The sequence below is a fragment of the Elgaria multicarinata genome, chromosome 5, assembly GCF_023053635.1.
Source record: "Elgaria multicarinata webbii isolate HBS135686 ecotype San Diego chromosome 5, rElgMul1.1.pri, whole genome shotgun sequence".
Taxonomy (NCBI): domain Eukaryota; kingdom Metazoa; phylum Chordata; class Lepidosauria; order Squamata; family Anguidae; genus Elgaria; species Elgaria multicarinata.
In genome coordinates, this window is record NC_086175.1 from 110,818,461 (window position 1) to 110,962,639 (window position 144,179).

The 144,179-nt window shown below is 43.8% G+C and overlaps 3 protein-coding genes and 2 non-coding genes across 5 annotated transcripts; 1 reads left to right on the plus strand and 4 right to left on the minus strand.

Annotated features, from left to right (window-relative positions):
* Positions 1 to 5,499: 5,499 nt before the first annotated feature.
* On the minus strand, positions 5,500 to 7,755 carry RASL11A (RAS like family 11 member A). Its single transcript, XM_063127813.1, has 3 exons — positions 7,699 to 7,755; positions 7,020 to 7,099; positions 5,500 to 5,952 (listed from the first exon to the last, which is right to left on the minus strand). The coding sequence occupies exons 1-3, from the start codon at positions 7,751 to 7,753 to the stop codon at positions 5,500 to 5,502; spliced, it is 588 nt and encodes a 195-aa protein (XP_062983883.1). The 5' UTR covers positions 7,754 to 7,755.
* Positions 7,756 to 26,998: 19,243 nt separating this feature from the next.
* Positions 26,999 to 33,765, minus strand: RPL21 (ribosomal protein L21). The gene is made up of 6 exons (XM_063127010.1): positions 33,736 to 33,765; positions 30,649 to 30,727; positions 30,078 to 30,139; positions 28,722 to 28,834; positions 28,179 to 28,329; positions 26,999 to 27,128 (listed from the first exon to the last, which is right to left on the minus strand). Exons 2-6 carry the CDS (start codon positions 30,713 to 30,715, stop codon positions 27,039 to 27,041), a joined length of 483 nt encoding a protein of 160 aa, XP_062983080.1. The 5' UTR covers positions 30,716 to 30,727; positions 33,736 to 33,765; the 3' UTR covers positions 26,999 to 27,038.
* Positions 28,532 to 28,663, minus strand: LOC134399807 (small nucleolar RNA SNORA27). Its single transcript, XR_010025518.1, has one exon. It is a non-coding gene; the product is annotated as a small nucleolar RNA SNORA27 (small nucleolar RNA).
* On the minus strand, positions 29,320 to 29,396 carry LOC134399847 (small nucleolar RNA SNORD102). Its single transcript, XR_010025542.1, has one exon. It is a non-coding gene; the product is annotated as a small nucleolar RNA SNORD102 (small nucleolar RNA).
* Positions 33,766 to 39,757: 5,992 nt separating the features above from the next.
* USP12 (ubiquitin specific peptidase 12) lies at positions 39,758 to 72,806 on the plus strand. The gene is made up of 9 exons (XM_063127011.1): positions 39,758 to 39,879; positions 49,461 to 49,541; positions 51,252 to 51,465; positions 54,548 to 54,777; positions 61,718 to 61,794; positions 63,459 to 63,542; positions 67,610 to 67,807; positions 70,338 to 70,416; positions 70,897 to 72,806. Exons 1-9 carry the CDS (start codon positions 39,832 to 39,834, stop codon positions 70,996 to 70,998), a joined length of 1,113 nt encoding a protein of 370 aa, XP_062983081.1. The 5' UTR covers positions 39,758 to 39,831; the 3' UTR covers positions 70,999 to 72,806.
* The last annotated feature ends 71,373 nt before the right edge of the window (positions 72,807 to 144,179 follow it).

A 144,179-nucleotide genomic window follows, 5' to 3' on the forward strand; every position in this document is an offset into this window, starting at 1 on the left:
CCCACACCCAGATTCCAGTCATGATGTCACTCTGAGAGCAGCAACAGCAACTGCTGTGCTGCGTCAGCCCCATTGTCTTACCTCTACTTTCAGTTTCCAGCTCAGGACAGGACAGGAGGCAGAATGTGGAATGGTACAATGTGGACCTAAAAGGAACGGTGAGGGTGGTTTTTTTGGCAGGCCCAGCTAGGCAGCGTCAAGGCTTGTTAGGCCCTCAGTTTGGTGGCCTGAGGGAGTCCCTGCCTCATTAACCAAATGTGCAGTAGTATGAGGGGCTCCCTCACTGACTCTGACTATGCAAATCACTGACTACCTATCTTGTTCCCCCTGGTATGGTTGAATTCACTTTAATTTAAAGTCGACCAATGAGTGGGTTTTTTTTAACCCATGCCTTTACCAAGGCTTCTGCTTCTGGATTCTTAGTGGGATTAAGAAAGGAAATTTTACACGTTTCTTTTTTTTTTTTTTTTTTCCCTGGGTTTTTCCTTCCCTACCTTTCTACGTGCCTGTTCAGACAACATGCTAAGCCATGGTTAGGCTGCTAACCCTTTTGCAGCGAACGGTTAGTGTGCATGTTTAAACCATGGTTATGTAACCACCATGGTTAGGAAGAGTTTACATGACATGCTAAATCATGGTTCAGATGAAACGCTAAACCATAAAGTTTAGCTCAAAATGCTTAACCACAGTGGCTTAGCTTATTATTTGAACAGGGCCTATATGTTCCAGTACACAACCACTAGGTGGCATTGTGGTATAGCGGAATTATGCAACTACACTAGGGTTTATGCCACCATTCAGAGATATACTAGACTGTCCTTGTTAGAACCCACCCCCCAGCCTCACTAAAATGGTTGCAAAGAATGGAAGAAGACTTGGAGGATGACAACATCTTGCAGGGCACCTGCAAACTTCTCTAAGGAATCACAAGAGCACAAGACAAGACTCATGTAGAAAGGCTCTTGTTGTCAGCCCACTGTGAAGTGATCAGTGCCAGCCAGCATGGCCAATGGTCTGAAGTACTGGGATTGTAGTCTAAACATTTGGAGGGCACCAGGTTGGGGAAGATTGTTCTAGAGACTATTCACCAATGTTTCCAAGATGAAAGAAGTCATTCTACGACAAGTCATATGAAGTTGTCAGTGTTAGGATAAAGGCAGTGATGCCATAAAATATTCAATATTCTTAAGACAGCTGTACTGTGTTTATGCATTTAGGTATTCCCACCCACCTTGTTCCTACATGTTTGTTTTTTAAATCTCTCACTCCAAATAAAGGTTTGTTGGAGTTCGTGATGCCTCTTGAATATAACATTCTTCTGCATTAGTGCTGTTCAATTCCCAGGATCGTCTACAATTTTGTGTAAGTTTCTAAATGACATGTGACACTATGAATGTGATGCTAAGCAACGAAGTGCCCACACAAGGAAAACGCTCAGGTGGGTTGTAGCAGCACCGACCACATGCACAAATTACAACTGCAAACTACTGTACACTGCAGTGACCCCCAGTCCCTGGAAAAAAACTATGTGATGGACAACCATCTGTCAGGGATGCTTTAAGGTGGATTCCTGCATTGAGCAGGGGGTTGGACTCAATGGCCTTATAGGCCCCTTCCAACTCTACTATTCTATGATTCTTTGATGTCTATTCCCTGAACCTATTCTAGAGTAAAAAAAAAATAGGTAGAAAGGGCTGTAACTGCTAGATATGGCAGTCACATCTGTTTTGGCCCTTATGTTTCAAAGAGATTCTTCCCAGAGTTACCATAGAGCAGGCTGACATCAAATTGGGTTGAAGGACACCAGCTACCTGTAGCTCTTATAGGCAGTCACCAAGCCTTAGAAGAGGCATTTCAACTTTTTCAAATGGGGGGAAATTATGCAAAAGTATAAAGGGAAAGGGGATGGAGCCATGGGAATGGTGCAGGCCTTTTGGGGTACCCCAGAACACAAGATTTAGCCCACAGGCCTGTGGTTCAAAACCCCTGTTCTAAAGAAAAGTTTGTACAATCACAAGCCTTTCTAAAATAGTTCAAACACACACACGCACACACACACACACACACCCACACACACACACACCCACACCCACACCATTGAAGTCTTACCCAGAGCAATCAAGGCACAGGAAAGGTAATTTGCTTAGTATCACTAAGACAAACTCAGAAATGAGTCCCATGTTTGCCCATGTCCTTGAATTACTCTCGCTGTGTATGTCCCTGACAGTCGAGCCCTCTGTTTCAATGTCGTCTTTGTCCCAGGGTGGCTCCGAAACTGCACTGCATTGGTTATATGACACAGCTGCAGATTCAAAGCCACCTTGGGGCAAAGAGGCAAAGATGCACAGCTGAAAAGCCAGGGACTTACCCTGACTTTTCCAGCCAGAGCAAGGTCAGCTCAGCTTTTCCACCAGTTTGTCCTTGATCAGAGCCACTCTGGGGGATGCTCCCGGGCAGAAGGCGACGTCCTATCAGTTGCCAGAAGCCACAGGAGGGGGTGGGCCCAGCAAGCCTAAAGGCCAGCGGAAAGCCCACACTGCCTCCCCTCATCAGGGCAACTTTTTTGCCACCATGCACCAGCAATAGCGCAGGGGTTGGTAGCAGAGTGTTGCCAACCTGGTGCCGTGAAGGCAGCCCCTATGCCTCCAGTGCCCTTAGCTGCTGTATGAATTTAAAAGAAGAAGCTTTGTCTATTGCAGCATGTTGAAGTTGGGAAAAGCTTCACCTCTTGATTTGACTGGCAAGCAGCTGTTAAATACACAGGAGCTAAGCTGGAAAAAGGCTGACAGTGACATCATTATTCCGTTGTGTCCCAGAGATTGTGTGTTGCAGATAAGCCGAAACCTTATTCCATATTTAGAGGAAACTCTGTTGCTTCATTCAACAGTTAATATTTTTCTGGAATCGCAGCAAAGCCAAAAGCCAGGCTGAGAGAGAACCAGGTACTTTATACCTAATGAGGCCCATTATATTATAGTTATACTTCCTTGACTCGTGCAGACTAACTGCACACTAGTACTTTGTGGCTCAGTATATTTTTCCAGCTTTTTCATGGGAACCCGGAAAAGCTGAGTGTGAGGCCAACTGGGAGTCTTTTGGATAGGGTGACCATATGAAAAAGAGGACAGGGCTCCTGTATCTTTAACAGTTGTATTGAAAAGGGAATTTTAGCAGGTGTTATTTGTATGCATGGTGAAATTCCCTCTTCGTCACAACAGTTAAAGCTGCAGGAGACCTGTGCTCTTGAGTTACCACATACAAAAGAGGGCAGCTTTAACTGCTGTGACAAAGAGGGAATTTCACCAGGTGCGGCATGCATACAAAAGACACCTTTTTTATACTTTTTTATACTTTTTTATACTGTTACTTTCTACTGTTAGTTTTTCCCTACCCTGTGCCTGCTTACCCTACCCTGTACCTGTTTGCATTCTCTTCCCCTCCTTATTGTTTTACTATGATTTTATTAGATTGTAAGCCTATGCGGCAGGGTCTTGCTATTTACTGTTTTACTCTGTACAGCACCATGTACATTGATGGTGCTATATAAATAAATAATAATAATAATAATAATAACTGTTAAGGATGCAGGAGTTCTGTCCTCCTTTTCATATGGTCACCCTATGTATACCTCACCTTTCTTCTAAGATGCCATAGCTCAGTGGTACTGCACATGCTTTGCAAGTAAAAGGTCTCAGTTCCATCCCTGGCATCATCAAGAAGGGCTGGGGGGAAACCTTATCTGAGACCCTGGACAGCCACTCCTGGTCAATGTAGACAAACCTTAACCAGATAGACTGCCTCAGTCTAAGGTAGCTTCCAGTGTTCTTCTTCCCAATAATCCTGTTAAGTCAAACAGGCTGAAGGATAGCGACTGACCCAGGGTCACCCAATGAACGTTGCTGATGAGCATGGACTTGGCCCAGTAGAAAGGTATGTGGTACGCAGCTTTATGCTGCAGTACAATTGCCCTCTTGCTTTCTCTTCCACAAAGCCTCATGTAATGCAATGAAATCAGTTAGTAGCTGTAGGAATAGTAGTATTATTTACAGCACAAGTCTACACAAAACTAAGCCTCACTGAATCCACTGGGACTTACTCCCAGGTAAAAGTGTACAGGATTGCAGCCTCAGTGAAGTTCTGATCCATGAAATAAAGAAGGCATAACTCTGTATGGGATGATGCTATTAGAATCACACTAGTCAAGGCGTGCTTTATGAATTGCGATGGCTTATGATAGCTGAAAAAATAGGTTATGACAATAATTTGGTACATCACACTCATCTGTTTTTTTCTATTAATTATCCTGGGGTGGGGTTTTGGGGTGGGGTAGTTCTGCTGACATGCTACACATATACACACCACAAACAAATAAAATTGGAAAGTCACAGCTACCCTGAGCATATTCCAAAAGTATCATGAATACGAATTAGGTATAAATAATAAAGCTCATTACAATCAAGCTATGAAGTTGAACACTGGAACCCAGACAGAACCACTCACTAACAATGTGCCTCACAGGTCACTGGCTAAGAACCCAATCCTCTTGAACATTTACTCGCTGGGCTTAGTCTCAAGTAGGTGTGCATAGGGATTGTAGTGCAGCAGTTGCATCCTAAACATTATCTATTCAGAAGTCAAGACATCTAATCCTGAAAGTCCGCTTGCATAGATCTTTGAACCGTTGCCTATATCTGGGCCCAACAAAGTGTTAAGACAACAAGAGATTCTGGACATATTCATTTTTAGGGGATAAAAAAGTGACCCACAATTTTATAATTGTATTTAATCATTTTATTTTGCAATTATATAAATCTCACATTTTACAAAATTGGTCATATTGTAATTTATCCCCCATATTCACATATGAAAGGGACAACCAGCTTTTAAGTAAATTCAGTCAAAAATCAATGGGATTTAGCACTACAATGCTATACATGTCTACTGAGAGTCCCACTGAGTTCAGTGGGGCTTACTCCCAGGAAAGTGGGTATAGGATTGCAGCTTATGGATGGAATCCTATGCATGTTTGGACAGAAAAAAAGTCCTAGAGCTCCCAGCATTGGCCAGCCATAGTTATAGGACTTTTTCCAATCTAAGTAAGCATCATATTCCACCATAAGTGTACTTTTGAGATGACTGAACAAGAGAGATAAGCAACCCTATTTACTGTCCAGCTGAACAGAAAAATTAGAATTTGACACTTCAGTACTATTGAAGTTCAGCAGGGATTACTTCTACTTCACTTGCCCTCAGTTTAACAGCGAGTCACTCCCAAACATAGGAATAGGCCTTGGCGCTCAATCTTTTTCTCTATTTTATTTGTTTGCTATTCAGAATGGTGCAAGATAAGTTAATAAATACAAAAGGAATGCAAGGAAGTTGCATGCTTTCATATGCGCATCAGCTGCATCAGTACAAAAATAAATTATCCTTATAAATTTATATAGTTTATAAAACAAACAGTCAGTTCAACCACAGGCTATCTCTCAAGGCTGATTTTTACTTGACTTTGTAAGACAAGGCCTGCTTGAAACGTCTCTTGAGATCTTGCATGTTTGGCGATTTGGGCCGGGGAATGATGGACGATCGCCTTTTGTCTCCGCTGCCACAGCTGTGCAATTTGCTCACTTCTTTACAAAGATGCTGAAATACATCACACACGCCTTGGTAGTTATCACTGGTAGAGATTTCCAAGAACACACTGCCCAGTTCATTGGCCAACTGCAGGCCGTCATTTGCCGCCACCTGTCGGGAATGAGCCAGGTCTCCTTTGTTGCCTACAATGATGACGGGAATTTTAGAGTCTGGACGGATCTTCCGGATGTGCTGATAGAGGGAACTAATGGCTTGGTAGCTATGGTAGTCTGTAATCGAATAGACCAAGAGAAAACCATCTGCCCACTTTAGACATCTGGAAAGCGAATCCAACATCTGCGCTAGGTCTTCTTGAACCTGAAACGAAGAGGGCATGCTTGTTTACATCATCGGATAGGAGATATAAAGCCTTAAAACAGAAACTACATGGAATGGCTCTTCAAATAAGATCACACTGACTGGATGCTTTGTGAACAGAAGATTCATCTTCAGATCTGTTTAATACAAAAAGTTCACAAAAAGCAGGTAACACTGATCTGCAAGGACTGTACCACATGCTGTACATGTGATACAGTCCTCCCCATTATGAGGGCAAGTGGGAATCTCTGCTCTTATCTCCAATCATTGATCGAATGGGATTCTGACAATGAGGGATGGTGCGGAGCAGGCAAAGACACCCCACAGCCACACCCAACAGTGGAGGAGCACCCAGAAGAACATAGGAAGAGCCACACAGGATCAGACCAAGAGTCTATCCACTCCTCCATGCAGAACCTCGGGTAGCTTTGCTGTGTGGAGGTTTTCTCCAGCCAGGGATAGGCTCCATGCAGTGAAGCCTGATGCCCCACCGAGGCACTCAGTCAAGGAGTGCTCCTCCATTCAGTGCCTTGTCAGGATGGGGCGTGTTTCCCCCACCTCACATCCTCCCCAACAGTGCAGATGATGTTGGGTCCCAACTGAAGCGTTAGCGGGGACTGGATGATGTCAGGGGGCATGGCCCCACCCTCTGGCATAATCTAGCCCATGTAGGGCTGGATGGGTCGGTCATCCACTCCCCCTTCCAATTTTAGTTCTCCACCACTAGCCGAAGAGATCAGCGTTTCTAACTTGGGAATATGGCTTCTTGTAGGACACACTGGTTTCAGAAATGCATTGGATCAGCCGGCAAGTTACAATTGTAACAAACAAATGCAGCAAAATCCCACTTTGCCATTTATTCTGTGTATTAAGTCTTTTCATTCCTTTCTTCCTGCCTTTCCACTGTTTGCATCAATGAAAAGAAGGAAGGTTGATCAAAGGTAGCTTGATTCATGTAACTCGCTGCAGTCCATTGGAGTTTCCCCAGTAAGATTAGTACTTACTTACTGAATGAATCAAACCTAATAATGTGATCAGAACTGACATATGAAGAATTATTTCTGTACCTCAATACATCCTGGGGTGTCTTGGATTTGCAAGAAGATTTGATCGCCTTCTACATGAACGAGCCTTGAATATAGATTCCCTGGAGAAATAAGAATGGAAGATCATTAAAAACTGTTGCACCTTAGTTAATGATGGGAGGTAACATTAACCAACAGTGTAGCTGCTATTAAACAGAGGTTGCCTCTGTGCCTCCATGTGGGCATAGTGGGCACAAAGGGACAGTATGGCATAGTGGTTAGACCAGGATTTGGAAGACCTGGCCATGAACCTCACTAGATGGATCTTGGGCCAGTCTCATTTTTCTCAGCCTAACCCACCTCACAGGGCTGTTGTGAGGAAAAAATGGTGCATGAGGGGTAGGGAGAACTAATTACACCATCCTTGAGCTTCTTGGAGAAAGGGAGGGTTATAAATGCAGCAAAGAAGAAGGAAGAAGATTCCACAAAGCCCAGTTTCTTGCCTATGCTTCCCTCCCTTTGAGACATGCACAGGAGAAAGGCTGGAGGCGGGGGGGGGGGGGCGTTTCCCAGGGTTCCCCACCTAGAGGGACCAAAGCAAAGCTCAATGGGGATCCTTCCATGCAAGGATAGTACACTAAGGGATCATAGCCCAGAATCTGCAAAGAGGCATTGTAAGAGAAAGAGAGAGGAAGAAAAGAAAAAGGGAAGAAAACCTCACCTGTGTTGGGTTCGTAGTCTCCAATAAATCTCCTGGTTAGGTACCGTACAATCATAGCTGAAAAGAAGCAGAGTCCTTGGATCACTAAAGGATTGCAGATGGTCAAAAGCCATCGATCTTCAAACCTATCCAACCCAACAGCTCTCGGAAAGAGGGAGGTGACCGTGGGCTGCCACGCTCTCCTTAGTGCAAATACAGCCACATAGCACAAAGGGAGAAGCAGATAACCTTGGTCTCCTTAGCGACAACGCCTGTGTGCCAGTGGAGAAATTTTGGCTTAACACGAGAGGCCTTGAAGTTCAGGGTTTATAAAAGAACTCTCCAGACCAACTGAATGGGTTTCTAACTCCATGTGTCAGTAGGAATAGCAACAATTGTTTGTATCCAATATTAGTCTAATCTACAAATAATTATTATTACTAGCTAGTTATTCATTGTTGTAATGTGCTCGGGAAGCCTTTTTTTTCTTGAAGAGCGGGATGAAAATGCTGGGGATGCATAATAAATATAAAGAAGTCCCATTCATTTCAGTGGATCTACTCTAAGTAGAGCTCACAGTGGATTCAAACCATTGTTATAAATAGTCAGGATAGCAATACCTCCATGCTTTTATGACAGCATTACTATTTCATTGATTGCTTATTTTGGGGAGAAGACGGAGCTGAAACACGGATGGCTTTCGGTGGAGGCTCCGATGTCATTGAGCTGTGAATCCGCTCTGGGTTTCATTCAGAACTCAGAGCTGCTTTGGGTAGTTCAGCGCCTTGGAGAGCTCCTTTAGGCTTCTGAGTGAAACCCAGAGCGGATGCAGCGCGCCGCCCCCCCCCCCCCACGACATCGGAGCCACCAGCCTCCACTGAGGGCTTTACTCCTCGCGAATCGGGGCCCCCTCCGCCGGGACTGCGCTCCTTGGGCTTACCGCTCTTGCCCACGCTGGCTGCCCCCAGCACGGCCAGCTTCACGTCCTTGACGAGGTAATCGGAGGGGCACTCCTGGATCGGCGCGAGGAGATAGTTCTGAGCCATGATCGTCGACAGCCGCATGGGGAAAACGCCCGCCGCGACCCCACCCCACAAAGCAAGGGAATCCGGCAGGGAGGTGGCGGCGCCTGGGAGCAGTGGGGCGGCGGCCGGTGGCTTGGGGAAGGCGCGGATGCTGGAGCCCTCGCGTTGCCGCACGCGAGCAGACAAGCCCTTCTTCAGCCGCTGCTGGGAACCGTCGAGCGCGCTGCGCTTTTAAAGGGCGCCCGGGCGCCGCCTCCTCCCATCTTTGGCCACGGGAAGCGCCGGAGCGGCGTACGCACAAGGACGGCGGGCGATGCTGCGCACGCTCCACGCCAGGCGGCTGCCGGCGCCCGCGCCCGCGCCCGCGCCGAGGGCAGAGAGCGGCAGCTGCCCATAGCTGGCGAGAGCGGCGGCCGATTGGAAGAGAATCCCAAAGCCAAGCGCCTACAGCCGATTGCAAGGTTGGGGTTATTAACACACGTAAAAAAACCCCAATCCAGCGTCAATCCTACTCAGAGTAGGCCCATCGAAATGAATGGGGCTTAAAATCATGACTGATTTATCATAGAAGAGTAAAGTTGAAAGGGGCCCATGAGGCCATCGAGTCCAACCCCCTGCTCAATGGGTTCACTCTGAGAAGGATTTACGTTGGATGGTGTTCCCTCGAAGCTGTTTCGTTCCTGACTTCTGACGGTCAAGACAGCGCGAAGGTCTGCGGACAAGCAGTGGCAAAAGGGGATTAAAAATGGAGCGTCTCTTCCTTCGCACCCGTCCCCCACTCGACCCAAATCTTACGTTTTCCTTTCTCGTTTATTTGACCGTCTGAATTGGTCGTAACAAAAAAGAGGGCAGGCGGCATTTGCTTCAGCTGTTGGGCAGTATAGAAATTAGAGAGAGAGAAAATGCAGGCCCTGGGCAACCCAATACGTGTTTTAAAGCTGGTGCTAGGTCCCCTGCAGAGCCCCAACCCTATGTAAGATTACTCAGAAGTAAAGCTCTCTGTATCTGGGAGTCAAAGCAGAGGATACTTTAAATGTGTGTCTAAGCAGCCATCGGTTTATTTGTTTTGATGTCCACTGTAGAGTTGTTGCAGGGGTGCCAGTACAAATCAGGGCCCCTGCAAGTACTCTAGAGAAAAAATGGGACAGAAGACAGATGCTAAACACATATTGAAAGTAATGTCCATTTTGGCTCTGGATGTGACTCCACATGAAGGATTTTTGCATGGAATTGTCTTTCTTTGTCCACCCATGCTTTAGGGACATCTACATGGTGTTGTCATCCAATCGTCTTCCTGTGGTTTTTCCCATCCTTTTTCTGACTGCAGAAGATCTGACTTGTTGTTGGGGGCTTTTAAGAACAGAATAGGTGCATAATAATCACTTTAGTCACTTCACTACAACACTTCCATCTTTTATAAGAGGCATGTGTTTGCCATGTTTGGTCAGGCAGGTAAGCTTCTCACCAGACACTTATACCAATACACACCTTCACTATTTGTATTCCATCAATGCTATTTTAGTCGTAATCTTTCTTTCCATTTGCACTTTTTTGTTGTGTTATTTTTAATTATATTTAAAAAGTGTATCACTGAATACAGTAGAATATTCATTTAAGTAAAAGTACATAGGATTAAACTGCATGGCAGCAATCCTATGGACAGCAGTTCTGCATGTATTTGTCATAGGAAACGATGTTACTCGCACTGCAACAAATGGGTAAAGTGTGGCTGTCATAGATATAGAACTAGGTATGCGTACCTTGGAACATCCTTTTACATGTATCTGGGAGCCCTGGTCCAATCAGGCAGCCAGTTTCAGTTGGTGACCATCCTGAATTAAAAAAAGACCAGTCTTGCAAACCTCTCTTGTTCTCAAGCAAGCAGAACAGTGCTCCATTGGGAGTAGTTGTAGATCAGTCATGGAAGAATATTGTCAGGACTAAGGATGGTGGACAAATCTGCAATGGAGTTTGGATTTCTATGAACCAGACGCAGATTTTGCAGCAGTCCAGCTTTTTTCAAGTGACCCAGATGCTACAAACCATTTTTTTTTTACTTATTGCAGAGTTTTGCACTAATATGCATTTGCACAAGTGGAATGAAATTCTTGCACATCCCTATAAACGACAACTTTACTTCAACAATGAATGGAGGATGAGTGAAAGATGTCGGACATTCCATGAAACACGGACAGAATGGTTTTAATAAAATCTGTACATCTCTAGACAGAACCAACTCATGGATCTCAGACAGACAGACACAGTTGTTTAAAGATGCTTGTACTTCAGTGGGCAACTTGTGGCCCTCCATATGTTTTAGCCCACAACTCCCAGCAGCCCTCACCCATTTTCTATGCTGTCTACAAGGGCTGATGGAAAATGTTGGCCAAAGCACCCTATGGCCTGTTTTGCACAACAACGTATATGTGACATCACCACTAGGGTGACCCTATGAAAAGGAGGACAGGGCTCCTGTATCTTTAACAGTTGCATAGAAAAGGGAATTTCAGCAGGTGTTGTTTGTATATATGGGGAACCTGGTGAAATTCCCTCTTCATTACAACATTTAAAGATGCAGGAGCTATACTAGAGTGACCATTTTAAAAGAGGAGAGGGCAGGTCACCTGCAGCTTTAACTGTTGTGATGAAGAGGAAATTTCACCAGGTTCTCCATATATGCAAATGACACCTTTTGAAATTCCCCTTTCAATACAACTGTTAAAGGTATAGGAGCCCTGTCCTCCTTTTCATAGGGTCACCCTAATCACCACATAATTCCATTGCTATAGGGAAACAGACTTGTAATGTCGAGAGTGAGCTTCCTTAATCAGTTCCAAATAGGATCAGGTTAGTGTTTTAATGAACCAACACAGCTACCAAGATTTCTTTAATTACCTTTAACAGTTATGTGAGAGGCAGGAATTCCACGGGTGAAACTTTCCCCATCCCTGTATTTCTCCGTGCCACGGAAAACAACACACCTGCCCTGTGATGGAGAGCAAAGCTGGTCACTGCCACCACCATCTATTTTCCTAGAGGAAAGGGTAAGATTTACAGGGCCATTAGTCAGGAAAGGGGCAACTCAAAGCAAAAGCTCCCTAGTCAGCATAAGGCAGAATCCAATCAACAACTTTTTGATCTTTTGGGAGACTGGAGCAGGCAGGCACCATCAGAGCCTGCTTCAGTTGGAACCACCCCCTACACACACACACAGGGCTAACTGCCATCTTCACCCTGTGGGGAAGAAGATGCGAGGGAGACTGGAGCAGGCAGGCACCATCAGAGCCTGCTGTAGTTGGACCACCCCCCCCCCCCAGGGCTAACATCTTCACCTTGTGGGGAAGAAGGAGCTGTTGGTTTGCCCCTTCATTGGGAGATGAGAGGACAGAGCAGGGCTTTCCCGCCCGCCTAAACAGTCTCCTTAATTTATTTTTATTTTCTCCCTCTTCCCTCCCCATACACTTTTCCTTGTGTGTCATGTCTTTTTTTAGAATGTAAGCCTGAGGGTAGGGACTGTCTTCTTTATTGATACATTGTAAGCCGCTCCGAGAGCCTTTTGGCTGAGGTGCGGGATAAAAATACTCTAAATAAATAAATAAAGACTCAGCATGGAAAAACAAATTGGCTGAGTTCAGACAACATGCTAACCAATGGTGGTTTAAATAGTTGATGTTTGGCTATTTAACCCACCGTGGGTTATCGTGTTGTGTGGCAGGAATTTTTTAACCAACGGTTTGTTATTTGGCTGAAATAATCCACGCAAATAACCAAAGCGGTGCAGAGTTGGCTATTTGAACCACCGTTGGTTATTGTGTTGTGTGGAGGGCACAGTCGGTTATTTCCTCGGCCACTGAGTTACAAGGCAAGAGCTGCCACACTAGTCCAGCTGGCAGGATAGATGGGATACTAGAGGAGGACTGAAGGGGGGAGACAGGACGGGGGATGAGTGAGTCAACTCAGTATGGACTAAAAGTCAACTCATGCTGATCCTAATCCACATACAACTGTCAAGTTGATTATTACCCTACGTAGACTACCATGTTGTCCGAATGCAACCTCTGCCATGTTGGAGGAACAGATTTTTGGTTATCCACCATATACTGTCAAACCCCAGATTCTAATTTAGAAGTTTTTTTTGGTTTTTTAATAATTTTATTGCTTTTCCAAAACAAAATCAACTCAAAAAATGAAAAAGTAAGTAAATAAAAAGAATAAGGCTTTGACATATACTGCTGTGCATGTCCCTAATCAGTATATGGAATAAAATCCTGACATGTCAATGAAGAAGTGTTTTTTAAAAAAAGTGCGGGGAGAGAGGAGGAGCAACATTAAAGTCAATAAAACATTTTAATCTCTAGATAACACACACCAGCCTTCTCCAACCTGGTGGCTGCCAGATGTGTTGGGCTACAAACCCCTTATCCCCAGTTGATGGGTTTGTAGACCAGTACATCTAGTGAGCATCAAGTCAGGGAAGGGTGACCTATATTTACTGTCTCTAAAGAGACATTAGGAACCTGCATGTCCGTCACAGATCATTTGGGGTTCAACTGAGAAGTGGATGACAAAATCACAGGGGGAAAGGTACACACTTTTGCCCTCAGTGTGTGTGTGAGTGTGGGTGTATCTCTTCATCTGCCCTTGTTATTTATCCCGGCTCTTCCCCTTGGCTTCTTGGCAAAAGAACCTTCCCTTTCTTGGTCGGATCTTGAACCCTTGTTGCAAGAAAGCAGCACATGTTCTCCTGCAAGCCGCCTGCTGGGGAGCTATGTGGATGGTGCTGTGTTGTTTGGGCTTTCCTTCCTTCCCTTTATGGGTAGCAGCTGCAGCCCTTCCAGAGTCAGTCTGACTTGACCGCTATTATTGACTAAGTCAGACCTACTCGGGAAGGATCCCAGCTGGTTACCCCATGCTTCGATTATTCATGTTTTGCCTACATCACAGACTACTGCATTGTGCTCTAGGTAGGGCTACCCTTGAAGGGTATCCGGAATCTTCAATTGGTGCAAAAGGCAGCAGCTAAGCAGGCCTAACCAGTGAAATTTTAGAAGGTTTTAAGGATGTTTTAATCATGTATGCTATGTTTTTAATCAGTTTTTAATGTGTTTTATATTAATTGTTGTTCCCCGCCTCAATCCAAGTGGAGAGGCAGGCAGGTAAGAAAATAATAATAATAATAATAATAATAATAATTATTATTATTATTATTATTATTATTATTATTATTATTATTATTATTATTAGGCACCAAGAACATACTACACCTATCCTGAAAGACCTGCATTGGTTGCCAGTTGCTTTCCAGGTTTAATTCAAGGTCTTGGTCTTAACCTTTCAAGCCCTAAATGGCTTAAGACTTTGCTACCTGAGGGACCACCTGTCTCCGTATGAACCTGCTGCAGGTTATTATCTTGGTTACTACTTTGGTTTAATTCTGTTTTAAACCTATTGTTTTATATTATATCTCATTATATTGTAAAGCTTATGGTTTTAGAGCTTTGGTTAATGGGTGGTATATAAGCGTAATAAATAGATGTCCTCTAGAAATTGTGAACTTCAGCTCCCACCAGCATGGTCAATGGATGATGGGTCCTGTCTTCCAAAATGTCTGGAGAGGTCTGCCTGGCGCCTACACTGTACTCCTTTCGTCGCCAGCTGAAGACCTTTTTATTCTCTCAATATTTTAACACTTAATTTTATCTTAAATTTAAATTTTACTGTTCTAATTCTGTTTTTTAATCTTATATCAATTTCTGCTGTGTGGTTTTATCCTGGTTGTGCTTTTTATACTGTGTTTTGTATTTGTGTTTTTAGACTGTTGGTTGTTTTATTGTGGTTTTAATTTTTGTGAACCATCCAGAGAGCTCCAGCTATTGGGCGGTATAAAAATATAAAAAAATAAAAAAATAAATGAATAAGGATGGGGAAGTCTTCTCCAGAACAAGAGGAGTCCTGTCCTCTGACAATGAAGATTCCAGTCCATTCACCCCAGAGAACCAGTCTCTCCTGTGCTGTGGTTAGGAGTCCACAGTGGTTCAAGTGGACAAGGCCCCCTTCACTGAAACAGATTCTCATGCTGGAAGCAGACCTAGCCACCCAGATGGCGCTGTGGTGAGAATGATGGGATTTGTAGTCCAACCCACTTGGCAGCTTGGGGAAGATTGCTATATGAAATAAGAGTGTTCCCTTGAGGGGGTTTAGTTATTTTCAGTTTATGTAGCTCATCAACTGCTACTATAGCTGCCACCGCTATCTTCAAGAGAGGGGACCCTCTTTCCCCACAAAACTATGGAGCAAACCCTGTTTCATAAGAAAATATATCTAATTACACTCATGTGATTCCACCAAGAGAAATAATAATCCTACCAGTCCTCTGGCTGAACTTCTGTTTCTCTCCATTTCCAGATTCATTTATCTCTAGTCACAGTATGATGTGCATTCAGTGTGTCTCATGTGCCTTTCAAGTTTGCTCATAGACAATATCATTAAACTTTGAACGCCTCAGCGATATTGTGTAATGAGTAAAAAACATGAGCAATATTCCTGTAGTATTGTAACAAACGTATATTATAAAAATCTTATGCTAGGCTATTAGCCTGTTGTTTAGCCTGTGTTTCGGAAGGACTGCTAACGCTGTGAATCACATCCCCCCTCCCCCCATGTGTAAAACAAATAAACAAAAATCCAGACACATACAATGTAATGAACTCCAGTTGGACTCCTCCAGAGAGATACGCTTCATAGCTGCTTCACTTAAATGTGCAGAAACTCACATGTAAGACAGATGGGAGTCATCAGTAATACAGATGCACAGAAAGCATCACAATTAATATAGATGTGTGTTCCGAGAGACCGGCTAATGGTTTATCAGCTAGCATTTGGAATTGCTCTGTTCCAGTGTGAATTCGGTTTCAGGTATGGAAATGATGCCAGTAGGCTGCAAATATGAAGCATGTTAGCACCTGCCTAAAGCGATTGCTGAAATATTGTAAAAGCTCTTGGAAAGTATATTTATTAGCTGGGGATGATGGGAAGTAGTAGCCCAACATATCTGGAGAGCACCAGGTCAGGGAAGGCTGACTTAGATCAGGGGTGGGCAGAAAGGAGACCTCCAGATCTTTTGGACTTCAACACTTAGCATTGCTGACCACTGGCTATCCTGGCAGGGTCTTCTTGGAGTTGAAGTCCCAAACAACCTTCTGACCGCCTCTGATTTAGGCAATAAGCAAGTGAAATCTGCAAAACATAAAATAAAAACTGTTGCAGTGCGGAATGTTCCTTAGGATTCCAACCAGCTGACTATGTTTTCTTCCAGGGTGTTCCAATACATTTCAGGAACACAGGAAGCTGCCTTATACCAAGTCCTTATACCATTGGTCTATCTAGCCCAGTATTGTCAACACTGACTGGCAGCGTCTCTCCAGAGTTTCAGGGAGAATTCTTTCCTTGCCCTACCTGGAGAAATGAGGGATTGAACCTGGGACCTTCTGCATACAAAGCAGGTGCTCTGCCATGGAGCCATGGCCCTTCCCCCTCCCTTGTTTTCCTTCCAATAGTTGGCCAGCATTCCATGCCCACTGAACACAGTCCATATTGGGCTGTTACCCTGCCACACACACTTTAGGATTCTGTGCCCCCCCCCCAATTACTTTTTATACTTCTGAAAACCTTGGGGTTTTCCCACACCAGGTAATGCTTTCTTATCATGGAGGATAAGGCTATCGATGGCTACTTGTCCTGATGGCTATGTGCTTCCTCCAGTATCAGAGATAGTATAGCTATGTGCACCAGCTGCTGGAGAACATGGGCATGAGAGTGCTGTTGCACTGGTGTCCTGCTTGTGGGTTTCCTGTGGGCAGCTGGTGGGCCACTGTGTGAGCAGAATACTGGACTAGATGGACCTTTGGTCTGATCCAGCACGGCTGTTCTTATGTGTGTGGATGGTGCCATTTTGGCCACACAAGGATAAGCACTCGGAGAACTGAGATTATTACTATTAGCAGATCAGTGGGGTGCAGAACTACTTCCAAACTGAGGGCTGAATTCTACTTTGGAGAAGCTTGGGGGGGGGGCATTCCAGTGGTGGGTGGAGCCAACAGAAAATGGGCAGGCCCAAAACTACCAGCATATGTTAGCTTAAAGTGCTTCCTGCCAGCAAGTAAGCCTTGAGAGAGGCATGTAGTTCAGCCTTTTAGAATGGGGGCTGGGGGGGGGGGAGATAGACAAAAGCCAGGAAACACTGAACAACTGGCAGTCAGGGCAAAGAAGCGTGGCCAGGAATAGGGGGCATGGTTATGTCAAACCCAGGAGTGCCAGATTGGGATCCCAGGAGGACTTGATTTGGCCCCCAGCTATGTGGTTCTGCATGCCTGCTATATAGGATATATTTTTCACCAGTGGAGGCTGGTGGCTCCAATGACAGTGGGGTGGTGAATCCACTCTGGGTTTCAGTCAGAACCAGTCAGAATAGCTCCTTTAGAGTACTGATTGGTTCTTACTGAAATCCAGAGTGGATTCACCACTCCACTGACATATAAACAAAACACAACTTGTTCCCCCTAATTCTTATTTGTCTCTCTCCTGCCCATTTTGCAAACTTTCAGAGCAGTTTTATTTTCAAGCTGGTCTTGCTGGGCGCCTCTCGCAGTGCAAACAAACCAGAGATAAGCCACAGTTCTGAGTTCAGACTTCACAACAAGCCTTGGTTTAAGCAAGCCAGCGTTCACAACCCAACAACACATCATGGGTTCTCTTTCTGGATTGTTGTGGGTTAAGAGATCATGGATTGTTTATAGCGATGGATTCAGCAACAATCCAAATCTCAACAAACCACACCATGAGTTAAGAGTTACTGTATGTGCAAACCAAACCAATGCGTGTGAAGCTTCCTGAGTCTATAGGGAAGCACTATATAAAGTTCTTTCAGTGCATTATCTATAGCAGTCTTCTCCAACCCAGTCCAGATGTGTTGGACTACAATGCCCATCATGATGGGAGCTAAAACCTATCACAGCTGGAGGGCATCAGGCTGTGGAACACGAATCTATGGTATGCATTAAGAGAATGCATTCTGTTGTTTTTATACTGTTGTTTTTATGTTTCTGATGGTTTTAAAATTTTGTATACTTTTTAATGTTTACTGTTTTAACTCTTGTGAGCTGCCTAGAGGACTTCAGCTGTGGGCGGTATATAAATGTAATAAATAAATAAACACTTCTCAGTGGAGTAGAAACATCTACTGACCTTTGGTTTAGAGAAAATTCCAGGAGACTGGAATTTCAGACAGCTATAGTGGTTGGTTGGTCATGGTATCATTCTCTCATCAAGGTTTTTGATGCCTGAACTAAGAGAAGGTGCACACCTGAGAGAACTCTTCCTGGCTTTACTTCTCTGGTTGACTGCAAACCAGAACTGATGGCTTCTTCTGCCCTTTGTAAGTTGAAGGGGAAGGGCAGCCACCAAAAGACGAGTTACTGCAAGTTGCCTATGGCAGTGCCGGTATCATAGCCAGCACCAAAGGTAGGCATAGTTGGGCACCAGCTGAGGGCCCACAGACAAGAGCCCTTCCTGACTTGCTCCTCTTCACCATGGCAACCTGCTTGATCACCTGCTTCTTGCTCTGGCTCAGACAGCAGTGGTGGTGAGACGGAGGAGCAGCAGACGCCTCGGCCTACTTGCACCCTGGAGCTCTGTCCAGCAAGTGGTAGCAATGCTGAAAAAGGATGAGAAGCAAGAGCAGCTGGCATAAGAAGAGCCCTGCTGGATCAGGCCAAGGGTCCATCTAGTCCAGCACTCTGTTCACACAGTGGCCAACCAGCCATCAGCCAGGGATGAACAAACAGGATGTGGTGCAACAGCACCCTCCCACCCATGTTCCCTAGCAACTGGTGACAATGGTGGTGAGAAGGTAGACTCACCTACTGAGGGGGGCCCATCGAGGGGGCCTTGCTCAGAAACCTGGAGCCAGCTCTGCTAGGTGTCCTCTTCCTCTCTAACTATTCCCTCCCCTTTGCAGCCTGCACTGACAAGTTGACATGGAGATACAGGATAGTATCTTCCAGGCCTATGAACCCATCTGGCTGGTGCCAGACTGTTTTGCGCCCTAGGCAAGATGAGCTACTTTCACACACACACACACACACCAACTTTGATTTTTAAGAACATGTGTTTCCTGGAAAAAATAAGCACAAAACTTGAAACTGCTAAATTTATTTTAAAGTACAAGAAATACATCATGCCAATAATAGCAAACAAATTGGAAAGGAACATCTATGGGTCTAAAATTCATTATTTAATAGGAATACCACTCAATATTCAAGGGGGATCACAGTCGGGGAGGGAGGGTTCATTCTCCCCCCCCACACACACACACACCTTACCCACACATATATACTGCAACACACCCACACCAGAAAAAACCCTGCATAACACTCTCAGCATCACTCAATCCAAACAAACACCATGAACACATGCATTCACTCAAAGACCCCATGCATCCATACATTATCTCTCTCTCTCTCTCTGTTCCAGGCATGTTGTTATTATTATTATTTATTTATTTATATAGCAGCATCAATGTACATGGTGCTGTACAGAGTAAAACAGTAAATAGCAAGACCCTGCCGCATAGGCTTACATTCTAATAAAATCATAATAAAACATGGAGCCGCCCCACCCCCACCCCAGTGTCCCTGGCTTCACTTCAGCTGGGCAGACGTGGGGCGCCATCTCGCCTGCCCAGGCCCAGCTGAATCCTCGGGCCGGCTCACAGCCAACATGCGTGAGTGCTGCACTGTGCCCGGCACCCCTCTTAGCTTGGAGCTCTAGGCAGCCGCCTGAGTGGCCTCTATGGTACCACCAGCCCTGCATGTGGGTGGAGTGGTTCTGACCATAGCAATCCCATTTCTGGTCCACCAGAAAAGGGCAGCGGAGGGCTGAAGTTCATATCATGGGAAGTTGGAAGGTATGCAAGCACCTTCTGCTCTACAGCACAGAAAGGAATGGGTTCCAAAATTGCAAATAGCCCCCAAATGGAAGAATAACCAGGAAAGGAGCAACCAGCTGCTATGCCCATACTCAGTGGAGGCTCCCATCTCGGTACGGCTGTGAATCTATTCTGGGCTTCAGTCAGAACTTTAAATGAGGTATCCCAGGTGCTGAACTCCACCCACAAAATAGGTTCTGCACCTTTAGTTTTGACTGGCTGGTTCTGACTGAAACTCAGAATGGATTTACAGCCCCACCAGCCTCCACTGCCCATTCCATGGTAGGAAAGGCAGAGAACTTACTTTCCTTAGCTCATCATGGTGAGTACTGGTTATATAAATATGTTTTCAATTGCCCGTTGCATTGTGGGAAAGTAGCAAGCCTGCCTTCAGAAGCTATTTTCTCCCCTCCTGTTTCTTCTTCAATGGCACTCTGAACAAAACCAAAGCGCAGGATTCATTGATTCAAGGCCGTATACGAGAGCTAAAATATCCCCCGTTGTCATATTCTTACACAAACTACCCATCATAGATTAATGCTTATTGCCTGACTCCTCCTCCAAGCACTCTTAGCTAAGAAAGAATAGTTCAGCTGGGTGCTTGAGAACTGAGAACCTATTTCTCAGGGCTCCAATTCTTTTTCCCAGCCCTACGTGTCCACTGGTGCCAAACTAAGGATATCTCCTTGGCTTAATTGCCATGCAGGGGCATTTCAAGGGGGATCACAGGGGAGGGAGGGTTCAATGTATGCAGATTTGTGTCCTATGGGCCTCCACCCTGTAACTTTTGAGTGAACAGCCCTGCAGAGAGCACCTCTCTGCAAATACAGATTTAGTAAAAGTTGCTTCCAGAAGGGAGGAAGCAAAGCAGAGAGGGCCTTTACGGTTGTGGGACTAGCCTCTCTTTGCCTACATCCATGTCTTTTGGGCATCAGACAAAGACCTTTCAATTTCTAGGATTTGTGTAGGTTTTTAGTTCATGCCATGATTGTTTTGCATGTGGCCTTTTACTGTTGTAAACTGTTCTATTATTTGGGAAGCTATGCTGGGAATTTTAAATTGAATGGTGGTATAGAAAATATTATTAATTATCTCTTTTCACGCTCATGATAGTTTTTTCTAGATGGACATGACGGGCTTTGCCACGTCATGCTGTCTTTTACTGGTTCAGAAATTTCCTGACTATTGAACATGTTTTAAATATAATTGCTGTGGATGTATTTTGATAGGCCCAGTTCCTGAAGGCTTTCTGTATAGTTTTTTGATGTGATACCGGTGACTGATGTGACTAATGGAATAATTGTGACTAGTATTATTACTATTTCTATACCACCAAAGAGCCAACACTCTCTGGGCAGTTCACAACAATTAAAATTAAACATTAAATTAAAAAGTTTAAACAAACCAGTTGTTGGCATATAGCCTTACAGTATGCCGTATAATATAGAGAAGAGGTCCAAAACCTCCCAGGACCCAAAGCCAATCCTCTGGAATTCCACGGCTAGCCATACACACACACCCCTTTCCCACAAACATTTCCTGGCTTTAGTGGTTTCCCTGCTTTTATACAGTCTTTTCCTCGCATTCTAAAAGGTTGGAAGGCCTTTCCTAAGGCGTAGTTACTGCCAAGTTACCTTGTTTGCAAGTACGTTTGACCCCCTTAATAGTACAAGATGGAGATCCCAAATAAAATAGTCCAGTACAAGGCATGCATTACTCTAACCTATTTAGAGACCACAATACCTGATGGAATGCCTCTCCCGACATGAACCTACCCGTACACTGCGCTCAACATCAAAGGTCCTCCTCCGAGTGCCTACTCCGAGGGAAGCTCGGAGGATGGCAACAAGGGTGAGGGCCTTTTCAGTGGTTGCCCCCCCGACTGTGGAATGAAATGATTTCCCCGATGAGGCTCGCCTGGCGCCAACATTGTTATCTTTTCGGCACCAGGTCAAGACTTTTCTCTTCTCCCAGGCATTTTAACAGCATTTAACAACGTTAAGTTTGTTTTTAATGGACCCCAGAATTGTTTTTTTAAAATGGATACTGTTGTTTTTATACTGTTTTTATGTTTTTTAAATTTTTGTATACTTTTAATGTTTACTATTTTTAATTGTTGTAAACCACCCAGAGAGCTTCGGCTGTGGGGCGGTATATAAATGTAATTAATTAAATAAATAAATAAATAAAATACATATAGGTTAGCTATACAGTCATTTTGGGTTTCACAAAATTACTATCTAGTACAGCCACACTTTTTCTACTCAGTAAATTGAACCATTTAGCTTTTGCCAGTTCTGCCTATCTGCATTTTACTTGATGAAAATATTAGAATTTGATGGCTTGGTGTTTCCAGACAAACGCTGCTCCATCTTGCAAATCTTTTCCGCCTATTCTAATTCCCATCTTTGTCTGTAAAGTTATACATTTGGATGACATTTTTTAAAATGTGCACCACACAGGGTAAACAGCCTTTTCTTCTTTCATTGTATTTTGAACAGAAAATAGCTAGCTAAAGTATGATAAAGAGCAGTGACTCAGCTTCAAAAAACCAAGGTTAAGTGACAGATGTGGGGGAAGAGAATAAGAACTGAGAGTCTTTAAGATGAAAGGCAGAATAGCAGCAAACAAGGGGAAGGTTTCAAGAGTCAGAAATGGGAATTTAAGTACTGGGGTGGGGGGGAATGAAAATCAAATGAGGAAAACAGAAGGGAGATGAGCCACAGAAAGAGACAAAGGCACCTACAGATGAATGCTATGAACTCTTAAATAGCATTATAAACATATCTTTAGAAGTTATCCTACAAGCATCCCTGGTGATCCCTCTTCACTCCCACGGGTTTATCTTGTGAATAATACCAAGGGGGAAGAATGTGTGAATGGCTGTAATTTAGATATAGACATGCTTCCAGATCCATTCTTTCTGCTAAATTCGGATAAGCATTACGGTAATGCGGTGGTGTTTGGTATTGCCAAGTGAACAAGTCTGTCAAGCAACTGGCTCCAAAATGAACACTTCTTGGACAAACTTGATTTTGGCAGCTTGTCCAAGATGCGGCTCCTCAATCACGTGTTCAAATCCTTTTGACACAATGGTTCCATGTAATTGTTCCCATTTGGTGACAGCCAAAATCAACATATAGGAAAAACATGTAGAAACAGCTTCCCAACCTGTGGAATGAGCTCCCTAAGGAGGTTTGCCTGGCACCTACACTATATTCTTTCAGACGCCAGGTGAAGACCTTTTTATTCTCTCCGTATTTTAACAGTCTATAAATTCATTTTAACTTTGCTGTTTTAAATTTGTATTTCTGCACTGCTGCTTTTATCCTGGTTGTTCTTTTATATTGTATATCATGTTTTTATACTTTGAATGGTTTTAATTTTTGTGAACTGCCCAGAGCGCTTCGGTTATTGGGCGGTATAAAAATGCAATCAATCAATCTGGATTGAATCCACACGTCTAAATCCTTCCCGTGTTAACTAGTTCAGTACTGAGTATAATGCATATGAGAACATTCCATTAAAGTAGGGTACCATACTAGAAGGCAATCCTTGTTCTTATCATTGTAGCTTCAATAATTTTGTTACCCATTTCTTTTGCTGATTTGTCCTTGCTTGAATGGAAGTGCTGTTGTTCCCTCTAAAGTGTAAATGTCAGCTTGTTGTGAAACTATTCTGGGACACCCAGAATCTGATCAGGTTTTTTGTGAGATCTGAACAGGGAGAGTCCATGAATGTTCAGAACCAGTGCCTGGATGTAGTGTTGGGCTGGCTGCAGGCCAACAGACTGCATCCTGACAAGACAGAAACTATGGGTGGGCTGTCCTGGATATGGGAATTTGCCCCTTCTACAGAAGTTTGCACTCAATCAGAAAGAACAAGCATGATGTTGGATTCTTTAAAAGCCTTTGTGAATGGCCCAGAGCGCTTCGGCTATTGGGCAGTATAGAAATTAAATAAAGCACAAGTGACTTCTACTATCAGCATCCATTACTACCGCCAACTACACCCTTTCCTAGACTGTGATAGTCTAACTACTGCAGTCCAAGCATTGGTAGCCTCACATTTACATTACTGTAATATGCTTTATGCAGAGCTAACCTTGTGCTTGGTCCAGAAGCTGCAGCTCATATACAATGTACAGCCAGGATGCTGAGTGGGGTGCCTGGCTACACTGGTGCGGAAGCAACCTAGCGATGTTTAAGGTCTTGCTGCTGGCAAGCTCTGATTTTGGACACAGGTTACTTGGTGGACCGCCTCTGGTGTGTGATGGCTAAGTTCATTGGAGGCAGCTTTGATGGTTGTACCAGGAGTAGATTGCATTCTGGTGGCAACCCAGAAGCAGGCATTCACGGTTGCACCCACTTTGTAGAATTGCCCTCCATCCTGGCATCCGGGAATCACTGATAGCAGTGTATTTTAGGTGCTTTTGAAGGCTACTCTTTACCAAAACCTTTCCTGATTGAGCTACCCAGCTCAATTGCTGTGTCCTGAGCTGACGTTAAATGTTTTAATTAACAAGTATCTGTATTTTTATTATGTCATTTTCTTTTAATTTGAACTACTTCAATATCTTTATTGTATTGGCTAAGTGGTATATATGTTGATTAAATAATAAATACTAGACATAATATGGGATGCTTAGCTTTAAGACTCAAATTGGAATCACCTTTATTCAATAAAACGTAAAGGTGATTCCAAACCTTGAGTAGCATAGAGCAAAGTAGTAAGAGTAGAAACACAGTACAGAATTAATCCCACATCTCAAACTTCTGCCCATAGACCTCAATTCTGATTCACATAAGGGGCAAACATTCTAGACCCTCTTTACAGAAAAATGGATGCCGGCACAACTTAGCGTTCAGAGAGCAAAGGAGCAAGACCTTTTTCCTACTCCCACAGACCTTCTTATTACAAATGTACTCCATGGAGAAGAGATCCCTTTTCAAGAGAGAACTTAATTGGGCAACTGCACTCTAATGATAGTCAGAAATGGGGAAGGGAAATTGGATTTATCATGGTATAAAGCATTTTTGGAATATCACTCATACAGGACTACCAAGATAGGAGGCAAGCCATCCCAGAGTAATTAACAGCACTTACTGAAGAATAAAGGAAGCCATTTTGGAGCGGTCTGCTAGGTGTAAGAACGGAGGCGCTGACAAGAGGTAGTGTACATTTTTACACATATGCACAAGCAAGGGGCTCTTTGAAATTAAGCTGTTAGCATTCCTAAAATGGAGTTTCTTCACTAAAGTTCACAAGGGAACAACTTGGGTTCCTCATAGGCATCATGCCAGTATTTTCTACCTGTAAAAGGCTAATTTTAGAATCATCTACACTATTACATAGAAGAATGAATTAAGAACTAGAACTTGGCCTTTAAACAAAAACTGGATTTCATCAGCAAACATGTTAAAATGAAAAAAATGTTTTGTGTTTTCCCCCTAATACAAGAGAATTAAGTTAACTGTATTAGCAAGGTGTGGTGATTTTTTCAGTTTGTTTTGCTTTTTAACATTGCCTGCTTAAAACCGTGAACTGATATAACCTAAATTAATGCTTTGAGAGGATATCCAATTAAATGAATGGTACATCTTTAAGAGAGACTTAAGGGCCGATTTTTGCTGTGCCAAGGGTGAGGGACAATTGATAAGAATGCAAATTATTTAATCAAGTAAGTGACAAGCAATTGGGACAGTGCTGAGCAATAATTCATGGCCCTCAAGGGCTGAAGTGACTTCGTTTAGAGCAGTGGTTCTCAACCTTCCTAATGCCGCGACCCCTTAATACAGTTCCTCATGTTGTGGTGACCCCCAACCATAAAATTATTTTCGTTGCTACTTCATATTTAAGTACTCTCACATTTAAGCCTTCACAAGACACCTCCCTCAGACTCCACAAATTAAGCCAGATGCAATGACAGCAGGTCTGTGTATTTAAATGCTTAACTGCCCCAGTCATGTGGGGGATCTACACTATTGCTTTTAATTTAAATCACTTTGAAAACGTTTTGAAAACTGTATATGCAGTGTGTCCTGCAGCATATTTCACTGCACCTGTATTACCTTGGCACTTTTCTCACAGTTAAATACACATCAGTATCATATGGACAATGGGAAGGGAAATAGGTGCACCCTTGAATGAGGAACCGACACAAAAATCTGAAGTTCTATCTGATATCCTTAGTTTTAAGAAATGCAGTTATGAATTCTTCTCTCTATCACAGATTCCTAACAAAATAGATTAGAGAAGAAATTCTATAATTCCACTTAATAAAATGTCTGCCTTAAAATTTTTTGTTGTTTTTTAAATCTACAGCGCCTAAGAAATTATAGGTGTTTTAAAGTTAATGAATGACTAATGTTACATTATGCTAAAGAATTCCCCAAATTCATGAAAATAATTTTTGAGCACTGCAATCATAACCCATTTATTCAGTGGAACCTACTCCTTAATAAGTGCATGAAGGATTGCAGCCAGGAGATTATGGAAAATATTAAGATAAATTTCATGATCAGCAGTCAAGATCACCAGGCGGCACCTTCAACTACGAGCTGCTGCGGCGGCAGTGGAGCCCACGCAGCTCGTTCCTGCCCAGCACCGTCTTCACGGGCGGCGTGGTGGACGTGGCCGACTGGCTGCGGCTGCTGCCGGACCGGCCGCGCTGCGGGCTCAGCCCCGTGTGGGCGGGCGGGCCGCGGGCGCCCCTCTTCGCCGACAAGCGCCCCGAGTTGAGCTCGGCGCTGCCGGGCGACGTGGCCTTCCGCATCTGCGCGATCCAAGAGACCTTCGAGGAAGAGAGGGGCGCCGTGGCCGCGTGAGGGGAAAGGGAATGGATCCGGCCGGGACACCCTGTTTATGAGGAAAGGGGACACACATACACACACACCCGGAAGACCTTGCAATAGGGTGTGCGCACGTTCTCCGCTCACAACAAGAGCGGCGTGTGGGCTAGCGCGAGGAGAAGAGAGAGCGCCGGCATATCCCGCCCGCTCACTTTCCTGGCAGGTTTCTTTCCCACCACCGCCGGTGTCGTGGGCGAACTCTGAGGGAGGATAGAGGAGCGGTGTCTCGGTTCTTAAGACCATCGGAAATATGTGTTTTCCGATGGTCTTAGGCGACCCCTGTGAAATGGTCGTTCAACCCCCAAAGGGGTTGCGACCCCCAGGTTGAGAACCGCTGGTTTAGAGCAATCACTTTTGCCCAAAGTTTCACTCAGCACTTATTTATTCTAGGTATGCATTTTTATTACAAGAATACAGCGCTTGCTGTTCAGAAAGAATAAATTTGAACACACCAACAAGTATTTCAATCCTCTACAAGAGATTTTATTTTGTTCATATACACTATGCCATGAATTCGTATGGAATTGGTTCCAGCAACTCTGGTTCTTTGCCATTGTTCCTCACAAAGTGGGCTTCTCTTGGAGGAGCAGGCTGTAAGCAAGAAGGGAGAAGGTAAAGAAAAGAAAAAAAGAGAGATGCAAGTTATAACACCAGTGCAAGATCGCTGCCACATAGTTACCTGCTTTCAGTAACAATGAGAAATCAAGACTTTACTGCAGACTGGGGTGTTGTTGTTTTTTGTACAAATGAATATTTATTGCATAGCCTACATGCCTTTCAATGTTATATTTCTACTGTTCAGATGTTCCAAATTTTAATTATAATACTTTGTACTTGTGGCACTTCTCTTCTAGTAATGGCCCCATTCACATGTAACAGTAGCAATTTGTGGGTTAATTAACCCAAGATTTGCCATGGTGCTTGCCGCCACCAATTTGAATATGCAGCCTCTGATTAGAGGTTGTTCTGTGATTCGTGAACCAAGACATTGGCCCCGTTTGCCTTATTCACCGTGGCTAAAGCCATAGTTTAAGGCGTCTTCTGAACACGGTCCAACTTTCTGGCTTAACCACTGTGGTTAAAGTCATGATGCCTTCTGAACAGGGCCATAATGGGATTTTTATTCTCTCAGTATTTTAACAGTCTGTAAATTAATTTTAACTTTACTGTTTTAAATTTGTATTTTAAATTTGTATTTTTGCATTGCTGCTGTTTTTATCTTGGTTGTGCCTTTATATTGTATTTTATATTATAGTTTTATACTGTTGTTGTTTTGAATTTGTAAAATGCCCAGAGAGCTTTGGCTATTGGGCAGTATAGAAATGCAATAAATAAATAACCCAAAGTTAACCTAATTGTAGGTTAACTCTGGCTTGTTTAACCCATAATGTCCATGTTTGGACTTAACGGAGGAACCTCCGTTAAGAGCCAATCAAAGGCTGCATATTAATAATGGTGGCAGCATGCACCACTTGCAAATGGGGCCATAATGTCTGGGTTCACACATCATGGAGCAACCTTAAATTAAGTCAATCTGAGGTTGCATTTTCAAAACAGTCGCAGCATGGGACCCTGATGCTAATGTTAATTAACCCATAATTTACTGCTGTTATGTTCTCTGACCACATCTCAATACATTACCTGGCGTTTTAATTCAAACCATGTGCCCTTTTCCTTCGCTTCCTTTTTCTTTTTTTCGTTTTCCTTCACACGCTGCAAGAAGCTGTCTCTGCTCTTAGAGTGCTTAATATGCTCAATACGCACATTAATTCTCTTGGCGAGAATCTTGCCCCTAGAAAGAAGATATCAACAATTACCATCAGGCTTTCGGTGGTTGTTTTTAAATGAGCAGGAAGCCAATGTCTGAGATCAAGTTAGTATACTACAGCTGCCCTGTTGATCCCAAAGAACAGATAATAGGTCAGATCTCTTTGCTGGATCAACTTTGAGTGCTGTAGAAATATGTATATGTTAGTTTTGCAGAACTCATCAATATCTGTTTCCTCTGACAGGATCCAAGCCAATTAAGTACAATCTGGCTGGGTTTTAAAAGGATATTCTCTGTACCCCACCTGAATGACCAATGAAGACAAGAAATGTCTAATTGGCAAAGTGAAGGGGGAGACAGAACTGCACCAGTGTAATAAAGCTTTAAATAAGTTTAGTAGTGAGGAATACACTTACTTAACTTTCTTGTTCACAATAATGCCCACAGCATGCTGAGTAATGTTGTATACTCTTCCTGTCTTGCCATGGTAACATTTGTGGGGCATGCCTTTCTGAATTGTGCCCATGCCCTGTTAATACAAGAAAGTTAGAGAATATATTATAGGCCATCAGCCTACAGATAAAAATAAAATGTGTATTAAATCCAAGAAGTTGCAATTATTAAATTATTTATTAGTATACTCCTGGGGAAATGCCTATAGTATCAGATGCCGCCAATCACGGAATCAAGTCTTCCTATGCGAGCCTCTCAAATCAAAACTAGATCAAGCTCTCTGTCATAAGCTGTAAACTACTCCTGTTGTTTGGGCTAAACACACTTGCTCAGTTCAAATAAAAGCCCAAGACAACAGACCGGGTCTTACAGGAGCTCACCAAAAAAAGGGCATGAGACAACCTGGGTCTGCCTGCTGCATTGATTTCTCAAAACATACATGGCTGCCCATTGAATCTGCAAGCATACGTTGTGTGGCACAATGAGCCACCACTGCTACTAATCCCCATGTTAAAATACTGAAGCAGTTAACGTTAACTATGCTGGAGAGCATCTCTGGTTTGCTTTCAGTGCCGGTGAAATGATTTGCTCACTTTGCTATTACAAAAGCAATCATAGGAGACAGTCATCATCAAGCTCCAGAGTATTGTAGCTCAGAAGATTTACAAGGGCAAAGTTCTTACAGGTCACGATGCTGAACATTCAAGCAAGGTTTTGTATCAGCAGTTGTGTGATCTACTGAGGACAACCTCCTGGCAAGTTTCAGTCCCAGTTGTGGAAGTCCTTCCCCAGGGAAGGTTAGGCTAGCCTCCTCCTCAGTATCCTTCAGAGAGCTGGGGAAGACAATATTGTTCCACCAAGCTTTTGATGGTTCAAGCCACTTTTGTTTTTGCTATTAATCAACAGTTGTAAAATAGGTTTTAGATTTTTGGACTCTTATGTATTTTAATATTTGGACTTCTCTTGTACATCACCACAACCATTCAGTGAAGTCCAAAAATATTCTTAATAAGTAAATTTGTTTCTATGCAGGCAATATTAAAAAGTATTTTTCTCCAGTGCCCTGCCCCGGGAACCAATTCTGGTTTCAATGTCAAGAGAAAAATTGCAATTCTCATTGCTTCTCCTTTGCATATGTTTTAAGTTACACTACAACAGCAAGTGGAAGCTATCTATGCATAGTAGAAAACCCGATATTCAGTATCTTAGGACAACTAACACAGTTATTTGCTTCTCTATTATAAAGTATTTAATCTGAATTGTCATAACTGGGCAACAAGAACTCCATAAGCCAGTTTAGACCAGTACTTAAAAAATACCTTTATGTCAACAATGTCACCCTTCTTATAGATGCGCATGTAGGTGGCGAGAGGAACAACACCTATCGGGGGGGAAATTAATTGTCACTTAATACGCACGTACACACACAAATGATACAGCTTGGAAACAGGCAAGATCTGTACAGAGTAATCCATAAGGAACTTGCTAATAAAGACTGACTTGGATATTGTAGCGAAACGGCAACTCACTGGTGTATTAGAAGTGGCTTTTAACTCTGTGATAGCTCAGGTTACACAGGCAAGCATTTCCTGTTCCCCAAACTCTCCTATTATATTATCATCCATAAAAGCAGAACCCTGTGTCCTTCCCATAGTAATGGCCAAAAGCAGGCATGGAACAAACTTTAAATTAAGGATATACTTCAGATTCCCCAATATAGACAACACATTTGACTGTGGCACATGAAGGCTCACTGTGTAATACAATCCCCTGCACCCTCAGCAGACACTCCAATTCATTCAAATGGATGCCCAACCCAAATTTTGTTTGAGACAGTTGGAGGCAACAACCCACTTGCCACGTTTAACTAGCTCAACAAAAATTACCTACCATGTTTGCGGAAGGGTCTTGAGAACATGTAACGTGTCCCCCTCCTCTTCCCCTTTGTGTTGGTCATCTTGATTGATTACTACAAGAGAAAAGCATGTAATCAAATAGAGAACACAAAAAATGGAAACATACCCATTACTGACTCAATGGGTACTGAAAAATACCCATAGATTTAAATTGCACTTTGTTTTAAGTGTGTAAGAATGCAGTATGATTTTGATTGTACATGGTTACAAGCAGCAATATGTTTCAGAAGAACCATTTCAGCAAGTAGGGAAATCCTTGCTTGAATTAGATTCACAGCACCAAAATGAGAGAATGGGCCCATTTGCATGTAACAGCAGTAAATGCTGGGTTGCGTGCCTGGCATGCACTGCCATTTTGAACATGCAACCTCTGATCAGAGGTAATTTTGTACATGCTAACCTGACCACCGAGGGTTATTTGAGGGTTCAACAACCCTACAACAGACTCCACTCGGAGTTACATATTCAAAATGTTGCCTGGCACACACTGTGGCTCATCAGGGATTAAACAACCTCCAAGAAACCTGGTCATGTCGTGTGAACTGGGGTCATAGTGCTTAGCCTATGATTGCACTCTTCAAGTACTTGAAAGGTTGTCACACAGAGAAGGGCCAGGATCATCAATCATCCCAGAATACAGGACACAGAACAATGGGATCAAGTTATAGGAAGCCAGATTCTGGCTGGACATCAGGAAAAACTTCCTGCGTGTTAGAGTAGTACAACAATGGAACCATTGACCTAGGGAGGTTGTGGGCTCTCCCACACTAGAGGCATTCAAGAGGCAGCTGGACAGCCATCTGTCAGGTATGCTTTAAGGTAGATTCCTGCATTGAGCAGGGGATTGGACTCAATGGCCTAATAGGCCCTTTCCCTTCTAATGATAAGTCTTGTAAGAGTACATCATCCATGCAACATCCTGCAAGGCAGTGTCACATTCTTGCATATGCACACACAGCATGAGTGGCCAAACTCTTTTGGCAAAACGATTCTGTAGCACTCCTAGACAGGAGCGAGACAGTTCACAAACAATCCTGCCTCCTCGGTGTTGTGCTGCTTACTCCCCAGATGGGCTGTATAGAGACTGTACAGTGCACACATACGAATGTAAGAAGTTCCCTTATACCAAGCCCAACTGCTACACAATATTCTTTACAATGACTGGCATTTGCTCTCCTGGATTTCAGGGAAGGATCTTCCCCTAGATATGGTAAGGATTGAACTTGGGGATTTCTGCATATAAAGCATGTGCTATACCATCAAGCTAAGGCCATTCCCACAAACATGTGGACTTGGCTTGTGGCATGCCTGCCAAAAAGGTTGACCACCTGTAATGTATATAATCAACCATCTCATTTACAAACAAACTGCTCATATGTTCCTCAGTCTATATTTTGGTGAACTCTCACTGTCCCCTGATCCATATAAGCTAGTTCAATGATGCCTGAGCAGCAAAGACTAAGCCTACTATAACTTGGGGGTGGACAATAAGACTTCAAGGAAAATATTTAGACAAGTATTTACTAGACAGGTTCAAGAATAAGCAGGTCAAAGCTGTTTTGATATGAGACATCTGTTGACAGAATTGTAAAAGTGGGAACCCAATATTTTCAATGGGAGCAAAATGATTTAGAGACTGAAAGCAGCCCCCCCCCCCGACTTTACCACATCAGACTGCAGGCAGAGGACTGCATGTTTGAACTTGATCTCAATGGGAGTAAGGGGGGAATTCTCTGCTCCTAGAACTCCCTCTCCTTCAAAGTCATCCAATCCAGGAAATCCTTTGCCATTTATATTTTTGTAAAGGATCAGGTACTGATATTAAAGACCTGAGACCCTGAAGCATTGCTGCCTGTCAGGATATATCACCATTCCCCAACCTGGTGCCCCTCAGATGTTTTGGACTACAAGTTATCAGCCCAATCAACTTGGCCAATTGTGAGGGATGGTGTACGTTGATGGTGCTATATTAATAAATATTAAATAAAAATATTAATAATGGTGGGAGCTGTAGAATAAATTATCTGGAGAACACCAGGTTGGGAAAAGCAGAATTAGATATACAACTCCATACAGGAACATACGATCCTCTACAAAGTCAGAGAATTATTAGTTTATTGAAGCCAGTAGTATCTACTCTTCAAGGCTTCAGGCAGAGATGAGCCTTCCCCAGGCCTACTACTAGAGATACATTTAAACTGGAGAGCCCAGCAAAGGAGCCTGGGACCCCTTGTACATAAAGAATGTGCTCAACACACTGAACTACAGCCCCCTACTAGTCCACACAAAAACAGATTTTCAGAGTGAAAGAAAAATTTCTTTTAAGGTGCAAAAAAATAATAATCTAATTTCAGAGAATTTCTACAATAATTATCCCAAATGGTTACCCAAATAAAAACACGATGCAGTACCATAAAACCAATCAATAATGCACTAACATCTCATTAAAACAACCAGGGTTAGCTAGTGGGCGGGAAATGTCTGGGCAAGGAAATGTGTCTGAAGTTCTTGGTGGAAAAAGCTCCACACTAGAGACCTGCCTGATCTCAAAACGGGGGTCGATCCATAAGACGGGCGTCATAATAAAGGAGGCCCCCAGAAGAGCATAAGCAAAATAAACTTCCACAGGGCGCGGAAACGGTTATATATTACGGAAAACGAGTGGAGCAGAGGAACAAGCAACTGCGGCCTCCACCACGAGGGGAGCCTAGGCCTGCGCCCCGGCCACGTGCGTCTCGCTCGCCCCCGCTCGCTTCCCCAGGTCAACGGAGCCCCTTCTTCTTCCTCCTCCTCCCCCTCCCCCTCCAACCCAGCACCCCCTGTCTGTCTGTCCTCCCCAGACACCTCTGAGACATCCTTCGTCTCGCTCCCCCCTTTCATCCCCATGCGACTCGCCAAGCCGCCCTCCGCAGGGCTGCCCTCGACCTCCCAGCGCGGCCCTCCCCGGTTTCCCCTCTCCCCGTTTCTTCACCCTCAGCCCAGCCGCGTCAGGGGCCCCCACGGACCCGCTATAAACGATACTCAGGTGATGTAGGAAGAGGAGCGGAGCTCTGCCGTGTACCTCTAAAATGGCGTCCGAGGCCAAAAAGAAAGAGGGCGGGGCTTCCGGAGCTCTCTGCTCCTTCCTGCCAGGATGGGGGCCTAGCATATTAAGGCTGTCCACCGAGTGCCTGACTGAAAAACCGCTGGTATTCGCGTGGAAAGGTAAATGGATACGAGACGGGGATCGTAGGGAAAAAGAAATCCAAATTATCCCAAAATAGATAGCCCTCTCTTCCATGGATATTGAGCTACGAACTGAAGCAGGCAATTATCAGGACAGATTTTTAAAGGAGGGCCCCAAGAAGCTCAAGTGGGCGGAGCACAGTGCGGCTAAATAGCGGGAGCTTTCCTCTTCTTGGTAAGCGATCAGGACAACGTGGATTGGTTTTGATCACGTGGTTCTAGTGAGAGGCGCTGAGTTGAGTCGTGGACTCGCAGCAATGAAGAGCAGCTCTTGTTTAATTGATTATGTTGTTGGGGTAGCTTGTTCACTCAAGCTTTATTAAGACATGCACACACATACATACATACATACATAGGTGGTTGTGTTACTCTGTTGTAGCAAAAACAGGGAAGAGTCTTGTAGTTTAAAGATTAAGGGTGCAATCCCATGTATGTTTAGAGCGGAAGAAATCCTATAACTCCCAGCATAACCCAGCCAGCCATGCCTTAATTCACCTAGGGTGCAATCCTTTACATGCTAGACAGAAAAAAGTAGGGCTGTACACCCGCCGCCTCGGGGCCCCTGAAGCAGCCCTGGTTCAGCTTGGGGGTTGCCTGACCTGCCTCCGAAGCAGTCAGCACCCAGCTCCCTTTCCCCACTTACCTCCTGCTGCTACCACCACTTGCGTCTGGCGGCTTCCGCTGCCGCCGACGCATATGACCAGAAGTAGGCCTACAGTATCCTACCAAAATTAATCCATCATGCTCGTCCAGCGCGAGATGTACAGAAAGAACACTGCATGTTTACACACCGAGGAGCAAAAACCCTTGGTGCATCAAAAAGGGGGTGGTGCAAATAAACCCTTGGAAGTTTTCAGGATCAGGAGCAAACTTCATACACAGCCTCTGCTATCAGGGAAGCACACGAGGCCCATTGAAAACCCTGCACATTGACAAAGCCATGTGAGCCAAAGTACCTTTTTGCCAGAAAAGGGGTGGTGGTAGCTATAACTCCATCAAAGTTTGCAGGAGCGGGACAAAACTTCATACACAGCTTCCCCTGGCAAGGATGCATACAAGGCAAAATGACAACTCTGTACAGGTGCCGCCACCTGGCTGATACAGGGTTTGATATTTGGGAAGGATACAGAGCGCACTGTCGGAGAAGGAGTTAGGGTGGGGGGTGGGCTGTGAGCTCAATCAGCTGCTATGCAGATCATGGAAACATCTGTTGGCTGGAGGAGAGCGAAGACAGCGGTTTTGACCAACTGCCAAGCAACCAAATTAACCCAATGTGACTACAACACAACACGATAACCCATAATGGGTTTAATAACCCACTCTGTAGACTGTGGGTTATCAGAGTGGGTTATCTAGGCCAAATAAGCCATTGTGGATTTTTTAAAAAAACTGACAGACAAATGACATCTGAAGCTAGTCACTTTCTCTCAAGCTCTTATGAAGAAAATTGCATTAATCATTTTACAGCTTTAAAAAAAACTCTCATGGTGCTTCCCTAAAAGGCTTAAGGGTATCAGTCAGTACAAATGCAACATTATCCAAAACAAGGAATATGTGGTTATTTGCATGGAATACAGGTAAGATCCCTGTAGTTTTTGTAGTATAGACCCAAATTGAATGAATCTGGGTATCATATTCATAGTTTATACAAAATGTTATTCTTAGATGCAGCCAGCTGGGACTTTTTAAATTAACTGACCATCTGCAAATGCATAGGAAAGCAACTGCAGATTTTCTAGGGGAAATAGTATCACAAGAAAGGAAACCAATCAAAATGACTGTACTCCACTTTTCTCAACAACAAAGCCAGTATTGTTTCAGAATTGATTGCAGCTTACACATAGTAATAACTCAATAATCAGCAAAAAGAACAAGCTGCTTCTAACTAGCATGTTCTCTGTTACAGGAAAAATTACAACTAAGATCAGTACAGCATCTGATATCCTCGATTTTAATTCCGCTAAATGTGTAGCACCAGCTTAAGCATGTTTACTCAGAAGAAAAGTCCAAACAGCATACTATGGGGAGATGCCTGAGCACCACTGACCCATGTATCCCCCTCAGTGCACATGTAGTTGAAAAAATGTGTGAGGTTAAATTAATGATTACCTGCCTCCTCTTCAGTATCAGAGACAGTAGGCCTATGTACACCAGTTGCTGGGGAACATAGGCAGGAGGATGCTGTTACACCCATGTCCTGCTTGTGATTTCATGATTGACAGCTGGTTGGTCACTGTGTGAGCAGAGTGCTGGACTAGATGGACCCTTGGTCTGATCCAGCAGGGCTCTTCTTATGTTCTTCACTTGTCTGCTACTTGTGAGCCTGAGGACAGTAAATGCTAGGGTAATTATGGCCTATTACACTCCCCCCAACTATATTTTATCAGGGAGACATGAACTAATGGAGGGGTGCAAAACCTCAGGCCCAGGGGCCAAATCTTACCCTCCAGGGGTCCCAATCTGGCCCTCTAGGGTTTCCCAGAAGCCCACACACCCTCCCTCAGCCCTCCATTCCCCTTCTTCCACACACTTATGGGATGGCTTCTTGGCTTTTCTGCAGTCCCCCCCCCCTCGATCCAAAACGTTGAAGTGCCATTCCTAAGGTCCTGTTACTAGCAGTAAGAGCTGAAATATACTGGCACATGTTTTTTAGCCCCATCCCTTTCATCTTCATGCCCATCCACCACTGCAATGCGCCCCTCCCCCAAGAGTTTCTACAAAATGGAATTCGGCCCTCGGGCTGAAACAGATTTTGCACCTCTGACCTAGTGGCACCCATACGTCTCACCTTAACATATTACCAGGCCTCAGTTACACTTTCAGTGGAGCCAGTGGCGGCACCAGAAAAAAATTCTGTATGGGGAGGGAAGGAGCAAAGTATATTTCTAGGTGGGTAAGATGTGTCCCATCTGTTAAGATCACTGAAAGAAAAATAATGATATTTAAAACTTCCATCCTAAACATATTATTTCTGAAATAAATGGGGAAAAGGGTTACTTTAGGCCTACATCACAGGTAGGGAAATTAATTTTTTAAAATATTATTTGATGGTTTGATTTTCTTTGCTTTTTTAAAACTATTAGGCACCCTGTATATAAATAATAAATAAATTCTCTCTCCCACGTGCCAGATTCCCCTTTCCCCTCAGTGGATGGCCACTGGTCTGTTAGCATCCAACTTGGTCCGATGGCTGCCAACTTGGATGGCTTTCAAAGGTGTTTAGACAAATTCATGGAGGCTATCAATGTCTACTTGTCATCATGGTTAAGTGTTACCTGCAGGATAAGAAGCAGTGTGCCTCTATATAACAGTTGCTGCATAAGAGTAATGAGCCAGAAAGGGGTTTTTTTAGGCTGCAGTCTTATACGCACATGCCTGGGCAGAAGCTCCACTGAATTCACTGGGACTTACTTTTGCTAAAGCACACATAGCACTGCTATTTTATAAGTTTATGAAACCCAATAGATAGGAAGCTGCCTTATACTGAGCCAGACCCTTCATCCATCTAGCTCGGTACTGTTGACACTGACTGGCAGCAGCTGCAGTTCTCCAAGGATTCAGGCAACATTCTTTACCAAACTTACCTTGAGATGCTGGGGATTAAACCTGGACTTTCTGAAGGCCAAGCATGTCCTCTTCTGAGGACATGCATCTGAGCAGCCTTGGTGAGAGACCTCTTCCAAGGTTGCCCAGAAGTCATGCCCTGTGAAGCCTTGCCTCTTATTCCAGAAGCACCTGGACTTGTGGTCTTTCAGTAATGAAAGCACTCATCTCTTTATTGTAGCTCTGCTTTGTAGGTTCTAAAGCTGAACTCTTGTAGGTCTTATGCACCCAGTTATAGAAGCACACCTACTCTCTCATAATACCCTACCTGGATGTTAAGAACACCTATGGAGGCTCTTCTCCACGTGCCCCAGTTCATAGAGGTGAGGCAGATGGTGTAAGAAAAAGAACACATCGCTGTTAGGTACTAGGCAAAAATGTCCCGTCCACCCAGGCTTTGTAGATGTGTTTAGAATTTCAAGTAGTTGATTGAGTTTCAGCACTCATGTCGTTTCAGTTGTAAAGTTTATATTCTAGTTTTCATTTGCTAGGTATTGTCTTTTATTGTTTGAGTCGAGCTGATCAGTTGATGAAGCCCTATGAAGAGAGACTGAAAGAACTGGGCGTGTTTAGCCTGGAGAAGAGAAGATTGAGGGGAGACATGATAGTACTCTTCAAGGACTTGAAAGGTTGTCACCCAGAGGAGGGCCAGGATCTCTTCTCGATCCTCCCAGAGTGCAGGACACGGAATAATGGACTCAAGTTAAAGGAAGCCAGATCCCAGCTGGACATCAGGAAAAAACTTCCTGTTAAGAGCAGTGTGACAATGGAATCAGTTACCTAGGTAGGTTGTGGGCTCTCCCACACTAGAGGCCTTCAAAAGGCAGCTGGACAAGCATCTGTCGGGGATGCTTTAGGGTGGATTCCTGCATTGAGCAAGGGGTTGGACTCGATGGCCTTGTAGCCCCCTTCCAACTCTGCTATTCTATGATTCTATAAGTCAGCATAAAAATCTCTTAACAAAAGGCTCGGGCTAAGACCTAGCTTAAATTAGCTCTTTTAATAGTGCAATCCTCTACATGTCTATTCAGAAGTAAGCCCCATTGAATTCAATGGGACTCATCCCAGGTGATTGCAGCCTTAAGAATATAAGAAGAGCCATGCTGGATCAGATCAAAGGTCCATCTAGTCTAGCACTCTGTTCACACAGTGGCCAACCAGATGTCGACCAAGAACCCACAAGCAAAACATGGTGCAACACCACCCTCCCACCCGTGTTCCACAGCAACTGGTGTACATAGGCAGCACATAACCATCAGGGCTAAGTAGCCACTGATAGTCTGCTCTTCTGGGAATTTATCCAACCCCCCTTTAAAGCCATGCAAGTTGCTGAAAGTCCCATTGAACTTCTGAGTAGACACACCTATAGGATGTTTGCTGAGAAGATAGTGAATTCATTGGAATGTACTGACTGGCAAGTGGCCATAAGTATTGCATCCTTACTTGTATGTCCCAGGGCACTGGATGTATCTTATTTATGAGGAAAGATCCATAGGCTTAGCTTGAGCTACCCCACTGCTTCCCATAGGCCTTCCTGTTTAAATGCCTCTAGGAGCATGCATGCAGCGCACTTGGGTAACACATAAGGCCTGTTCAGACAACGTGCTAAGCCGTGGTTAGGCCACTTACCCTTTTGCAGCAAATGGTTAGTGAGTGTGTTTAAATCGTGGTTGTGAAGCCACCATGGTTCACACACGATGCACTAACTCAGTTCACAGAGATGTTTAGCCGTAATGTTTAAGCATCGTGGCTCAGCGTGTCATCTACAGGCCCATAAACAGGCAATGGGCTGTATAGACCAAGCCAAACTTTGCCCTTAAGCAGCAGAGGCAGCCGCAGCAGCGGTATAACTGTAAGATCCGGAGAAGCAAGCAGCGGCACGGCCAGAGAGCGCTCGCGCGCCCATCGGGGAAACGTAATTGGCCGCGGTAGGGGGTGAATGTCACGGCGCTAGGATCCGGATGAAACTGAAATACAGCCAGCCGCGCAACTGGGCTCGTGTGTGGGCGGAAGAAGGGCTGGCCGGCGCAGCGGTGAGCGCGCGTGCGTCGAGGGCGAGAGAGAGAGGGGGACGCGCGCGCGCGCTTGCGAGTACAGGTGAGCCCAGGGAGGGGGAAGGGAGCAGGGAGCGACTGCAGCGCGTGCCGCCCGTTGGCGGTTGGCGCTGCTCCGGGTCGCCTCGTCCGGCGGGCGGAGCCCTCAGCGGGAGCCGCTCTCTAGGCCGCTGGTTGGAGGAGCCTGCTTCCGTCTCCTCCTCCTCCTCCTCCATCAGCGGGACTCCCCCGGCTCGCCTCGCCGTTGTGATTGGGTGGAAGATGGCGCTGCGCGGATGGAAATCCTAATGACAGTCTCCAAAATCGCCTCCATCTGTACCATGGTGAGTAGGGGTGAGAGACATGGATGGGGAGGTGTCTCCCTCCCTGTCAGGCCGCTCCGGGGTGGATCCGAGCGGGCTTTGGCGAGCGGCAGTGGGCGAGCCTAGGCGGAGTCTGCGTGGGGGTGTGCCTGGAGGTCTCCTCGGAAGGGAGCTGGGGGCGTGTGCGCAGGGGAAGGGGGTGGGGTGGTCTCCATGCAGCGGAGGGCCCCTCCTGCATGGAGGGAGCGTGCGTGGGCAGCGGAACGGGGCCGTCTGCAGCCCGTAGCCTGTCGTGCATGTTTACTCGGAAGCAAGGCCCGCTGAGTTCGAGGAGGCTTACTCCCTGTGTAAAAAGAAAAGAAAAGAAGCGTGTTTGGGGGTTGCTGCCTTGGGAACCAGGTCTGAAGGCGTGCAGTGGTTTGGGCCAGGATCAGGAGTAGGCAGAGCTCAGGCTCCCACTATCTGCATTGTAGCCCGAGATCCACCAGCCGGAGCCTGGTGCCTTTTGCATTCCGAGCTGAGGAATCTATCGTTTGAGTGCCAGAGCTTCGGTGCAAAAATCCATTTCCTGGGTACCCTAAGTTTTCTGCATTTTTCAGCAGGGTGCTTTTGTTCGGGGGTGGGTAATTTTGTTTCTGCTATTGTTAAAAGAATTGGAATTCAGAAATCCTTGCTGATCTGCTGCAAATGTGCCAGAGATCCGGATCTACCTTCTGCCCACCCCTGGGCTAGATAATGAGCTGGAGGGCAGGAGATGGTGACAGAGGGAGAGGCAGGGAGTTGAACCAAATAAATAAATATTTCCCGAAGTGGGTGGAGAGGGATTTAGGAGGTGGGCCTCATGATACTAGGACATAGGGTAGAACTGGTACACCCGGATGTTTAGGTGCTATGTGGGAGCATACAAGGAAGGTGTTTGTCTTTCCTGCAACCTGTGGTAACTGGTAGTGTGTTGCATCAAAACGACAGGGCATTCTGTGTTAGATAAATATTAAAGATAAATAAATTGTGTCATAGGTCATTGTGGATTAGCGCCTGCTCCAACTTGGTTGTTCACGTCTATGAAGTCTTCATTTGAATTTTAGCTTCTCCAATCTAGGCTTGCTTTTCCTTATGCCGTAATTACTTGGAAAAGGAGGGCAGGATCAAAACTGGTGTTAATCAGCTTTAGAGGATGCAGCATTGATGTCAATGCTGGCATACTTTGACGTATGATTTATTTCAGTAACTATGAAAGGGACTAACAAATGAGATTTCCTAATACAGAAAACCACCTGAGTAATGCTGAAGCCTCCGCAAGGAGGGGATTCTTCTGCTGCAATGCTTAGGGTGAATGTATTTTTATTCATAATCTGTAGGCTTGCTGATAGTACTCGTCCCATCCTGCCTTAAAATGCTTAGCTGCATAGTGTAAGGGGTGGGGGAATTGTGATACTGTTTCCCTGTTTGAATGAATTATAGAAGACTTGTCAGAAATCGGGTACAAAGGCTGTCTCTCTTTGAAAAAGATACACCAATATTATCATTTGCAGAAGGTTGTAAATGGCCCAGCTGGTTTATGGCACTTACCTGTCTCATAGCCCACAGGTCAAGAAAAAATGAGTCAAGAGTTTGCACGAATACTACCCGCTGGTATCTCTTTCTTTCTTTGGCTTAGAGGTTACACCCTCTCCCTCCTGCAATAAATTACTTCCCCTTCCTTCTATAGTTTAGGCTAAATTTCCCCAAAATGGCAAGAGGGATTTTTGCTAATGCAATGTAGGCCTGAAAACAAAGTAAGTTTAAGGAAACTGATAAAAACAATATATCAAATTGGTATAACTGTGCTTACAATAAAATAATATTATTAGTAGGCACCAGGAGAACCTCTCTGGGGAGGGCATTCCACAACTGATGTGCGACCACTGAAAAGGCCCTCTTCATAGTAGCCATCCACCATAACTCATTTGACAGGGGCATCTGGAGAAGGGCCTCTGAGGGTCCAGGCAAGTATATATGGGAAGAACCAATCGTTCAGGTAATTTGACCCCAAACTGTTCAGGGCTTTGTAGTTTAATACAAGCACTATGAATTGGGCCCAGATACAGACTGGTAGCCAGAGCAGATCATAACTGGTATAATCTTATATTGGCCAGTCCCTGTTAACAATTTCTCTGCTCCATTTTGGCCAACTGAAGTTTCTGGACCGTCAGCCTCTGAACTTGGAGGCTGACAAGCAAACTATGCAGAGTGGGAGGAGCGCAGAGGCAATCTTTGCCTCTGCTCCTCCCATTCTGCATTTTTTGCTAGACGTGCACTTTCAGCCATCTAGGATTCTGTGGAGCAGAAGGGAAGGCGGTTGGGGAGGCCGAAGGATCCTCCCTAGTCCCTTCCCCACCCACTGGCACACTGCCTTTCCCTTCTCTCCGATGTCGCAAGAGAAAGCCAGCACGATTCTCTCCATGCTGGCTGTGATGGGAATGGGAGCTCGAATTCCTGGGTCTGAGTTCAAAGCAGTGTCTCCCACCTGGGATCCAGGAGTCCAAACTATTTCATGCCCCCCCCCCCCGTGATGCTGTCTAGGATCCATAGGATTCCTCTCCAAATGTTTTAAAACCAAGGCAGATATCCAAGACTTGCACACTTGAAATTCCCTCAGAAGACGGATTCAACTGAGCACATGCACTTCAATGCATCTACCTCCAGTTGTATCTTCTTTATTATTCAAATTCCAGAATCAATTGGTGTATTGATTTTGTAGTTTTTGATTATTTACCTCAAACTTCTATACAGATGTAGAAACAGGAAGCATTAGTTCATGCCAAAAGCTTAGGTGCCATCTTAAATTCTGGGCTTCTATATCTTGTATCGTTTTGCAGACCATTTCTAAGAAATCTAGCCAAGACCAGTCTTCTCTGCTGTTTTTCAAATAGGAGCCACTTGAGCTCCAGGCACCACTACAGAGGCCACTTGGGGCCTTTCCCACCCTGTGGGATGGGGGAGCATTTCTTCTCCTCACTCCTAGTCAAGTGGCAACATTATGCATGAGACTCAGCTGCCCGCCTATTGGGGCCTCTCTTCCCCATCCCTCTCCACATCGTCCAAGCAAGGTCTCATCAGTCAGTCACCAGGAAGGCAATTCCGACAGGCTTAGTCTTTGGGTTTGGTCTTTTTCCATCACTGAAAGAGTGCTCTGCACTACTCAGTACTCTGGTTACCATGTGGAAAGGAGGCCAGGGCTCCTGTATCTTTAACAGTTGCATAGAAAAGGGAATTTCAGCAGGTGTCATTTGTAGGCATGCAGCACCTGGTGAAATACCCTCTTCATCACAGCAGTTCAAGCTGCAGGAGCCTTGTCCTCCTTTTACTATGGTCACTCAACTCAGGCAAGATTATTATTATTATTATTATTTATTTATATAGCACCATCAATGTACATGGTGCTGTACAGAGTAAAACAGTAAATAGCAAGACCCTGCCGCATAGGCTTACAATCTAATAAAATCATAGTAAAACAATAAGGAGGGGAAGAGAATGCAAACAGGTACAGGGAAGGGTAAGCAGGCGCAGGGTAGGGAAAGACTAACAGTAGAAAGTAACAGTAGAAGTCTGCACAACATCAAGTTTTAAAAGCTTTAGGAAAAAGAAAAGTTTTTAGCTGAGCTTTAAAAGCTGCGGTTGAACTTGTAGTTCTCAAATGTTCTGGAAGAGCGTTCCAGGCGTAAGGGGCAGCAGACGAAAATGGACGAAGCCGAGCAAGGGAAGTAGAGGCCCTTGGGCAGGCGAGAAACATGGCATCAGAGGAGCGAAGAGCACGAGCGGGGCAATAGTGTGAGATGAGAGAGGAGAGATAGGAAGGAGCTAGACCGTGAAAAGCTTTGAAGGTTAACAGGAGAAGTTTATATTGGATTCTGAAGTGAATTGGAAGCCAATGAAGAGATTTCAGAAGCGGAGTAACATGGTCGGAGCGGCGAGCTAAGAAGATGATCTTTGCGGCAGAGTGGTGAACAGAAACCAACGGACTGATGTGAGAAGAAGGAAGGCCAGAGAGAAGAAGGTTGCAGTAGTCCAACCGTGAAATAACCAGTGCATGAACAAGCGTCTTGGCAGAAGAGACAGACAAAAATGATCGAATCCTGGCAATATTATACAGGAAAAATCGACAAGATTTAGCTACTGCCTCAATATGAGGAATAAAGGAGAGCGAGGAGTCGAAGATAAAGCCAAGGCTACGAGCTTCCTTGACCGGAGTAAGCGTAACATCATTGACAGTAAGAGAGAATGAGAGATGAGGAGAAGGTTTAGGAGGAAAAACAAGCAATTCAGTCTTTGCCATGTTAAGCTTCAAGCGACGATGAAGCAGCCAAGCTGAGATATCTGAAAGACATGCCGAGATACGATCGTGAACATCAGGAGAAAGTTCCGGAGATGACAGATATAGTTGTGTATCATCGGCGTACAGATGATATTGGAGGCCATGAGATTGAATAAGCTTGCCCAAGGGCAACATGTATAAGGAAAACAACAACGGGCCAAGCACCGAGCCTTGCGGAACCCCTACTGAAAGGGGAAAGGAGGAAGACGAGCTGCCATTAGTCAACACGCTGAAAGAGCGACCCGCTAGATAGGAGGCAAACCAGTTATAGACAGAGCCACAAAATCCAAGGTCATGAAGGGAATCTAAGAGAAGATCATGATCAACCGTGTCAAAGGCTGCAGTTAGATCAAGGAGAATAAGAACGGAATAATGGCCTTTAGACTTGGCAGTAAGGAGATCATTGGTGATCTTAGTAAGGGCTGTTTCGGTGGAATGCAGAGGACGGAATCCAGATTGAAATGGATCCAAAGCAGAGTTACTAGAAAGAAAGTCAAGACAGCGAGAGTAGACCGCACGCTCCAGGATCTTTGAAACAAACGGCAACAAAGAGACAGGTCGGTAGTTAGACAGAGATAGCCTATCAAGAGTAGGTTTCTTGAGAATGGGAGAGACTGTAGCATGTTTAAAAGCAGAAGGAAATGAACCAGAGGACAGAGAAAGATTAATAATATGTAGCAAGGAAGGGAGGATAGCAGGAATAAGATTAATAAAGACGCGAGAAGGAATCGGATCACGAGAACAAGTGGAAGGCTTTGAAGAGCGTAGTATTGTAGACAGTTCATCCGCAGAGACCGAAGGAAACGCAGAGAAATTTGCAGGAGGAGCTGACAGATGAGGAACAGGAACTGGAAGAGGAGCAGAGCTGGCCAGATCAGAGCGGATAGTTTGGATTTTAGCATTGAAAAAAGAGGCAAAGTTATTAGCAGACAGAGAGGCGGGGAGAGATGGTGGATTAGGCTTCAGAAGAGAATTGAAGGACGCAAAGAGCCGCTGAGGATGCCTAGCATTTGACTGGATCAGCGTTGAGTAGTACTGCTGTTTGGCCAGTGAGATGGCAGAAGAGAAAGAGGAGAGTACAAATTTGTAATGGACAAAGTCTGCCCGGTCCCTGGTCTTACGCCAAAGGCGTTCAGCTGCCCGGGAACAAGAGCGAAGGTAGCGGAGGGAAGAGGTGAGCCACGGTTGGGGTTGAGAAGGGCGAACTATCCGAGTTGTAGATGGAGCAAGATTATCAAGAGTTGAAGATAAGGAGGAATTAAAGAAGGAGACAGCTGAGTCCAAGGAGACAGCCGAACAGACAGAAGGAAGGGAGGAGGCTAGAGACTGGGAAAAAGCCTCGTAATTGATAGATTGCAAGTCACGACAAGAGCGAGAAGCGGGACGTGAAGGAGGAGGATTATGAGTAATATTGAAAGAAACTAGGTGATGATCTGACAGCGGAAAGTGAGCAGTAGAAAAGTCCAACACAGAGCAATTCCGAGTGAGAACAAGATCCAGACAGTGTCCAAGGGAATGTGTGGGTGCATCAGACCAAAGCTTAAGATCATAAGAGGAAGATAATGAGCGAAATCGTAGAGCTGCAGCATCTTGAGGGTCATCCACATGAATATTGAAATCACCCAGGATAAGAGTAGGACAGTTGTCAGAGAGGAAAAAGGACAGCCACGAATCAAAATCAGAGATAAATTTTGAGGACGAGCCTGGGGGGCGGTACAGAACTGCAACCCGCAGTCGCAGTGGAGCGAAGAGCCTCACCACATGTACCTCAAAGGAGGAGAAGCAATGTGAAGGTGGAATGGAAGATCTCCCAGTGCAGGCCCACACTGCACTCTCTTTCTTTCTCTGTCCCATACATTCCGTTTTCCCTCCACCTTCAGTGCAGTGCACCACTGCAACTAGCCAGTCGCATTGTGCTTTGCTTCTTGGGCTCCTCCTCTACCAGAGCTAATTGGATGATTGCTCTGGTGTTCCTGGGGAGTGTCAGGTCTCCTAGCTCCCCACCCCTGAAGCTTCCTTCATTAGCCCAGATCACAGCAGCTGCCCCACTGTTAAAGCAAGCAGCTAGGCACAGCTAGTTCCCCTATGAGAGTGAGCAGCTACTGCAAAAAGAGAGGGACTGAGTGAATTAAAGAGAGAGAGAGAGAGAGAGGAGCTGCCAGTGGCCCTTGGACCTTGCAGTGAAGAACACTGGCTTAGACTATTATTCTGCTACAGCATTACTCCACAGCACTTTCATTTGTGTCTTCTCCTCGCCTTCACCATGGCTTATCATTCACACACCTCTCCCTTTCCCTCTGCTTTCAACCACACTGCCTTTCTGTGCTTTATACCCCTACAAGGAAAGCTTTGAGGTTTCTATATTAGCATTTGCCAGTGGATTCCCCTGTGCTTTTGCAAGATGGGCACGCACGAATAATGTGCCAGTATTGCATATGTCTTTTGACCATGTTTCTCTCCTCCTTGCTCCCAAATAAATTCCCTTAGGCTGCAATCCTATGTATGTTTAGACAGGGAAAAGTCCCACAACTCCCAGTATTCCTTAGCCACTCATGCTTGCTGGGGAATACTGGAATTGTAGGACTTTTTTCTGTCTAATTACGCATAGGACTACACCTTTAAATGGCTTTTGTGTTTGTTTCTGTTCTGCATTAAATAGTTAACCAGCATCCAGAAGGACATCAACGTTATTTCCTTATGCTTAGGAGCAACATCTACTTCCTTAATGTTGTATAGGCAAGGTTGTTGTATTATTGAAAGATCTGGTGCACCCTTGATTACACTTTAAAAGCAGCTTTAGAATCAGCATAATCACTTTAATAGAATACACTATATTAAGTGTCTACGTCCTAAGACGCAAGTATCTCAGTGTTGTTTTTCATTGGGCATTAGCCTTAATTTGTGATGGTTAGGTAAACAAAAAACATTATACTTCCCCCAGTCTTAGCTGGAAAAGAAAAACACACACATCATAAAACAGGTGACCTTAGCTATTGTGATTGTAGATAAAACTTTTTTCCTATTATCTCCAGGAGTGAGGATTTTATAATGATCAATTCTGGGGGCAGTGATGGGAATGACTTCTCCCTTAATGCCCTGGTGACTTAAATCTAGACATGCAACAGTCATGTGAACACCATACAAATGTAGTTTCAGGAATGGAGATAGCCCTATTGCAGAGGACAAGATTTTTCTGCCTTTTTAAGTGCTCCAGTAATTGAGGGTGGGTAGGTCAAACTCAGATGAAAATCACTCCAAATGTATTGAAAATGAGCACTTTGGAGTCTTACTCTCACATGCACAAGAATACCAGCATTTAGAAAGTTAGAGGAAGGCGACAACAACACTTACTAAGTGACTTCTGAACTGATGGGAGGTTTGTAATATGAGAAGCATTTAAGCTTCTAAAGTATTTATGGATTAAGCAGAGCTGTGAAACATATAAAATCGAATTCTGAAGCACTCTAACCAGTGGAGGCAGGCGGCTCTCATGTCAGTGGGGCCGTGAATCTGCTCTGGGTTTCAGTAACACAGTAACGTCAAATAACTGTATAATTATTGTATCTATGCTTCCTCCCAAGATCTGCTTTTAGAGATCTAAAAGTGTAGAGCACTCCTACAATGGGGATGGGGAGTTTTGAGTCAAAGGAACTCCTTTATCCAAAGTTTTGCACTTTGGAGGGGATGGAGGAGCTGGGTTTTCTTTCCATTTTTCCTGTTTTCCTTTTGCCATAAACATTTCCCTACTGTTGGAATTAATGGGAAGGAACTGAACTGTGCCAGTTCCAGGGTTGGTGTGGTTCCATCTGCTTTCGGAGCCATGTCGGGAGCACAGAAGTAGCTTTGGACCTTATAGATCCACAGCCTTTCCTGGCACATCCCCAGAATGCCAACTTGGGGGCCACTAGGGAGAGCGGCAGGGGCAAGGGGAGTGTTTGTTTATGCGTCTTGTGCTTTCAGGGGTGGTCATGTTTAAGTTGCTTGTCTTTTAGTCTCAACTATATATGCCTTCTATGAAGGAGGTGTTTTTGACTGGCTGCAACCATCGCAGCAGCTCTTTGTGATGGTGCCCATAACACTTTTTCAAGATCCCAAACATTCTCACCGTCCCAAAAAAGTTTGGGATGCCTGCCCGAAGCCATTCTTCACTTACTCTTCAATACATATCTGTTGTCCATCCTCCTTTCTTACCTATTTCAGACAGGAACACAAGAAGCTTTTCTCCCAATTATTGGTGCTCTTAGGTGCTAAAAAGAGGCAATGCACATACTCCACAACTGTAGCTGTATAAGCTCCTGCGGAGGGGAGGGGGCTGAGCCTGGCTCAAGTTGTGTTGATTACCCAAGCGAAAAGGTGTGTAGTTTTTCTTTCTCCACCGTGAGTTGAGTTCAACTTTTCTGTAAGAATGGCTAGATTCAATGACCTTTGAGACTGCTTCAAAGCATAAAGGTTTAACAGTTTTGTCCGTGATCTGGGAACGTTGATATCTGTATTAAATGTGCAGCCAGTTATCTTGTCTTCAGGGAAACAATTTAATCAAGTGCAGCATGTTTATTCTGCAAGATTTGCAACTTTCAATGTCACTTCCACCTATGTTTATAACTTGAATGAAGTTCAGTTGGACCGGGATAATGAAAATGCATCCCATTTCATTTCCATATTATTTGTACCCTGCTTTTCCTTCCAAAGTGAAGAAACACCAAGGGCATCTGAGAATCACTTCTCTCTTGCTTTTGTGCCTCATCCAGTGCCTTTCCCTTGTGTTGGTTTTCTGTTCACAGTACACCAATGAAAAGCAAGTGTTAGGAATATTTTTAATGGAGTATTCTACAAATGCATAATATAAAAAATGCTTGATATTTATATTTATTTATTGTGTTTATAAAATCTGCATAGAAAGTGGCGGATATGTAGCAGTAAACATTTCAAATGCATGGTGTAAATCAGGGGAGCAGAACCTTTTCTAGTCCAAGGGCCAAATTCTATTTCAGGGAAGCTGTTGGGAAGGGGGGGGGGGTGGAGAGAAGGGTATATAACAGTGCTGGGCAGGGCAACAGGCAAAAGTGAGCAGGGCTAAAAAAAAATTCCCAGTCTCTCCCCCTCCCTCCATTCTGAACGTTAATGCCAATTTATAGTAGATTGAATGCTTAACTTGATGAGAGATGCGGGGTTTATTCTCCTATTAGCCATCTTCCTTTAGTAGTTTGCACAGCAATTATTCATAAATACTAAACTTTTTTCCTCCTAGGGCGCTAATGCCTCGGCCTTAGAGAAAGAAATTGGTCCGGAACAGTTTCCAGTGAATGAACACTATTTTGGTTTAGTAAATGTAAGTTCCCTATTTTTCTTGCTTTGAAAGAAATAGAATGAATCATATAAATTAGGAAAGTCACTGAAGTATTGCTTTGCCAGTACCTTAGCGCGCTACAGATTCTGGGCACAAAGAAAAATATCGTTAATTAAATACACTTTTGATTCAGGTAGTGGATAATACAGTAAAATGTATGCTGTTTTGGTTTTGACTGCAAATTATCCATACTTGGGGCATTAAACAATGTGCTACAGCGCTAAGGACAGTGCTTTCAAGCTGTTCTGGAGAACCCTGGAATTCCTAGGAAATCTATTAGAGGTTTCTTAATGAGAAGAAGAGTAAAAATGGACAAGGCTTCCCGAAAAACTGCTTGTCTCGCTCTACCAGTCTTCTCATGCAATGTGCAATCTCAGGAGAGTGTCACATATGCTTATGTCTTGCATTGTTCATGTGAGATCGTTGTGACGTCCCACTGATCTGGCCAACGCCCTGCACATGCCAACTTGTCTATGCACTCCAGAACATGTCAAGGATTTTATACAATGCATTGTGTTTCCATGGCAGGTGCTCAGGTGGTTCCAGATGAATCAATGTTAAAAGGATTCCCTGAAGATGAAAACCACTGCTTTAGGATATTAAAAGGAGGGTTGAAAACTACTGCTTTACGTTATTACAAAAAATTAAAAGGAGGGAACAGTTAAAACTAAAATCCAAATTGGACTGAAAATAGTGTTTGCTTTCTCTGTTGGCACTTAGGGTTTTACATTTGAAAGACATTAAACCCAAAGTGCAGCCCTACAAAATGCCTTGTGTTAGTTTAGTTTATTTGGAACTGGGCCTGTTAAGAGGCACTTTCAACAGTTAGTAGGTATTATGGCTTTAGAAACTTCAGTTGTGAAATATGTGGCTTCCCACCCCGTTCCCCCAAATGTTAATTCGGTGATTTTGACCAGGTGCAGATGCAATGCTGTTGATAGGAACCCTAGAAGCAGTCTTATACTGAGTCAGACCATTGGTCCATCTAGCCCAGTATTTTTGACACTGACTGGCAGCAGCTCTTCAGAGTTTCGGGCAGGATTCTTTCCTGTCCTATCTGGAGATGTTGGGGATTGAAACTGGGACACTGAGCTACAGCGCCTCCCTCTTAGCCATGGTTAAGCAATCTGACCAAGGGTTCACATTTCTTCTCCTTCCCTCCCTGGCAAGAATTCCCACCTCCCTTCACTCATTAATCTTAACCACAATATCATTTGGCTTGCTGAGGGTCCACTTTTAGGGTCCCCTAAAAGTGGTTCCTCACGCCTGCTTTTGCTCATTCCCAATCCCTTAATGCTATGAAAGAGAGAGCATCAACCTTTTGCCAACAGACATGTATTGTGGTGTGAACTTCAAAGTTGCAGACACTACAAACTGGCCAGTTCAACGTAGAGCTTTTCAAGTACAGTTTCCAAAATAATGACCAATGCATAGATTTTTGCATCACACAAAGATGCCGAAGGGTTTCTCGATGTTTCTGAACATAAGAAGTCTACAACAAAGAAGCCAGATGGCATGAAACAGGTGCCTGCTTTGCTCTCTGTTAAATCTTCCACTAGCTGATGGCTAAGTTATACTTACCCCAAAATCAATATTTTTTTAAAGAAAATTTGACTTCGTTTCATGCCCCTTGCTTACTAGATAACTCTTCCTTTTCAGTCTGACCTAATAGATTATTTTCTTGTGTTCTAGTTTGGAAATACATGCTACTGCAATTCAGTTCTTCAGGCACTTTATTTTTGTCGTCCTTTTCGAGAGAAAGTCTTGGCATACAAGAGTCAGCCCAGAAAAAAAGAGAGTCTTCTCACCTGCTTAGCTGATCTCTTTCACAGTATAGCCACCCAGAAGAAGAAAGTTGGAGTGATACCTCCAAAAAAGTTCATAACAAGGCTGCGAAAAGAGAATGGTAATGCTTAATTTTGCTGTTGTGAAATGTTTGCGTCTATCGATTATACTCGGTCATGTTAGCAAGCATCCTCTTTGCCTTATGCCTGAGTGCGCTTTCAGACATGCAGCTTTGATACTTGAAGGGATGTTTTAACATTGAGCACTGAGCATCCCAAAGAGAAGTGTAGAGATTGAAGACACCATTGCTTAACCCAGGAGTAGTTTATTGAAAAAAATCAAAGACATACATTCAAGAGACTAGATAGTAGAAATAGGCTTTTTAAAGGATCACTATCCTTTTGTACAGAATTCAAGTTCTAATGATTAAGATGGACACATTGGAAGCAATGGTTTGGTATAATTGACTAGCAGAGGGGAGGAAAAGTTTTGGGCTGTGGAGAGATGGAGGGAATGGATCTCAGGACTGGCAGGGGAAGGAAATAGAGGCTGGTAGCAAAGTTGGTGAATGGAGGAAGAGGCCGCTAGCAAATTGCCTATCCCTGCAGAAAGAAGCAGGGAAAGTTGACAGGGTGATGACAGAAGAGAGGGGGAAACCTGGTAAGATAGTAGACTTGTTTGGGAAAAAGTTAGTAAGGGGTTGCACATATCTGCGCAGTCTGGGGTGCGATAAAGTTGGAGGCAGTGGGGTGCCCCTTTTAGCGAAAAAAGAAAGCGAGAAAGAAAGAGGAAGAAGAGGTAATTTCACAATATTTTTCTTGTGAGAAACTATGAGGCTTCTCTTGGTTCAAAGACACCCACAATTTTGGGCTGTCTAGGAGCTGGTTATATGCCCCTAAAGTTTAGTTTAATCTTTAAAACTTAAACAATGGCCATAATCCTTAAACAATGGCTTATCGAAATGCTATTTGAAAAACAAACTTTTCCTTCTGAAAAGTCATTGTCATGCCAGGGGGTGGAGGATTGATGACTTTGTATCATCTGCTTTGAGTGTCAGGCTTGGCCCTTAGAATGGCAGATTTCTCCTAGCTTTCTCAAGCCAGAATGAAACCTTCCTTTTTATGTCAAAATTAGCAGAATATTGGCTTGTCTGGCAACAGTCAGGAATGGGGTGTTCTCCCTCCATTGTTCACTGCCACAACTCTTACTTGGACTAGTTAAAGTACCATCCTGTCACTAGTAAATGTGGACAGAGGGTTATATCCAATGTTAGTCCTACTTAGGGAATAATTTGTTGTATTCTTTTCAATGGGGCTACTCTAAATTGGGCTTACGTTGAATACAAACTGACGTCCCATACTCTGACTTAGAACCAACATTTCTTTCTTTCTAAGAGTACCATCCTATATCAGTTGGTTTCAGGATGGTTTATAATCACATAAAAGCACAATACCAGTGAAACAACATCCAGTAAAACTGCAGTAAAATAACACAAGGCAGAGTTCAGTTAAAATCAGCATATCTAAAAGGTGTGGGTGAATAAAAAAGCTTGGTGCCTAAATGATGACATGGTTGAAATTCCCTGAGGAAGTTTTACTTAGGGCTTTACAGGCCAACACTAATACCTTGAATTGGCCTTAGGAGCAGACTGGCAATCGATGATGCTCTTTTAATACTGGTGAGATATCCCAATGCACGCAACCAGTTAGTACAAAATACAGCAGCTGGGTTGCTAACTGCCATTTCCAAGCAGTCTTCAAAGGAAGTCCCATGTATAACACATTGCATTTGCCCAAAGAGGAACTTTCTAGAGCATGGATAACCATGGGCAGGCTACTCCGATCAAGCAAATCTCCATCAAGCTTATGCTTGTATGCCTTAAGCTGGTAAAAAGTACTCTTGGTTTCTAGTGACAAAGGTGGATTTTGGGGGGATCCCAAAATGCACAGCTGATCTTTCATGGAGAGTGCAAGCCTTATTGATGCCCTTGCATGGCACAGAAGCTCTGAATGGAAGAAGAAACTTCTGCAATACTGATGACTCCCAAGTGTCAGTTCTGTCTGCATATGCTCCTTCACTTTTGGTCATAAGTGAAGGATGCCATTTAAGTAATTTGACACTTAAACTGCTCTGTGATGGGAAGGACAGCCAGGTGAATGATGCAGAGATCTGGGAGAATGCTGATCAACTCACCATGTTTCTGTCAAAATCCCAAATTATGGAAAATAGCATGTCTGGCAGTAATTACTCCAGTCATTGCAATTTAAATGTTCATAGAGCCTTGCTACAAGCAGAAGGCTTGTGTATTTTTGCCTGGATTTTTAATCTCACCTTAACCTACAAACAATGGTATTGGATTATGGGACTTGTGGTTGAGTGCAGTTGCACACCATGAATTAAACTGGCTAGGAATTCTGAGAGACAAGACTAGTACCATCTTTACTTCTATTTGTAGGCATTTTTGACATATTAAATAAGGGGCCTCTAAATTCAACATTTCATGGTCATAACTTCCACACTTACTTTGCTTTTGGGGCTCACTGCTCCTTCAATAGCTGGGAGATGTGTTCTGGTTATTCCAGCATTATAATGCAAAAAAATCTTTGTATTCTTTCCTGTCACTTCTTGAGCAGTATTTTTAAAGCTATCAAAATTCTTGTCATTATGATGGGTGTGTGTGTGTGCCAGTGGTGGTGCTTGTGTACTGCAAAAATCCTTGTGGGTTATCCACAAAAATACATTTAATCTCTCCAAGATAAACCTGTCAGTGAGGTCAAGCCATTCAGTTCAGGAGCAGAGGGCAGGTTTTACCCTATTGCTGTAGTGTTCCCAAGAGCTTGATGTAATCTTAGAGATTTGCCCAATCCTCACTACACCCTTGATTCCGGGGAGTGTTTTGGTCACACTATAAGCTTGTTGTGTGTGTGTGTGTTTTTATCACACTCTGATGGAATGCTGGGAGTATGAGGTGGAAAGTTGAACATAAGAAGAGTCTTACTGAATCAGGCCAAAGGCCTACCTAATCCATTATGTTTCTCACAGTGGCTAACCAGATTCCTATCAGAAGCCCTCAAGCATAACAAAAATGCAACAGCCCTCCCACACTGCTGTTTCCCAGAAACTGGCTTTTTTATATCTTTTGCTTTATACTCTTTGCTTTTTGTTCAGTCAGTTAAAAGCCACATTTTCATCTTTTTTTAAAGAGCTTTTTGACAACTATATGCAGCAAGATGCACATGAGTTCTTGAACTACCTGTTGAATACAGTAGCGGATATTTTGCAAGAGGAGAGAAAGCAGGAGAAACAAAATGGTCGCCTACCTAATGGCAGCATTGACAGTGAAAACAACAACAGTCCACCAGACCCAACATGGGTTCATGAAATCTTTCAGGGAACATTAACCAATGAAACTAGATGTCTGACTTGTGAAACGGTAAGTATCTTCTAAGAATCACCCTTATGTCATTTAGGGTGCAATCCTGTGTATGTTTAGACAGAAAAATTCCCAGCATTCCCCAGCCAGCATGTATTGTACTGAAACTGTAACTATTTTAGCAGTTTTAACTTGTTTTTAAATGTTGTATGTTAAAAGTTTTTATATTGTTTTTATTATCTTGTGTTTGTAATTTTTGTGAACTACCCCAGAGAGCTTCAGCTATTGGGAATATAGACATGAGTTGTTGTTGTTGTTGTTGTTGTTGTTATTTGATTGTTCCCTTAGCATAGCAATTGTGTCTTTGTATCCTGGCCTCTTAAGTGAATCACAGTCACAAAGTCTTTTTGTTTTCGTAAACTCCTAATTTGTTACTATAAATAGATGAGTATAAAGAATGCTTGGAAGAGGATGAAGGAAACTAGATTTAAAGTATTAAATAATGCTTCCCACTTCATAGTCCAACTTGATAGAATTTAATAGTGGCTATTAAAATGAAACCTTTGTTCACATAGAATCATAGAATAGCAGAGTTGGAAGGGGCCTACAAGGCCATCGAGTCCAACCCCCTGCTCAATGCAGGAATCCACCCTAAAGCATCCCTGACAGATGCTTGTCCAGCTGCCTCTTGAATGCCTCTAATGTGGGAGAGCCCACAACCTCCCTAGGTAACTTTCATTTGTAACATTTCATTTTCATTTGTAGCAGAAAAATGTAAAACTCCTCTCTAGTTCTGTGAACAAATGCTAATTGATTATAATCTAGTTTTTTCAAAGGAATTGAAACATTTGTAGTATTTCTCGGGAATAAAGATCCAGACATAGACACATTCCCAATAAGTCTCTTCTTGCCATTTGTATTGGTTTAAAGAGTTGCCATGGGGAGAGAAGTTGTAAAGAATTCATGTATTTCATGTTAATACAAGGTTTTGCTAGAATTCTTAGGGTTTATATTCCTTGAAATTCAAAAACTCTCCATGCATTTTTATAAGCTGTTTTAATTAAGATATCCCTAAAGCATAAAACACTTCTTCAATTATGCAAGAACAGAGCCTTTCAGTTTCAGAGCACAAGCATACAAGGTTATATATTGCATCTGATTGTCATACACAGAGATAGGTAGGTTTTAAGGTTCAGTTGGAGGAGAAATGGTTTGGAAAAATGTACATCTACCACTATTCTTCCTGGAATAGTATTCTCAAATCAGTAATCACAGCTTTTAATACAGTAACCACACTGGCTAATACTGAGAGCCAGTGCGGCATAGTGCTTAGAATGTTGGACTAGTCTCCCTGCTTTCATGAAGCTCACTGGGTGACTTTGGGCCAGTCACTGACTCCCAGCATAACCTACCTCACAGGGTTGTTGTGAGGATAAAATGGAGAGGAGGAGGATCATGCACTCCTTGGAGAAAAGGCGGGATGTGGGTGTAAAAATAAATAAACAATACTGGGTTCAGTCCCACAGTGCCATCAGCTCTGTAAACAAAGCAGGGCTACTGAAGAGCAAGAAGGTGATATCAGCATGCTTAGGTAAACATCAAAAGTTTGTACAGATACAAACAAAGTTAACCCACCTTAACTGTCCTGTCACTTCTTGAGCAGCGTTTTGAAACTACCAAAATTCTTGTCATCATGATGGGTGCGGGTGCCAGTGGTGGTGCTTGAGTATTGCAAAAACCCTTATGGGTTGTCCACATAAAGACATTTAATCTCTCCAAGATAACCCTGTCAGTGAGGCCAAGCCATCAAATGCGGTGTGGGTGGGGGAATTACACATGAGTGTGGGGAATTACACTTGAATGAAATGGATTATCTAGATCCATTTCAATCTGGTTTTGGAACGGAAACTGCCTTGGTCGCCCTGTGGGATGACCTCTGTCGGGAGAGAGACAGGAGTGCGACCCTGTTGGTTCTCCTGGACCTCTCAGCGGCCTTCGATACCATCGACCATGGTATCCTTCTGGATAGGTTGTCTGTGCTGGGAGTTGGAGGTACTGCATTGCAGTGGTTCTGCTCCTACTTGGATGGCCGATTCCAGAAGGTGGTGCTGGGGGATTATTGCTCTGTGCCATGGCTCCTAAGCCATGGGGTTCCACAGGGCTCTATCTTATCCCCTATGCTGTTTAACATATACATGAAGCTGCTGGGGGAGGTTGTCCGGAGATGTGGACTGAGGTGTCATCAATATGCGGATGATACCCAGCTCTACCTTTCCTTTTCATCAAACCCAGGTGAGGCAGTGACTGTTCTGAACCAGTGCCTGGGCACGGTCATGGGCTGGATGAGGGCTAACAAACTGAGACTCAATCCAGACAAGATGGAGGTACTGTTAGCGGGTGGTTCATCTGGCCAGCGAGGTGATGTTTGCCCTGTCCTGGACGGGGTTGCACTCTCCCTAAAGGATCGGGTCCGTAGTTTGGGGGTGCTCTTGGATCCAGAACTGTCACTTGAGGCACAGGTGAACTCAGTGGCAAAGAGCACCTTTTATCAGCTTAGGTTGATATACCAACTACGCCCTTATCTGGACAGAGATAGCCTAGCTACAGTTATCCATGCTCTGATAACCTCTCGTTTGGATTACTGCAATGTGTTGTTATTATTATTATTATTATTATTATTATTATTATTATTATTTATTTATATAGCACCATCAATGTACATGGTGCTGTACAGATAACACAGTAAAATGGTCCGGAAGCTTCAGCTGGTACAAAACAGGGCAGCCCGTTTACTAGCGAGATCACATTACGCCAGTCCTTTTACAACTTCATTGGCTGCCAGTCCAGGTCCGGGCCCGATTCAAAGTGCTGGTATTGATATTTAAAGCCCTAAACGGCTTGGGACCAGGTTATTTGAAGGACCGCCTCCTCCCATATGTACCTAAGACCATCTACAGGGGCCCTTCTCCATGAGCCCCTGCCAAAGGAAGTGAGGCAGGTGGCTACTAGGAGGAGGGCTTTCTCCGCTGTGGCACCCTGGTTGTGGAATGAGCTCCCCACAGAGGTACGCCTGACGCCTACACTGTACTCCTTTCGTTGCCAGCTGAAGACCTTTTTATTCTCTCAGTATTTTAACACTAACTTGAATTTGAACTTTGCTGTTTTAACTTTGTATTTTAATTTTATATCAATTTTGCTGCGTGGTTTTTATCCTGGTTGTGCTTTTTATACTGTATTTTGTATTTGTGCTTTTAACTTGTTAGTTGTTTTACTATGATTTTAATTTTTGTGAACCGCCCAGAGAGCTTTGGCTATTGGGCAGTATAAAAATGTAATAAATAAATAAATAAGAAACGGGAAGAAGCAGGGAAAGAATACATGAGCATCCTTACGAGACTGTTAAGTTAGCCTCAGCAGCATCCATGGCTATTCCTCACAGTCTAGAGATTTTTCTGCTTGCTCAGAGGAAGCGTGGGGAAATGTCCGTTGTAGGGGCTGAGCACAAGTAGCAGGGAGGGGAGTGGGGTTGGCAGGGAAAGCTCCCTTCCTGGTGCCTAGCCTCTGGGATCCCATACCTTGCAAGGCTGAACCCCAGGGCAATCCATTTAGCTAGGGCTGTGGCGAAGGAAAGTTCACCCTCAAGTCACTCCCCTACAATAAGTCCAACGTGTAGGTTGGGCTGTTTGCTTAATCCTGCTTGCATTGGTTGCCTGTATGTTTCCGAGCCCAATTCAAGGTGCTGGTTTTAACCTATAAAGCCTTACATGGCTTGGGATCACAATACCTGACGGAACGCCTCTTCCAACATGAACTTACCCATCTAAGGCCCTCCTCTGGGTGCCTACTCTGACGGAAGCTCGGAGGACGGCAACAAGAGAGAGGGCTTTTTCTACGGTGTCCCCCTAATTATGGAATGATCTCCCCGATGAGGCCCGGCTGGTGCCAACGTTGTTATCTTTTCGGCGCCGGGTTAAGACTTCCCTTTTCTCCCAGGCCTTCAACAGTATATGCTGAGTTTTAACTAACTTGAATAGCTCTGGCCTGGCTGAGCATTTAAAATTTGTTTTAAATGTTAACTTTTTATGTTTTTTAATTTTGTGTATTGATTTGTAATATTCAGTCTTTTTAATCAAATCTTTTTAACCATTGCAAACCACCCAGAGAGCTTTGGCTATGGGTGGTATATAAATGTAATTAATAATAAGAATAATAATTAAAACATGCTCAATTGTCAGGAAATTCCTGGATCTGTAAAAGACAGCATGACTTGGCAAAGTGCGTAATGTTCGTCTAGAAAAACTGCCATGAGCGAGAAATAGATAATAATCCCAAATTCAGGGGTGTATGTCAAGCTCATTTTAGAGGTGCAATATACAGAATTCTCAGAAGGTATAATGTAAAAAAAAGTCTTTTTTTTTTTAAAAAAAGGATTGTAGTTTTATTTTTATTTTTCAAACCGGTGGCAAGACAAGTTCCTGTAGTGACAGAACTTTGCAATCCCATCATTCCTTTGATCGTTTCACTACAGTTTTTGTTAGACATAATTCAGTGTATTGCAACGGTTTATTGCTGTTTCCTATTTGTTAATATGAAAGCAAACCAACCTAACCTGCTGTTCGTATCTTGCATGGAACCATAAATGAGAATGGAACTTCAAAGAGAGAATCTTGTGTAACTTTTAATATGGATGATATACATGCAAATTGTTGGATCAAAGGTGCATGTAATTAATAAGCAAATTATCAAATCTTTTTTTAATCTGAGATGTGACTTCCTTTTGCTCCTTGTGCTGTGGTGTTCAGCTTCCACTGTTAGTTGTCTGTCCCCAGGCCCCTCACAGTCCACAGTTGAATTTTGTTTTTAATTCTAAAAGTTTTTTCTTTCCCTCAAAGCTGCAGTCATTCATGTGGTAAAAGACATGTAAAATTGGATCGCTGTTCACTTTCTAGGATGATAGTGGTCTTCGCCTTGCGCTCAGGCCCAGAAGAGCCCTGCTCAGTGGTTTGCCTCCGTATGTTCTCACATCACGTGAAGGGAGGAACAGGGCTCACATGCTAGCCCTGCCCCCCAATGTCCCTGTTGACTGCAGCCTCAGACCTTTGTGCATTGGACAAAAGGTTTGAAGGGAAGATGCTTCACGCATTTGGCTAAACATGCTTAGTGTTCTCCATGCAATCAGAAACCCTGAATAGGGCAAATTACTCTGGGAAATGTATGCAGTTGCTTCCATAGGCTCACCTCCCTGTGGCTGGTAGGGTTGCACTTCAGAATTATGGCTAGATGGTGATTTATTTAGTCAGAATGTTTCAAAGTTTTCTGTATTTTCTTTCATGGCAATAAAATAGGCTCTAGCATCCGTTGTAGATTTTTTAATTTCTTTCTTTGTTGCATTTATATCCAGCCTTCTCTTCCAAGGTGCCCAAGGTGATATACATGATCCTCCTCCTCTCTATTTCATCCTTATGACAACCCTGTGAGGAAAGTTAGGTTAAGGGTCATTGTGACCCAAAGTCACCTGTGAGTTTCATGGCCGAATAGTGACTTGAATCTAAGTCTCCCCAGTTCAACTCTCTAACCACTATACCACACTGGCTCTTATCAAATTCTTTGTTTTCCCCTTGAAGATACCACATTCCAGGCTTGTTCCACCCCTTCAGAACTTTCTTTAAGTCATGATTTGTCTAGATTTGTTACTACTAATAGACCACTTTTTTTAATGCCAGCAATCTATGAGATTTTATGTATGTATGTATTACATTTATATCCCGCCTTTTTTCCTCGAAGGAACCCAAGGCGGCATACATAATCCTCCTCTCCTCCATGTTATCCTCACAACAACAACCCTGTGAGGTAGGTTGAGCTGAGAGTCTGTGACTGGCCCAAAGTCACCTAGTGGATTTCCATGGCCGAGTGGGGACTAGAACCCGGATCTCCCGACTTCCAGTCCAACACCTTAGCCACTACACTACACTGTTTGCCTTGAAATGCAGAACAATAAAGTAACCCTGTTCAGACAACACGCTAAACCACGGTGGTTAAGAATTTTAAGCTAAACATTATGGCTTAGTGTGTCATATGAACCATTCTTAACCATGGTGGCTTCATAACCATGGCTTAAACGTGCTCACTAACCATTTGCTGCAAAAGTGTTAGCAGCCTAATCATGGCTAAGCATGTCATCTGAACAGTCTCAGTATTGAATGTATCTGTAAGGAAGTTAAATTTTGGGTCACATTTTGACCAAATAAATTCAGGATCAGGATCAGGATCAGGATGGTGAAGGCCTCCTTCCCACTGTGACATAATCCATATTTCAGTAACTACAGTTAGCAAAGGAAGGCATCAGTGTTCTAACCACCAAGTTGCAATCTAACGTTCACGTTCTCTTTTATAAGGAACAATTAACAATTAATGAGGGCCAGTGTGGTGTAGTGGCTAAAGTGTCGGACTGGGAGTCAGGAGATCTGGGTTCTAGTCCCCACTCGGTCATGGAAAGCCACTGGGTGACTTTGGGCCAGTCACAGACTCTCAGCCCAGCCTACCTCACAGGGTTGTTGTTGTGAGGATAACATGAAGAGGAGGAGGATTATGTACGCTGCCTTGGGTTCCTTGCAGGAAAAAAGGCGGGATACAAATGCAAAAATAAATAAAAATAAATAACACTGCATGGCCTTAGCTATAAATGCTGTCCTGCTAGGATCAAGGTTCCTCTCTTGCTTTTTTGTCATTATTTACACTTGGGATGTTATTATGCAGAAGCCACTATATTTACAGTAAGGTTAAATTCACAAGAGACAAATTATATTTGCAGTTCTCCAACTGATTTGCAGTTCTCCAAATTATAATCCCATCCTCCTCTTACGTTAGTGAGGCTTTTAAAGGATTTTCAAGATCATTTGCTTTTTATTGCCAGACCATCTGTAGGTCACTTTAAGATCTTGTTTTAAAGTTTGCTCTGTGGAAGGAAACGGTAATTTTAGGATTTCTTTTTAATTTGCAGATAAGCAGCAAAGATGAAGACTTTTTAGACCTTTCTGTTGATGTGGAGCAAAATACTTCAATTACACACTGCTTAAGGTATGGGATCTATCTGATTGCTAGTTGTCTGTATACATAAATATACAAGTTTACTTGAGGTGATGTAGGGAAAAGTGTGCCTTTAATTTGCCCATTTATGTTGATGTTAGGAATAAATGGTAAATTCTCCCAAGGGAAGAAAATAGTGGGGTCCCAGAGGGATCTGTATTGGGACCAGTTCTTTTCAAAGGGCTTCCAATAAAGTCCCTCACCAAAGACTCCTGAACTAACTTAGCTGTCATAGAATAACTGAACAGGTCCTCTTATGGACCAGTAACTGGTTAAAGAACAGAAAGCAGAGAGTAGGAATAAATGGTCAATTCTTCCGATGGAGAAAAGTGGGGTCGCACAGGGATCGGTATTGGGACAAATTCTTTTCAACTTGTTCATAAATGACCTGGAATTAGGACTGAGCAGTGAAGTGGCCAAGTTTGCCAACGACACCAAATTATTTAAGGTTGTTAAAACACAAAGGAATTGTGAAGAGCTCCAAAGAGTGGGCATCCAAATGGCAGATGCGGTTCAATGTAAGCAAGTTTAAGGTGATGCACATTGGGGCAAAACAACAACAACTTCAAGTATAACCTAATGGGATCTGAGCTGGTGGTGACTGAACAAGAAAGAGATCTTGGGGTTGTGGTGGACAGCTCGATGAAAATGTCCACCCAGTGTGCGGCCGCTGTGAAGAAGGCAAACTCCATGTTAGGCATTATAAGAAAAGGAATTGAGAATAAAACGGCCAGTATCGTACTGTCCTTATACAAATCGATGGTGCAACCACATTTAGAATACTGTGTACAGTTCTGATCATCACACCTAAAAAATGATATTGTAGAGCTGGAAAAAGTGCAGAAAAGGGCAACTAAAATGATCAAGGGGCTGGAGCATCTCCCCTATGAAGGAAGGTTACAACATCTGGGGTTGTTTAGTTTGGAAAAAAGGAGGGTAAGTGGAGACATGATAAAAGTGTACAAAATCATGCATGGTGTGGAGCATGTAGATAGGGAGACATTTTTCTTTCCCTCTCATAATACTAGAACCCGATGGGGTCATCTCATGAAGTTGCTTGGTGGGAGATTCAGGATAGGTAAAAGAAAGGACTTCTTCATGCAGCGCATAGTCACACTATGGAATTCACTACCACAAGGTGTAGCGATGGCCGCCAATTTGGATTGCTTTAAAAGGGGGATGAATAAATTCCTGGAGGAGAAGGCTATCAATGGCTACTAGTCCTGATGGCTATGTGCTACCTCCAGTGTCAGAGGCAGTAAGCCTATATACCCCAGTTGCTGGGGAGTATAGGTGGGAGGATCCTCTTGCCCCCGTATCCTGCTTGTGGGGTTCTGGCTAGTAGCTGATTGGCCACTCTATGCATAGAGTGCTGGACTAGATGGACCCTTGGTCTGATCCAGCATGGCTCTTCTTATGTTCTGAATAGCAAGATTTTGCATTTCATAGAACTCTTCATATTTCATATTAACTGAACTTGATGCCATTATATCTACTTTGTATTTCCTATCCTTTGGGACCAACATGTCACAAAGAGTGTAATAGCACTGTGTACAATTCAGTATAGAGTACATTTATGATTGGTAGGCTATTGTTATTGTTTATTCAGAAATTTGAGTCTCTCTTGCATTTTGATGGGTGTTCTTCTATTTTAGGGGCTTCAGCAATACAGAAACCCTGTGCAGCGAATATAAATATTACTGTGAAGAGTGTCGCAGTAAGCAAGAAGCACACAAAAGGTACCATAAGCATGTATTGTAGGTTTCAGAGTTTGTTAGCCATCCATCCGAACATTGCTTATGTCAAATTTTGAGAGTTTGGTTTTGGTACTAGCCCCAATAAATAAACTGGATCTAGATTTAGCTATGCGCAACTGGTTTGGCAGAAGCAGACTTCATTGTTCTCTTTTCCACACAGCAAAAGCTGCTTCACCCACCACCCCCACTTCCAAAAATACTACACAGGGGATCAAGGGACCCTGCTGAATGGGGTGAGGTGAGCTGTAGTGCAGTGGGCAGTGAGGAATCCCTGTAAATGGGGTGGAGGCACCTTCTGTGAACAATCCTTCCTTCAACGGAAGATAGATTCTGAATCCAACCCTATGACCCAGTTCGCACATCACAGCAGCAATTCCTAGGTTGTTTAACCTAGGAATTGTGGGGATGAGTGTAGTGCATGACCTATGCAATCATCATTTCCACTTTTAAGGAAGAACCCAGGAACTCTAAGATGTTTATGCGTTAAACAACCCAGAGTTAACCCAACAACAAGCTATGAGTTCGCGCATCATGAAACAACCCATTCCTGGGTTGGTTAATTAACAGTGGAAATGCTCATGCACTCCATTCATCCCTGCGACATGCAAACTGGGTCATCTAGTATCCAAGATACTTTCAGTTTAGTGGACCAGCTTATTTAAATGTGTGACCTCTGTCCTTCAGTTGTCCGCATCCTTAATGTTTCAGGATAATTTAAATTTCTAATCCTTAAACATCTTCATTCTTTCTCCCCTTCCCTGTGGAATTTCATCTGAAAATTTTAAACAGTTAAACTGGCCTTAGATGTTACTATGACACTAGTGTTTTAAAAAGCAACAACAACAATTTAGAGAAGCCAAGTTTGAAGTGTCTGGGCAAAGCAATGTGAGATGTTGTCAGAATATGATCTATACATGATGAGCACAGAAGGCTTTTAATAGCTTCGGCTATTGGGCGGTATAAAAATGTAATAAATAAATAAATAATAAATAAATAAATAAATAAAGTAAATTTTATCCTTAAACTTTTTGGCAGAGATTTCCTGCCCAGAGAGTTTCAGCTATGGGGCGGTATCTACATGTAATAAATCAAATCAAATCCTGTTAAACATAGGAATAATTGAGAGCACCTGTTTTTCACTGGTCCCTCTTAAGGTAGTACCACATTCTCATCAATGGTATTTCCAAGATCTTAAGGTACCCTTCTCCAAGAATGACCTCTACTAGAATGCTTTTTCAATCAATGCTCTCAGCTTTTTGGGATACATCCATGTAGCCAAATTAAAATAGAGGGCATAGTTCACTTTGTTCTTTGCTATCTACTATATAGTACCCCAGAGATCACTCTGTCAGGGTTCCACAGTATTACTTTGATCTCGTGAATATACAAAAGCTTTCTTCTAGCTGTTACCTCCTGACTCACTGAATTAAATTGGCTGGGTTCACACAACACAAGAACCTGCACTCAAGGTTCAGTATGGGTTGAATCATGGGTTGTTGTTGAAACTTAGATCGTTGTGTTGTGTGAACCCATCCATGCCAACAAACCATGGTTTGTTGGCGAGGCTGGATTCACTCAACACAATCCATGTTTTAACAACAACTCATGGTTCAATGACAACTTATACTCAACCCATATTCAACCTTGAGTGTGGATTGTCATGTTGTGTGAACCCAGTCATCGTATGCATAGCAGCTGAAAACACCAGGAGTGAGTTTGTGCAAACAGTCACAATATCCTTTTGTGGAAAGCACTTGGTAAAAATTGTTCTATTTATAAAATCTTATACATTGTTTGTTTATTGTGTAACTTTTATGGTTATGCACTTATTTCCCTTGAAACTTCTTCCATGATGAACATGTTTTAACAACAACTCATGGTTCAATGACAACTTATACTCAACCCATATTCAACCTTGAGTGTGGATTGTCATGTTGTGTGAACCCAGTCATCGTATGCATAGCAGCTGAAAACACCAGGAGTGAGTTTGTGCAAACAGTCACAATATTCTTTTGTGGAAAGCACTTGGTAAAAATTGTTCTATTTATAAAATCTTATACATTGTTTGTTTATTGTGTAACTTTTATGGTTATGCACTTATTTCCCTTGAAACTTCTTCCATGATGATGACCTATGGCTGAAATGAATCTTAGCTGATAGACTGATTAAAATTTCATATGATTATTCTCTCCTACGCCCAAGTCACTAATAAAGTAAAACTGCCGAACTAACAAGGGGCCTCTGTAGAACTTCATTTGATACTTCTGAATCAGGAAACAATCAGTTTCTGAATGTGTTCATTAGGTACTCAGCAATTCTGTCTCTGGTATTCTTAGTTCCTCATTGTGATCTGAAAGTGATAGATCTTTCCAACTTCTTGGTCTTCAGCTGGTAGGAACCACAATTGTTTCTCAACTCATCATCTGGATGGCACCAGTGATACCTCCGATATTTTTATTAAACTTTTTAAGGGAAGGAGAGAGGAGAAGAGTAAAAAAGGGGAAAAGGTAGAATTATAATGCCTCATATTGTAAAAATAAAACATTAAAAGTGGATCTCACGTTGCAAGCTGAGGATAAAAGTGAGTTCCAAATCTGGGAAGTCTTAATTATATATTAATATTTATGTATACACCCTTTATTCAAGGAGTGTACTTGAGGCAACTCATAAGGCCATTGCTTCAGCCATTTTGGATCACTAATTGGACATTTCAATGAACGTTCCCAAAAGTTTTAAATAAAATCCTGTGGTTGGTGTACTTCTAATGTTTTTATTTCGTTTAGTTTTTTTTAAAATCTAACTCCTAGAAATGGTGCAAAGTCCTGTAAGTAATTTCAAAGTTACTTTGCAGATAACAGTGTACTTTGCCTATCCATCAGCCTTCGTTTTCATATGACTGATTTTTTTCATCTTGTTTGCTTTTAACTAAATTGCTGCAGTCCAGTACATGCATTTGCAAGTAGTGATGCACTGCATTTTCATGATGCTGATTTTCAGTATGCAAAGTGGGCTTTCGAGGGGGTGGAAAAGTCCCCCCAGAAATCCCACCTGCTCACTGTTTTTTGTCAAAATGTTCACCCCTTGTTACGCTGTCCCTTGGTGCTGCTTTTAGAGCTTCTTTCTTTAGCCCGTCGGGGGTCACAGAGTAAGCATGGCAGATTTACGATCCAGACAGACGTGCGATTGAAAATAATGTAATGGAGACGGATGGGATCCACAAGGTTGCTCTCAGTTTGCACTGCTTTGCTTTTAAATGGGCTGCCCCAGATTGTCAACTACGGAGGACAGGTTTGCATGGGAGGGAGGGTCGGCTCAGCATCCAGAGTGTTTCTTCCTCCCCTCTCCCCCAAACCTGCTGCAATATACACACACACACACCTTTGTTAACAGTTTGAACCCTTTCACAAAAGGATCTGTAAAATTCCTTAACATTCCCAAAGCGTTAAAAAGCTGTTCCCGTTTCCGGCCAGCATTACTTGCAAGCAGTGGCACATTTGAGCGGTTTTTATTATTTATTTATTTATTTAATGTCTATACCGCCCAATAGCCAAAACTCTCTGGGCAGTTCACAGAAATTAAAACCGTAAGGTACAGCGTAAAATATAAAATATGAGAGCTTAAAACCACAGTTTAAAAGTACAACCAGAATAAAACCGAGCAGCAATGCAGAGTTTTAAAATGCAGATTTATAGCAGCGGAACGAAAAGACATTTTAAAGAATCCCCTTTTCAGAAGCTCTGTCCCAATCCCTCACTGAAATTGTTTGGTTTTTTTTAATCTTGGTATGTAATAATTTGTGACTTGCTTTGTATCAGCCACAAGTCATTATTTGAATATTATGTTTGGAAGGTGCCATCATAATTAATTATAAGTGTTTTTATTGTGTAGCCAGTTTCTGGCACTAGCAAGAAGCAATTGCTATGAAAATGTGTTGATGTTGTAGTTCGTTTTAATAATGTTCAATGGCTTTGCATTCCGTCATCAGAACAGACTTGAACTGTAGTTAAATCTTCGACATGAGTGTAATGATACATTTTGTTTTGTTTCAGGATGAAAGTGAAAAAACTGCCAATGATTCTAGCTCTTCATCTGAAGAGATTTAAATATATGGATCAGCTACATCGATATACAAAACTGTCTTACCGAGTAGTGTTTCCCCTAGAGCTTCGCCTATTCAATACATCAGGAGATGCCACTAATCCTGACAGAATGTATGATCTAGTGGCTGTGGTAGTTCACTGTGGAAGGTAATAAAATATGATGTCATCTTTTACTTCTGTTGACTTACTGGGAAATAGTTCTGGTTTATATGTTAAAAATCATAAAAATACTATCCTTTGGAATATATTACATAGGTAGCGTTCACTGGCAGTGTTGTTTGGGGGAGTTTAAATGAGATGAGGAAATGCCACGTTTACATAGCTGTGTCCTCCTAAGCCTAAGGGTAGGCAGTGAAGTGCCTGTGGCCACTCATGCAGCCCCGGACACCTTTCTTGGTGCCCACCAAGATACCCTGCCCCTTCCATTTTTATTTTTTAATTAACACATTTTCTTACTGCCAGTTGAGATTGCTGTGAAATAGGTTTCTGTTGGTGCTTAAAACTGTGGGTTCAAAAGAGTTTTTAGTGTTTGGGGGCTCAGGCCCCACCTCTGTCTTGTCCTCAGACTTTTGGGCACGTTAGTAGTCCTTTGGTACTCCTGCCATGGCAGCCATTTTGAGGTGGTACCCAGGATTGGTGCTCAAATGACCAAATATGCACATGGTTCCAAAAGGTTCCTACCCCCTGTCCTAAAGCCATCTAAGGGACAGTTCTTACCTGAGTGCTGTGACTTCCGCTGCTTTGTAGGCAGGTCCCATGCCACTCCAGTAATGTGGATATCACATGGTATGGGCATATGACATGGCACCCAACAGCACCTCTGCTATATGGTTTCCCTATTCCAGGGGTGGGGAACCTCTAGGGCTGAATTTCAGGTAAAGCTCATGGAAGATGGACCAAAGGCAAAAGGGATGTAGCCCCAAATACCAAAAATACTAGTATATTTTAGCTTAACGCTCAGCCTGCCACCAACTAAGCCTCAGAAGGGGCATTTCAGTCTTTTAGAATGAGGGAAAAATTGCCTCAAAGTCGGGAAACCACCCAACGATGGCCACCAGTTTGCATGGCTTTAAAAGGGGGTTAGCCAAATTCATGGCGGAGAAGGCTGTCCATGGCTAGCAGACTTGATGGTTATATGCTCCCCCCAGACTTAAAGGTATTATGCCTACATACACCAGTTGCTGGGGAACATGGACAGGAGGGTGCTGTTGCAATTGCATCCTGCTTCTGGGTTCCCAGTTGACAGCTGGTTGGCCACTGTGTGAAAGGAATGCTGGACTAGGTGGACCCTTGGTCTGGTCCAGACGTGATCTTCTTATGTTCTTATGAATGTAGTTGTGGGAAAGGGGTTGGGGTCAGGTAAGGGGGCGAGGCTGTCTGGTTGAGATAAGACACTACTCCCTATCTCAAAAGAGTGAGGTAACCAGGCTTATATACCATTGTTATGGAACTACACTTACTTGGTAACAATTAAAAGAGCACAAGAGGCCCAGTAGAAAAGCTGCCCACCGAGGTGTATCTTTGTTAGCTATCTTTTTAGGTAAAGCCTGCTAAAATCCACTGATTGTGTTAAGCTGTGCATTCAGCACACTGTACAAGACTCCACTGTGGGAGCTCACTAAGACTCCTCACCATGCAGGAAGATCTTTCTTACCTTTTGAGCTGCGAGATGAAGCTAGGAAGATGTGAATTAAAAGGGAGATTGCTTTGGCCATATCTCCCAGAGGTTTTCTGTTTGGAAGGATTTGGAAGTCCAGGGGAAGAAGTGCATTATTTCTGGTGGGCCGTGGATGCCAACATCCTGGTTAAAGAGGCTTGTAGCAATGGAGAAATAGACACTGAGGGGCAGCCCAGCATGTCAGATACATTTCAATATCATACAGTTCTTACTCCCAAATATTGGAACTTTCAGAATCTTGGTAGTAAATTGTGACATCTAGTTCCTAACAGAGACTGACAGTGTTGTAGAGGAACAGTTGGCAGGAAATTGCAGCATTACATGTGCACTGAGTGAAAATAAGTCATACGCATGCCCAAACTAGGTACCACTGTGGGGGTGATGTCCTTTGCATCTTCCATTTTTGAACTGTCTGATAGATCCATACTAGTGAACAGTTGTATCCCATATGTGTGCTAGGCTAGTATCTCTTACAGAATTGTGAATATTGGAGCCCTCACAGACTGGTGTCATGATGATTAAATTGCTTAATAACAATCCTGGAAAGTATTCCTTGTTAGAAATGCTACTTTTACTCAACCGTCAATTTTTGTGTAAAGTTGCTTTTTAAAAGAGTTTTTTGGTAGGTTTTGGTGTGTGTTGTTGTTGTTGTTGTTGTTGTTGTTATTATTATTATTATTATTATTATTATTATTATTATTATTTATTACATTTGTATACCGCCCCATAGCCGAGGCTCTCTGGGCAGTTTACATACATACAGCAATGATGAAATAGCTTAACTCTTTTTGTTCTCTAGTTTAATTACTTCTGCAGCTTTGGTTATTTAAAATCTTTGAATGGACTGTTGTGAATATTAGGAACTCGTTTAAATGTGGTTTGTTAAAGAGAAAATAACTAGTAGTAAGTTATCAAAGTTGTTTCTCAACATCTTATGCGGAGCAAGTGCACTTAAAACTGAAGATGAACATTAAAATGTGTCGCTTTTTTCTTTTGCAGTGGACCGAACAGAGGACACTATATTGCAATAGTGAAGAGTCATGATTTTTGGTTGCTCTTTGACGATGACATTGTAGAGGTAAGAGTTCCTATAACTTTAGATTTGTTACTTCTAAATTATTTTAGTAGGCATTTTTGCTATTTAGTTTTAGAGTCGATAGAAGTATTAGCAAAGAAACTCTGCTCTATTCACAAAGTTATGGAGCTATTTATTTATTTATTTATTTATTACATTTTTATACCGCCCAATAGCCAAAGCTCTCTGGGCGGCTCAGCTACTTCTTGCCTGAGTGTTTTTGTCTTCTTCTGTGCATATTTTTCTCAGTGTTTATTTATTTTATTTATTTATTTATTACATTTTTATACCGCCCAATAGCTGAAGCTCTCTGGGTGGTTCACAAAAGTGTCTTTTGTTGTTGTGTTTTAAAGGTGAAGGACCTTCTTTATCACATGCTGCTGTAGTCATTTTTCTTTTATTGTAAAGTTTAAAATTTTTGTGCCACACAAATTACAATGGATTTTCTTTCTGTGAAAATTATACCCTTCCATTTTGTTACAGAAAATAGATGCACAAGCTATTGAAGAATTCTATGGGTTGACGTCGGACATCTCCAAAAACTCAGAGTCTGGCTATATCCTCTTCTATCAGTCTCGGGACTGAATGGGTCTGGGGTGAAAAGTGACTTCTGCCTCACTTCTTCTTCTGGCTGCTGTGGAGAGAAGAAAGTATGAATTCCTTTAAAAACAAACTTAAGAGTGCAGAGAATCAAAGGAGTGGTGGCGCAGTTTGCACAGAACAAAGCCAAGGTTTCAGAGAAGCTTTCTTAAACTCTTCATATCATGTTCATTTAATTTGCTCAGGTGTCATTGCTGACAATGCTGATCCACCACAAATGCCCAGTAGGAACAGAGATGCCAGCCACTCTTTAAGAACTTGTCATCATGCAGCTGAAACGGCATCTAGAAGACTTGATCAAATTCAAGTCGGCGGAAATATTTTCATAATCTTCAATATGCTTTGGATTTTGGCCAGTGTTGCACTGGAAGTAAGTGCAACTGAAGCAATATAAGTTTGACATACTAATTTTTTGTTGCTTATTTCTTATTACTAAAAGTGCAAATGATTCTCTTCATTGATTTTACTTATATTGAATTTCTAGGGTTGTTTTTTTTCTTTTTTCTTTTTGCACAACTAATTAGAGAGCATTAGCCTAACAGTTGCCTTCCTGGCCAGAATAAATTAACAGAATTTGATGTTGAAACTAGAATCAAGAAGGCAAGTATGTTTTGCTTCTTGTAAGAAGCTTACATTACTGTAATATGTACCTCTATGGGAACAGCTTTGGGTTTAAACTCCCTATGGGGAAGAACTTGGTTTATAACTATAGTTTATTTTTATTTATGCATTATTTCAACTTCTAAGGATTCTGTGTTTTGTATTCTTCTCAATTCCAACAACTTTTGGAACCTAGATTTGTACATTAGCTTATATGCGATTTAAATATTCTACTCCATTGCTCATCTAAAAGATTTATCTCATTTCTCAATAAGGATACCTTCGAAACCTAAAGTAACTGGGGGAGGTATGGGATTTTGCTTCTTCCACTAGGAGCTGAAGTCTGTTGCTATATATTTGACATGGTTTATTTAAAGAGTTTGAAATGGAACTTGCCTCTGACGTTGTAAAACAGATTACTTGTTTTATTACAGTAAGATGCTAGAGCGTTGGTGATATGCCCGTTTTTCTGTTCTAAGTCTTCTAAACAATTTGACTGCAATGTAGGACAGAGTTATACAGGGCCCAGTAGGACCAGGGAGGCAAACGTGTGTAATTCTGGGCTTAATTGTGGGAATAATTAAAAATGTAAAGTAGCTTCAGAATATCTTGATCTTCAATCAGTGGTTGCAGTGGATATCAAAATCCCAGATGTATATGTTAGGCAGAATATTCTAGGAGCAAAGATGTGAATAGTTCAAGACTCCTTACAGGTGTGGTGGCTCTATCCAGTAAAATTTTAAAAATTATTAAATGTTTTTGAGGTCTAATTGAATCGTGACAGCAAAGGATGATAAGGAACCTGAACTCTTCTTTCACACTTCCATGGATCATCCATCATTATGTTGTCTGACAGTAGCTGAATGTAATTTCTTGGGGGGGGGGGGGAGCCTGAATGCGCATTTCCCAATAAGAGCAATTATGCTTCGATATTTGGCATCCCGTTCTAGAATGTGTTTTTTTCCATTGTAATTTTGTTTTGTTGGCAAGGTTAAAATGTAAAAAATGTTTTCTGTCTGCTGCTATAACTAATGCATTTACTTTACCTGTATCATTTAGCTCAGGAAAAATGACTTCATATAACTGAACAGATTTTTAACAGGGTCACCAAGTGGGCTCTTTATTTAACAAATGTGGAAAGGTCATGTCAAATTGTAAAGATTTTTTTTATATATAAAAACAAAGTTTTTGAAGCCTTGTTTTGTTCATCTTCTTTTGTATGAATTGTGTTGCTCGTCTAAAATACCAAATACACTTCAAAGCTGACCCTTAAGCCTTTGAGGAGAGTGGATCATTGATTTTAAAGGGGTTTGTATAATAGTGGCCTAGGGTTACATAGACTGCAGCCCCTGTACACACTTATTTGGGAGTAAGCCCCGATTAACTTAGTGGGACTGACTTCTGAAAGACATGCATAGGATTCCGCTGTTAGTGAGCTTCGTTGTTGTTGTTGTTGTTATTTACAATATTTATAGACTGTTCAGTTATCTAATACAGATTCCAGAGCGGTAAACAGTAAAAGAAAGATTATACAAGCAAATTATGGAGACCTGAACCTGGCTTTCCCTTCTCCTAGTCAGATACACTAACCACTAAACCATGCTGACTCTTCCTGGAAAAATGCCACTACATTTAGAATGGTCTAAACACTCAGAGAATGGTCTCAAGGAACCTGATGCAGTTTCTTCTCTAAGATTAGCAGGTCTGGGTGGAAGATGGCCTGGGAGTCCGTGTATGTTGCTGCGAGCTTAAATGTACTGAACTAAAGTATATGGGTTATGGATCATAGCCATTTCATCTTTATTTATTTATTTTTATTTATTGCATTTAAATCCCTTTTTTTTCCATCTTAAGGAACCCAAGGCACCGATAGCGGAAACTCTGGATGGTTCACAACAGTTAAGCTGGACCACGTGGTGACCTAAAGCATGCATAATTTTTGATATGGCATCTTTTGATAAGAGGCAACGCAACGTATGTGGCTTTGCTTCCACTGGGTGTGTTTTAAGATGGCTTTGTTTCAGGTTGCTGTTTCCCAGATATTGAGCTGGCTCACACGTAATGCTAAACCATAGCAAGGCTCAGGCTCAAAAGCTCCCATTCTCTCCCTTCCTCCAGCACAATCACAAAGGAGAATCATAGAATAGTAGAGTTGGAAGGGGCCTATAAGGCCATCGAGTCCAACCCCCCACTCAGTGCAGGAATCCACCCTAAAGCAGTTTGGATGTTCTCGCTTGTGTTGTTTAAACTCAACAAACTGTGGGTAATTGTAACTATAATTTGTTAAAACAAGCCATCTTCAGTTCCTTGGTTACAAAGTTGGCTTGTTTGAGCAAACTATAGAGCTCAGACCTATGACATCCTAAACCAGGGGTGTAGAGCCTCAAGTGCAGGGGCCAAATTTGGCCATCTGGGTTTCCTTAGGCAGCCATGCCCCCTTCCTGTAGCCGTGCTCCCTTTCCACCAATCATTCAGTGGTTTACCAGCTTTTGTGAAGTTTTCTCCATTTTCTAAAAGTTTAAAATAGCTCTCCCAAGCTATTACTGGCAGCAAGAGCTTTGCGTTCAGATATGCTAGTATTTTTGGCCAGGCCCTTTTGGTCGTTGGCTCCACCCACCCTGATGCAATCCCAGAGAGCTTCTCCGAAGTGGAGTTCAGTCCTCAGCACCCCTGCCCTAGCCTGTGCTTAATCTAAAAGTGAAGCTGAAACTTCTGATCACCACCTAGCTACACCAAACAAAAAAATAAGAGGGAGGGTGCACGTCCAAGCCTTGCTTCAGCTCATCCTCATAACATTAGACTATGGTGAACTTTCCTACTCTCTGAAATTCAAGGAATTGAATACCCAGTGAACTTTTCTTTTTTACTAATTTCCTTGTACACATGTTCACAATTGGACAATGTCTTTGTGAGGACCAATCAAAATGCTACAGAAGTATGGTTAACCTTTTGCATTCTCCAAAATTCTTCATCAGGCTAGATGGTACAAAAAGCAGAGGGGCGGGGGGAGGGGGAATACAAAACAACATGGATTTTGAGGTTTTCGTTTCTCATGGACCTGTGCTGCTGTCTTTGTTTGTTTTCCTTGTACACCTGACACCTGTTATATCACAACTGTTTTGCAACTGGCCTCGGTTTCAAGGTCATTGGCCCTCCGGGAAAAAGAATGATCAAAAACAAGTCTAAAAACCCCTTGGGCCCATATGCTTTGCACAGTTCTTTGATTCCTGGCCATTACATTTATTTGACTTCAGATGGTGTTGAAAATGGAAGGTTGTTTGTTGAAAGTAAATTCCTGATATTAAAGTGCAGCTTATTTTCAAGAAGTACCAAAATTGGTGACTACTTAGGATATTGAAGACAGTCTTCAAATATGAATGGAAAAGATTTTTGGAACTCCAGTTCCTATTTTGTATATTGGGTTAGTTAAATAGTGTATTTTCTGTGTTTCAGCGTTCTGTACCAAATCTATTTGATCTCTTAATTTTTAGTGTTGTGTTCTCAAACTTCAAAATAGTTTTGTTTATCTTCTAGCAGTGTAGAAATCATGGATATGGTTATACAGTGCTTCGTTGTAATTCAAAAGTAGTGAACACTTTCATTATTTTGTAAAGTAACTACGAGGTCCATTGGTAACATCTCTAAAGCCCACATGGCTTCCTACTCTAGTTTATCATTTTAGGCAGCAGCATTTCCTAATTTAGGATGTCAAGACTTCGATGGTTTGTTCGATGGTTCCATCAACTCCATCTTGTTCTCAAATACCAGCTGAGCCCAGTGGCAACCTGAGTCAGAACAGGATGTTGACATAAATGTCCCCTCTAATCATGATCTGAGGATGTCTTTTGAAGTCATTGCATCAGGGATGTTTTGGATGATATACAATAGCTGTACCCATTTTTTGTATGATGAGCCTTGACCCTCACTGTTGGTACAAAGTATCACTGGTGGAGAATGTTTCTGAGAACTAGAATCCTTGAACATAAGATTAAATGTAAAAGTTCTTGAGGCTTTATCAGTACAACATTTTGTCTGTGAAATGTTAGGAAATAATTTGAAAGGGTTTTTCACAGTAAAATCTGTGCAGTCATAGTGTACCATTAGGATACGTGCCTTTCATCCAAAATGGTTTCTCTCTCTCTCTCTCTTTTGTGGACATTCCTTAAATACTGCTTACCCTTAAGGGCCTTTTATTAAAAGTGAAAGCTAAAGGTCATAGTGGAATCTTGGACCCTGTCTGTTAATTGTGATTGTGATCCACAGTTTGGGAAGATTTTAAGTTGCAATAGACATTTAAGTATTTACCTTCAAAATTAGGTTTGTGGCAGGGGGTATTAAATCAATCCAGGATTAAACATGAACTCTATGTGAAAATGCTAGGTGGAGCAGGTGCCATTGGACAGCACCAATCTCCCATCTTTATTCACTTAGGGCGCAATCCTGTGCATGTTTAGACAGAAAAAAAGTGCTACAATTCCTAGCTTGTCTCAGCCAGCATGGCTGTCTGGAGCACTCTGGGAGCTGTAAGATTTGTGTGTGTGTGTGTGTGTGTGAATAGTACATCTACGTGCAGCTTTTAGGAATGAATTCTTTACTGAATGTAGGCTTGTAACATAGCCTGTGATTGATCTCTCCTCTATAGAAAGAAAGGTGTGACTTGACCAAAAACTGTACAATAAAAATGGTTAGACAAGCAAGATTAGAGAACTGCTTATTCTTCAAGCACTGTTGATCACAGCTTCCCCCCAGCTCCTAAATTAGATGTAATGTTTGACCATAGCCTTCCTGCCAACACATTTTAATGACTTTGGCTGAGAAATGAGTGCTGGAAACTGCTGAGCCTCTGTTACTTGATATAAATAAAGTGCAGGATAATTCTATATACCATAAATGCTCAAGAAAGTAAGATAGCAAAAGCTTTGTTTAAACTAAATTTGGTAGTTGGTTAAACATAAAAAGCAAGCCAAGTTTCTTAGTTAAGAGTGCATAAACACTGGTATCTTCCAAACTAAAGAAAAAAGTGCCAAACGGGTTGCTATTAGAATCTGGCACATAGTGTAGCTGTAATTTTATGTTGCTGTGGACCCAGATGATTCAGCAACAAAATATAAACTATTATGAATGCAAGCTAGGATGACTGGATTGTATTTCCAACATACTAGTGTAGTAATAGTGTCTGGACATGGGAGACTTGTGAACCTCAGGGCGCAACCCCATGCATGTTTAGCCAGGAAAAAAACCTACAACTCCCAGCACCCCTCAGCCAGAATGGTGGCTGAGGAATGGTGACTTTTCCCTTTCCAAACATGCATAGGATTGCGCCCTAAGAGGCAAAGATTTGGATCATGTTTATCCTATAATAGATCAAACGAAAACCAAAAGGGAGCACCAAAACCACTAAGAATGCAAAAGAAGAAACTAGTTTTCAAATATGCCAATGACGAAAAAGTTATTACAGCCCGTAGTACAAGAGACACTATTGCTATTTCTGTAGTTGTCTTAGCTTCTTCTCAGGATTTGGGTGTATAAGATTGCCCCTGAGGAAAGAGCTTATTGTTCTAAAACATATTAGGTTGCAATGCATTTTCTGGCACTGGCACATTTTGAGAACTAGTTTCTCTTTTTGCATTCTTGCATTTTTAGAGGCCAGCATTCTCGTACAGAGTAAATGAAACCACAGTTGGGAGGGAGTGTTGGGTGGAGGGAGCTCAGTTTCCTCTTCAAGCTTGGCTTTCTGGAAGAGGGCAGCTGGGAGCAGAAGTGTAGCCATCTTTGCCTGTTGCAAGAAAAACAAGTCTTGTGTCGCCGTATTAAAATCTAATAAATTCATTGTGCAACAAGCTTTTGAGGTCCAGAGAGCCCAGTTTGTCAATATAAGAAGTGGTCACCAATGTTAGGCAGGTGAGTACAGAGAAGAAAATACTTTGGCTTCACTTTATTTATTTATTTATTTATTTTTTACAATGCAAGCAATGCAGGAAATAGTAGTAAGTGTGTTCCAATACTAGCCGTAGCACAAATGAATAGTACTGTGCCAAACATTTCTCCCATGAGCATCTCAACCATTCTCATTCAATTTCATAGAAAGGAAATTGCTTTTGAAAAGTAATTCAAAGGAAAAGAAATGTCAGAGAAATTCTCTAGGTTTGGTTCAGTGTTCTTGTGCTTACCTTACTTATGAAATGACTGAGGAGTGTGTGAGTGTACCATCTTTCATTGTACAAGCATTTCTCTGACAGTCCATAGCCTCCTTGGCTTCCTGTACTTCCTGTCCAAGAGAAGACATCATAAGTTTATTTCTCCCCTGGGGCCTTTTCAGATCAGGAAGTACAGGCAGCCTGGGAGACTGCAGAACAATGGTGAGATGTGTAATAGAAAGAAAAATATAGACAATCCCCCTCAGCCACCTTACAGTGATTAGGTAAGGTCAAAAACACCCCCAATACACATTCAAAATAAATTATAAAATGCCCTGAGAGTGAGGCATAAAAATCAAGTGCCTTTCATGGGGGAAAGAAAACCTTTAGGAAATCCCTGAGATTTTTCTTTCCTTACCTCTTAGAAATTAAAGGGCACTTTTCAGAATTTTTGCCACATTTTCTTCACTATTATTTTTTGTGGTAGCTGTATTCTCTTCCCTCAGTGCCTATGGGGCATTGTGGAGGATACAGAATGAGGCCTAGGTTGCCAACACAGTTGATACAGTGCGGGGGAAAAAAACCTCAGAAAAAAATAAAGAAGCTGTTCTACAACCTTTGCCAATGGTGACGCCTACCAGGGAGAAATTGTTGGAGAATTTCTCCTCCCCCTTGAGAAATTCAGTGAAATTGTCCTTCTAATTTCTCCATCCACAAATAGGGTGGAGAATTTTGAGAGGCCATTTGTGCACAGCTCTACAAATGAGTGCGTATTTCAATTGGGGTGGGTGTGATCCAGTTCACATTTGGGGCCATTGGCATAGTACGTTGGTTTCTAATTCCTTTATTTTATACCTCTGCAGCAGTGTGTATTTTGCAGTGCATTCCCCAGGCCAGGGATTGGGAACTTCTGGCTCACAGGCCTAATCCAAGCCACAGAAATCCTCCATCTGGCTCACGCAAGCGTGGTTTACCTCCATGGGCTCCACCCTGCCCTCTGGCTTGGAGGCTACCAGGGGATTGGGAAAGAGGTGGGGAGAAGAATCCACTTGTTATCTCCAACTTGTGGGCCTAGGAGGTACATATATGTGACAGCCAGAAGCAAATTTCCAAATGCAGATGACCCATGGAGTGCCTACCACACCATTCCTGTGCCTGTTCCCCCTATGGAGTACTCAGACTTGCATTAAGGATTGATGGTTGTGCTGAGAGATATTGGCTCATCTAAGGTTAATAACTGGCGAATTTTGAATGGAGGGGAAGCTTCCTGGCTCAGTTCCTTAGCTACCCAGATCTCAAGTTTCTTTCGACAGTGCCCAGTGGGCCTGCCATGTTTGTTTAACATGGCTAATTTACCAATATTTTGAACAACTAAAAAGCTGCTCAGGATTTCAATTGGGCAGCAAACATTAAATTATTTTTAATATAAAAACTGCAGATGACAAGTGTGTCTTAGGAGGCATTTCTTCCTCCCTCAGTAAGAGAGAAAGGAGTGGGTGAGATGCTTCTTTTTATGATGCCTTCTGCAACATGTCTGCATCATCTAAGAATAAGGTGTGCTTTTCTTTGTTTAGTTCTGTTTTCTCATGCAAATGTATGAGGACTTAATTGACTAAGGGCATAATCCTACGTAGTTTTAGGCAGAAAAAAGTCAGACAACTCCCAGGGCGTTGTATGACTTTTCCTGTTTAAACCTGCATAAGATTGCACCATAAGAAGTTTTGAACTGGTGATGGTCCTAGTTTCTGCGTACCCGGATTTCTCCAAAGATGAACGAAGATGGGCTGTATCTAATTTCCCTGGGTGATCGTTGCACCATGCTAGCCAGTTCCTTAAAATATATGGAAATCAGCTGAGAACATTTGAAAGAGTGTAACTTTTTCATACCCACCCACCATTGAACCACCAACATCACAAAGACCTTCATCTTAAAGAAATGTGTTGGTTGCCTTTTGAACATTGCCTTGGTTGAGTACAATTGGACAGATGGCTCATGGAGTTTGTACAGTACTATTCAAAGCAGATAAATTCTTAGAAGGAGAAGAATCTTCTCTGCCTGAGCAGTGGGTGGCACCACAGTATTCACGTATGGTTTCCATCTGGCGGATTAGACCCCAATGTCCTAATTTGGGAGAGGGGGAGAATGACAATCTGCTCCCGTCCCACTCTGCCCCATCTTCTACTTATCAAGTCTTCTTCCTAAGATGTTGTCAACAGCCAAGGGAGAGATGAATAGTGTCTTCTTAAGGGTGGCAAAGCAAGGCACTGACTTTGCAGTTTGCTTTGTGTAGACTGACTTTTTAGGAATCAGTTGGGGGAACATTTGTCAGTGATTTTCTAAAATGAAACAGAGGAAGTTCTTAGTAGGACATCCAGTGTGATCCCCCTGCAGAGAGGTTCTCCCTGGTCCTTCACCTCTGGCACTTGGTTGGGATTACTCAGTGACAAGACGTACTCTGCACATGGAGGTCAAAGCAAATAAGATAACCGCTGGTGGGGGGTGGCATGGAAGCCTTTCAGATAGCCTTCTCCTAGCTGGTGCACTCCAAATGTTTTGAACTGCAGCTCCCATCAGCCTCAGCCAGCATTGTTAATGGAATGATGTGTTTGATGGTGGTGATGATTACATTTATATCCTGCCTTCTTTCCTCTTGAAGGAACTCAACACGCCTAATGTAGTCCTCTCCATTTTGTGCTCACAACCACCCTGTGAGGTAGGTTAGGCTGAGAGTCAGTGGCTGGCTTGAAGTCGCCCAGTGAGTTTTATGGATGAGGTGGGGACAAGAACCCAGATCTCCTGAGTCCCAGTCCAACGCTGTAGCCACTACACCACACTTTGGGTTGTAGTCCAAAACAACATACAGAGGGCACGAGCTGGGGGGAGGCTGCTGTATGAGAACCTATGCCTGAAAGAAGGAGAAAACGCGTCCATCCGTTTCCACCATACCATGTATATTTCTGTTAACCTCTATCAGATTGGGAGGAGATCCGGAATTTGCTGCCCCAAGATGCAGCAGCGTCTAGCTTAGGTGGCTTTAAAGGGGGTTGGTCAAAATTCGAAAAACCTCCTAGTCATGATTGCTATGTGGAACTTCCAGGATCATAGGCACCATAGCTCCGAATACCAGTTGCTGGGATCAACAGCAGGAGAGGGCTGTTGCCCTTGTGTCCTGCTTGGAGACTTTCCAGCCATGGTGCGCTGGAGCCTGGGCTTGGAGGGACGCTGCACTAGAACTTCTTTATTAGCAGGGACATGGATGTCATCTGCCCCCCCACCCAAAAAAAACCCTCTCTGTGTTCTTGGAGCATAGCTGCAATCTTCAGAGTAGTGAGGTGTGTATGTATTGGGGGGGGGGTAATTTCCCCAACAACAATATATTGTTCCTTATTATAATGCAGAGTGCTTTGGGGCTAGCTTGGTTGCAAATGGGCAATTGAGACCCATCTGCTTTGCAAAAGACCTGCAAAGGTGGAGATAAAACTGCTAGAATTGGTTTGTTGAGATGGATCCACACTGGTGCCTGCGTTTTGGGGCTGTCGCAAAAATGGGGACTGTCATGATGGATATCTGCATGTCAAAATTTACCACTACACCACTGCTTCCCAGAGGCACCTGGTTGGCCACTATTCTGGCACAAACTTTCATGTACACGGTCCGCTTCATCAAATGCAAGAGGGTTTCATTGGATGAAGTGGGCAGTGTCCACCAAAGCTTATGCCAGAATAAATATGCTAGTCGTTTAAGGGGCCACAAGACTCTCTGTTGTTTTTGCTGCAACGGACTAAGAGGGCTCTGGAAATGGAGTAAAACGGCCGGGCAGCCCATCTGAGAAGATGGACTTCTGAAAGAATGGGCCAGGGAGGCAGGAGATCAGTCCCTCTTAGTGGGTTGAAACATTTTAAAATGTAGAAAGCTGCTATCATGGGATGACTGGCCATCAATGGATGAGGTTGCAAAGCCTCTGCCCCCCTTATGCCTAAATCTTCTATATTGCTGTGCCTTCAATCAAGGCCTTGACACAAGTGCTACTACCTCATATTAAACCAGAAGTTTACAGAGCTTACCTGATTCTTCTCCCTCTCTCAAAATACTAGAACCAGGTCATCCCATGAAGCTGATTGGTGGGAGATCCGGGACAAATAAAAGGAAGTACTTCTTCACACAGCGCATAGTTCAATTATGGAACTCACTATCACGGGATGTAGTGATGGCCACCAATTTGGATGGGTTTAAAAAGATGTTGGATAAATTCCTGGAGGCAAGGCTATCAATGGCTACTAGCCCTGATAGTTGTGTGCTATCTCCAGTGTTCGAGGCAGTAAGCCTGTGTGCACCAGTTGCTGGGGAACATGGGTGGGAGGGTGCTGTTGCACCATGTCCTGGAGCAAATCTACAGAGAGTCATTGGGGCGCCCTGAAGGCGCTTGTGTGCGCCCCCAGAGCGCCCCAAAACTCCTAGTGTAGATGCTGATCTTCAGGCCAGAAGAGGCGGCGGCCCCGCATCACCCCTCGCGGGGATGGGGCGAAAAGTTTCCGGCCTCTCCGGCCACGTCCTTGCCGCCGCCGCTCACGTCCACCATCGTAATTCTGTCTTTGCCGCTGCCCCGCCTTCTTCTGCCGAGCTCTCCGACCCGGGTGGCTCTTTTGCCGGGGGGGGGGCGCTGGGGGAGGCAAAGACAGAATTACGACAGTGGAGGTGAGCGGCAGCAGCAAGGACGCGGCCGGAGAGGCCGGAAACTTTTCGCCCTGTCCCCGCGAGGGGCAATGCGGGGCCGCCGCCGCCGCCGCCGCCTCTTCTGGCCTGAAGATCAGCATCTACACTAGGCGTTTTGGGGCGCTCTGGGGGCGCACGCAAGCGCCTTCAGGGCGCCCTGACGACTCTCTGTAGATTTGCTCCTGCTTGTTCATCCCTGGCTGATGGCTGGTTGCCCACTGTGTGAACAGAGTGCTGGACTAAATGGATGCTTGGTCTGATCCAGCAGGGCACTTCTTATGTTCTTATGATACCAGAGTGAGGTGCCTGGCTTAATAAGACTTAAGAGACATGGCCATATCACAACAGATTCTGCTAGAAAGTCCCTGCACAACTTGGTGATGGACTCCATGCTCCCCATAATAATGTAGCTGACTCTTAGGATGGAGTGGAAATGTATGCAAGCTTTTGAGTTACCAAGAGATTTTCTGGTGAAACAGACAAGTAGGGACCTGAATCTCAAGGAATTTGGAAAAAAAGAAGAGGGGAATGTAATAGGTTTAGGGTGTAATCCTATGAATGTTTAGTCAGAAAAAAAGTCCTACAATTCCCCGCATACCCCAACCAGAAAAAGTCCTAAAACTTCCAGCATTCCCCAGCCAGAGTTGCTCGAAGTTGTAGGACTTTTTTTTCTGTCTAAACATGCATAGGATCGCAACCGTAGCCACTGTCCGGTGTTTATAGGGTTTCTTATAGATACTTACTGGTGAAAAGAAAAGCTGCTACTTGGAATAATTGACGAGGCTATTTGTGTTATATTTAATTTTCAGAGGTCAAGGGTGTGTTCTGTGTTTGTAATAAAATGTGTGACTGAAATGTGGCCTGTAAAGAATTCCAAGCTCTGCTGTTTAAGCCTCAGAGACTGCTTATGTTTCCATGATCCTACTTCGTTATTTCAATAGTGTACATATTTATAGGAAATGAGATCTGGGAGCATATAGAAGTCATCTTGTGATGCCAGCATTCCATTTAATTCAGCAAATGTGTTAGTTTAATTTGAACTGAGGCTCAGCTGTAACACGTACTTTGAATGCCAGCAACATGTGTGATGGTTGCTTTAAAAGAGTACCTCTGAATCTGTGCAGAGTGCATTCCCCTCCCCAGGGAGTAACCGCTACCTACTCCCCACACATCTGAGTTTATAAAACAGAAACTCTGGGTCAGAGAGCATTGTTTCTTAGGAGCCTTGTGAGCTCCCACCTCCCATACTAGGAATTAAGAACATAAGAGCCATGCTGGATCAAACCAAGGGTGCATTTTATTATTATTATTATTATTATTATTATTATTATTATTATTATTATTATTATTATTATTATTATTATCCCACCTTTTGCCCAATACTGGGCCTCAAGGCAGCCTTACAAAGTTTAAAACATACACTGAAAAAAAATCTAGTCCATCTAGTCCAGCATCTGTTCACACACTGACCAACCAGCTGTCAACCAGAAACCCACAAGCAGGATATGGTTGCAACTGCACCCTCCCACCCATGTTTGTCAGCAACTGGTGTATATAGGCTTGCTGCCTCTGACACTGGAGATGACACATAGCCATTAGGGCTAGTAGCCATCAATCGCCTTCTCCTCCAGGAATTTATCCAACCCCCTTTTAAAGCCATCCAAATGGGTGTCCATTACTACATCTTGTGGTAGTGAATTCCATAGTTTAACTATGTGCTGTGTGAAGAAGTACTTGTAGAATCATAGAATAGCAGAGTTGGAAGGGGCCTACAAGGCCATCGAGTCCAACCCCCTGCTCAATGCAGGAATCCACCCTAAAGCATCCCTGGCAGATGGTTGTTCAGCTGCCTCTTGAATGCTTCTAGTGTGGGAGAGCCCACAACCTCCCTAGGTAACTGATTCCATTGTTGTACTGCTCTAACAGTCAGGAAGTTTTTCCTGATGTCCAGCTGGAATCTGGCTTGAGCCCGTTATTCCATGTCCTGCACTCTGGGAGGATCAAAAAGAGATCCTGGCCCTCCTGTGTGTTCCTTTTATCAGTCCTGAATCTCCCACCAATCATTGGGATCTAGTATTCTGAGAAAGGGAGAAAAATGTCTCCTTTACCACATTCTCCACGCATGGAAATTTCAAGATAGGAGTTGGCAACCTTATATCATGGTAAAGTTGCCAGCATTTGAACCAACTCCTGTGAGTATAAGTGCAACATGATCCTCAGACATTAGTAAATGGTGATTCCTCTGGCCATACTGTGAAAAAAACCTTCATCTGCTGATTTCTTGAGATCCAAGGCAGAGGAGCAGGCCAGAGAAAAGCTCTTATCACTGATCAGCAGCTGATTGAAGACAAGAGTTTCTTTCCTGCAGGGGAGAAACTGCTGAGTGAATTAGTCCTTACTTCTGAGTACACAGGCAGAGGCTTGTCCTGTTTACTTGTGAGTAGACATTCAGAACATTGTAGAGCTGAGCTATTTTTGGTGGGAATCCACCCCTCCCCTTCCTTCCACTGCGAATGCCCTAAGGCATGGTCCCGCCTAGTTTCTGTAACATAAGGTTTATTTACAAATAGATTGTGCATAAGTTAGGGGGAGAGTTTCCACAGCATTAGCTTTCTAACAGATTCCTGTCCTCTATCAGATTTCAAGGGGAACCCATATGGTCATAGGATTTCCTGCAGAGAGCAGTCACCTCGTTGCCTCCTTTTTAGATCCCATTCCAACAAAGACTGATTTCCTAATACACCAGGGTTGGACAATGTGTGGCTAGGGACGATGGGAGTTGTAGGCCAAAGCATTTGGAGAGCCACAAGTTGTCCAATCTTGCACTACACACAGAGAAAGATGAGCCATCTAGCCCCATCACCCTTATGCCTTCCTGGGCCATCCTAGTTCCCATTGAAACACACCTCTGGAATGTTACCCGCTGCCAACTGTCCTTTGCCGGACTGATAGTTCTACTTATAAAAACCTTAATGTCATGAATTGCAGAATTGGAAGGGATCCTTTCTCCTCTCTGACAACTCTCCTACTCTGATCTTAGGTGACTTCAATATCCATGTAGATGACCCTCATGATGCTGCAGCTCTACGATTTCGCTCCTTATCTTCCTCTTACGATCTTAAGCTCTGCTCTGAAGCACCCACACATTCCCTTGGACACTGTCTGGATCTTGTCCTCACTCGGAACTGCTCTGTCCTGGACTTTTCTATTGCTGACTTTCCTCTGTCAGATCATCATCTAGTCTCTTTCAATATCACTCACAATCCCCCTCCTTCACGTCCCGCTTCACGCCCTTGTCGTGACCTGCATTCTATCAACTACGAGGCTTTTTCTCAGTCTTTAGCCTCCTCTCTTCCTTCTGTCTACACAGCCGTCTCCTTGGACTCAGCCGTCTCCTCCTTTAACTCCTCCTTATCTTCAACTCTTGATAATCTTGCTCCATCTACAACTCGGATAGTTCGCCCCTCTCAACCCCAACCGTGGCTCACCTCTTTCCTCCGCTACCTTCGCTCTTGTTCCCGGGCAGCCGAACGCCTGTGGCGTAACAATTTTGTTCTCTCCTCTTTCTCTTCTGCCATTTCACCGGCCAAACAGCAGCACTACTCAACGTTGATCCAGTCAAATGCTAAGCACCCTCAGCGGCTCTTCGCGTCCTTCAATTCTCTTCTGAAGCCTAATCCGCCATCTCTCCCCGCCTCTCTGTCTGCCAACGACTTTGCCTCTTTCTTCAATGCTAAAATCCAAACTATACGCTCAGATCTAGCCAACTCTGCTCCGCTTCCAGCTCCTGTCCCTCACCTGTCAGTTCCTCCTTCAACTCTCTCGGCGTTCCCTTCGGTCTCAGCTGATGAACTGTCTAAAATACTGCTCTCGTCAAAGCCTTCCACTTGTTCCCGTGATCCGATTCCCTCTCGCGTCTTTATTAATCTTATCCCCGCTATCCTCCCGTCCTTGCTTCACATCATTAATTCTTCTCTGTCCTCTGGTTCATTTCCTTCTGCTTTTAAGCATGCTACAGTCTCTCCCATTCTCAAAAAACCCACTCTTGATCGACTATCCCTGTCTAACTACCGACCTGTCTCCCTCTTGCCCTTTGTCTCAAAGATCCTGGAACGTCTGGTCTACTCTCGTTGTCTTGACTCTCTCTCTAATAACTCTGCTCTGGATCCCTTTCAATCTGGCTTCCGTCCTTTGCATTCCGCTGAAACAGCCCTTACCAAGATCACCAATGATCTTCTTACTGCCAAGTCTAAAGGCCATTATTCCGTTCTTATTCTCCTTGATCTAACCGCAGCCTTTGAGACGGTTGATCACGATCTTCTCTTAGATTCCCTCCATGACCTTGGACTCTGTGGCTCTGTCTATAACTGGTTCGCCTCCTATCTAGAGGGTCGCTCTTTCAGCGTGTCGGCTAACGGCAGCTCGTCCTCCTCTTTTCCCCTTTCAGTTGGGGTTCCGCAAGGCTCGGTGCTTGGCCCGTTGTTGTTCTCTCTATACATGCTGCCCTTGGGCAAGCTTATTCAATCTCACGGCCTCCAATATCACCTGTATGCCGATGATACACAATTATATCTTTCATCTCCGGAACTTTCTCCAGATGTTCACGATTGTATCTCGGCATGTCTTTCAGATATCTCAGCCTGGCTGCTTCATCGTCGTTTGAAACTTAACATGGCAAAGACTGAATTGCTTGTTTTTCCTCCTAAACCTTCTCCTCACCTCTCATTCTCTCTTACTGTCAACGATGTCACGCTTACTCCGGTCAAGGAAGCTCGTAGTCTTGGCTTTATATTTGACTCCTCGCTCTCCTTTACTCCTCACATCGAGGCAGTAGCTAAATCCTGTCGTTTCTTCCTATATAATATTGCCAGGATTCGACCATTTTTGTCTGTCTCTTCTGCCAAGACTCTCGTTCACGCACTGGTTATCTCTTGGCTGGACTACTGCAACCTTCTTCTCTCTGGCCTTCCTTCGTCTCACATCAGTCCGCTGGTCTCTGTCCACCACTCTGCCGCTAAGATCATCTTCCTGGCCCACCGCTCTGACCATGTCACTCCACTTCTGAAATCTCTTCATCGGCTTCCAATTCACTCCAGAATCCAATATAAACTTCTCCTGCTGACCTTCAAAGATCTTCACGGTCTAGCTCCTGCCTATCTCTCCTCTCTCATCTCACACTATCGCCCCGCTCGGGCTCTCCGCTCCTCTGATGCCATGCTTCTCGCCTGCCCAAGGACCTCCACTTCCCTTACTCGGCTTCGTCCTTTTTCTTCTGCTGCCCCTTACGCCTGGAACGCTCTTCCAGAACACTTGAGAACTACAAACTCAATCACTGCTTTTAAAACTCAGCTAAAAACTTTTCTTTTCCCTATAGCCTTCAAATATTGAGTTTGTTCTGACTCTATACTGTTAGCTTCACCCTACCCGGTGCCTGTTTACACTTCCCTGTGCCTGTTTGCATTCTCCTTCCCTCTTTATTGTTTACTACAACTTATTAGATTGTAAGCCTATGCGGCAGGGTCTTGCTATTTACTGTGTTATCTGTACAGCACCATGTACATTGATGGTGCTATATAAATAAATAATAATAATAATAATAATAATAATAATAATAATAATCTTTCGAATCAGAGGCGTAGGGCTGTAAGCGAACCATGAAAGGTCATTTTGATCAACCCCAAACCCATAACCCTAGATTTGTCCTCCATAAATAATTGGAAATGGCTGCCCATTCCCAAATGTAGAAGGTCATGACTTATTAGTGAAAAATGGTGCATTTTACCGGCATTACTGTGTATTTCATAAAAAAACCTGCATCATTTTTTAATTCCAGTTGCACAATCAAGTAATTACTCAAGATCTCATTCAAGCAAAACAGATGTGCTGTGTAAAGAATTATCCAGAGAGACAGTGCACAGTTTACCAGAGGTGGCAGCCTGTGAGCTGACTCTTAAGACTTGCAAGTAACGAAGACTAAACAATCTAGCTTTTGCCTCAATGCCGCATTCCTTTCTGCCAAACGGGGCTTAGTTTATATTGCTGAAATTGTTACCATCTATGATATTGCAAGCAGGATTTATGCCCAGTCCTTACATTTAAAGCAAACTTTCCCAATAAAATGATGGAGTCATAAGAAATAATAATAATAATAATAATAATAATAATAATAATAATAATAATAATAATAATAATAATTTTATATCCTGCCTTTTTTCCTCTTATAATTAACCCAAGCCAGTTCACAGTCCACATCTTCCCTCTTTTATCCTCACAATAGCCCTCTGAGGAAGGTTAGGCTGAGAGTCAGTGACTGGCTGAAAGTCACGTAGGACATGTCTACACCATGCATATATCCCGGAATCATCTCTAGGTCATCCCTGTGGGTCCAAATGACACACAGGGTATCCCAGGGTCAACCGGAGACAACCGGAGAGTTTCCCCAGAATAATTGGGACTGCGGATTTCCTGCTTTTTCCACGGTCCTGGGACAACCCTGAAGACCGCAGCTGGTGTGGCACAGCCTCCCAGGTCCTCAAACAGGCATGGAGCTGCGTGGGGTGGCTCTGTGCCCATGTGAGGGGGGTCAGCAATTTCACCATCCCTGGGATGTCAAGGGAGGATTGGGTGTAGAGCTTGACAGGGGGTGTTCCTTATCATGCGCGGCTCCTCTTTTTTAAAAAAATGCCACCTGCGATGTCCCTCTTCCCTTCTGGGATGCTGCACGACCGTATAGACGTGGGGGAGGATTGCAGAAACAGGTAAATCCACGATCCTCCCCCTCCCTCCTGCAACACCCTTAGGTGTAGATGAGCCCCTAGTGAGCTTCATGGCCAATTGGGACTAGTCCCATACTCTAACCACTACACCACATTGGCTCTCCAGGCTGTTTTGAGCTCTGTCAACCAGAGCTTTTGAGCTCTATCAACCAGATGGAGGCCTCCAAGTGGTAGCAATCAGAAGCCATTGTGTAGCTCTTCTGTCTTTTTCTCCTTATCAGATTTTTTGCATTAAGGGAAAAGATGGAAAAAGCGTGTAAGAAAACATGGGAGGTTCACGAAACATGGCAATTCATGATCACACATGGTGCGTTGTCATGTGTGAATCCAATGCAGTTTTTGGAGAGTGGCTTACTTTTCATGAAGAAGCCACCCCACGAACCCATGGCTTGTTTTAGGGTTGTTGATACCCAAGGTAGCTTGTTGTGTTGTCTGAACCCAGCAGGGCAACTTTGTTATAGATTGTCAGGGACAATTACAGAGTTAGTGCAGCAAAAGCCAAGGTAGTTCTGCCACAAAGACATCTGAGATGCATGCTGGAGCTAATGGGAGGACTAAGTAGAGAAACAACTCACGGCAAGCCTGGTCATGTGTTGGGTTAGCAACCAAACAACCAACCCATGGTGGCTTATTTGCAGGGTGGCTTAGTGTTATGTGCGAACCCTCCTGATGGCATCTTGGGAGAGGGCTTCCCTACTAAACATCTCTTAATGAAGCAGAGTGATAATTGTATGAAAGCCCCATCTGGAAGCACTCTTAGTCATAGCAAGTTTCTACTTTAGAAATGCTTTGTGATTTTGTTTGGGTAAACAAGTGCAGTGGGGAAAGAAGTAATATTAAGTCCACGTAGTGGGTATCCAAGTTCTATAAAACAGTGTTTAGCAAACAACTTTCAGTGAACTGGACTTCTTATGTTAGCATCGGCTGCTGCCTTCCACCGTTAGACTATTCTACTGGTCCCTCTAACACTCTGACCCTCTAATATTAATCAGTTTTTAATGTTTTATGTGTGTATGTTCTGTGTTTTAGAGTTTTAAATTTTGTACACTTGTTTTTACCTCAATTTTAGAATTTCTGTAAACCGCCCAGAGAGCCCTGGCTATGGGAGCGGTATATAAGTTTAATAAATAAATAAATAAATAAAATAAACCCAGTCAATGACTCATAGTGGGTCTGCAGGGACCAAGGTCTTTTCCAGTCCTACTTGGAGATGCTGGGGCGTGGAACCTGGGGTCTTTTTGCATGTGCTTTATCACTGAGTTAACAGCACTCAGTTTGCCTGAGGATTTTTTTATAGGATTGAAAGCCGATAGCTGAAGATATGGATGACCTTATTGCAACAACACCTGGTAAATCAGAGCAATGGGCGGTCTTCCTGGGGCCTATTTCTGACAGATACTTATTCATCAAGGGAGATGTCTGGTGGGATGCATTATATTTCTATGATAATTATTTCTAAATTTGCTTTTATGCACATACGTTCGCATATGCAAATTATTGTCTTATTCTGTCCTTGTGTGCGTGTGTTTTCATTTCTTTTGGTGATGTATGTCCTCTTCTTTGGCAATGCGTAAGTGGCCACCCTACCTGTTTGCCGTTTCTCTACTTCAAATTGCTCCACATCCTGATGTGGGTCTCCCCACTCCATGGGTAAATCATGCATTTTGAACCCTGGGAGAAAGTCACTGCGAAGGTGAGGGTTAAGCACACTCTTGTTCCTGCTGTTTCGCTGCTTCAACCTCTCCCTTCTCCTTTTTTTCCGATAAAGCTACTGCTGGGACTCTTATTTTTATGCTTTTGTAATGTGTACTTTGCCCCATAAGAGTAACCTAGAAAGAGGGAATCTCCATCTGCACTCCTTGCTCCTGATGGGAACTCACCTCAAATGAACTATAGTACATCCATATGCATGAGCGACCTTAGTTCAAGTGCTTTACAGAGTCAAAGCTAGAAACTATCCAGACATAGTTCAAAAGATATAATCAGAGAACGAGCCAGTGGAGTTTTCCTCTATGAGCTCCATCAGACGAGCATTTTATTGCACACTCACTATTCATTACTGCACACTCATTTTTGCACGCAAGGATTTCCGCAGGTCCCTCTCATGATGTCGTCTGCCTCTTGAGCGCCTCCTGCTCCTTCTAGCCTTCTTCGCTCCACAAACCCCCTCCCCCAGGAAGTCTGGTTTATTTTTAAAGATGTAAGTTGCTGCTATCTCCTGCTGTGTGCAGGAGAATCAGCAGGATCAAAACAGCCCACTGAATGGGCCCTGTGCATGTTGTTTACTTCCTCTTTCAAAAGACGAAGTAATGAGGGACGAATGCATGGGTGGGGAAGCGACGGTAAGGAAACACTATTTTCCTCCATGTGATGACGCTCTATGAGTGTAATGAATGAGATGTACCATAAATGCACAGGGATAACATGAGGGAATATGAATAGGTGACTTCCCTTCTCTGACCATTGGTGATGGTGGCTAGGGCTGGTGGGTACTGGAGTCCAACAACATCTGGTGGATCACAGGTTCCCCAGGCCAGGTCTAGATGGATCTTTGATCTGATCCAACAAGACTTTTCTTATGTTCTCTTCGTATATTCAGCAGGGCAATCTCCTAAAGCAGCTTATGCCATTACGGCAAATTATGCTAGGTGACCGAGACAGCTGCTTTTCCCAGAATCAAACTTACGAGACTCCTGTCATGTGGAGCACCTGGAACATGTCACTTTTAAATGTCTGGAAAGGTAAACAGATGGTCTGGTTCGCCTATCATGGAGAGCTTTGTTTATTCACATCTCAGGAATCCTGTGGTCTCTTCCATCATTTAATCATTGCGCACGCAGGAGAAAACAGCTTTCGCGTTGGGTGGGAGACAGAATACGACGGCAGTCTGGCTGAGGTTAAGTTAAGCAAGAGGAAGAATGCCAGGGTAGATGTTTCAGCAAACCGGATGCAGCAGGGGAATGGCCATGATAAATGATTCCTGACTGGAGCAAAGACAAAGATACAATGGTGATGATAAGTGGGAAGTTTTTCGCTTTTTCCAGTGGAGTCTGACTCACGGCTTATGGAAGACAACAGATGAGTTTCCACCGGCTTGAAAGGCCTTTGATAAAGTCTTGGGAGTGTTGCTAAAGGATTATGAGACCAGAAGATTGAAAATGGAGTTTGCGCTTGGATGTCTTGAATGGTCATGACCTGTGTCATTCTTGAGAGCTGTGATATTCTGTTTGTACAATTCATAGACTTCCCAGTCACTTGTACGGAGACATAAGATAGAGCCATGCTGGATCAGACGAAGGGTCCATCTAGTCCAGCATTCTGTTCACACAGTGGCCAAACAGCTGTTGACTAGGAACCCACAAGCAGAACACCCTCCTACCCATGTTCCCCAGATTTATATACTGGTGTATATAGGCCCATTGCCTCTGATACTGGAGGTAGCATATATCAATCAGGACTAGTAGCCATTGATAGCCTTAACTTCCATAAATGTAACTTATTTAAAGCTATCCAAATTGGGGGCCATCACTACATCTTGTGGTAGTGAATTCCATATGTGCTGTGTGAAGAAGCTCTTCCTTTTATCTGTCCTGAATCTCCCACCAATCAGCTTCATCAGATGACCGCAGGTTCTAGTATTATGAGAGGGAGAGAAAAGTGTCTCCCTACAAAGGCAACTGAGGACCTAGAGCTAAACTGCATAGTATGTCAGGAGAGGGGAGCCCAGGGGCAAATCTGGCCTGCTTGTGGTCTCAGTTTGATCCTTTGGGGTTCCCCAAAAGGCCACCCTCTCTTCTCCTGGCCCTGCTGCCTTTCTCCCCCAATCACTGACCATTTGGTGGTTTCCAAGCTTTTGTGCAACGTTTTCCTTATTCTGAAAGACTGAAATGCCTCTCCTAAGGCTTAGTGACTGGCAGTAAGAGATTTAAGCTAGGGCTGTGCTCTGCTCCGATTCGGATCACGAATCCGGAGCAGAGCGATCCGATCCGCCTCCGCCAATTGGGTCAGGGGAGCTGCAGATCGAGGTGAAGCGGTTCGCCTCCATCCGGAGCTCTGAACGCAGGTAAGTGGGGGGGAGGGGGCTCACCTGGCGCCTCTGCAGTCCATGCAGCAGCGGTGGCGGAGCCAGGTAAGGGGGCAAGGGAGAGGGGGGCTTACCTGTGTCTGGTGCGGTCCGGCGCAGGCTTCAACTGAGGCCACAGCCTGCTTCCACTTTGAGGCCTGGGCCTCAGTTGAAGCCTGCGCCAGACCGCAATGGGGGCAGGTAAGTGGAGGGGAGGGGAGTTTACCTGGCTCCGCTGCCGCAGTCCGTGCAATGATGACAGTGGAGCCAGGTAAGGGGGCAGGGGAAGGGGGGCTTATTCAGCCCCCATTTTGTCCCCCCTTCCCCACTTACCTGCCTCCGCCATCCACAGAGCAGGGGAGGGTCAGATCGAAGTGGTTCGGGCCCAATCCGAAAGTTCCAGATTGGGCCACAAAGTGGTTCGGGGGGTCCGTGCACAGCCCTAATTTAAGCTAAAAAATGCTTGTATTTCTTTAGCCCCACCCCCTCTGTATTTGGTCCTGCCTACCACTGGAATGCAGCCGCTGAGAGCCTCTCAGAAATTGAATTTGGCTCACCCTTGTGCTAAATTAAGGGCTTCTCTACACAAGGGGGGGGGGTTTATCCCACAACTTTACCAGGTCTTTTGCTTCTGGATTTTTAGCAGGATTAAGCTTGGTTCTTTATATGCAGTTTCCTCCACCCCCTGGTTCTTTTTCCCCCTGGGGATTTCCTTTCTCTGCAAGTTCAATATGTTTCATGATACAGCCACTAGACGGCACTATGGTGTAGCTGCAGTTATAGCACAACTCTGTAAATACACAGAGATTCAAGCCATGATTTTAAAATAAAGCCTTTCCCCTGTTACAAATAAAGCCGGAGAAATTTTCACAAAGGCCCTGGAGGTTTATGACATCATTTATTTTATTTATTTACTACATTTTTATACTGCTCATCAGCCGAAGGTCTCTGGGCAGTGCACAATTAAAAAATAATAAAATATGACAAGTATAAATTCAAACATTAAAAAGTTAAAAAAGGCAATACAAAACCAGCTACTTTAAAGACCAGGGAAAGCCTGTGTAAAAAGGTATGTCTTCAAGAGGCGTTTAAAAGATACTACGTTTTCCGCCTCCCGAACTGCATGAGGGAAGGTCCTCCAGAGGGTGGGGGCCACCACAGAGAAGGCCTACTGCCGAGGTTCTTCATGACGGCATTCCAGTCGTCTTGGAATGGCCAGTAGGGCCTCCATTGAGGATCATCTGGGTGTATATAAGGGAAGGTGGTCTGTTAAATATCCCAGTCCCAAGTTTTTAGGGCTTTGTAGGATAACAACATAACCTTGTATGTTGCTCACTAGCTAACAAGCTAACAGGCAGCCAGTGCAGTTCTTTTAATACAGGTTTTATGTGGGCAGAGTTAGGTGTCCCCGTGAGCACCCTAGCTGCTATATTCTGCACCAGCTGCAGCTTCTGAACCACACACATGGGTAGCCCCACATAGAGCACATTACGGTAGTCTAATTGTGAGGTTACCAGTGCATGAATGACCATGGCAAGGCTATCCCTATCCAGGATTGGGCGTAGTTGCTGTACCAAGTTGATAATGGGAGCTCCAGGCCACCGAGGTCACCTGGACCTCCAGTGACAGAGAGGACCTGCTCCTTTGGAGGGAGTGCAATCCCATCCAGAATAGGCAAACACCCCAATTTCCCAATTTATGAAAGATTACAGCAAGCAGAGTTGGGATGTAAAGGCCCTGTAAACTTCTGGGAGTAATCAATTTTGATTGCAGGATAAAAGTCTAGTATAGAGAAGCCCTAAAAGTGTAGCTTGTAGCTGGTCCTAATTTTTTCTTTCTTTACTGAAACTGTGTGGGGCCCTGATCTCGATGACGCCTACTGTATGCAGGTAGGCAGGTTAAACTTCCCATCTAGCTACTTTCTCCCCTAAAAAATATCCCCCACAATGTGGGGGCTAAAGAAAAAAAAATCTCTATCGGCACAAGTGAGTTTTTTTCCTTTCTTTACACTGAAGAAAAGAAGAAATTAGGATCAGTTACATGCTACTCAGTTGTTGAAGTCTCCTGTTTTCCAGCCACCTTCCTTCTGTGATCAAGATATTAGGTACCCACTCACAGGAAAGGAAGGAAGAAGGTAAATATTCAGCGAAGGGAGAAGGAAGGGAGGGAAATCATATCAATTATACCTATCTGCAGCAAGTCCTCCATAAAACAGCCAGGAGGTTTTGTAAACATTATTAAAATCTGCCCCCCCTCCCCCCCAAAAAGGATGAAGTAAATTTACTAATAATATTTAATAATTTGAGGCAGAGTCACAGCACACTGCTAATTCAGTACTTTAAAATGTGAAGACGTTTGACATCACCTCCCTGTGAAGCTGTAATTCCAGATCTGATATTCTACTCCTGTCTGAAATCCCCTTGATGAATAAAGCAGCAATTTCCTTGGAATCATCCCAACTTCGCTTGCTGTAATCTTTCATAAATCTAATAACACCTTCTGTGATCATCTAGCTTCCAAAGCAGTAACACAATATGTTGTGATTAGTTTTTGGATTTTTCTTTTAGAAAGGGGGGTGGGGTGGAGATTAGAAACCCATCAGTGAAAAATTACACTCATTGTTTTTCCACCACCATTGATGTCACTCGCGCCATTTCCTAGCTTGGATGAGATCCATGACTACCCGGCATGCTGTCTGCATGCAATGGGCTGTTTGGGAAATCAACCAAGGAGCCGTAATTGATCACTCCAGCTGGTGCCCCATCCAGCTGTAGTGTAGAAAGGTGCTAATTGCCTGGTATTCATTCACGAAATGTGAAGCATGATGCCCTTTCTGACTGGTAGGTAATATGAATTGCCATTGGGGATTTAATCGTAGGGAGGAGAAAACCAGCTTATATTGGAGTTAAGAGCAGTGTCTATGGTGGTCTTAATTGACCAGGTTGAAGTGACCGTTCGGCTATGTAAACAACAGAGCAATCCCCCGTTCCAAGCCCGCACACTCCAGATCATTTAATAAAAATTAATCATTGCACCTTTAAAACTAACACATTTATTATGGCGCAAGTTCCCCTGGATAATGTCCACTTCATCAGATGCATCCTTTTGTTGTTTTTGCTGCAACGGACTATTACAGAAATTAATTAAAATTAGTTATCTTTAGTAAAAGGTTACAACCAGCCATGTATAGCTAGGGTGGACAGGTGTCCTCTTTTACAGAGGGCAGCCCTCTTATTTTGGAGAGCTAGTAGAGGACAGTGTTTCAATGCTGGAATTCTCTATTTGGAGGTGTCTTCTATTTGATGGGCAGTCCAGAGGACCAGCCCTACCATCAGGCAACGTGAGGCAGTCACCTCAGGCGGCAGATACTGGGAGGCAGACAGCAAAGTGTTCAAGGAGGGAGCGGTGTGCCCTGTAGTGTGCTCTGCATCCCCTAAGTTAGCCTGCACCCTTCAGTTTCAGTAGAGGATGTTGTCCATGTCCCATCATCGGTGTCGAAGACAGATTCATCTGCCAGTCCAGTCAGCTTTTGTACATGGAATGGGAGAGGGCACCATCTTATCCTTCGCCTCAGGCACCAAAATATCTTGGCCATCTCTGGCTTTCTAAATCTGGTTTGAAGTTAAAGAACCATAAGAAAGGAGAGCAGCATTAGAGCCTTGAAGTTCCCCATCAAAAATTACCACCTGGAAAGGTCAGGGAACACGGGTCACAGTGTTGCCCACTGTGGTGGGATGTACTGTATTTCTGTTAAAATTATAGTTACTTCCCCCCCTAAATGTGGATCTATCCATATAAATTTGCATATGCAAATAGGTGTCCTCTTTTGGGAGGGATGCGCAAATGGCCGTAATTTACTGAAATAGTAATTTATGTGAGTGGAATCTCCCGGTATAAAAGCAGAATTAAGCGCAATTTACTGTAATAGTAATTAATGCGTAATTTACTGTAATAGTAATTTATGTGAGTGGAATTTCCCAGTATAAAAGCAGAATTAAGCAACAGAACTTTGACTGGATTAGTTCTGCACAATTTAGAATACACCAAGCTGAATCGAGTTCTGCCCCACTGGCATAGCTAAACTTCTTGGACTGCATACCTTTCGTGGTCCACAAATTGTGCAGGCCTAGGCCAGACTGTCAGAGGGGGTATCGCTCTGTTTAGTTTCCAAGTTCTTTCTCTTCCTTGGCTGAACTTTTCAACCAGTAAAATGGGGGGGGGGGAGGGCGGGGAGATACCATTATAATGACACAGCATTCTAAACTCGTTAACCCAGCAAGCCGGAAAACAAACATTCTTCCCATTTCAGTGAAAATCAGTAGAATGTAAGGTTTGAAATTGCATCCCAGGACTACCGGTAACCGGGGAGTGGGAAGGTGGATACAATATGGGTACATATCTCCCCCCACCCCATCCCACCCCATGACTAATAGTAGCATTTGGGATGGCCCATTTAGGATAAAATGACACAGCATTTTACCTCTGATCCAATCACCCCTCCTCCCACAGCTACTTTTGAAACAAACAATGGGCCTGTTCAGCCAACACGCTTAGTCCACTAACCCCTTTGCAGCAAATGGTTAGTGGGCATGTTTAAAGTAGCCATCATGGTTAAGAATGGTTCACACTACACACTATGTCATGGTTCACACTACACACTAAGCCATAATGTTTAGCTGAAAATGCTTAACCATAATGATTTGGTGTGTTGTCTGAACAGGGCCAAAAAGATCCAGGGGCTGTTTACACAGCATATTAACCCACACTCAGTGGTTGAGTGTGAGTTTTTGTTGAACTATGGGTTGGGATGTTGTCTGAACCTAGGATATTTTCCACAGGGTGGTTTGTTAACCATGCAGTGTGGCTTGTTAACCACCTTGAATAACCCAACAACCAACCATGGTGGTTGTTCGAGAAAAGTAAGCTGCACTGCATGATTAACAAACCACCTGCAGAAAATGTCCTGGGTTCAGACAGCATGCTAACTAACCCACGGTTCAACAAACAAGCCACGGTTCAACAACAAGCCACACTCAACCAGTAAGTGTGGGTTAATGTGTTGTGTGAATAAACAACCCATGGTTGGCATGTTGTGTGAACCTAGTCCTAGGGAGAATTGGATGTGGCTCTTCCACCTCATGTCTAGATTCCACCTCACGGCCTAGATTGCAGGCTCAGACTTATAATTAGATCCACAATAACTTCAACTTCTCCTTCCCCTCTCCGGCTATCTCTGCCCAATCCATTAGGCAACAGCTTGGTGCATGAAATAAATGAGTGAATACGGAACCCAGGCACTCCTGAGCATATGTCATGATGCCAAGAGTACATCTTATTCCCTTAAAAGAAGAGGACACAAAGGAGACCTCCAATAAGTCTGAGCGCGGCGTACAAGACATGCGCAGGGTACAACATGAGGGCCAATTTGTTCTGCAGGTGAAGGGAAAGACTTGTCAGAAGCTCATTTCATTTCCAGAAGTGGACAGTTCATTAGTATGAAATGAGATGTATCAGTGGCCACGCACGAAAGAGCTTTTACTTGATCCGGGGGGGGGGGGGAGGGGGGAGTGTAACATGTTTGTTACGCCTCTAGATGTTTATTCAGAAGTGGGATGGAGTGCTGTTGAAGCCCTCTCTCCACACCATCTGGAAAGCGTGAGATTGCAGCATGGAACATACAACACAGAGGCGGTACCTTTTTCCCATCCGCAAGTAAACAAGCACGCAAGTTGTTCCTCTGTGCATCCCCCTCCTGTCACAATGTGCTTCATTTGCAGATCACAGTCTTTCCAGTGCAGACAAAAGCAGAAGCATAGATCCCTAGATCCATACATTAACTGAGACTTTTATCTGAAGGAAGAACAAACATATTATTTTATTTAAATTCTTCTCCTTGGGAAATCTGGTGCTCACTTAGGGTGATCATATGGAAAAGAGGGAAGGGCTCCTGTATCTATAAGCTCCATCACACCTGGGAAAAACACTGGCTAACGTGGCTTCTCTGCTCCTGGTTTCGTCACTCAGTTACTTCCTGTTTGAAAACAGGAAGTAAACAATGAGCACAAGGCCCATTCAGTCGGGCATTGTAATCATGCTGCTTCTCCCACACGCAACAGGAGATAGCAGCAAACCAGACTTTTTCTGGTTTTTCTTGCGGTGCAAGGGAGGCCAGAAGGGGCAGAAGGCACGTGAGAGGCGGACAACGTCATGTGAGGGACCTGCGAAAAATCCGTGAGTGCCCAGTAATGAGCATGCAATAAAACGCTTGTTGGATGGAGCTTTTTAACAGTTGTAGAGAAAAGGGAATTTCAGCAGGCATCATTTGTTTACATGCAGCACCTGGCAAAATTACCTCTTCATCACGATAGTGAAAGCTGCAGGAGCCCTGGCCTTTTGACCACGTACAAAAGAGGGCAGGGCGCCTGCAGTTTTAACTGTTGTGATGAAGAGGGAATTTCGCCAGGTGCTGCACGCATACCTGCTGAAATTCCCTTTTCTATGCAACTGTTAAATATACTGGAGTCCTGTCCTCCTTTCCATATGATCACCCTAGCTCACTAAGGTGGGGAACAGGGCTGGCATCGAAGGTAGGCATGGTAGGGCCCATGTGTCCAGGGTCCACACTCCAGCTGGGGTCCGTTGACAAGAATCCCTGGGAGTTGTTCCTCCTTTTCACCATTGCAACCTGCTGCTCACCTGCCTCTCAGTTTGGCCCATGTAATGGAGGTGATGAGTAGGAAGAGCAGTAGATGCCACGGCCTACTTGCTCCCTGGCTGTGTGCCTGTCAAGCAAACAAATGAGGAGCAAGAGGATGAGGGGCAACAGCAGCAGCTGTCAATGGCGAAGAGAAAGTGGACTCACTGTGGAAATGGGGTCCAGTGATCCGCCTTGCCCAGGAACCCTCAAAAACCTGGAGCTGGCACTGGTGGGAAAACTGCTATCCTTTGCCACTTTCTATTGAGAATGTTGATAAGCTTTAAGGAATTCCTTAAGGAATATTATTACCCACCCTTGTAATTCAATGTCTAAGCTGCACGGATGGAACACTTCCAGTTCCATTATATTTCGAAACTATCTTCCGGTAAGAATGAGAGGTAGCAACAGTCTTTGCCACTCTCTCATCTGTCCATGATATATGATGCGACCCAAAGACCTCCCGCTGCAGCTTTGGAATACTTCGCAGTTTTGCAAAATGATTCAACATCGCAGGCCAAACGCTGATGTTCCCCAGTCCTTGGTTTCCTGTCTGCTAAGGTAGTTGGATGAGAATAGAACAAGCCTTGCACAATGTACTGGGAGGATGCTTAGTGCCAGTGCCGGTCTCTCAAGCTTCTGGAGAAGCATCGGGCCTGTTAGAAAACATTTCCTCCGCCTAATCTAGGCCATCCAAGAAATGGCCTGGCGTTAATGCTTGGAGCACTCCGTTAGAAGGGCAGGGGGAGGAAAAATTGTTGTCATTCATTTTTTACTGCCAGGAATGCAGAGAGGTGTTTGTGGGATTTTCTGCCTCCTGTACTAGGCACCTTGACTTGGGGAGGCATTTGCTTCTGTGCCTCAGGCAGCGGAATGTCTTGGGACAGCCTTGTGCAAGAGGGTGGGTTTATTGCTGTGTGTGTGTGTGTGTGTGTGTGTCTTCTGGAGAACGAGCACAATGCACAGCTAAAGGAGAAGAATGACTGTTGTGTAAATTATTTTTTTAAGATTCTTTTCCCTTCTTTGATTTGCTGCTGCCAAAGGGAGGAGCGTGCACCTGAGCCTATGCCTCTGTCTTTTGAACTGAGCTGCTTATATCTTGATTGCTGTCTAAGGGCAGAGAGCTTCAGCTATTCGGCAGTTCGGAAATGCAATAAATAAATAATAAAACAATCAGAGACAAGGGTCATGGTGCTTAACACGAATAAAGGTGCTCAGAAGATTTTTATAAAGAGGGCTGTGCATGGACCCCCAACCCACTTCAGAGGCCCGACCTGACCTGACTTGACCATATCACCCTGGATCCAGGAAAGCTGGGGGATGTTGTGGGCACCGTAACCTCTCACACTCAACCCCTGAACCCAGCTCAGTGAGCTGCTGCCCTCTCCCTCCTGGCCACGTAAACCAAAGATGGGGCCACTGTCTCGTTGTAGATCAAAATGTTGCACACAATGACAGCTGTAAAGGACCATTTCCGGAAAGACAGAGCCTCCATCTTCAGTAAAAATGGTAGCTCCCGTGGAGGAGCAGATGGCTCCTGGGCCTCTGAATAATCTGGATCGATTCAAAACATCCTGAAATCGGATCGATCTACACTGATTTGGGCCAGTCCACACCGATTCGGGCCCAACCAGGGTGATTTGGATCAGTCCGTATCGCCCTGCTTTGGCTCAGAATTTGGATCCAGAGTTGAAGCAGTGCACAGCCCTATTTATAACTTCACGGAATTTTGGTATCTGCTCTGCTATGAAAAACAAATTCTACTGATGAGCTCTGACTGAAATTGAAGTCAAGGCAGATGGGAGCTTCTGTTATATGTAGAAGTGGTGTGAATAATTCATAGTAATATTTCTATCTGCATAATGCTTCCAAGGGTTCAAAGTACTTTCCGTACATTATCTATTCTGTTCCTTAGCACAATCTTCTAAGGCAGCCTTCCTCAACCTGGGGCGCTCCAGATGAGTTGGACTACAACTCCCAGAATGCCCCAGCCAGCTGGCTGGGGCATTCTGGGAGATGCAGTCCAACACATCTGGAGCGCCCCAGGTTGAGGAAGGCTGTTCTAAGGGAAGCCAATACTATCTCCCATATTGCAGATGGAAGGTGGGGACGGGCAGAAATGAGACTGAGAGACGCTCCCTAATCAAAGGCCACCTTGTGAATTCATGGCAGAAGTAAAAATTGAACTGGGAGCTCAGTCTCTTACATTACAATCCAATACATATGTACTCAGAAATAAGCCCTGCTGCGCTTACTACCAGTTAGGTGTGCTTTGAGGATTGCAGCCTTCACCACATTGATGCACTAGCTTTACAGCACAATCCCATGTATAGTTAAGGTGCAATCCTATGCATAAATAGACAAAAAAAAGCCCTACAACTCCCAGCATCCCCCAGCCAGAGTGCTTAGAGTTGTAGGACATATATAAAGTAGAAGGCGTCCTAAACTTTTAATATTTTCTTCTGCCTAATTGGATGGCGTCTTGCCTTAATTTCCATGTAGATCTAAGTAACAAACGGGTTTTAAAGGCCTCAGGTACTTATAAGCAATCTGGTAGTACAATATTGCCCCCTGGTGGATTTTACTACTACATTTTTCAGGTGTTGAATCTTTTAGTATTTTCACACTTGCGACAACACATGAAACCGTGATCCGAGGCACTAGTTCGCCGATCCAAGGACCCGCCCCAGCGGTTTCTCATGATGTACAAACCTGACGAGGCTGGGTTATTGAGGTGGTTGACAAATGGCCTGAATCCATGTGCTGTTTTAGGGTTGTGGGTAGCTTGCCAAGCACCTCAACAACCCACCATTTCTGCATTCGCACGTAACGAGAAGCTATGGCACCCACCCGAATATTCAAAATGGCTACTGATGCAACGAAAAGCACCATGAGGAAATTCATCCTTGGTGGCTTCTCATTACGTGCGAACCAGGCCACCCTGCATTCCTTGACATCATGGGAAGCGCAAGGGTTGGGGGGAGTGGGAGAAGGGAGGTTAATTCCTTAATTCCAATGCCTATTGATTCTCCCATGCTACATTGCTCCCTGATTGTCACCCTGCCTCCCCAAACCAGGATCACTTCCTATTCCAGAGCCGAGCCGTGGGGGAGAACTTCAAAAAAGACCAGAGACCATTTGCAGGGCAGGATGGTGGATGGAGAAAGAATTAACCCCTTGTCTTCTGCATGATGACTCTGCCCTTCAGATGCACTCGAAGTCCCGCCTTGACCTTCATGTGAAAGGTAGGACTGGGAAACCCATGTCCCAATTGCAGCATCTGGGTTGCTCCTTTGGGCTGGTGCGCATGTTGCTGCAGGAGGCAAACTCTCGCTCCCACATACACACATTATGTGGCATTCAGATAGGCATTGCATTCACATGATGAATGTAAGATCAAAGATGAAGTCATATGGCCTTTCCTGGACAGGGACAACCTAGCCACGGTAGTGCATCCGCTGATAACTGCCCGGTTAGACTACTGCCATGCAGTCTATGTGGGGCTGCCCTTGACAACAGCTTGGAAGTTGCAGCTAGTGCAAAATGCAGCAGCTAGACTGTTGGCTGGTACATCGCACAAAGACCATATAACACCATTCTTAAAGGAATTGTACTGGCTGCCTATATGCTTCCAGTCGGAATTCAAGGTGTTGGTAAAGACATTTAAACCCCTAAATGGCTTGGTACCTTGATACTTGAGGGAATGCCTCTCACTACATATGCCTGCCTGAGACTTGAGATCTGTTGGAGGAGCCATCCTCCATGTCCCACCAATGTCAGACATATGCTATGGTGGGACATGGGAGAGGGTATTCTCTGTTGTGGCACCCTGGCTGAGGAACGCCCTCTCCTTGGAGGCCTGACTAGTGCCAATGTTGGCCTCATTTCAGCACCAAGTTAAAACATGGCTTTTAAACAAATGGTTTAATTTGTTTATAGCTGTGTATATTTGGTATTAAAGGCAAAACTGAAGTACTTTGGCCACATAATGAGAAGACAGGAGACCCTGGAGAAGATGCTGATGCTAGGGAAAGTGGAAGGCAAAAGGAAGAGGGGCCGACCAAGGGCAAGATGGATGGATGATATTCTGGAGGTGACAGACTTGACCTTGGGGGAGCTGGGGGTGGCGACAGCCGACAGAAAGCTCTGGCGTGGGCTGGTCCATGAAGTCACGAAGAGTCGGAAGCGACTGAATGAATAAACAACAATATTTATTGTTGTATGATTTTATCTGTATGCTGCCCTAAGATCCCAGTGATATGGAGGACACACACAAAAATGTTTTGATAGATAGATAAATAGATAGATAGATAGATAGATAGATAGATAGATAGATAGATAGAACATCTTCTGGTCCTTGTCCCTCTTTTTGCCATTTGGGATGCTGCGTTACAATTTTTAGCTGTGAACTGTTAGAGCTGTCCTTTTTCAGAGCAATGCCGGCTCCAAGTTTTTGAGGGCTCCTGGGCTTCCTCCCCGTGGGCCTCCTCCCCCAGTCACCAGCTGCTCTTGCTCCTTGTCCTCTTTCTCATCATGGCTACCAGCTGCTTGCTAGACAGGCAGAGAGCCAGTAGGCCGTGGCATCCGCTGCCCCTCCTTCTCACCACCACCATTGTACGGGCCAGAACGAGAGGCAGGTCAACACTGGTGAGAAGGAGGGGCCAGTCCAGGGTGCTCACTGACAACAGTGAGGGGCCATTACAGGTGCCTGTCCGTGCTTATCCTTGATGCCAGCCCTGCTTCAGGCGTCAAATTCCCCACACCTCTCAGTATCTCTAGAAGTCAAAGCTCAGAAGTTGGAGGTAGGTGTCCCTTATCCCTACTGTATACACATGTAAACACACACACAGCAGGGCCAGCGCAAGACATTTTTCTACCTGAGGCGAAGAACAAAAAGGCGTGCCCTCCAATTCCATGAACAAAACCCTTCCTTCAAGACTGAACATCTTTCTTCAATGCTGACGATAAGGACAGTAACCTGTGCCATACCTGAAGGCAGCAGGCTAAGTTATGGGGTATAGGGAAAGCCATGTGGCACACACAATTCTCTCCTCCAACACCCTGCTGTCACCTCCCAGTATTTGCCGCCTGAGGCAACTACTTCACTTTGCCTAATGGCAGGACTGGCCCTGTGCAGCAGGGTGAAGTATCTGCTTCAGGTGGCATCATAGGAGGGGAGGCAGGATAAATTGAGGCTGGAATTGATGTATAAATAGAGCAGCAAATATATATATATATATATATATATATATATATATATATATATCACATCACAATCACTGCCTCTAGCCAGTGGGCACAATTTGGGCCCTGCTTCAAGCAGCGAATTATCTTAGGCCAGCACTTGCGCATATAAAGCACCATGTAGCGCTCAGCTTGCCATTTCACACACTGCGGCTTGGAGGTATGTTTAGCTAATAACATACGGTAGGACAATTATATTTATTTCTAGTACATCTCTAACCATGAGTAAGCAACCTCCTACGTACCCTTCAAAATTCCACTGGTAAAATAGGGAGAAAGAATGTTTCACAGGAGAAAGAATAGAGCCTTCCAGGCTTTGCAATGGCAGGGGATGACTCAGGTAGTGATTCTTGGGGGTGTTCAGGACCAGTGCCAGCAACTGGCATCCTAGGGCAGAGATTAGAGTCCCAAAGCTCAGACAGGACCACAGCTCATAGTTGCTGTGCTTCCACCCCATTATTATTTTCTGCTTTGTCAGCATTCTGAGCAATGCCAGAAGTTCAAACAACGTAAGAATTTAAGAAGAGCAATGCTGGATCAGAGCAAGGGTCCATCTAGTTATAGAATCATAGAATAGTAGAGTTGGAAAGGGCCTATAAGGCCATCCAGTCCAACCCCCAGGAATCCACCCTAAAGCATCCCTGACAGATGGTTGTCCAGCTGCCTCTTGAAGGCCTCTAGTGTGGGAGAGCCCACTGCTTCCCTAGGTAACTGCTTCCATTGTCGTACTGCTCTAACAGTCGGGAAGTTTTTCCTGATGTCCAGCCGACTCCAACATTCTGTTCACACAGTAGCCAAACAGATGTCAACCAGGGACCCACAAGCAGGACATGGTATAACAGCACCTTCCTGCCCATGTTCCCCAGCGACTGAGGTATATAGGCTTAGTGCCTAGTCACCTAGCATTACTGCCTGACCTAGCATAATTCTGGGGCATGGTGAGAATTAAAAGGGGTAGCTAGACATAGCCACTCATCTCTTCTTGGAGTGCTCCATCGCAACCAGGTAAGCCTGCCAAAGCCCACGGACAGAGGAGCAGGTCCTCCAAAGGGGGGCACTTTACCCCAGGCCCCCTTAAACCTGGAGTTTGGATGTTGCCAAGCCCGTCTCCCTCTTCGCTAATGTGTAGGGTTGGAGGGTGTGGCTGACACATCACAGAGGATGGAAAACAACCAGGCTCCTGTGTCAATGAATCTCCAACTACCTCATTCTACCTGCTGAGAACCCAAAACCCGAGTCTTCATCTGAGGTTATGTAAACTGAAAGTGGGTGGCACCCAGGGGCTACGTGCCAGTAAACTGTTTACTAATGTAAACTCTCCTTCATCTGCATGCATAATATCAATGTGCCATTTTTTAAATTATGGCCTTTTTATTGGCACTTGCGGGTAAGATAGCGAGCCTTTGAGCGCTTACTCATTTCTGTTTATCTCAGCACTGTAATGTTTTCAAACTGCCAAGTGAAGGTAAGAGATAAACTGTAGAGTAAAACACAGACTGAAAGGCGCCGTTGATTTGGTTCAAGTTTGTGTCCCTGCTTTATTCGTTTCAGAAGGAAATATGATTTGTTGACCCTTCCTGCCCTGCTTAAATAGCATCCTTAGACCATACCAGGTCTCCGGGAAATAGTTCAAAGGTAAGGCTACAGTTTGGCAGCCTTACTGTGTAGTAGGGTGGCCATGTGTCCTCTTTTGCAGGGGTCCGTTCTCTGTTTGAAAGGCTGCTAGAGGACTGTCCCCTCTTTTAAAGGTGTTCTCTATTTGGAGGCCTGTCTGGTCCAACTTTGGTTTAAAGATAAAGAACCCTGAGAAGGATGATTTGGGCCTTGAAATGTCCCATCAACAACACCTGGGCCTTGTCTTGATGACAAAGTCTTTGCTGCTCATTCCCCCGAAACCTCATAGCATTGCAGTTGTGGGAGGAGGGGAATGCTATATCTTGATTGCAGGAGGGAGCGGGGGCTTTCTAGCTGAAAAAGCTGCATCGCCAGCAGCCATTTGGCCCCCTGCCCTCTGTCCTGCCTTCCCAACTTACTGCGAACTACCCTGGGCTTTAATCCATCCCCAGGAACACCCCCAGCTTCCACTCGAAGCGAGGATACCACCGACAGATGGTGGAAAGAAGGTGGTGACCTCACAGCAAAGGAAAAAGCTGCGGTAAGTCGGCAACTTTTAAAGCGTGCAGCTTCGGGGGAAATGCCCATGGTGCCTGTGAGTTGGCAGCGGCATCGTATAAACAATGCAGCGCCACTACACAGCCACCACAAGGTATACAGAGAGTATAGATGGCCCTGCAGACAACAGACTGAGCAAGGCACACAGGTCACCTGGTCTCTGTCTTCCCCAGTAGGGTGAGATATACTGTATTTCAATGTTAATTATAATAATTATTTCTAAATTTGCATCTATCCATATAAGTTAGCATATGCAAATCTTACCTAAATCAGTATCCCCTTTTGTCCACTCTTTGAGCAATTTGGAAATGGCTACTCTACTGTGTGGCTGTGAGGTTTTTGGTTTTGACTTTTTACTATTTATTGTGAATTTAAGAAAACAGAACAGAAAATAATTCATAGAAAAGAAAGGGGAAGAACACACATAACATAAAGAAGAATGTCATCAATTCCCCCCCCCTCAAATACACCATTCATAAAAAAAGGGAGGGGAAGAGTTATGCATAGGTTTCAAGAAAAGCAAGTGTCATCTATATAACACGCATTCAAATGTTGATAGCTTTGTTAGATCCTCAGTACATTGCATTATGGGAGGTGGACATTGATCCCTCCAACGTAATAGTATAAATCTTTTAGCAGTCATAAGGGCTCTGAAAATCGATTTGCACTGACCATGTGTTAACTTCCAAGGAACCGGTAGGTAGCTTAGGAGGACATGCACATCATTCCATATTAAAGACTGTTTCAGTACAAAGTTTATCCTTATTATAACCTCCTCCCCAAAGGGTTGAAATAAGATTTTAAAATGGGCTACATGGAGAAACTGTATTGGCACTGCAGTTCTGCATCCACTGCTCATGTAGCAGTGTCCCTACAAAGCTTTGATCATGATGCAGACTGGTGCGGGTGTTCAGTCAGAGCTATTGCTTGCTTGTGGCGTGGGAGGTTGGCAGTTCTAGCCCTGAAGCAGGTGCAGAGCTGGAGGGTGTACAATTTAAGAACATAAAAGTGCCATACTGGATCAGACCAAGGGTCCATCTAGTCCAGCACTTGGTTCACACAGTGGCCAACCAGCCATCGGCCAGAGATGAACAAGCAGGACATGGTGCAACAGCACCCTCCCACCCATGTTCCCCAGCAACTGGTGCACATAGGCTTACTGCCTCGAATACTGCAGATAGCACACAACCATCAGGGCTAGTAGCCATTGATAGCCTTTGCCTCCAGGAATTTATCCCATCCCCTTTTAAAGCCATCCAAATTGGTGGCCATCACTACATATTGTGGTAGTGAGTTCCATAATTTAACTATGCGCTGTGTGAAGAAGTACTTCCTTTTATTTGTCCTGGATCTCCCACCAATCATTTTCATTTACCTGGGAGAAATGAGGTGGGTGGGGAAGAACCAGAATTAAAAAAAGAAAAACATTTCCCCGCATTTTTCTCCAGAGATTTTTTCTTTTCTTTTTTTTGGAAAAATTTGGAGAGGGAAAAATGCCCCTTGCCCATTTTTCTGGATTTCCTCCCATTTTTTCTGTTTTCCTTCCCTGCCGACTCCTCCCCAGGCTTTCACAACTCTAACCACAGCTCAGTGCTAGAGCACATGTTTGCAAAAATCCCCATCTTCAATTCTTGGCATGTCCCGTTAAAAGGTAGTAGGCAATGTGTTGCTATCAGTCAGAGTAGATCGCCCAGGGATGTCTGGGCAAATTAATCTGCTTCTCTTTCCATCGTGTTCACATTTTTTCAATGCGGGTTTGCTCATTCCCATTTCCGCATTGGTTGGATTTAAAAAAAAAATCCGCACAAAAATTGGTATGCATTTTCATAGGTAGAAAAAATAATACACATTTTTGCACACAATTTTTCCTAATGTATATCCTTGTGTACACAATTTCCCCCAATGCCAGCCTTTTTGAACGCATTTTGTAACTGGAGAATTGCATGGCAAACTTTGGAAAAGAGCAAAGACTGAAGGAGAATTGCATTCTGGTTCGCACATTTGGTTCAGGAAGTGCAAACGAGGTCAATTTATATTAATGGGCTCCGCTTTCTGTATCTGGTATGAGGCATGTTTCAGATAAAAGGTGGAATTTGAGGCGAGATTAATTGAAGTCTGCCCACGGGCCAAATTCCATTTCAGAGACACTCTTGGAGGGTTCATTCTAGTGGTGGGCGGGATGAAAGGCAAAAGTGGCAGAGTCCAAAAATCCCCACATATTTTATCAGGAAGCTCTTACTGCCAGTAACTAAGTTTTAGAAGAGGCATTCAGCCTTTAAAATGGGGGGAAATGGCGCAGAGCTGGAAAACAATTGGTGGTTGTGAGAAAGGCTGTAGGGCTTGGGAAAGGCTGTGTGGTTGTTGTACTCTTCCCCTTGGGATCCCTTCCCTGAGGCTATGGGTGCATTTGTCTTGTGTAAAAGAGGGGATTCTCCTTACTTCAACTCTTCCTTTTATATACTCTGTACAAAAGAGGGGGTTCTGTGTAAAAGAGGGGTCTCTCCTTTTACACTTCAACCCTTCCCTTTATCCACCCTCACACCCAGTTCGTGGAACACCGTTTCCCCCACTAGGCTTAACCACTCCCTTTATACCGCTGCCACCATATAACCTTTATTTAATACCTTTGGTCTCACTGAGTGCCTGTATTTAAAGCTGTGAACAAAAGAACTTATATTTTATTAATTACACATAAGATGGTAAAGGAGATTTATTTGTATGTTCAATAAAAGCTCTGAAATTATTGTTTCATTTATTCCTAGCCTCATCTAACTCCTCCCCCTATATCTATCCCCAAACAACAGATCATTCCTGCACTCTCTGGCTCTAAAACCCAACTGTCTTAATGACTCACCCCCTATTTAAACCCTACTCACTCCATGCTCTCCACCAATCATATTCCAGCACACCAACATGCCATTCACTCTCTCTCCCCCCATCCCCCTTAACTAACTTAATATATTAATTCTATACAAAGGACACAGCTCATTGTGAAAGAGCACATGCTTTGCATGCAGAAGGCCCCCGGCTTCTCCAGGTAGGGCAAGGAAAGAATCCTTCCAGAAACCCTGTCGGCTATACTGGGCTAGAATGGACCAAGGGTCTGACTCAGTATAAGGCAGGTTCCTATGTTTCCTATCCAGTATCAGGGGCAGTAAGCCTATAGGCACTAGTTGTTGGGGAACATGGGTGGGAGGTTGCTGCTGCATCATGTTGTATTTCTCAAAACCTTCTGCCTTCTTGGGAGACAATAACGAGGCCTGCTAAGTAATCCACAAAGCTTTATTCAAGCAATAAACATCTCTTCCCACCTGAAGAGAGTCTAATCTCTAGGATCTTTTGCCTAAGCAAAACTATGCAAACTAAGCGAGACAATTGTCCTTTCAAGAAGAATGGAAAGCCTTTTCCCAAGACGCGTTAACTTCAGAGAGACTAGTTGTGATGCAGCTTCTGACAGGACACCAGCCCGGCCAACCTTCTCTCGCCTTCCTTTAGCTCCGCCCATTTTAGTCTGCGGCATACTCTAGGATAGGCTAACCTCTCTGCGCTCTCCCCATCGGAAGAATATTGGCTTCCCACTGACTGTGTATTGTTTGCCCTTGAGGAGATAAGCTCTGGAGAGGGTTCACTCCCAGCTGGTGAAGAGCCCTTGAGAGCCTGTTTCTGGCGCTGACTCCTCTACTTCAGAGTCTGATTCTGATTGATCACCTGAAACACCTTCTTCCAACCCAGGGGGAGCAGGGCTAGACATGACACATGACCTGCTTGCGGTTCCCTGGTTGACAGCTGGTTGGCCACTGTGAGTACAGAATGATTGACTAGATGGACCCTTGGTCTGATTCAGCATTAAGTCTTCAAGTTGCCCATCAAGATTGAGCATCCAGACAGACAACTGAGCAGGCACATAGGTCACATTCTTTCCCACTATGGTGCGATATATTGTACTTCTGTTTAAATTGTAGTCATTATTCTAAATGAGCATCTCTACATATAAATTCACACATGCAAATGTTATGCAAATTGATGCCTTAAGTGGCACCCCGTTTCTTATGTTTGCCATGGTTTTGGCCCACAACACAAACTCTGTTTTATGAGGTTGGTTATGACTTGTTATCATTAGTTTAAATGTTTTATTGTGCATGAATATACATAATGCAATATTCCATTGGCAAGTTAGCAGCTCCTGGAGTGTCTCAGAAAGAAGCTGTCCAATTAGCACAATTATTGTGCTTTATTATTATTTGCATCATGTGATAAAATATAACAAAATTAGAAAGAAAAATTATGGATATGATTGTCTGGAGATTTGTGAGCATGATCCACTGTAGAATAATTATTGGCGGTGTACTTCAAGTGGAAAATTTACAAAGAAAAGACAAAGAAGAGAGATAACATGAGCTACTAACATGAATCGTTTAGATTTAGAAGTTTATATTTATTATTCTGTTTGCATCCCACTTTTTTTTTCCTCCAGGGAACCCACAGGGGCTTACACAATCCTCCTCCTCTCCCTTCTATCCTCACAACAACCTTGTGAAGTAGGTTAGGCTGAGAGTTAGTGACTGGCCCAAAGTCTTCCAGTGAGCTTCACGGCTGAGTGGGAATTAAAATCCAGATTTCCCAATCTAAGTCCAGCTAGTATACCACACTAGCTGTTTTGAGATACTCATTAAGGACTGGATCCAGACCCAGCCGTACTCAGAGTAGACTAATTGAAATCAATGGGACTGAAGTTATTTATGCCTCACAAGTCCCATTGACTTCAATGGCTCCAATCCTAGATGTATTAAAATGTAGACAACACCAGTGGCTTCAGATTCTGGTTCATGGGCAAACTATGCCTTACTTCAAAGAGCACTGGAAGCTTCTCATAGCCTCCCCTTGCACCCAGAGAAAGGGGAGGAGAGAGCATGCAAGCCTGAGTGAGGCTGCTCAATGCTCGTAACAGCAAACCATGGTTTGCTGCTATGTCTGAATGTGTGGAGTGTTTTTCTCAGTTTTACTTCTTTATTGCATTACATGCTGCCTTCCTTTCAAGGAGCTCTCCCGGCATATAACTGTTCTTCCATTTCATATTCACAACAATCCTTTCAGCCCACGTTCCATTTCAGGAACACTCTCAGCGGCTGCATCCCAGTGGTGAGCGGAGCCACAAGAAAGGCGGCAAGGCCTAAATATCAACAATGCTGGTCTAAGTCATCGTGGAGGGTCTAAGGTCATCCAGTGAGCTTCATAGCTCTGTGGGGATTCAAATCTGGGTCTACCCTGCTCTAGTCTGACATTCCAGTCACGACGCTACACTTCTGGTGATGCTCTAGTGCAGTCCTTACTCATTCCCAGTGGGCTTGAGTACTTCCCAGAGGAGGATGCTGAGAGAGCACAGTAATTTGAGACAGATTTGGTGAACGAGCTGCTCCAAATCTCTGGAATATTTAATAGCTCAATATCCCTTGGCAGTGGAGGCTGGTGGCTCTGATGTCAGTGGAGCAGTGAGTCCGCTCTGGATTTCAGTCAGAACCAGTCAGTGAAGCACCTTGGATAGTGCCTTTAGAGTTCTAACTGTCACTTTGGCTTACTGCGATGAAAAGATGTGTGTTTATCATGCTCTTATAAATCAAAACGTATTCATAAATTCACAGAAATTGTACAAAGGTATATACATACACATCACATGGGCAGGATCTACACTACTGCTTTATAACAGTTTATAATGGTATTGACAACTGTTGGGGCCCAGGACACACTCCATATACTGTTTTCAAACTGTTTTCAAAGTGTTATATCCTGCTAGGAGTAGATCTACCCTATTTCTTCAATTCTAAGACACACTTTCCCCCCCATATAAACATCTCTAAAAATGGGGTGCGTCTTAAAATCGCGGGTGTGTCTTAGGTGTTTTTTTTTCTGTTGGTAGTACTGAAATTAGTGTGCGTCTTACAATCGATGGCGTCTTACAATCGAAGAAATACAGTAAATACAATGAATGAGATTGATACAGTTAACTTTTCCGTTCAAATAGTCATATATAGGAAATGGTCAAAACAATAATTATAATCGCAAACCGTCAGATCCTCATACAATGGTTTTCTGAAGAAGAATGGAAACAGCAACACAGTCTGGAGTTGCCATCATAAAATAATTGTATTGACCATTGTGCTGTTGTTTCTTACGTATTCCATTAGAGCTGTAATGCCAATTGGATAGCTATAATCATAGGTTTGACCATTTCCTATATATGATTATTTGAGCTGAAAAGCTGACTGTATCAACCTCATTCATTGTATTTAGGCAGTGTGATGTGTCTAAATTGTACTTTAGTACAATTTGTGTGAATTTAGGAATACATTTTGATTTATATCAATTAGCCTTACAAGTGATTATAAGCTCCATCTGACGAGTGTTTTATTGCACGCTCTTTACTGGGCACTCATGGAGATTGCTCAGGTCCCTCACATGATGCCGCCCGCCTTCCACCCCTTCTGGCCTTCTTTGCGCAACAAAAAACCCCTCATTAAGTCCGATGTATTTTTAAACACTGACTTGCTTCCCTCTCCTGCTGTGTGCAGGAGAAGCAGCCCATTAGAGCAGCAAACTCAATGAGCCCCATGCTCCTTGGGTACTTCCTCTTCTTGAAAGAGGAAGTAACTTGAGGAAGGAAAACACGGGCGGAGAAGTGAAGATAAGGAGCGTGTTAACCCCCGGTGTGATGGAGCTTTATATTAGTTCAGTAATCCGCTTTTGTTCTTGTTTGACTTCTCCACTGAGGGCTCCCCTCTCATCTTCTTTGGAAAGACGTGGGCAGCAGGTTTTCTTTTCTAAAAGGACCAATTCCATAATACTAATACTGAGGAAAAAGAAGGCCCCAGGGCTTATATTACTGCTCTGTTAATTATTGCTAGGTCAGAGCTGTATTCATTGTGCTCTCTGACCTGTTTTCACAGCCTGGGAGGGTTTATTGCAGTCAGCACAACCTTGGCTAGTGTTTGGATTGTGTGCAGGAAGGCAGCCAAATTGGCCATCGTTCAGAACTTGGTGATATGCTCCCCTTGTGTCCCATGGACCTCTGAGGAAGAAAACCAGCACAACTCAAGCTTCTGTTTACCAAGATCAATTGGTTGACCTGGGGCAGGAGGAAACCATTTGAGTTCCCCTAATGCAGCATCCTGCTCCCTGGGTGCATCCCAGATGGGTTGGACTATAAATTCCATCATCCCCAGCCACCCAGAATAGGCTAGGTTGTACTATTGGAACATGATGCCAATGGTGCTCATAGGATTTCAGGGGCGCAGAATGCTTCTTTAGAAACACGATGCAAACAATGTGTCTTTCTTTAATGTTGTCTGACAGCTTATGAGTGACAAAGTGGAAATAACAATTCTACCCCTAACCTCTTTTTAATAGACCACCCCACTCATCTGCTTCTCTATCCCATCGCTTTTGGATCTCATCAGCCTCCTTCCTTTACTTCTGATGAGTTTTCTCTCAGCTGAAAGTCTTTATTTCATTGGGGCTTTTTTTAAGAAAAAGAACAAAAGAGCAAACATTCACCATTTGTGAGCTTTGCAAGATGAGCTTTGCAAGAGCTGAGTCATGAGAGCAAAATGAGATATTTGTAGGAGATTCCTCTATGGGCTAACTAATATAAAAAAAAATTGAGATGGATCCATTTAGGTGCATGCAAGTGGGCTGGCAGAAGCAGACTCCCCCCCCCCATCTCCCCACAGCGCCCCCCCTCCCCAGCCTCCAGAAAATGCTACAAAGGGGGTTGGGGACACACTGCAGAATGGAATGAGCTGTTTTATGAGGGGCAGACGGTTCCCCTAAAACCAGGTGGAGGCACCAGTGAATGAAGCCCTATAATCCAGCCCCATATTACATAACACAACCAAGATAAGCTTTGCAAGTGGCATAATTGTTCCACACACACACACACACACACGTCTCCATGACATGAAATGGCATTTTTTTAAATAAATAAATAAATAAATAAATAAATAGAAAAGGAGCAAGTGTGATAATAACTACCCATGAATGAACTATCATGCAATTTTGGACATAATAAACACATAAATAATAATAATTATTTTTTAAAAAAACCAGTTGAGAGTCAGAAAGGATCTAATCACCTAGTTAATCTCCTAATTGGGAGCCACTGTGGTGCAATGGTTTGCTAGTCCCTGGCAGTTCATGGTTCAAATCTCCACTCACCCCTGGAGCTCACTGGGTAAAAGCTGGAGAGCCACAAGCAGTCAGTGTTGTAGGCAATATTGAGCTAGGTCAGGAGTGCAGTACCCCTGGCCTGGGAGCCAAACCTGAAGCTCCGGGTTTTCTGAATCAAGGTGGAGTGAGCATTGCCCGAAGCAGCCTGGGCAGCAGGTGAGTCTGATGTCTCCAGTGTCAGAGGGGCTGTAAATCCACTCCAGGTTTCAGCCAGAACTCCAAATGAGCTATCCAAGGTGCTGGAAATCCTCACACACAAATAGGTCTAGTACTTTGGATAGCTCCTTTAGAGTTCCGACTGAAACCCAGACCAGACTCAAGGCCCCATGTAGCCACCATGGTTAGGAATGATTCACACGGCACGCTAAGTCATGGTTCACATGATACCCTAACCTGTAATGTTTATCTCGAAATGTTTCACCACCATGGCTTTGGCGTGTTATCTGAACAGGGTCTCTGAAGGACTGAAGCAGGATGCAAAGCACACCCCTATAGTGAACTCCCCAAATCATTTTCAAATTAAAGCACATTTCCATCTGGTAATTATAGTGGTCCTAAATGAATGTGCCTGGGTTGATTCCTGTCATCATCATCATTGTAAAGGAAGTCAGGGTTCACCTGACAACCCTGCAAGGTAGGCTCCTGGACCAAACGTCCTGAACTCCCCAGTTACCCACCTCCCTGCCTTGTTCACAACCAGGACGAGCCAGATGTTCATGGGAATAAACCACAGACACACATTTAGGGACCAAAGCAAGTTTATTGCAATCACTAAAACGAACATGTAAGGCCATGGTGGTAAAACAGCCCCTTTTAAAACAGGAAGGGGGAGAATAGGGGAGGGGGGAGGAGGAGGGAATGTGGAAAAGGAAGAGTGAGGAAAGAAAGTGAGGAAAAGCTCTAATACTTAGCCATTACCTCAAGAAGCATTCATACGACCCCACACCCAGCCGAAATACGGCTGGCCTTCTCCAGAATACCCACACAAGTTAAAACATAAAAAAAACACCTTTCTAATTCTGGACAACCTCCGTGGTTGCCACGGACCTGACCTTCCCACTTGACATATGCACGCCCCTCCAAGGAAGATGCAGGATCATCTTCATAGAGCTTTTTATCTCTTTTTGGAACCCCCGGTCCCATGACCTGGGTAGACCAACCAGTGCCGTTCCCAGGCTATAGCCCACCCCCCTCCCAGAGGGGCCAGGCCCACCTCTTTTTCCCACAGCTGAATCCCGTTAGTTTGTCCACCGCCCTGATAATCTCCAGGTGCCGGTGGGAGTTGGACTGGCTCGAGGCAGGGATGACTTTGGCTGGCAGCCACCAAAGCCTGGCACAGCCAGTTTGAACAATAGACCATAGATCCTACCTAGGGGTAGATCTTACAACCTCATAGCAACAGCATATTAAAGGTACAGATTTGCACCCCTGTCCTTCACAATCCTCCTCCTCCTCCTCCTTCCAAGCAGCTTGGAACACTGTCTATGGCTCTCCCCTGCCGTTTTATCCTCACAACAGTAACATGAGGCACGTAGGAAGATCCCTTAGTCTAACTAAGGGTGCAGAATCTCTTTCAGCTGAGGGCCGGATTCCATTTCAGAGGCGCTCTTGGCAGCCGCTTTCCAGTGATGGGTGGAGCCAAAGGCAAAATGGGGGTATGGCCAGGGAAGGGGCGTGGCCTTCTGTGGGACCCCAGAGGAGCAGATTGGGAGTCCTGAAGAGCCAGATTCTGCTCCCTGGCCTGAGTTTCAGCATCCCTGCTATATCCCCTATTTGGACATTAGACTGGGCCAGAACCCTGCTTGCTTCCTGGAGCTGTGCAGCACCGCTGCAAAGGTGGACGGGTGCTGATCTCGCCACGCATTCCAAACGAAGCACGTCATCGCTACGGCAGGCGAACGCTCTTTGCTCAAAGATTTTATGGCTGGGCGAAATTGGTGGGGTTCTGTTTGCTGTTTAAATAGAGGAACCTTGGCGTGATAGGAAGGTCCTTTGCTGCGAAGCTGCTGACTCCGGAGATCTGGCGTCCCTGTTTCCTTATCAGCCCTGTTTATGACAGGTTTTGTCAATGTTTTATGAGATGCCAATGACTGCATTGGCGAAGAGGGCGGCTGTTGTTGCTGCTGCTGCTTTGGACTTTCTTTGCCCTGTTGACACAGGATCAAAGGACAGATGTTCACCCTGATAAGAGGGGCAGAGGGGTGGGAGCATGAGAATCCGGCCCATGGCTTTTTGCCTGTTTGCTGTGTGGAAAAAATACTCCTGGCAGCACGTGCCAGAATGGTGACACCTCAAGTAGCTAATTCAGTTGGTGTGGCCATGGATTTCATCAGTCCCTCTTAAGCTGCAGGGGTGAAATCTAGCTGGGTTAAAGGCATTTATGAACTTGGGGATTTCATTGTTCACCTTCAGTGTAGTGACTGCATTCACAGTAAATGCCGAGTATTCAAACAGCGTCTTTTCAAAAGGCTTAAAATACATAGGGTGACCATATGAAAAGGAGGACAGGGCTCCTGTATCTTTAACAGTTGCACTGAAAAAGGAATTTCAGCAGGTGTCATTTGTATATATGGAGAATCTAGTGAAATTCCTTCTTAGTCACAGCAGTTAAAGCTGCAGGAGCTATACTAGCATGACCAGATTTAAAAGAGGGCAGGGCACCTGCAGCTTTAACTGATGTGGTGAAGAGGAAATTTCGCCAGGTTCTCCATATGTACAAATGACACCTGCTGAAATTCCCTTTTCAATACAACTGTTAAAGACACAGGAGCCCTGTCCTCCTTTTCATATGGTCACCCCAACATTGACCCTGTTCAGATGACATGCTAAGCCACTGTGATTAAGCATTTTGAGCTAAACATTATGGCTGAGTGTGTCATGTGAACCATGATCCAGAATTATTTTTATTATCAATATACAAAGGATCTAATGTAAGTTTGAAATGTAAAGATTTATTATTATTTTTATTAACTGCCACTCACCAGACAATTACACAGCAGTGGAAAAAATGGGATAATTTGAACTTATCGGCATGGTACCGAAATATATGGTGAGTGGCAATATCAGAAAAAATAACTCATGACTTGCTTCTGATCCAAGGAAAAACAGAACCACTATCCCTCATCATCGTAACAGTTAAAGCTGTAGGAGCCCTGCCCTCTTTCGTATCTGGTCACTCTTGTATAGCTCCTGCAGCTTTAATTGTTGTGGTGAAGAGGGAATTTCACCAGGTGCTGCAGGCATACAAAGGACACCTATTGAAATTCCCCTTTCTATACAACTGTTAAAGATACAGGAGCCCTGTCCTCCTTTCCATATGGTCAGCCTATTTTGATTTCCCTAAATTTATAACTAGGAGCTTCATCACATGGAGGAAAATCACGGTTCCCTACTGTCGCACAATACTTCCTCTTTCTCAACGGAAAAGAAAGAGGAAGTAAAGAACGACCACATCGCCCATTCAGTTGGGTTTTTTTTAATCGCGACACTTCTCCTGCACACAGCAGGAGATCACGGCAAGTTCTGTTTTAAAAAAATAAATTGGACTTCCTGGAGTCTTTTTTTGTCATGGGAAGAAGGCCGGAAAGAGTGGGAGACACATGGGAGGCAGATGGTGAGCTCCATCAGATGGGGGAAATATGCTTCCCTACTGTCACTTCTCTGCCACTGTTTTCATTGCTTGTTACTTCCTCTTTTGAAAGAGGAAGTAAGCAACATGCAGGAGGCCCATTCAGTCAGCCCGTTCTAATTAGGGATGTGCTCCGCTCCGATTAGGAGCGTAGAAGCAGTAGCGGATTGGCCTGCTCCGCCTTACCCAGAGGCGGAGTAGGAGCGGACCGCGGACCCCCTAGAAGCAAGGCGAAGAGAAGCGACCATTTTTCGGAGCTCCGAGTTCAGGCGGAGCGCTCCGGTCGCCATCTTGAAAACATTTCGCCATAGGATTGCATTGCGGCAAATAATCGCGCATAACTAGGTTGTTTTTGAAGCTATCGTTCTGGAAATTCTTGTGCACAGAGAGTCGTGGATGGGGGTCATTTTGAGACCACTCTCACCTCTCTGCGTGCTGTGGTTCACGTGCAATATTTTTTTAAAAATCGGGTCAACCGCGCGGCTCAAACTGCGTTTCGGCTTTTCGCCCATAGGATTGCATTGAGGGAAAGAATCGGGGATAACTGGGGGGGGGGTTTAAGCTATCGTTCTGAAAATTCTTGTGCACAGAGAGTCGTGGATGGGGGTCATTTTGAGACCACTCTCAACTTTCTGCGTGCTGTGGTTCACGTGCAATATTTTTTTAAAAATCGGGTCAACCGCGCGGCTCAAACTGCGTTTCGGCTTTTCGCCCATAGGATTGCATTGAGGGAAAAATCGGGGATAACTGGGGGGGGGTTTAAGCTATCGTTCTGAAAATTCTTGTGCACAGAGAGTCGTGGATGGGGGTCATTTTGAGACCACTCTCAACTTTCTGCATCGTACGGGTCGCGGGCTAGACGTTTTTAAAAAATCGGCGGGAAAAATACCTTTTTCAAAGGGCTGAGGGGCAGAGTCAGCTCCCGGTCATGATGATCCCAAAGTTGGAGGAGGGCATAGGCAAAACAGGTAACTTGGGATTCTGGGAAACTTCTCTTTCTTCATCTGAACGGGCTTTTCCCCGTGTTTTTTAACACAGTAGCCCCACCAAATGCACAAACACAACCTGAAATCATATACTAAGCCAAGAATAAGAGATAGAAAAACACAGCACTGCTCCCCACCCTAACCTTGGGGAACAACTGAATCGATGTGGTGCAAGGGGATGAGCTCCCCTAGGGCATCTCATCATGGACGTGCCCCCACTCTCTCCTGCACTGGAAGGCCATTAGAGCCTTCCAAAGAGAGTAAAACGGTGGAGCAAATGCCTATCATGAGTTGAAGTGAATGGTCACTTTTCAGTGGTGGAGCAATGCCTGTTCTGAGTCGAAGTGAGCGTTTTACTTCTTCTCAGAGCTGTGGCTGTCAGTGTCTTGAACTGGCAGCTACTTCCCCCTCCCCCGGGCACGACCCCCTATTGCTGGTAAAAGACAGATATAGCCTTTTTAAAAAAGTTCTTCTTGTTGTTTATTGAGCAACACTGCTGCTTTTAATTCCACCCCTCCTTTGTTTATTGATTGATTTATTCCATTTTCTATGCATTACTGGCTTATCCTTGGCTCACTTCCTTATGCCCCCAGAAATGCCAGCTGCATGCCTGCCTGCCTTCCCTCCCTCCTCCCCTGCCCACCTCGCAGGGATGTTGTGTGTGGGGTGCCCGATTTTCAAAAATTCGCCAAAAATCAGGGGATGATGGGATTGCTTTGAAACTTGGCATGCGTGTGTATATCCCCATGAGGTGTCATGGTGCCAAACATGAGGTTTCTAACTTGAACAGAAAAAAAGTTGTATAATTTTTTAGCTTTCAATGCAAGCCTATGGGGGGGGGGAAACGGAGCTCCGGATCCGGAGCTCCGGGCGGAGCGGAGCGGAAGTGGGCGGAGCGGGGGCGGGGCGGAGCGGCCCGATCCGGAAAATGGCGGATCTGCAAGTGAAGCGGAGCGGGGGGTCTGTGCACACCCCTAGTTCTAATTGTGCTGCTTCTCCAGCACACAGCAGGAGATAATGGCAACTTCTGTGTTTAAAAATATATAGGTGTTTCTGAGGGGGGGGTTGTCATGCAAGGCAGGCCAGAAGGGGCAGGAGGCACAGGGGAGGCAGATGACCTCGAGAGAGGGACCCGCGTAAATCTGTGAGTGCCCAGCAATGAGAGTGCTATAAAACGCTCATCTGATGATCCCTTAGGAGGCCAGAGTTGCTCAAGGGGATCATTCCCCGTAATACTCCACCATGGGTACATGAAGGCAGGAAGAAATAAGTACGTCTTTTTAGAAGGTTTTGTTGTTGTTGTTCCAAGTGGGAGAAAAAAATCATTGCCTCGATATAAATCCTTTTCTGGATGCTGCCAATGCGTCGAATGCAGCTGTTGCCACAGCAGTATGAACATCTGTTAGGTTGTAAGATTATTACTAATCATTTTAATAGCAATCTTAAATGCCATTGCATTCACAGATTGGAAAACATCTCCTGGCATATATCTAGTTGATTGTTTTGCATGTAGTTGCTTGATTTGCATACATAATCATAGAACAAATATGTAAATGAAAATTAATTGTATACTTTTAAAAATCAGGAACCTGCTCATCTGTGAAGCCAAATATTTCTGCAGTGAGGATAAAATTACCATTACTAATCCCTAATGAACAAATAAAACACCATCTGTTTTTTTCATATTGAAAGACAACAAAAATTTAGAATTTCCTTCCTAACTAGCAGAAAAAACCCCAGTGTGTGTGTGGGTAGACACATAAACCATCTCAACTATATTTGTGGCTATTAACATATTATTGACATTTTTCATATGAACCACAAGGAAAAATATAACCATTACTAAAAATTAAGATGACAGCCAATTTGCCCATCGTACTTGTAAATTCTTTTCTTTTCACACCAACATCTATCAGATCCTTAATATTGAATTAAATAGCTGATTGATAAGAAAATATGTATTGCTTTACTGGGCCAGACCATCTAGTGTAGCACTGAGTCTCCAGCAACTAGTCAACTGTCCTCAGGAAGCTCAGAAAGCAAGATGTGAGTGGATAGCCCAGCATCTGATAATCAGAAGCACAAGTGGAGCCTGCAACAAAATGTTACAGTGTGAGGTGCTTCTGTTCAGGATTCCAGCTACTTCATAGCTGCATACAGGTTTCCTTTTTTTCTCTCCAACATCCAGTCAGCATTTCTGTGCCCATTGAGCATGCTCAGTCCTCACTGAGGTGTTTTAGAGTCCACCACCATCACTATTTGGGGGGTTTGAGATACAAGATGCATTTTGTGGACATGCTTGTGCTTTATCCCAGCTACATTAACACCTTAATTTTAAGTTTCCACTGGTTTCTACAGGCAGCCTTCACTTCTATATCTGGGGACTTTTAAAAATGGATTCCCAGTGTGAACCAAAAATGACCTATCCAGATAATTAGAAGGTTCAATCTCTACCTTTTTTATATCTACGTGTCCCACCCTCCATCTTCCTTTCCCAGAGACTCTATTCCATGTTCCTTTCCACCTGGTTTTCAGTTTTTTCCCCTCTCAGTCTTGAGGCTGCACATCTATACTGACTTACTGGGGAGTAAAGCCCAATAGAACTCAGCAGGGCTGATTTCTGAGTAGACTTGTACAGGATTGCATTGCATGTGCCTTAGCAGTCAATCAAAGCCATGCTCAGCTGGGATTTTGATGCTTAGCACACCAATGTGCTTAGCACACCAATACAGACCTTATTTCTTTTGAAAACAGCGTCAAAACATCAATTCAAACTCCAATCTTCAGTTCTCAGTGTTCCACTGGAAGTTCAGTAAGATTATATAGTGCCGTAAAGAAGATATTAAATAGCTATAGGATTGCCCAGGTTCCCATTTATACCTCTCTGTTATCAATATTGCTATAATTTGACACTTGGGAATGGAAGGTGATGATAAAATGTCAGGAGATCATGTAAGAAGATATACACACCAAGTAGAGATATGGCTGCATTAAAAGAATAATTCCGTTCACCAGTGCCACTATAAATCTCACTTGCCTCTAATTCTCTCATCCCATCAGCAGAGCTTATTGCATGTTGCAGACAGTCGTAGTATAATAACGAGAGCACAAACCTATTCCAATGGCATTTACTCCATAGCAGATATACTAGGCATCAGATTTCATAAATAAGCCTTTCAGGTTGCTTGTTGGATTTGCAAGACTTCATATAAATCATCCTTCTTCCCCAGTCTGGTGCCTTCCAAATCTCTTGGACTACAATTATTATTATTATTATTATTATTATTATTATTATTATTATTATTATTTATTTATATAGCACCATCAATGTACATGGTGCTGTACAGAGTAAAACAGTAAATAGCAAGACCCTGCCGCATAGGCTTACAAGAACCGCTCCATCAGTAATAATAATAATAATAATAATAATAATAATAATAATATATTTATATAGCGCTTTGTTACAAAAGCACTATATAAGTGCAGGATCCCAGGTGAGGAAAGCCAACCTGGTGGGGATTAACATCTGGCTATTTTCCAGTTTGGTGGGAAATCTGTGAACCTCCAGTTGTTATTGAATCACAACACCCATCGTTCCATTGGCCATGCTGGCTGGGGCTGATGGGTATTGCAGTCCAACAACATCTGGAGAGCCACACGTTCCCCACCCATGCTGTAGGACCTGCCGAGACTCATAGAGACAGCAGCAGGGTGAGCATCTGCTTCTAGCAGCATCCTTTCATCTTTGCATCCAAAGATTGATCCAGATTTTTTCAGGACCAAAACACACACAGGGAGAGAAACACAAATGAGGATTTTAAAAATATTAAACGAAGGGCCAAGAATGGATGCTGTTCTGTGTCACTCTGGTGATGCAGCTAAATAAGCCAGCTGCATCTCCCATGCCAAAAGGTCTGTAAGTATTGTCCAAGATAGATAAAAGCTTTCTGACCTCTAGAAGCATCTAGGGACACCCCCCAAACTGAGCAACATGATCCCTGGGCTATCATTTGAGTCACGCATGTTACATTTACTAGAGGACATAAAGTTGTGACCTCCACTTCTAAGGTGATACTATAATCCTAATCTTTGTTGATAGCAGTTCTTTTTGAAAAATAAATAAATAGATGAAGTTCAGATAGCTATGAAACTGAATATCTGGCTCCCTCAAGGTCATCCGACTTACCACAGCTTTGATCACATGGTTTTGCTTAGGATACATTAACTAAACCTAGCAGTGAAACTCTTTCATTTCTGGGTTCTTCCCAAGGTGTGTTTTGGAATATCCCTCCGTTAAAACAATCCAGCAGCTAAGTCAAGCATGATGGTTCAATTTCCTTATAGTCCTCCACCACCTCAGAAAGTATATGGAATGGGAGGGAGCTTTTAACTTACCCTGATTTTGTTAGCTTTTGTAGCATGATCCTCCCATATAAATTCTGATATGCTTCTTGCCTTTTACATTAAATCATTTTTTTTTTAAAAAAAAGGACCCAACTAGAGTAAAGATGAAGATCAGGATGGTTTCATTGGCTCTTAAAATGAAGAGCAGGCAAACACCATGTCACTCATTGGCCCAAATAGGTATTTTTTTAAAATGTTAGACATCAGTAGGTTTTTAAACAAAAACACACACACACACAAAAACCCCACAACGTGTACAAGTTCAGGCCCGTTTGTGCAAAGCAAGAATAAAACAGACTTTATTACATGTCCGGGCCAGGGCTGGCTCTAATGCTTGCATATCCTGTTCTGCAAGAAATGTAATAACGATTCAGTGACTCTATGCAAATGGTTGAATGTATAAACCCTTTGCAAAATACACAAACAAACAAATCAGGCACTTAAAACCATTAACCCAGATTATCTGGAAGTCTCAATACCATCATGCTTTTGTCAGGATTTGTTTGGGATTTGCCTCAAATTAGGTTGGCTTTAATTGTTTCCTAAAGAGTACCATTTAATGGAGATATCAACAGTTGTCACCTCTTTAAATTAAGAGTAATTGGCTTTTATAGCGCTGTATAAAGATATCAGCTGGGAAAGATGAGGCCATCAATGGTGCTATTTTCTTCCCCTTTATCTATTGATATAGCCCTAATTTGACACTTCTGTGTAGAACAAGCTTGTAAAGAGAATAGTCCACCCTGTAAAGTTGCTTACATTTAGATTAGCCTTACAGCTCACTTAAAAGGCCAGTAAAATGACAAATTAACTGATGCGGCTGTAAACCGTTCAAGTATATGAAATTAGTTTTATGCCTACTTGTGTCAATATGGCCTCATTAATACTTATTTCTCAGAACAAACATTTGGGCTATGGAAGACACAGTGGCCAACCAGCTGCCCACGGGAAACCCACAAGCAGGAAATGAATGCAATAGCACATTTCTGCCCGTGTTCCCAAGCAACTGGTGTAAATACGCATACTGTCTGTGATACTGGAAGCAGCATATAGCCACCAGGACTAGTAGCCATTGATAACCTTATCCTCCGGGAATGTATCTAATTAAAGCCATCCAAATTGGTGAGCATCACTACATCTTGTAGTGGTGAACTCCATAGTTTATGGGATGATCCGAGGTTCTAGTATTATGGGAGAGGGAGAAAAATGTCTCCCTATCCACATTCTCCACACCAGGCATAATTTTGTACACCTCTATCATGTCTCCCTTAGCCTACTTCCCCTCCCCACAAACTAAACAATCCCAGCTGTTATACCCTTCCCTTATAAGGGTATTCCTCCAAATCCTTAATTATTTTAGTTGCCCTTTTCTGTCCAGTTCTTTCCTTCCAAAACCACACTGCTGTTCCTCCAAGCACCTGCCGCCCGAGGCAGCCACCTCACTTTGCCTTATAGCAGGGTTGGCACCTCCCAACCTCCCACTGCATTGTCCCCTGCATCTGTGTACTACACTTGCTACATGTTAAAGAGTTACTTGCACAGGGACATAGGAAACTGCCTTATACCAAGGCCTTAGCTAGACCTACCTGTTATTGCATGACGGAGGGGTGAAGATCTCGCGATGCTTTTATCACGAGATCCCCCTTCTGTTTACACACAGCGTGCAATGACCTCAGAGGGAGAGGACACCATGCCTGCCATATATATTTTTTAAAGGGGAAGATGTGCATGAGTGCTCACATGCAAAAGGTAAGTTTTTTTTTAAAAAAAAACTTATTTTCCCTGCTTCCCCACCACACCCCCAATGGGCGCAGTGCTTCTGAGGAGCTTTGCGTCCCATGTGTGGGTCCCGGCTCCTCACGAGTAACCGCAAGGAACTGGGACAAACCACGACGCCCGGCCATACATTCTGTGGTCTCAGGCTCAGTCCGGGACCGCGGAAAAACTGGGCTCAAAGGGTAGGGCGAGATCCTGGGGCAAGGGAGGGATCATCCCTCCCTGATCCCAGGATCCCCTGTGCGTTATGTGGATGCACTGGGATGATCCCAGGGATCGTCCCAGGACTTCACCCCGTCTAGCTATGGCTCTAGTCAGACCATAGGCCCACCAAGCTTAGAAGTCCTCCAGGGTCTCCAGAGGACTTTCCTGTTACCTGGACCTTTTAGCTGGAGATGCCAGGGATTGAACCTGGGACCTTCTTTATGCAAAGCATGTGTCCTCCTATCATTGGGCTACAGCTCTTTCCCCCAGGCTGCATACATCCTAAAAATATGGCAGGTGAGGTTGAAAATGACAAATGAGTTACAGTAATTGCAATCATGATGAATGACTAAGACAGTTGGATTGAGAGAGCAAACCTGAGAAGTAGGGAGATCTCCACGAACAACCATCTCTCTTAAGTGGTTATTGTTTTATCTTCCCCCAAAATGTCTTTTGAGAACTGCATGTGCTTAGAACACTACATAAAGAGTAACTAATGTTAAAAATAGTATAAAATAAAAGCAGGATCTTAAACAATTTAATCATTGTTTTATATTGGAGACAAATAATACACGTACAATATAGCAAAGAGCCCTGGCTGTCTACACGTACATGTCAAAGCAACGTTTCCTTACAATCACGTATATATTTAAATAAAGTAAAAGCAAGCTGGAGTGAACTTTGTTCTGAAACTTCATGGCTTCCATTTGTGTAAATATTATCCACCTTTCATCCATTTTGCATCTTTTCTAACAGGATGGAGTCTCTAGAAACAAAGGTTATGGTGCTTCATATACAAAAGAAGCTGCTTCCTGTTGAGTCAGACCACTTTACCATTTCAGCTAGCATTAATTTCAATGTCAAGTAAGTGCACTTTTCTAAAGATGAATAACTGTGCATGTTTAGACAGAAAAAAAGTCCTACAGCTTCCTGCATCCCCCAGCAAGCACAGGGAATGTTTCAGACAACCCTTGTAGAAAACCACACTCACTGGGTTTGCTCGACATGACAACCCCCGTGTGGGGGTGGATATACAACTTGTTGCCTGAGGGGGCCCTGGCTCATCATGGATAAAACGACCCACGAGAATCTGTGATGTGTTATCTGAACACAGTCAATGTGATGTGTGTGTGTGTGGAGGGGGATAGTTTGGACTCTGCTTCAGGCAGCAAAATGTCTTCAGCTGTCATTGTCAGATAGGTGGCCACTTATACATCACCAACTGACAAAAGAACATACCAGTTTGCATAACAATTGCATATGCCGGCCCTACCATTAGGCAAAGTGAGGTGGTCACTTCAGGCGGCAGATACTGGGTGGGGCAGCAAGGTGTTAGAGGAGAGAGCTGAGTGCCAAACAGCCTGCCCTGTGTTCCCTAAGCTAATCTGCTGCCTTCAGGTCCAGTGGAGGATGCTGTTTCATTGTCAGGGTTTAAGAAAGAGTCCAGTCGGCTTTTGTACATAGAACAGGAGAGGGCGCCATCTTGTTCTTTGCCAGCAAAATGTCTTGGGCTGGCCTTGGCACATGCAAATTTATATGCAGAAATGCAAATTTAGAAAGAATGTCTATAATTTAAAGAGAAATCCATCCAATACCTCTCACCATAGTGAAGAAGCCTGTGACCAGGTGAACTGTCTGCCTTGCTGAGTCTACTGTCTAGATACTGACTGTTCATGGGCAATGGTTCTTTATCTCTGAGCTGGACCAGGAGTGGGCAGTTCTTCATACAGAGGATGCCTTAAAATAGAGGACTGTAGAGTAGGGTAGGTGGCCATCCTAGCTGGCTGGGAAGCAGTGAGAAAGAGGAACAGAGGCAGGACCATGAAGAAAGGGAGGCTACAAGGGAAAGCAAACGAAAGCTCATGAAAAACTTCCCGCACAGGGAGTAAAGAGAACTAGAGGCAGGGCAGCAGTAGAAAGAGGGAATTCTGAAGTCAGGGGACCTGGAAACTGGGAAGGCAAGGAGGCAAAAGGTGCCAAGGAGGGGTGAGATTAAATGTTACATAGCCTTTTGGACAGCAGGTCTTAGGTCCAGAAATACTGTTGATGTCCATGATGATAGTCGGGGTGGAATCATTCCACCCACAATGCTCTGCTCCTGATGTATACAGCAGCAGCAGCAGAATGGCACCCATTCCTGTCCTTCAAAAAAAATTCTGAAGCATCCTAGGAAATGAGAGGAATCCTCTTGCATATAGCAGGTATAGTTCTTCACAGGACATAGGAAAAAAGACAAAAAGAAAGGATGAAGGGTAGAACCTTGTCCTTTATTTCTGTATTCACCCAATGCTATCCATTTTCTCTCTCACTTTAGTAGTCCTGATCACTCTGTCTGTTTCAGATTTTGCACTTTGGACCATACTATCCCATGTGGTGGAGATTTTACGGGTATGTAGCAATACTGCCATCTTTTGGTGAAAGAGCATTCAAGCCATTTGCCAAAAAGATCGTAATATGACACATAATAATACTTTTACAACCCAATCCTGCGCATATTTGCCCAGACATTTACTCAAGTCCCACTGAGTCCAGCGGTACTTACTCACAAGTAAATGTGCATGGGATTGCAGTCCAATGTCTTTTATTACAGCCTACTGTCTTCTTCTTTTTTTGCCTGTTCTGTACACACAGTGTATTAATCCTGTATCTATTCCCAACTTGACCCTTTTGGCTGCAGGTTTCATACAATGTGTTCTGTTAAACATTTGGCTCAAATTGATGTACATATAGTATTACTAGGTCTGCCAGAGATCATAAACATCCATACAGAAGAAATGACAAGTAAGCAATCTTATGCGTGTATACTCAGAAGAACTGTTGGGGCTTCCTCCATGGCAAGTGGGTCTAGCCTTGCAGACTTGCACACACATTTCCTGAATATTTGCAAAGAAGGGGTCTGCTGAACCACCGATAGAAGTTGATTCCAGAAGTGTGGGGCCACCACTGAGAAGGTCTACTTTACAGAGGACAAGTAGAGGCTGACACTTAGCACCTGGACTGTAACAGACTGAGCAGTCACACAGGCCACCTGGTCAGTCTTCTCTACTCTGGTGAGATGTATTGTATTTCTATTTAAGTGTTATTATTTCTAAATTTGCACTTATACATATAAGATTCCCATATGCAAATATGCAAATTGCCCTCTCTTCTAGTGATGCAATCTCTCTTTTTTGGCAATATGTAAGTGGCCGCCTTAGTTCTTAGTCCCTATCCAGGCATACATTAGTTGTAGTTCCCTTTGATTCCATCCCATTCACCTGGATCAGTCAACTTCCTGCCCTTTCACCTGTGTATCCTTCTCCAGGCCATAAGAGAGGTGGCATGACTTCGCTGTCTGCTATGATAATACTTTATTATTCATCCCAGCCAATATCTGCCAAAACCGTTTCTGCCCAATAAAGCTAGCTGTCTTGAGTTACGTTCTCTTTTGTATACCAGAAGCCCAACCTGTCCTGGTCAGTGTGCCTGGGGCATGGAGAGGTAGATCAATCCTTTTTCTTCATTTTCCGAAAAGCAGCTACAGAGGCTGCAAACTAAAGTGGAAGACCAGCCCGGGGTGATTGTTCTTAAGCACTGCCTGTCATGCTGTTTTCCCCACCAGAAATACTCCCCAGTCTGATTTGGGCCCAGCAAGGGGGAAAGATACACAATTCACACTATGGGTGAAGTATGTACCCAACTGTCACCCATCATTTTAGCCTTGCTACTATGAAGAACTTAAGCAGAAATGTTGGATGAGCCCTGAAACTACGGTAGATAGCACCATTACAATTGGGGGGAAATAAAAGCGGAGAGACTTATTGCCTCCATGCCTTGTTCTTCTGGATGCCTCTGCTTGGCCACTACTGGAGATGGGAGGTGGGTTTAGATGGAACCTCCATCCCATCTGCCAGGACACTTCTCATGTTCTGGTGTGTGTGTGTGTGTGTGTGTGTGTGTGAATATCTCTGCCAGCACTGCTAGCAAACTCCATAACATTCGTATAAATTTTTATTATTTCAAAACACAACCAACTTACAAACACGCAATACAAAAGAAAAAAACACATATAGAAAGATAAAAACACACACCACATAAAAGCATACAAAGTTAAGATAGACTTCCGATTTTCTCCACAGCAAAAATAAGCGACCATATCTCCTCTTACTCTATAATTACAAATATCAAAATTCCCCTCTTCCTTTTATCTTAAAGTTTTCTTCTTAATCGTTGAATCCACAGATGAACAAATCATTTTTTCTAGTCCCTGCAAAAAGTCCATAAGAGGTTTCCATTCAGTTAAAAACATAGATGTTGATTTTTCTCTAATTATTGACATAAGTTTTGCCATCTCCGCCAACTCCACCATCTTCAATAGCCATTCATCCGTTGTAGGTGATATTGAGCCTTTCCATTTTTGTGCATATAATAATCTCGCTGCTGTTATCATATATAAGAATAAAGTCCCATAGTTCCTTTTCATCTGATCGTCCATTAAGCCCAAAAGGAAGTATTCTGGCTTCAGTTGTATATTGGTCTTATATCTTCTGAATTAAAGAATGAATTTGTATGCAAAAGTTTTTAGCTTTTTTACAACTCCGTAACATTAATTTCTTCCTTGAAAAGTGACTTTGGCCAAGCCTCTGATGCATGCTCAACTATATACTTACCACTAGAGGTAGCAACAGTTCTCTTCTTAGTAGAATAACCTGCATCCCACTTCATTAGCATGCTGTGCAGCCGACTTCTGTTCCCCTGCAGAAAGGTTTCCAGTCTGCTAGTAGGTCAGGCTGGCAATGTAATAAACAAGCACGGGGAGCATCTTAGATAACGTGGCACACAAAAAAAAGCATTCCACACACACTAAAGAGATGATTCAATGCACAGCCATCTCATATTTCCTCTGAGTACAGTTCCATGCACTATTGAGCAGGCAGACAATGGATTCAGGAGAAAAGGAGATGTTGCTATGAGTGTAAACTGCAGTAGTCTGAATCCTGTACACCTCCATTCCGGGCGGAGTATAAAGTGTTGGTTATCACCTTTAAAGCCCTACATGGTTTGGGTCCAGGCTACCTGCGGGATCGCCTTCTCCCATACAATCTGCCCCACACACTCAGGTCCTCTGGGGAGAACTTCCTTCAGCCAGCCAAAACTTGGCTGACAGGTATTACTCAGAGGACCTTCTCTTCTGCTGCTCCCAGACTGTGGAATGGCCTGCCGGAGGAGATCTGTCAACTTAACAGTCTTTTAGCATTTAAGAAAGTTATAAAGACTGATCTCTTCCAGCAGGCCTATCCAGTGGAATTTTAGGATGCTTTTAGTATGTTTTAACAATGTATACTATGTTTTTAATCAATATTTTATGTATTTTATACTTATTGTTGTTCCCCACCTCGATCAGGATGGAGAGGCGGGTAAGAAATACTATTATTATTATTATTATTATTATTATTATTATTATTATTATTGGAAGAAGAAGGTGCACATGGACCAACAAGCAGGAGGAAGGCTGCCACTCACTTAGCCACCATTGCAAACTCCCAAGATCCTTAATTCAGGTAGGGATGGAAGAGAAATTCATCTTCCTTCTTTTTTTAAAAAAAATCAGGATTTACCCAGTTCGCACATTCCAGACTGAATATGGACTTAAACACAATTTCTGGCTGAACCCTGTACATTTCTGAGTTTTCAATATGATTCATGGGCCACCAGCGCCCCACCAAAAAAAAAAAAAAATGCATTCGACAACACGTGTATATTTGAAAAATGTGCATGAAAATGTGTACTTTTGAAAACTGCACCCAAACGCACTTTAATTATAGGGGTAGAATGTGAACATTTCAAAGGTTGCACAATTGATGCGCACCTTCATGGAAATATGCATGAAAACACATAGAAATTTCATGCAAACAGGGGGGGGGGGGAAACAAAGCTCGAAATCTGATATGGATACAAGATGGAACAAGCTATGAGGTGGAATTGGGAAAATGTCGAAGAGCATTTGTACATCCCTAAATTTAGGTAGGCAACGACTCCCTGGAATGAGCAAAGTAATACAGAGCAGTGATACTTTGAACAGGTGTGGAAAGGGGCCCTTCCCTTACCACAGTGAATAACTGCAGCCAACCTGCAGACTTGGGATTGGCAATGGAAGGATGCCAATTGGGAACCAAGACTCCTTAGCAGGCTGGCATTCCCTTAAGGAAGGAAGGAAGGAAGGAAGGAAGGGAGGGAGGGAGGGAGGGAGGGAGGGAGGAAGGAAGGAAAGAAAGAAAGAAAGAAAGAAAGAAAGAAAGAAAGAAAGAAAGAAAGAAAGAATCCTCCCCCTTCTTGCAGAAGAATGAATGCAATACTGTGTATGAGGAGGGGGGAGAGGGAGAGCAGGAAAGACAAAGAGCAAGGAGAAGGGAGGAGAATTAGGCAGACTTTTTCTTTAAACCTCCATTGTGTATCTGTATCTGTCAGCAGTATATATTTGCTCTATATCAATAGCACAGGACTGACTTCACTAGCAAGAGAGAACACAAAAATGGAAAAGCACCTTGCAATTAGGAGTTTTCTCTATAGGTGGCAGCATGCCCACAGCCCTTCGCCCCCTCTAGGTACCGTCACCTGCAACAGGGAAGTTCATAAGGTAGAGCACACACCTTGCAGAAGGTGTGTGCTCCCAGGCCCAGCTCCCCGCGCCTCCAGTGAAATGGTTGGACAGCGGGGCTGGTTCTATACAATTATTTATTACATTTTTATACCGCCCCATAGCCGAAGCTCTCTGAGCAGTTCACAAAGATGAAAATCATGAAAAGCATAATAAAACAACCAACAGTCTAAAAACACAGATACAATATAAAAAGCACAACCAGGATAAAACAATACAGCAGAAATTGATATAAATTAAAATACTGAATTAAAACAGCAAAAAAAATTATTGGCATTGAAGGTCATTGATAATTGTTGAGGCACATTACACATTCCATATACGACTTTTCTAATGTTATTTCTCACTTTTTATTCTGTATTATCCAAAATACCACAACAGATGCCATTGTGTCTGCTACAAGGTATAGATACGCAAGAGGGATATTGGGGGGCATAGCTAGACCTAAGGTTTATCCCTGGATCATCCAGGGGTCAAACCTGTTCACCTAGGTGACACACAGGAGATCCAGTGTCAGGCAGGGGCGAACCCTGGATGATCCCAGGATAAACCTTAGGTCTAGCTGTGGCCTGGGTCACCATGATGGGATCATATCAATATGACATGAGGGTAAATCTGGCTCAGGTGATGGGGGAAACCTGGAGCACCAGTGATGACACTGGACCAGAAGATCTCGTGGTCTGACTTCATATGTCAACAGAACCTGCCCAGAGCTGCCTTGCAGCCCCTCTACATTGATGGTGCTATATAAATAAATAAATAATAATAATAATAATAATAATAATAATAATAATATGAATGAGATCACCTTTGCGACTACTGTGGGTGTTAAGGTTGCCAAGTTTTCCTGGCCCCTGTTGCTTTGTCAGCTGTTAAAGGCACAATTACAGGCAGCGGTAAAAAAGTTGGCAGCCTTACTGGGTGTGACACTTAACTCCCAAGAGCATAATCGAGGCCCATTACCTTGCCTGGATGGAGGAGAGAAGAGTGTCTCAGACTTGCAATGGCAATTGTTTCGATTGCCCACAAACCCAGAAGTTAGACTGGAGGATTCGCAGAGTCAGTTGAAGTAGAGTTGAGTAGAGAATGCTGGGCTAGGTAGACCAATGGTCTGACTGTATGAGCTTCCTACGGTCTTATGTTCCTAAGGGCCACCCTGCCAAGTCACACGGTGACCTTCATGGCTGACTGGAGATTTGAACCCAGGTCCCCCAATCCCAGTCTAGTGCTCTACTCACAACAGCAGGGGCGGGCAACAGGGTAACCCTTCCGATGTCTCAGACTACAATTCCCATCAGCCCCATCCACCATGGCCAATGGCCAGTGATTATGGGAGTTGTAGTCCAAAGCATCTGGAGGGTACCAGGTTGCTCACCCCTGCACTACACAGCAGCTGTGAACAGACCAATGTGAATTTTGTGTTAGGTAAATCTGTATTCCTGTTAAGTGTTGTTGTTTTAAAAAATAACACCATTACTATATGCCCTTAAGGTAGGTGATGACTAAGGAAACATCGCTTTAATAAGGGAAATAAGCTCTTATTAAGCTTAGCAAGCTTTTATGTCAATAAGAAGGAGCACAAAGCTCATCTACGTGCAGTTCTGAGTACAACAGGTGCAGGCCTTAAGAGCCGTGCTGGAGCCAAATGTATTCCAAAGACCCATTAGCCATATTACAGGGGCATCTTGTTGAACCGGGAGCTGCCTCAATACGAGAGCTTTTCATTTGTAGAATTTGTTTTGTAGTTAAGTTTGTCAGGGCTTCCAAATGACTTCCTTGCTAAAATGGAATCAGAACAGCAACAGCATCACTCACTCACTGAAATACAGGGTCAAGCGTACCTTGTACCGAGAGCTGAAAAACAACACAGCAAAGAAGAACAGGCCCTCCATTTCCCACCTGAAATGCAGCAAGGCATAAGCTAGCTTTTCCCAATCCGGTGCCCTCCAGTTGTTTTGGACTATATATCCAGCATCCTTCACCATTGGCCATGCAGCTCAGGCTGATGGGAGCTGAAATCCAAAATATCTGGAGAAGGCTGGTATAAGCAATTGCTAGGTGTAGTTGCCATGTCTCTTCCTACCTCCCAGGCTCCTGTACCTTTAACTGTGGAGGCTGGTGGCTCTGATGTCAGTGGGGTGGTGAATCCACTCATGGTTTCAGCCAAGGCTCTAAAGGAGCTGTCCGAGGCACTAAACAAGGTTATGCTGTTATCCTACAGAGCCAGGATAACTAGCAGACCACCTCCCCTTATATACACCCAGATGACAACTACAATCCTCAATGGAGGCCCTACTGGCAATTCTGAGACAAACTGAATGCTGCCATGAAGACCCTCAGTGGCTAGGGTGACCATATGAAAAGGAGGACAGGGCTCCTGTATCTTTAACAGTTGCATAGAAAAGGGAATTTCAGCAGGTGTCATTTGTATATATGGAGAACCTGGTGAAATTCCCTCTTTATCACTACAGTTAAAGCTGCAGGAGCTATACTAGAGTGACCAGATTTAAAAGAGGGAAGGGCATCTGCAGCTTTAACTGCGGTGATGAAGAGGAAATTTCACCAGGTTCCCCATATATACAAATGACACCTGCTGAAATTTCCTTTTCAATACAACTGTTAAAGATACAGGAGCTCTGTCCTCTTTTTCATATGGTCACCCTATTGGTGGCGGGCCTTCTATGTGGTGGCCCCCACCCTCTAGAGGACCCTCCCTTGTGTGGTTCAGGAGGCGGAAAGCGTAATAGTTTTTCAACGTCTCCTGTAGACATATCTTTTTGCGCAGGCTTTCCCTGGTTTTTAATGTAGCTGGTTTTATATTGCCTTTTTAACTTTTTATGTTTTAAATTTATACTTGTGTTTTATGGTTTTTAATTGTGCACTGCCCCGAGAGCTTCGGCTGATGGGAAATATAAAAATGTAATAAATAAAATAAATAAATAAACACTATCTCCCCAAAATAGGTTCAGCACCTTGGCTAGCTCATCTAGACTTTAATAGTCATGCAAGCGGATGGAGGATTCCATAGATGAATGCTTCTCTCATCACTGTGCCATAATGCTGGGGGAAACTTAACCTGGGCAGGATCTACACTATTGCTTTAAAATGATTTATAACTGTAGTGACAACTGTTGGGGCCCAGCACACACTCCCTATGCCAGGAGTTCTTAACCTGCAGTCCGGGGTCCATGGATGGGCTTCAGCGGGTCTGTGAAAGTTAAATAAATTTATTCATACTTTGTGTATGTCATACACTGAATGAGGAAATCAATTTTAAATAAAATAAAGTATATTCATTGCATGCAAAGTTGTGTTTATGTGCTTATGTGCATTTTTCTAGTGAGGGGGTCCATAGCTTTCACCAGATTTTCAAAGGGGTCCGTGACTCAAAAAAGGTTAAGAATGACTGCCCTATACAGTCTTCAAACCATTTTCAAAGTGTCATATCCTGCTTGGTGTAGATCCGGCCCACATAAACACACAGGAGCCTTGTCAGAAGAAAGGATGGTTACTCTATAGTGCTGAGCAGTCAAGGAGGTGGAGGCAATTCTGCATTACTCTTCTAAAAGGCTCAGGTTCCCATGCAGTGACAAGTTCAGTGCTTATAGAGCAGTTTCTCTGTGTGCCAAACCAACAAATTTATCAGAGATTTGGATACTGCTTGAGAACAATCCTTCCACCCTCTTCATGGCATCTATGTCCGCCAGTGCAGATGGGGATCACGTTGAGTGCTTCAGACCCATATGTACCTCTGCATTCAGTCTACATGCGTGAATCCTTCGCCTGCAGGGAAATCTGCCTTCCGTGAGTGGGTTTTCTTTGCTGGACTGGGCAAATGGTAGTGCATCTGACCTAGGTTGACTCATGCTCCATCTAGTTCAGGGATGGGGGGAGCCTCCAGCCCACTCTGCACGAAGTCCCCATCCAGCCCCTGTTCTTATCTCCCATCGGCCCTTGGGCTTATCTACACCAAGCAGGATATAGCACTATGAAAGCGGTATGAAAGCAGTATATGGTATGTGTCACTGGGCCCCAACAGTTGTCAGTTCACTTCAATTCCGCAATAAAGCAGTAGTGTGGCTTCTGCTGTACCACTTCCATACCGCTTTCATAGTGGAACATCATTCTTGGTGTAGGTGAGCCCCTAATCTCAAGATGTGAGATCAGGGATTTTAAGGAAGACAGGGTTCCTGTGTCTTGAACAGTTGTATGGAAAAGGGAATTTCAGCAGGTGTCATTTGTATGCATGCAGCACCTGGTGAAATTCCCTCTTCATCACAACAGTTAAAGCTGCAGGAGCCTTGCCCTCTTTTTGCATCTGGTCACTGTAGCTATACTGCAGCTTTAACTGTTGAGGTGCTGCATGCATACAAATGACACCTGCTGAAATCCCCTTTTCTATACAACTATTAAAGATAAAGTAGCCCTGGCCTCCCTTTCATATGGTCACCCTAAGGGATTTCCCCTTCTCCCTCCCCTGCTGCATTTAGGCTTTCAAAAAGCCTCCATGGGGGCCATTTTACTGCTCCTTGAATTGTTTTTACTATAACTGGAAGTGCTTTTAATATTGTGTTTTTAATATTGAGATTTAAATGTATTTCATATTTATTGTGTACCGTTGTGGGATTATATTATATTCAGTGGTATACAAGTGTCACAAATAAGTAAAAGAAATAAAAATTTAAAAAATTTAATCAGGGTGCATTAGGGGCAGGGGTCATTGCTGGCAGGGAAAGGGTTCACCCTTCCTTCCCCAATGCTGTGAGCCCCCCCACTGCCAAAAAATCACCCTTACCCCACTACGATCAGGCTTTTAAAAGCCTCCATTGCTGCCAATAGAGGCTTTTGAAAAGCTTGATTGTGGTGCAGAAGGAGGGGTGATATATGAGTGTGTATGTTTGAATGAGTGTGTGAATGGGTATGTATGAGCACGTGTGTGTGTGTGTGTGTGTAAATGATTGGGATTTGGGCAATCCTGTTGGGCCTGCATGCCAGCTATGGTGCCTATAGCTGATAGGAAGCCCACCCCCCTCCTGGCATTCTTGCCCAGAACAATTTGGCCCTTGGGCTGAAAAAGGCTCACCCCACCCCTGTATAATCTAGCTTGTGGCTCACTGCCTTTTACCATTGCTCCGTCATTTGTGCCACCACGCATCTATGGACTTGCAGCTCTTCAAGGGTCATCTGACTGTATAATAGAAGAATAAATTATGCAAACACTCTTTAAAATGTTCATAACTTAAGTTGCCCATGCTAGCAGAATACAGAGGTTGCATTCCCCTTTCAGCGGGATGCAATCGTTGCTTTTCCCGGTTTATGCTACTGTGGCCCTCCTTGCTCACCCTCCTCCCTGACATGCAGCAGGGAAGAACTGGAGTCCTGCTCACTGCTTCAGGCAAGGGAAGAAGGTGGACAAAGAGACTGGTGGTGGAGGCAAAAGAAGCTGTGGCTACAACATCTGCTGGGGTCTTGCTAGGCATTTTGGGGTCCAAGTCCATAGCCCACCAATCTGCATGATTTAAATCTATGTGTACAAATGTGTTGATTTATATTTATGTATACAAATGTCAAAATAATTTCTAAGAGGCAAAGCCAGTCAATTCATTTCTGATCCAAAATATTTTTTTCAATAAATTGCACCCTGCAAGTTAAGGAGGGCATGTTGCATCATAATAATGGGTATGAGTTACAGCTACCTAGATTTTGATTAAATATAGGGGGAAATGTCATCACAGTAAGATCTGTACAACAGTAAAACAGTGGGTTCTCCATCTCTGGAAGTATTTAAGAAGAGGTTGGACAGCTACCTCTCATGGATGGTTTATTGGTTTACCGGCACATTGCAGAGGGTTAGACTAGATTATCCTTTGTGATCCCTTCCAATTCCACAATTCTATGATTCTATAATCATGGAGGAATGGAGGAGTTAACCATTCCCTCCCCAGCTGCAATCGCCCTTGAAAATCACCCCCCACCCCACCCCCCGTGTGGCCATAAAGTTAAACATAAAAACAGTTCCACAGGCACCAATGGATACTCAAGTCCCCAGGAAATAGATCCTGGGCTCAGTCCTAACATTGCCCCTGCCCACAGCTGTGAAAGCTTCTCCAGAGAAATGCACCATCTCTGGGTTGCAATTGGCAGCCCTATAGTAAACCTGGGTGCAAAAGGCACAACATGGCTGTAATCTTCTATATTGCTTTAGACAGCATTTTCTATTGCCCTTATGGCAGGTTGGTGCACTGATGCAACCAGCTGTATCAGTAGCTAACTGTGAAGGAAATCAGAATATGAAATTACATGCGAAGTCTCTAATTAGAGGGTGAATGAGTCTCCCGAGGGTTCCCATTACATCCCCATCACCGCCCGAACAAGCAGACAAGCCGTTACTCTTGCACTCCTTCTAGGTCATCCGGCATCACTCGCCTAGGCAGAATGACGGGCGATTTATTTCATCGCTTTTGCTGCCGGATAACATTGGCCCGATGCTTGGTGTACTGGGTGTGAGATTTTGGCCTAATGGGTATATATGAGCAGCAATTACCTTAGGTTCTTGGCCATGAGTTGCTGCCAGTGCCAACCCCCTCGTACACTGGGGACAGGTCAGAGTTATTGCAGCAGGCAAACATTAAAACTATTCTCAGACATCTTGTCAATAACTGGCACCAGTTGCTGAAAGACAAGCAGCCATTTTTAATATAGCTGCTTCCCTCGGGGCTTGCCTTGCACCTGCAGTGATTGGGAGGTTAACTGTGTTGTTTAAAAAGGAAATCGAGAAAACTGGGAAAGGGAGCACAGAGAGAGAGAGAGAGAGAGAGAGAATGTGTCTTGAACTCCCCAAAGACAGCTTGTTTACTGAAGCTGCTATAGTGTGATGATACCAGTGGAAGCTGGTAGCTCCGATGTCAGTGGGGCAGTAAATCTGCTCCGGGTTTCAGCCAGAACTAGTCAGAACTCTAAAGGAGCTTTCCAAGATATGGGGGGCACCCAAAAAAGAGGAATTGCATCATCAAAAAGGGGACAAAAGGGGATGCCAGTTTGCATAACATTTACATATGCAAATAGATGTGTGTATAGGTGAAAATGCAGAAATTATCATTATGATTTTTAAATGGAAATATGATCCACCTTGCCATAGTGGAGAAGACTGAGCCAGTGACCTGCTGGGTGGCTGCTCAGTCTGCTGCAGTCCAGATGCTAATGTGGAGGGACAACTTCAAGGCCCCTGATGCTCTTCACGCTCCATGTGCTGTAAAGCGGATGTGGACCAAACAGCCTATGAAAAAGAGGACCCCTTCAAATAGAGGAAACCCTCAAATCTTCAGTGGTATAGGGCACCTAGCCACCCAGTCTAAGCGAGGGTAACTGAAGTCACCCATCACTGCAACGCTCCTTTGGATGCTTCCCTGATTCTTTCTCTGTCTCAAGATCACCCAGGACTGCCTCTATGGTTAAGTCAACCCCAGTGGTATAGCGGTGAATTCTGAAGTGCAAGAGCTCATCATGCTATTCCTCATAGCCATGCTCCTGAGTAAAGTCCCAAAATGCAGACAGCTGTGTTGATCACTCTAACTCCCCCACCCCATGACTAGGTTCATACGAACACGGAGGGGAAATAACCCTTGGTGGCTTATTTCCCCTCCCCAGGCATGCCGGTTGCATGTCGGAGCAGTAGCATAATTACCCTCAGCAACATGTCATGTGGACCTGGCTGGGGTGGCTTGTTGCCATGGGTAACAAGCCATCCAGAACTCTACAACAGTCCAGGTTCACACACATGACAACCCACCCTGCAGGGAGTAATTATGCTAATCGCCCTGGCATGCACCTGGCACATGGTGGGGAAATAAGTCACCGGGGCTTACCGTATTTCTTCGATTCTAAGATGCACTCCATTTTTAGAGCTGTTTATTTAGGGGGAAAAGTGTGTCTTAGAATCGAAGAAATACGGTATTTCCCTTCTGTGATTGTGCAAACCCAGCCTCTGTCTTTTGTAAGACCAGTGGGTCTTAATTACCTAGCCATCCCCAAAGACTGTACATTGCAACAAGGATAACTTACAATGATATATCATTGCTAGAAAAATCCATTCCACCACCCCAGCTACTGTGATGATTGCAGCTAAGCTCAGAGGACACAGGAAAGCCTGAAGTGGGTGGCAGATGACATCAGAGTCCCTGCTAATCAAAATGCCCCCTGCATTGGCTCTATGAGACCTGGCTCTGCTAACACCACTGGCCAGCTCTGTCAATACCAGTATACAAAGCAAAGTTGTGGATGACTCATTTGGACTATTGTGCAGAGTTCTGCCCTTGTGATCCTTGCCTTCACTTGCCCCAGCCCTCATGATCCTTGCCTTCACTCTCCCTGCCCTGCCACCATTAAAGAAGGATGATTTTTCAAACTGAAAACTAAGTGCAGCTAAGAGAGATGCAAAAATGTCCTTTCCAAGAGGGTCTGGGGGATTGCTTCTGCTCCTTCTGCTTCTTCTCCTGCTCTTCTGCCTCTTCTAATGTAACAAATTATTCAGTTGTTAGTGTTTACCTATCAAATACCAAGAAGAGGAAGGACCTTAAACTACCTGCAGCCTATCAAACAGAATGGGGACGTTCTGCCAGCCCTGGATATATAAATAGCAAAGCAGCAGCTCATTTAAGATGACAGACTTCTAATAATAGGCAACTTTAGAAAGGCATTTGGGGGGAAGAGGTGTGACTTCTCCAGTTCTTTCCCATTTGAAAATATTCTTTAGTCACAGATGCCTCAATGTCTTCAGTCTGCCAGGATACAAGTGGGAGGCTGCAGATACATCATTAAAAAAAACCACCCCACAGTAGTACAACTTCTCTTTAAAGAAGAAAATGTGTGTGCGTGCGTGCGTCTTCCTGCTATAAAGAAGCAAAAAGATTATGATACACCTGCCTGCTTACGCCTAAGAAAATGCGTCTCTAATTTCTGCTTCGTTGTTGCTGCAACAAAGAAAATCTGAGTGGATCAGCCTTCCTCAACTCCTGCTTTTTATCAGTATTGAAGTGCACTGATAACTGTTGGGCCCCATTTGGCTTTCTGTCTATCAGATTTCTAGCGTTATTTCCCACTTTTTATTCCATATTATCCAAAATATCACAGCAGATGTCATTGTGTGTGCTATGAGGCACAATTGCACTACTACTAGTAGTAACTTTATTGCTTGGCGTCACACAGGCCACCACAATATATAGAAAAGAGAAAAACAGTACAGTCACTTATTTGTATTTACAGACATACACTATGAGATGTATTCTATTTCTGTTTAAATTGCAATTAAGAGTTCTAAACTTATGTTGATTGTTGATTGTTTATGTTGATTGTTTATGGATAACAAGCAGTTAATACTTATATACTTAAGTAATTTGTTATGTAATTGGATGTATTCATTGTTTAGTCTGTATGTTATGTTAAGTGGTATTATTTGAAATAAAAAATTTAAAAAAAGAAAAAAGAAAAAAAGAGTTCTAAACTTGCAGCTATGCATACATAGACATTTTGTACCCACAAATATTATGCAAATTGATGTCCTCTTTTGTGCCTTTTTTTGGTGATGCAATTCCTCCTTTTTTGTAAACGAAAGTGGCCACCCTATATTAAAGAGGATCTATAATTAAAAGGACAAGCCTAGGTATCATACAGAAAGAAGAAGAAGCCATTTCATTGCCATTTTTGTTTTATTTTTATTTTTAATAACTGTATAATATCCAAAAACACTGCTGACGCCATTTACCACACACACCCTCCCCTCACCCCTGCATGGAGATGTGGCGAGAGGAAAATCTTTACTTGTTGAATTTCTGACTGTTGTGCAGCTGAGCGAGGAGCACAAACTCTGACTGTGGCTAAAGATCCAATTTGGCAACAGAGGTAGCAGCAAATCAGTCATGAAGCATCCTGCAAGGTCAGTCAATAATCAAACTCGAGGTCAAATATCATCCTTGAGCTTGCTAATGAGATTATATCTGCTACCACTGCATGTGTTCACATTAATCAACCACATTCCAAAGCAGTATCTGGAGAACCTGATGCATCGAATATCTGTGAGAGGAGAGGAGCAAAATCAAACAAACCGTGACAATGTTACCGTTCGTCCTGTTGAACAGGCACATTGCCTAGGGTGACCTTATGGAAAGGAGGACAGGGCTCCTTTCCATCCATTATTTGCTGCCCTTATATTTGGGACTGCATCTGAGCTGCATGAAACACTTCTCACTTAGTCTGCTTCACTTTAACTCTCCATGAAACCTGGACCTCTGTTTGTCTAAACTGTAAATGCGAACTGCCCAGGGAGCTTGTGAACCACCCAGGGAGCTTTGGCCATTGGGCGGTATAAAAATGCAACAAATAAATAAATAAATCATTAAATGTATTGCTATACATTTCATAGATCCTGGATTCTTGTTTGCTATGGATTGTGCATCTTTGGCTAGATCTAAACTGCTGCTTTATTGTGGTATTAAAGTGCACGCATAACTGTTGAGACACAAGACACATCCCATATACCACTTTCATAGTGTTATTTCCTGCTTTTTATTCCACATTCGTAATGATTTGACACAAGGTGTAGATCTGGATAGCACAGAGTGCTTATTGGCTTGGACTGATCATAACTCTTGGATATTTTTATGCTTTGACACATGGAGTATGGAGATACTAAAGAAGAACCTATGATCAAGCTAAATCTCTGCATGTGCGGTTTTATCTTGGACTTTCTCTTAACCTCTGTTTTGACTCTTGGATTTTGTAGGCCTTGACACGTCTGGCGTGGAGATATCAATGAAGAATTGAAGGTTGGACTAAATCTCTGGGGTTGTGGATATATCTAGGTCTTTCACTAGAAACCTTGTCTTTGATTGCCTGGGATGGATTATGCCAGGAAAC

Coding starts and splice junctions, on each gene's coding strand:
- RASL11A (XM_063127813.1), bottom strand. CDS start 7,753: ATGATTGTACGGTACCTAACCAGGAGATTTATTGGAGACTACGAACCC. Junction 7,100..7,698: donor AGACTACGAACCCAACACAG/GTGAGGTTTTCT, acceptor TTATTTCTCCAG/GGAATCTATATTCAAGGCTC. Junction 5,953..7,019: donor ACACCCCAGGATGTATTGAG/GTACAGAAATAA, acceptor TCTTCGTTTCAG/GTTCAAGAAGACCTAGCGCA.
- RPL21 (XM_063127010.1), bottom strand. CDS start 30,715: ATGACCAACACAAAGGGGAAGAGGAGGGGGACACGTTACATGTTCTCA. Junction 28,835..30,077: donor GTGACATTGTTGACATAAAG/GTATTTTTTAAG, acceptor TTGTATTAACAG/GGCATGGGCACAATTCAGAA. Junction 27,129..28,178: donor GGTTTGAATTAAAACGCCAG/GTAATGTATTGA, acceptor TCTTGCTTACAG/CCTGCTCCTCCAAGAGAAGC.
- USP12 (XM_063127011.1), top strand. CDS start 39,832: ATGGAAATCCTAATGACAGTCTCCAAAATCGCCTCCATCTGTACCATG. Junction 49,542..51,251: donor ACTATTTTGGTTTAGTAAAT/GTAAGTTCCCTA, acceptor CTTGTGTTCTAG/TTTGGAAATACATGCTACTG. Junction 67,808..70,337: donor GTGGTAGTTCACTGTGGAAG/GTAATAAAATAT, acceptor TTTCTTTTGCAG/TGGACCGAACAGAGGACACT.